We start from the raw sequence: 144179 nt of genomic DNA on the forward strand, positions 1-144179 counted from the left end.
GCCTAACTGACTTATTTGATTAATGTGATTTAGGTGACTTAATTAATCACTACATTAATTTTTCCATAAAAAAATTTCAAAAAAATTTCAAAAAATTCCTTTTTCCTTTTGTCAATTTTTGGGAATTTTTTTGCTGGCAATTGCCTATCCTAACATTTTTGAAAATTAAATATTTCCTCATTTAACCCCCAAATTGCCCATAAATGTAGAAAATTCATTTAAAAATTCTAAAAAAATCTTAAAAATTCTAAAAAATTCCCCTCACCTCCCTTGCTCATTTTCCATTTATTCAACCCTAAATAATCCCAACTTACCACAATAAATAAATAAATAAATAAATATAAAAAATAAACATAAAAATAAAAATAAAAATAAAAAACCCACAAAAAAGAAAAAAACCAAATTAACACATCTCCTAAGGTGTTGTTATTGTTTTTTCATCAGTGATCTTTACTTTTCCTTTACTGGATTCCCTTCTTTTGGTGGACTCTTCCGTGCGCATTCCTGCATTACATACACACCCCTTCCAGGTATTTATTTTATGTGTTTTATTTATTTTTATTTCCCCCTTGAATCACAAATTAATTGTTAACATGAACAGTTTAATTCACCCACAGTTTCCACGCGCATTCGCGCTAAACACACATTCTTTTTAATTAAAATAAACCCGCCGTTCACTTAGCACGCGCTACGTACGCTACAGAGGCACTTTAAATGTTAAATTAAATCAACCAGCCGTCACATGAGCACGCGCTGGCAAAAAAGCGCTTCACATCACTTTAATTTATAATCAATGAATTGCATTTAGAGACCCAGTCGGGAATCGAAGTCTGGGAATCGAATAACTGCACCGTTTTAACCTAATAATTGGTAAATAAATTTATAATAAGGAACCGCCATTTTCTTATTAAGGTTTATCACCTAATAAAAATTCACCCATTTTTAATAATTGATTAAAATCAACCCTTCATTAAAATAATTCCCCCCTCACTGCACTTACTTCCCCTTTTCAATGAACCGTTTCGTGGGATGGGTTTGCGCAGTCACTAAAGTTATTTTCCATGGTTCAGTCTTGGTTTATCACCGATGTCGTATTGATATGTGTCGGATTTGATCTTATTTTGGTTTCCTGTCTTAGTTACGGTTACGCGTACGGTATGCAGTTTTTTCTTTTATTGCCTGATACGGGGTTCAGGGTGTTTGTCTGATGCATCGCATGAAGCTTTCGGTCGCATTTGTCTCACGGTCATGTCAAATTTTTTCTAGGATATGGTTTGCTTGGGGTTAGTTGGTCGAGTCACGTTTTATTGGTAATTCTCTTATCCTTGGTTTTTGTCTGTTGCTTTGCAGGCATTCTCCTTGATTGTCTGTGTTTGTGGTGTGTGTGTAACCATCTGAATGGCGCCTTCTCATGCTCTTCCCCCTATCCAGTACGTCCCATTAGTTAGTAGGGATTACTCTTCCCTACTTACTTTTGAGCCCCTCGCGAAGGCAGGACTTGCTGCTTTTGTGGCCACTCCTTTTCCATTACTTCCAGAGGATCCGTCCTTATGTGATGAGTTCCTGGCCTCTTACAGCAAGAAGACAGGCGTAGTCCAAGGAATGTCTATGACATTGACATCTCGAGGCTTAGGGAAGGCTCTGTCTCTTCCCTCCAAAGGAGAACCTTTTGTGACCACTCGTCAGCTCTTCTCTAATGAAGAGATTCTCAAGCTGTTGCAGAAGCAGACAAGGGAAATCCTTGATGTTAAGAAGGTGATAAACTCTTCAGGAGTTTCTTTTTCTATGATCACTGATCCCGTATGGAAGACGATCTGTCAGTTCCTTCAGGACAGGTCCATGCCTGCCAAAACGCCATCCCACTATTTGTCCAAAGAGCTTTTCACAGCTTCCAGGATGGTGCTAAAAGGAGTTGCTATTGATTGGAGCACATACCTCCTTACTAAAATGGATCAGCATTTTGTTAAAGTCACCAGGGGTAATGTTACCAATGTTACCTATGGATCATATTTGTCTGCCTTCTTGGCCTATTTAGGTTTACAGAAGACTGTACCTCCACCTCCTCCATCAGATCCAGTACCTCCTCCTCCACCTTCAGAAGAGTCAGCACCCATTGACATTGAGGATGATGATTCTCCGCCTCCCCTGGTCATATAGCGCAAACGCTTGAAGAGGGTAGCGGATAAAGCCCCTGCTGTACTTCTCTCAGTGCCTATCCCTGCTACTTCTGGCAGTGAACTCATTGGGTATCTCACTTGTAATAACCTGTTCAGAGCACATCGAGAAGGATAATTGGAGATCTCAGTTCCTTCCCTGAACAGTCTCGTTTCAGGAGATGCCATTCCTTTCCTCTGCAAGGATATTCAAAGTTCCATTGAGTTGTCAGTGACAGCCTCTGTTCAACAGTTGTACGCATCTTTCTATGAGGAGCTCATGCAATCCAAAGACCAGTTGCATAAGGCAACATCTGAGTTAGCTTCTGCTAAGGATACCCTAGCAGATTTATTTAAGCAAATGGAACAGCAAACCCAACTGGTTGCCACTCAAAGCGATGAGATTTCTTCATTGAAGACCCAGTTATTCGAGGCTCAGTCACAGGTTACTAGCCTTTCAGAGGAGAAGGAGAGGATGTCCCGGGAAGCGACGGAATTCCACGCTATCTTAGATGACAAGCTGTTAGCTTTACAGATGGCTAATGACACAGTGGCCAACCAAGCCTCCCAAATCCAGCAGTTGCAAGATCAGCTGGCAAAGTCCCGCTCTGTTCCTCCAAGCCCTCCTGTTTCATTAATTCCTTCTCTTTCACAGCAGGACTTGGCTGCTCTTCAGAGATAGGCTACTTTGTGCCCTCTATTCCAAGATAAAGTGGAAAGATTGCAGTCCAGAATGGACTTGTTCTGGTCTACCTTTGAGCAGTTTCAGGACTATGTCTTACCAGACCATTCTTTCTTTGTCCACTACCACTTACAGAAGTTGGTTTTCTATATGAAGCTTTCCACGATGGATTTACATTTTCCAGAGGATGGCTGGAGTGGGGCTTGGTCTGCTGAGTTGTTGACAGAGGTAGTCAGAATGGTCTTTGAAGATTCTGTCACGCCAGATACCATGTTGATGTCATACATGTATCTCCGAGGAGATTTGTTAATTCCAGATGAGGTAGATATGGCATGGTATGTAGGGGATGTGGTCTTACAGGCTGTTTTATATGTCAATCATTTGGAGTTGCGCATAGCTGATATGTTCCAGAGTTATTCCTCCAAAGTAGCTAATTGTCAGGATAATTCGTGGCATCCCATGATTGATTCGGTGGTCCTCAATCAAAGACAAAACACAGCTCCTACCTTTGCCCAGAGTACTAACCAACTGAGGATGGATCTCTTAACCTATCTTTCCAAACATAATCCGTTTGATGCTACCTTCTTTGATGCCTATCATAGACGATCTCTCTTAGGACCTTCTGTTCCTACCCTCCTCTATTACCAACAATTGGCTCACCGCTATGATATATATTTTTCCCTTTGTCAATCTAATTCCACAATTATTTTACCACTTCTTTTCCAACCTTCAAATTTTCCTCAAATTCCTATTTTCACTTACTGTTCCTTTATTGAGGATAGGGTATTTTCCCCTTCTCCACCCTGTCCTTCACCCCTCATTAATGTACCCTCCACATTTCCTATTTATCAGTTAACACCTTTCCTTAGTGATTCCTTACAAATTTCTGCCACTCCTTCTTTAACCTTTTCTTCCTTTTATGATTTTTCCTATCCTTCCCTTCATCCACTTTCCCTTATTTCACTACCCTCTCCTAACACTTCCATATCTCAACCACCTCAGTTGGTTAGTGACTGTGACGGTTTTGATACTCAGATTTCCAGAAGAAGGGGATGGAGTTCGGATGATTGCCTTACAGGACCGTAGATTAATTGGCCAGTAATTCCAGGAGAATGGACAGCTTCTAGTCAAGCTTATCAAAACTATGTTCATTTTGCCCAACAATATTCACAGTCTGCAGATCCCTCAGTGAGATTAACTGCTCACTTTGCTTGGTACTTGGCATATATGCATAGGCACTCTCATACTGATTTAAAGCCTATTCCAAAGTTGTGCATGAATGTCAATGTTAGCATTGATTCCCAACAGCTGGAGATACTGTATTTTCATGCCCTCTGTTTGCCGAGCAGATACTTGGTCCTGTTGGAAAGGATGTGCTGCCTCCAATTTTTCCAAAATCCTCCTAAAAACTTTGTAGATGAATCCTTATCTATGGATCGATTCCGACAACATCAATCTTTTAAGAGGGATCATCTTCATTGATACCTTTCCAATGTATGCTGGAAGCTTTTAATGAACACCTCTCTTTTTGAAGAAGTCATTCAGATGGTTGTGTTGTGTATTAGTGTTTGTGTTGTGAGTTTATTTATGTCAAACGAACGTGGTAGTTTCCTATTGGATTTCGTGTACGAGCTATGTTTTGGAGATTTGTAGAGATGGGGTCGTGGTGGGAGAGTTGAAGCTGATGCTGAAGAAGAAGAAGCAAACTCTTATATCCTTTACAAATTTGTGGAGATTTTTAGTTTGATAAGAGGTGTTAATGTATAAAGAGTTTTCCTTTCTTTGTATTTTTCTATCAGAAACAGGTTATAAGTTGGGGTCGTGGTGGATGGATTCTTTGTGAAACGATATTGAAAATCAAAGTTGCACTTTTCAATGCCTTGTATTCCCTTTTTCCTGGGTCGCGAGGACGCTTCCTTATTAAGTGTGGGGATATGTTGAGTGTTGAAATGACTTGTTTTTTGGCTGATTTTTGTTGTTTTTGAGAGCTGAATGGTTGATTTTATGGGATGATTGGTTGATTTGGAAGTGGTTTGAGAGTGTTTTAGATGATATTGATTGTGTTTTAGAAGTTCATGATGTTTGTTGATGGTTCTGTGATGTTCTGATAGGTTCTGAATGGTTCTGTATACCTTCTGTTTTGTTCTGTTTTGGTCTGTTTTGTTCTGATTGTCTTCTGTAAGGAGGGATGGAGTATTGATTGATGAAGAATGAGAACTTGTGAAAGTTTATTGAATGGTTTGTGAGAGATTGGAATAGTTTGAGAGTGAGTTATGAAGTTTTGATAGTCTTCTATAACCTTCTGTAGGTCTTCTGTAGAGCTTCTGTCTCTGTTCTGTTCTGTTCTGTACTGTAGCTGTTCTGGTACTGTTCTGTAGACTGTTCTGTATACTTCTGTAAGTGTTCTGTGGAATGTATGTGTGACTTTGGGAAAGTTTTCTAGCCTTGGAAAGAGGTGAATACAAGTGTAAAAGAGCTGAAAGAAGTGGAAGAAGTAGCTGCTGAAGACTCAAGTGAAGACTAGAGTGAAGTGACAGTAGTGAGCTGTGAAGAGACACTGTAGTGGCTCTGGTGACCCTTCATATCAGACATACCTCTTGGGAGGGGTATCCACGACCTAAGAGTGATTATTGAGAGTAATTTTTGAGAGATTGTAGTGAGGATATGATGTATTATTGATGGAGTGTGAGAGAGAGAGTCAGAGATAGCCAAGTCTACTCAAATAGAGTGATTGTATATGAGAGATTGAGAGAGAGGACTATATGAAGATATTGAAGATGAATACTATGTGATGTATTTCCATTCAAAGATGGTGTATTCCTTTGCTTTCTTTGTTCCATTGATGGATTTTTTGAAGATATTGAAGAATATGGTTGATTCTATCAAAACCGTGGGAGATCTACATGATGTTGCATGAAGATTTGTTGTGCCTGGTGTTCTTTTCTTCATTGTGATAATATGAAACATGATAAACAAGCTTGTTGATGTTACAAGATAGATTTTCTTGCAAGAGAATTCCCTTTTCCTTGGTGTTCCTCTTGGGGCTACAGATCTAGAGCGTGGCAAAACCGGAAGCTATGGAGGATGAAATGAGAAGTGTGGACTCATGATGGAGAAGACAAAGACATTGCTTGTTACACAAGTGAATTAGGTTGCAAGATTGAGACTTGGACTCATAAACACAATCTTGTGTATGTGGACAATGACATTGATACTTCACTGAAAAGAAAAGAGTACTATCATTGCATTTAGAAAGGAAGCAAGTACAATGCTTTATAGGAAAGTAGGAAACTGCAGTAGGCACTATTGTGCATATGGGATAAGTTAGCCTGCATATCCTTGACCCTAAAGCTCCATACAAAGAGGCTGTTTAGTGAGTGTGATTACTGATTCTCAACAATAAAGTCAGTATCTATAATAGTTTCAAGCTCAAGGATTTCAGTCTCATTGTCTAGCAAAGGATGGTTTTCATAGATAGGGTGTACAGGTAATTGGTCTCTAAAGGGTCATAATAAACTGATATGGAAGGTGTTGTGGATTTTCCAATGTTGTGGTAGTTCTAATTTAAATGCATTGTCATTGTTTTTGTGAATGATCTTGAATGGTCCATAAAATCCAGGTGTTAATTTCACTACTGGATGTTTATCTACACTTTGTAATCTACGTTTTTCTATTCGTAACCAAACATAATCATCAACTTTAAAATTCATAGCCCGTCTTTTCTTATTTTCTTGTTTTGTGTATGATTGCTGGGCTTTGGCAATCATATCTTTAACTTCATAAAAAATAGTAGCATGCATGTTAGCAATATCATGAGCAGTTTGAATTTTGTTTGATAATGATGCAACATGTGTAGGCAATCTATATCCATAAATAACTTCAAATGGTGCTTTCTCTGTAGCTGTATGTGGTGTATTATTATATGCAAACTGAAGTAAATGTAGATGTGTATCCCATGTGTGTGGTTTAGAAATAGTGTAAGTACGAAAAAGATCTAAAATAGTACTGTTAGTAGCTTTTGTTTGACCGTTTGTTTCAGGTTGAAATGCACATGAAAAATCAATCTTTGTTCCTAAGTTAGCAAACAAAGTAATCCAAAAATTATTAAGAATCTAGAATCACAATCAGAAATAATAACTTTTGGTAAACCATGATTAGTGAAAACAGTTTTCAAAAACAATTGAGCAGCTTGAGATGCATTTAGAGTTTTCTTGCATGGAATAAAATATGCTTGTTTGCTAAACCTTCGACAACAGTCCTAATTATATCATGGTTAGCTTTAGCGTTAGGTAAACCAGTGATAAAATCCATTGAAATCTGTTCCCATGGTCGTGATGGAATAGATAATGGCATTAGTAAACCATATTGTTTACCATGGTATCTTTTAACTCATTGTGACAAACTAAACATTTAGATACAAAGTTCGATACATCAGTGTCCATATGTGGACAATAAAAATCTTCAGTCAATGTATGCAAAGTAGATATAATACCTGTATGACCTTGATATGGAGGACAATGAATTTCATTCAAAACAAATGATTGAAATGGAGCTATCACACATAATCTTTTTTCATAAAACATGAATCAATAGGAATCCAATTATTTGCAACTAATTTATTCCAATCATCTTGAAAACTAATATCCTGATGATAAGTATCTTTCATAGGGATAAGGGAATCAAATGATATCACAGAAATATTATGAATTGTTGGTCTTCTACTCAAAGCGTCAGCTATAACATTCTCTTTCCCTGGTTGATATTATTGAGGGCTGAAATGATGAACGGGTTGCCTCTTACCCATCCAACCTCCAATCCTCACTAAGAGAACTAAAGAGAGGCACCACCTAGCCAAAGGGAGAATGGGCTAGGACAACCCTTTTCTCAAAGAGAATCAAAAGAACTAAGACACAAATTTACAAGAGAGACTATATGTACTAGACACCCTATTAGAATATGAGAGAGAGAGATAAGAGGGGAGGGAGACAAGAGGAGAAGCGGTAAAGGAAGCTTTCCATTATGTATTTATGGAATGAGAAGATGAGAAGAGAGGGAGACAAGAGGAGAAGAGGTAGAGGAATCTTGCCATTATGCTACATAATAAAAGAACTTACTCATAGATTACCTCAAAGAGATGAGGGTATTCTAGAGTGCTCTCATGTGCTTGTCATTGTTCTCCCCCCTCTTCATTCTCCATGGGCTCTTTATATAGCTTCCATGAGGGATTAGATTAATCTAATCATCTTGATTAACATAATCCTAGATTATGTATGGCATCTTTGGAAATATGGAGAATAATAGATGGGACAAGTCTCCACCTTGGTCATCATGCAAGAAGCCAAGGGTGGTGGTAGACAAAATAGAGAAAGGGAGCTAGATTACAAGAGGTGGGTACCCAAAGCATATTATTATAATATATTTACAAGAAGGATAGAATGGAAAGTTGGTGTGGTGAAAGAGAGAAGCAAATTGCATATAGCCAGCAGTCTGCGCCTTCGTAACTTCAAATCCGTAAAGAATCTGAAAAAAGTTTCCTCTGCAACTTTGTAGACCAAGTCGAAACTGATCGGGCAATGCAAGAAAGTTTCTTGAATTTTTCTTTTTCTTGGGAGTTATTGAGATTATAAAAAGCGTCTTCTAAAATCTTCTTTGACTTTAGTCTCCCATATATATATAAATACATATAAGCATGTGACAGAAGGGGCCCATGCTTGTAAGCTTTTGTGTAAGATCCAAATGACACCATGATGTAGATATTGACTTGTGTGCTAGGGTGAGGTGTCCTCTAATGATGGTGATAGATTCCAAATCTTAGTGATGTAGGCGGAGCCCATGTGTAATTGGAGGCTAGTCCTTTGAAAAATCTATGCACTCACTCAACTCCTAGGTGTAATCCATTTCCATCTTCACTAAGATAACCATCCATTTTACCATTCACATTGACATGCCTCCTAAGAACTTGTTCCCCCCATTTGCTAGAGTTATCATAATCGAGAAGCAATGTAGCATACCTAGTGCTTAAAGAGTAAACCCAAAGTGATATGGTAAGCTCTTGATAGGGGTTTTGGCCAAATTTTGTGGTAGTAATTCGGGTTGTAAGAAACCCGGATCATTAGCCCTCCCCTTAGGCTAGAGGCATTCATGCCTCTAGCTTGCTAATGATGTTCCAATAGAGCAAGGAGGACTGCACCCCTCATTTGTGGCTCTTCATTGAATGACTGCTCCAAAGTGTTCATATTGCTTTGAAAATAAGGCTTCAGTCGCCGCTATCCATTTACCCTTGTCTTGTGAACCTTCCCATCCATGTCACTTAGCTTCTAGCTGCCATTTGGATATCTCCTTATGACCATGAATGGCCCTTCCCACTTGAACACAAGTTTAGCATCCTTTCTGTTATCAAAGCGGTTATCATAGCATAGCACAAGTGATCCTTCCCTTATGTGTTTGCTAGCCAGCTTCTTATTAAATGTCTTCCTCCTCTCTTTAGCCTGCATGGAATAGTGTTGGACTGCTCTTCTCTGTCTAACTCCAGCCTCTCTAGATCCAAGATTTCTTCCTCTAACTTCTTATCTTGATTCTTCTCTCGACTGGCTACTAAAACACGCAAACATGCCAGTTCCACTTCTATAGGAAGCAAATCTTCTTGGCCATAGACGAGGTGATATGGAGTATAGCCAAGTGAGGTTCTCAATGAAGTCCTGTAAGCCCAAAGAGCTGCACTCAATTTTTTATCCAGTTCTTGGGGTGCATGTGTACTTGCTTGGTAATTATCTTACAAATCAGCCCATTCACTTTTTCGACCAAACCATTACACTGTGGGTAGTAGGGAGTAGAATGCCTGTGCTTGATTTTTAGCCTTTCCATTAGCTCCCCTACTAGGTTTGCCCTAAAACCAGGAACCCGATCAGAGATAATTTCCAAAGGTGTGCCAAACCTGCAACAAATATTTTCAAACACAAAATTTTTCACTTCTTGGGCAGAGGCTTCAGCAACAAATATTTTCAAACACAAAACCTGTAGTTGAAACTTACCTTGAAACAAGGGAAGCTTTACTGCAATGATGCCCACCATTACCTCTTTCAAATTTTCAGTTGTGCTAGAGCATCTGCGTCGCCATTTGTGTATCTTGGCACAAAATAGATTTGGGCTTTCTATAGCTTTCTCATGAGAGTTTTAGCTTTCCTCATTTTCATTGCTAAGTTATCATTTTTACAAGCCCAGATTCCTTTCATTTGCTTAATAATTAGCATAGAATCCCCAAAAACATTAAGTCGAGTGACACCATGTGAAAGACACCACCTCAAACCTAAAAGTAAGGCTTGATATTCTGCCTCATTATTAGAATTGACAACCTCCAAGCTGATACCTTCTCCATAAATTTTATCACCTTCGGGACTGAACACCACTATTCCTGTTGCCGCTCTGTCTTTAATACGCTTGTAGGCCCCATCGAAGTAGAGGGCATGGGCATTCTCCGCCCGTGGCGGCTCGTCAAGAGGTGTCTTCTCTTTTACCTTTCCCTTCTCCTTTTCCTTCTTTTGATGGAATCTATGGGTCAACAAATCAGCTAGGCAAGCTCCAATAGAATCCTCCACCTTGAAGGTGTAGTGAAACTCTTGGAGTTGTATCATCCACTTAGCGATTCTGGCTAAAACATCCATGTGCTATAAGGCATAGGGAAAATGCTCTTCTGTCGTGATCACTGTGAATGGCCTAGGGAGAAGATAAGGACGAAACTTTCTTACAGCAAACATTAGAGACAAAACCATCACCTCGACCATCTTGTACCCTCGTTCTGATGCTGTCATTACTCTACTAGAAAAGTAAACCGGTCTCATTAGGCCAGTTTTAGCATCCTTTTGTATTAGTGTTGCCCCTAGAGCATCTTCCCCAAAACTCGCATCGACAAAAAACTCTTGATCCCAACAAGGCTGTAAAATTATAGGAAGGGTGCTAAGAGCCTTATTCACCTTGTGAAAGCACCTTTCACTTTCGTCACTCCACAGGAGCTCCTCAGAGTGGGTTAGCTATTGCAGTGGAAATATTAATTGGGAGAGGAGATGAATGAACCGCCCCATATACCGCACCTTCTAAATGGAAGAGGTTAGTTGCTTCACAGAAGATGGTGATGGCACCGCCAATAGGGCCTTAACTTTGTTTGGATCTACTTCAATGCCCCTCTCACTTACGACATGCCCTAACAAAGTTACACTACTTTCACCAATGCGAAACTTCTCATGGTTTAACTGCCCCCCATTTGTGTGAGGCAGTTGAAAGCTTCATCCACCTTCCCTAGATGTAGAGCCTTAGAACTATAAATACAAAAATCATCAATAAAGACCCTGATGGATTTTCCAAAATATGGTTGGAAGACATAATTCATGAATCGCTAAAAGGTAGCTGGGGCATTTGTTAATCCAAATGGCATTACTTTATAAGCAAAACAACCCCAAGGTGTAATGAACGTGGTCTTCTATTGATCCTCCTCAATCTGGAAATAACCTGAATACCCATCACAAACAGTGTATATCTCATGCCCGGCCACCTCATTGAGTATTTCATCCTGAAAGGGAAGAGGAAAGTGATCTCTCTTTGTTGCAGCATTTAGCGGCTTGTAGTCCACACAAATCCTCCATTTTCCGTTCTTCTTGGGTATCACCACCATAGGTAAAACCCACTTTGAGTCCCCTATTGGATAGATGAAGCTTGCCTTCAAAAGTCGTTGCACCTTAGTGAGTAGAGCATTTTGTTGAACTACTCCCAACCATCGTAGTTGCTGCACCACTGGCCTTGCTCCCTCTTTTAGATTAATGTGATGTTGTACTGCTGTCACACCTATGATGTGTTCATAATCAAAAATAAAAAGTGCAGAGTGTTTTATCACCACTTCCATGTAGGCTATCTTCTCCTCAACTGATAGATCCTTAGCCAACATTTTTTCTAACCCCTCCTTCTTGACCTTTGGAAGCTGTTGTGGAATTTCACTACTAGAAGGCTCTTTTAATGTAATCCCCATCACTTCTAGAGAGCTTTCTTCCTCCTCATTAGAAGATTCTCCCTCTGTCATAGATGACCAACCCTCGCTGGAACTCCATTCATCAGCGGTGGTCTCTAACACAAGATCCTCCTGTCGGCCCTCCTTCATGTTGTAGATAGTGCTCTTCCATTTTTTCTGCAGCCCCTTTTGTGGCCTTAGCTCTAACACTAAAATAGAAATGAGGCATAGACGTGCATGTTAGACGCGCAAAGTCGGGCGCGTCTATCAGAGCATCTATAAATGCATGTAAACGTACGTATAAATAGACACAAATTTTATGTCTATATATCCGCGCAAATAGACGCTAATATAGATGGCCAGCAGATGCACAATTATTTAACCACCTAAAATTAGCAATTCACATAATTGAAAAACCAAAGTTAATAATTATTTAACCACCTAAAATTGATTCTTGAGCATGCTCATGTACGCATGATAAAAACCATAGAATTAAGAATACACATTGAATCATTGAATTAAAAAAATAGAGTTAATAATTACTTTTTCATTGCTCTCTAATGAATGGCAGTTCCTCCAGTTGACAAGCCTGATATAAGTAATTATCAGCAAACGACAGAAACCTTACAATTAGTAGCAAGCATTGCAATATGTATCTCGTAATTTCTCTATGTACTTGAAGATGATAAAAGATACTTCCTTTTTGTTATGGAAAATTCAATGCTTGCTTTAAAATTGACTATTGATTCTTGAATATGCACGTGTGCGCATGATAAAAAACATAGAATTAGGAATACACATTGAATCAATAACAAAATTAAGTATGTTACAGTGAATGATCCATCTCATCTTCAATGAGATCAACCCTTGCTAAACTATCTACTTCTAGGTCTATGTTACCAAGAGCTAACGAAACAAATAAGTCTATCCCACTATCAGATGTGTTTCTATATTGCTCAATAACTTCATCAATATCATCGACAATCACATTATTGTCTTCTTCTGTGTTTCCTTGAACATCCTCGTGAGGTTCATCTTGTACTATATCACGCATATCATCCATTATGGTGTCATCATGTACATCATCATTAATTGTTGGATTGTCATTTGTTATCTCCATGTCGGTAATATTACCATATATTGGTTTTGAACGATTAGATATAGGGATGACATACCACGATCGGTTATTGTTTACCATTGGATGACACACAACCTGTATTTGAAAAACAAAAGCAAAAAACTTAAGTACTTATTATATTGTGTATATGTATCACATGTATACATATAAAAAATTTAGCCTTTGCATATATACCTGCTTGCATTGTTGAGGTAGTACTAATGTGTCATTATTGTTTTGGTGAAATTTTGTAGAGTCAACAATTACAAAACCACTTCTTTAAACAACTTCACATCCAGTACATATATAAAGAATCGTCTGAAGTCAAGCTTCAGAATATCTTGGATCAAGCCACAATAACCTTCCATGGTACCATTGGCAGCCTCGAAGTGAGCAAGGACACCACAATCTTGGGTATTTCTCTTTTCATCTATACATTGAGTTCGAAGATGTTTACCCTCACACCAAAGTGCATTGAATAATGTGCATTAGTAGTAAAAGATAAAATATCAAACATGTCAATTATTTATATAAAATAAAACTTATAGAAACAAATTAATTGATAGTATGTCTCACCTTCGATAAGCAACCTCGTGCGTATTCCCACTCTTCTTGAGATATATTAATTTCCTCCTCTTTTTCCATTCTCTCCATTTCCTCATGTAACCAATCTATATCAATATGACGTGGGAGCGCATTTAGATGATCTGGAAATGAGACATTACATCCATATCTCGTGTGAAATTCTTGTCTTTTGCTTTTTCTTCTTGCCCTTGCTTCATTATATAGTGTCACCCATTTGCTCATAACATCATTATTGAGCACACAAAAACTATTTAACTTACGAAGTTCTTCTTTTGTTAGCACTTTACTCATTCCTTTTCCTTGAGATACTATAGAGGTCATCCTCAAGTCTTCATCATCTTTCCATAGTCGTGGTTGAGAGGAATCCACTTCAGCAAGATATTCAGAGATATAAGCAAGGGATGATTGCACTAACCAACCCTCAGCCATGCTTCCCTCAGGCCGTGCTTTTTGCCTCACAAAATCATGAAGCGCTCAAGAAAAAACATCCACCTTACATGAACTGCCCCACAAAGTGCGATCTCATCAATCAAATATACGAGTAAATGTAATTGAGGTGTCAAAATGGATCAAGGAAAATTTTCCTCCACCAAACAAACCACCTCAACAGATAATACTCGAGAATCTTGCAATGTGTTTGGATCAATTTCCTTCGAGCTCACGTATCTGTTAAGATGTATTTGAGAATTGTTTATTTTTGTGTAGAAATTCAAAGATATATAATGAAAAAATACAATGTATACACACCTCACAAGCTCTTCCATCTTGTAAATGATATCACGTACATCTTTGGAGGCACAATGGGATATGCTAGTAGGAAGTACAAACTGAATGTAAACAATATTCATAGATCAAATGATTAGTTGAGGAAAAAGTCATCATACCCTAAAGTTTACACATAGTTACTCCACTAATTACTATATTCATGGTTAGAGATACCCTTACTTGAATCATTTTGTGCCAATCGTGGGACTTCAAACCAGATAGTTGCTCCACACCTCTTTTCTTTTTCTTTATGAAGGCTCCCTTGAGACATCTCATACATCTTGTGGTGGGTGTTCGAAAGCTATATATTTGTTCCTTCACTATTTTTTCCTCATTCTTTGACAACATCCAAGGTGCATGGGGTAGCTCAATCTTTCCTCTAGGTCCAATGCGTGGCCAGGCTTGTCTCATGTGACCAATGTTACGTAAATTCTTCCTTACATTAACTGAATCATGAGCCCCTATCAAGTGATCCCATAATGTAGATACAACATTTTTGAATATATACATGGGGTCCAACAGGTGATTGATCTTGAGTTCAGTCCAGTATGGAAGACGAAAGAATATAGAGAACCTAACAAACAAACAATATATTATGTAAACAATTCATCATGCTAAATACTTTAAAGTTAATCGAGAGAAATACACTTCTTACCGACTCATGCCATGTGGAGGGTGGCTGTCGGCATTAATCCATCTCTCCTTCCAATCTCGAATGGTTAGAGATTGTGGAGTCATTCCATTAGTAGGGATAACATATTTCGGATGGTCAATAGGAAGAAATCGATGATGATTGTCGTAGATAATCTTCTTTAAATGTGATGGCCTAGAGGAAACTAGAGAGGGACCGCAAATAGGACATGCATGATATCCTGACGTGGTTAAACCTGAAAAAACAAGTGAATTAATAAAATGCAATTGATTCAAGTCTTGAATTTCAAATATAGAGTTATATACATGTACCTGAACACTCTCCGTATCTGGAAAGTCGTGCATGGTCCATAAAAACATGGCCTTTAATGTGAAATCTCTAGAGGATGCAGATGCACTTGTATCTTGCACCTCAATACCTTCCCAACATTTCTAACTCTTCAATCAAAGGCTCTAAGTAAATGTCCATGTTTTTTACCTTGTGCTTTCCAAGAATCAGAAGGGACAACATCACATGTCCCTTTTTAATTGCCATGGATGGAGGAATATTATAGTTCACCAATACCACTAGCCATACACTGTATGATGTTCTTTTGATGCCAAATGGATTGATTCCATCCATACCTAAACCAAATCTCAAATTTCTTGGCTCTTCTTTGAAAACGGGCCATAAATTATCTATATGTTGCCATGCGGGTGTGTATGCAAGGATCCTCCATTTTACATCACTTGAATGATGACTAGCATGCCATGACATGAGCTTTCCAATAGACTTACACTTGAACATAAGTTTTATATGTGAAACAATCGAAAAATGTCGCAAAACCTTACGAGGCACATCTTGACTTCATCTCCACTTTGTATCTTGATTCGCCACAAACAGGACACTCTCGTGCAAACTCATGAATCCCACGAAATAAAACAAAATCATTGACACATGCATGGATCTTGACATAATCGAGACCTCCCAGAGATGTCAAGTAATGTTTTGCTTGCTCTCTCTTAGTTGGCGATTTGTTTCCTTTTGGAAGCATTTGTGATAATAACCTATATATATTTTTAAAAGTGAGTTAAAAAACCACCAACATATATTTATGTCTGATTTCAAAATAGAATTAACAATTAATATTATGATTCATATATAAGCCAAATTGAATTGATACCTACTTCAATAACGCATCCAAACTGACATTGCTCCATCCATAAATTGTTTGCAAGTTAAGTATCTCGAGGGATGCACGAAGAACAGAGTACGTACAACCTTCATACAACGGAGTAGATGATGCTACATATAGTGGATCATCTGGCTTCGTAGAGTGACCTTCTCCCTGAACCGGTTGCGAATATAGATGGTGTACCATGTTGTCCAAAATCTCATACTCTACAACTTAATGGGGCATTTCATGAGGGCTACTATCATGGTCGTTAGTCTCTACTCTTCTTGAAGACTCTGCATCCTCGTGTCGACATTTTGCAGCCTCTCAATGCCCAAGAGGGAGCATCTGAGGATGTGGCACCACATCCTGCTCAACCACAAAAGGAAGTTTCACGTACGTTGATATATAATTCCCGTAACATAGACATGCAATCTTAGTGGTAAAAAAAACTATGAATACATGTGTTTTTTCTCAGTCCCATACTCCATACAAGCTGAGGTGTGACATTGCAATTCAACGTGCTCGAAAAATATACCCTCGACAACGATCACACTTGCATTTAATTTTTCATCGTAGCCATGCATCTCGATTATGAAGTCGCAATGTTTCATCCTCACTTGAGGATGTGCTCATTGACTCACCAGCTTGCACCGCACTAGGTGATGACAACGTCGACATGATTAAACCTAATTCATGACAACATCAAAATATTTGTCATTCATATGTTTACATAATATCTTAATTTTAAATACACAAAAATCATCATAAATACATTAAAACTTATGATAAGAATTCACTATTAAAACTTATCTTAAAAACTAAAAATTATGATAAATCCCAAATGTGCATCTATATCCGCGTTTAACTACGTGTCTATATTCGCATCTATACTCGTGTCTATCTGAACAATAGACGCACATATACATGCGAAAATAGACGCACACGTCAAAATTCAAACCATACTTAAATCATTTCTTTTCAAACTGCACCTTTCCTTTTCTACATTTTTTGCGGTTTGAGGCTCGAGTTTAGCTAACATGTAGTCTCTTCATGCCTCACCTCCTCATGACTCACCTCTTCTTTCATTTCAAACACACAATAAGGAAAAAAGGAAAGCCAAGGAGAGGAAGAAAGAGAGAACAAGAAAGAGGAGAACAAGAAGAAGCAGCAAGCAAGCATCAAGAGAGGGTAACTTACCAAGGAGAGGAAGAAGGAGAAGGAGAAGCGCCACCACCGGCCACACCAAATACCCAAGGTGAGTCTCTCTCTCTCTCTCTCTCTCTCTCTCTCTCTCTCTCTCTCTCTCTCTCTCTCTTTGTTTCTCTCTTCCTCTCTCTGCTCGGTCTATGTATTTAGGATTTGTGATTCCATTATGTATTTTATTTTGTAAATCTTCAATGGCGGTCGTCGGCCGAAAATCAGCTGATTGAGCGCATCTAATAGCACGTCTATATCTCAGTGTAGACGCAGACATAGACGCGCTCGGTCGGCCGATTATACACGCGCTGCACAGAAGGTTGACCTGCAGTCTACACGCGATTATACACGTGCATTGACCTGGGATGCGCGTCTGAGAACGCATCTGTGCTGCATATTAGATACGTAGATAGACGCGCTGGACAGAAGGTTCACTCTGGAGCGCGTCTGAGGGCGCGTCTAACCTACAATGTAGACACGAGGATACACGCGCCAAGTCTCCCAGTTCTGATAGTAAACAATATATTTTTGCAATGATGAATGTGACCAATCCCATGTTTGTGTTTATCAGTTTTCTTGTTTAAGAGAAGCATTAGCACTTAAGTCTTATACTCAATGTCTAAAGAAGGCTCTTTGAAAATATAGGTAATATATGATTTTTTGTATGCAAATAAATTTGTCTTTTTCTTGTGTTTTTTTTACAGATGTCGTATCCTAGTTCATCTAGCAATGACCCAGATGTGGATCGTATGAATGATACATTGGCCTCCTTTGGCAGGGGGGTCAATGCATTTTTTGGAGGTTTTCCTAGTAGGGAAGACTTCATGGGAGAGATGACCAGCCACCTTGGCCACTCTCCCACAGGGGACGAGGTGTTAAGTGTCATGTCTGGGACGCCTTTGGCGTCTTTGCCTGGCACTACTTCCCAGACTCCACATGTAGGTCCTCCACATACAGGTACTCCATATGAAGATACTTCATATGCAGGTACTCCATTTGCAGGTACTCCACGTGCTCCATGTGCATCGGCTGAAGCATGTGCATCTGCAGAAGCTCATGCGTCCAGCGAGGCAGAGGGCAGTCGACAGAGAGGGAGGAGGGAGAGTCAAGGGGGAGGATGAGGCTTGTGTGGGGTTTGCCTAGGAGGTGGCAAGCGATCACCCTCACTAGTAGATCACGTAGAGGAGGTTGTACGCTAGTACTATAGAGTTACAGATGCTGGTGGCATCTTTCATGATGATGAGGGAAGGGATATAATGGCATACATGAGGAGCGTGGTGCATGCGACGTATAAATATTGTTTCATTGCCTTCAAAAATCAGAAAAGCGGCTTGTGGCAGGAGGTGTTGAGGGCAGTCCATAGGAGGTACCCAAATCCTGAGGGTCAGCGATTCTTGGATGATTGGGGACGTACAAAAGTGAGGGATATGCTTCACAACAAAAGTTCCCACCTCATGACACGGGCCAGAGACTCACTGCGGAGACTGGAGGATGGGCGTGGAGCCTATAGCCAACCACCTATGTGCCACCACATAGAGTGGAAGAAAGCCAAGAAGAAAGCAGCTGAGAAAGTGAAGAGTCGTCAGCACGCAGAGGCGCGATGGATCCAAATGGAAACAATGGGATCGTTGCATTACGGATCGGGTGGCAGAGAGTTGTGGGAGGCAGAGTTTGTAAGTATATTTTGATTTCTAGTTTTTTTAAATTTATATTTATTTCAATTCTTTATATATTTTAGTCTAATATATTGTGACGTCTAATTATTTGTATATCTCTAAATGTTTTGCATACTACCATCGTTGGTAGGACACCTACTCCTAGAGAGGTAGGTTACCATCGAGGCTATAACCGCGCAACGACATGGCTTCACTTTTATGAGGAGGGTCTTATCACTGAGGACCAATACAACCAGGCCATGAGGATTCGACAGCCAGAGGAGGTATGTTTTTCTTACTTTCCTATTAAAAGTATAACTAATTATAACTCTTTCTTCACCTTGATATGTAAGCAACCCTGATCTTTTGTGTGTGTAGGCGAACCCAGATGTGGAGCATAGCGAAGAGGAGGATAGCGGCGCTAGTAGCCATGGTGATACTAGCGAGGATGTTTCCTCTTCAGATTCATAGAGGAGCACCATACCTCCTCTTGAGGCCTTCTTTTCTTGTATATGTATGATATCTCTTTGAGCCTACTGCTTGCGGCCACACTTTAGGTCGCAAGCACTTAAACTTCCCTTGTAAATGCTTTTATATATAATGAATACATGGACTTTTATTTTCAATTCTCGTGCTCGTAAGATACATTGTATTTTTCCCAAATACACAATCTGATGTATGGGAGGGGGAAAAAAAAAACCAAAGAGCATGTGGTTGCAACCACATGCTCTCTGGTTTTTTTTTTCCAGTTCTGTTTTGTGCGTCTATCAGTGAGTCTAAATTGCAGATAATTCGCATTTATTTGCGCGTCTATAATACAGACTACACGCACTTCATAATTGAAATTAAAAAAATAAATTAAATATCTTTTTTTTAAAGGACATATTTTATTTTTCGTTTACGTCTATCAGTGCTTGTAAAAGTGCGTCTACCAACGTGTCTATATGCGAATGTATATATGCATCTATTGCACGTCTATTTGTGCGTGTAAATTTGTTGATACATGCGATTATAGACGCGCAATGGTAGACGCGCAAATAGACGGGCGGATAGACATGCCCGTAAGAATTTCTCTATATTCAGAAATCGCATCTAAATATGCATCTATGAGACCTTTTTGTTGTAGTTTAAAGCCCCTGTCTCCCAATCTTGTCTGGCTTTCATTCCCATTAGCCATGGTCACCCGAGAATGAGCGGATAGCCGTCCCCCTTCACTGGCATCACATACATGTCAAGCTCCAATTGCACTCCACACACCTTTACCTTGACTTTCTTTATAACTCCCAAACAATTTACTACTACATTGTTAGCCATTTTGGCCCCAAATTTAGTAGTTTCATTTACCTCTAATCCCAAACGATGCATCAACTTTTCCATCATGACACAAATCTCTGCACCTCCATCCACGTATGTCTTTGACACTCTCTGCCCATTGATTTTGGCTTCCACTAGAGGCACAATATCTTTCATCTTTCTAGCCTGGATTGCATTCACATGTCTATTCTTCATGGGTCTAATGCTTACCATCTTGGACCATTGTCGCCGCATTGTTGGAGATAGATGTAGTAATTGTGGCCATGAATTTTTTGGCCCTTGATCCCTCACATCAGCAAGCAAATCATAAGCTCTAGTACCTTTACCCAAGGAAAAATCATCTGGCTCAATGTGTCGGCGTAAGCGAACCCTCCTCTTTTTACTGTTGCGTGTCTTTGCAGCCATTGATGACTCTACCTCCTCTTCCATATTTTCAACCTCCTTTGGTGGTGTAGGCTCCATTCTCTCAATTCTACGGGATTTCTTCACCGGCATTGCTTCAACCTCTACTACTTTGGTATTCCCTTTGACATCACTCTTATCTAAACTAATTATCCTAACATCATGATTCTCTGGCAGTTGGACAGGCAAGGGCGGCACCTCTGCAAGTGGTCGAGGATGCTGGAGAACTTGAACTGGCGGTGGAGGCCCTAGATTTGGTGGAACAAACCTTTACCTAGGTGGTGTCACTTGTTGTCCCCTCCTTCTTGGTTGGAACCCATTTCCTAGAAAACGCCTAGGATGAGAGCAAAACTACATACCATGGCCAGTCTCCCCACAATTATAGCAAACATACTCTCTTTCTTGTCTCCTTGGACCTCGATTGCCTTCATTTATGAGGGGAGAGGGCCGTACTCCTTGCACCAAATTTAACGAAAGGCTTTCAAGTTGATTAGTAATGCATTGTAGGAGCTCTTGTTGTGGTATCTCTGGTTCAGGTGGGGCCTCTACTATTTCTCTAGGCCTTTACATGGTTGGTAAAAGCTGTATGGGGTCAACTCCCCCTTTCAACTAGGCTTGATACTTCAATTTTCTATCTTTCTCCCTCGCATAAGTGACTGATTCTTCATAGGATGTGGGAAACTTTCCTTTGACCTTCTCCCTCAGTAGAGGATGGAGTCCAGCTAGAAAACAATCTTTCTTAAGGCAATCAGGTACTCTTTCTCCCTCGGCTAAGAAGGCTGTCCATTTATCCCACAATTTTATAAACATGCCTTCATATGCTTGGTACTCCCCTAGTAAGGTCTGGCAAAGATCTAAGAGTTGTCTCCAAATATCTTCAGGTGGCTCTGTATCTTGGTACTTGTGTATGAATGCGGTCTTGAGATCCTCCCAATTACCCCTTGTAGCCTCTGAGAGAGCTTGATACCACACTCGAGCATCACCCTTTAGAACTAAAGGTAAGGCCCATACTTTGGTTGCTTCATCATCCCGACCTGTGACTAGGAAGGTCATTTCTAAGTCATCCAAAAAGTCCAGAGATTTCTCGCCTTTGTGCCCAAAAAAACTTGAAAAAGCCATGATAGGAAGATGTTGATCTAGCTCAATACAAAATAAAGATGAACATGTCGAGGCCCAAGTCATATCTTATTAAGCGTAGAATAAATGGATTTACAGATGCATTAATCTCAGTAAGATGACAAGGGCCCAATAATCCCCTTATAATATTTTGAAACCTGAGCTTTGTGCTAACGATTATATGCACGGTTTGTCTAGCAAGTGGACGGATAGGTCCATACAAATCCCTATGGTTTATGGGATACACTTAGAGTAGAATGAATATGTGTACATTAAAGGAAACGTTATAATCCAAAATAGGGAGTATTATGGGATCAGGGGACAACAAGATCTCTCTCAATCTCTCAGCTCCAAAATAGAAGATCAACCTTTGGTGAAAATGTATCTTTCTGCTAATGCACACATCCACCCAAATGTTTTGAGCCGATTGAAAGTTGTAGAAAGTAGAAGTAGTCATTTATGCATTAACTACAAATTTTCACTATAAAATTTCATGAAGCGTGTTGTTGAGGCTATGGCCTCTTAGATCCCACCATTCGAGAGATGCGAAGGATTTGCTCACTAGTGATTAGCGTAGCTTTTGTGTGACCATCAACAGCCTTGTAAAGTTCATAGGCTTCGATAGCTACCTTCTCAGTTACTTTGAGTCTTCTTGCTAGTAGTAATTGAAGCGCATCACCACATGTAGCCTCTCGCCAATATTGCACACCATTGATGTGTAACTCACCCTCCAAAAACTTGTTAATCCCCGAATTTGAAAGCGCCTTCACCACTTGAAGACGAAGCTCCTTAGGGAGTGTCTTTACACTAGACACCAAGCACTCAACACAATGCCTTGACCTAGAGACTTGATGAGAGCAATATTTCTCATGAAGCAAAGAAGGGTGTGTGTAATTAACTTGCTTTACCCGCATATGTGCCGTTTGTTGATAAATATTCTTTTTCTCTTGAGCTTATTTTGGAGACCATAGTGGTACTCTTGAGCCTTGAATAGGGTTTGATGAGGATTCCTCCTTAGTGATTCCTTGACAAACACTTGTTGAATAAGAGGACAACTCCTTAGATGTTTCTTTCTTCATAGAAGTTGTAGAGCGTAGCTTGAGAATTCCTCAGCGGGGACAGAAAAAATGAGGGTTGAAATGATGAATGGGTTGCCTCTTACCCATCTAACCTCCAATCCTCACTAAGAGAACTAAAAAGGGGCACCACCTAGCCAAAGGGAGGATGGGATAGGACATCCCTTTTCTCAAAGAGAATCAAAAGAACCAAGACACAAATTTACAAGAGAGACTATATGTACTAGACACCCTATTAGAATATGAGAGAGAGAGATGAGAGGGGAGGGAGACAAGAGGAGAAGAGGTAAAGGAAGCTTTCCATTATGTATTTATGGAATGAGAAGATGAGAAGAGAGGGAGACAAGAGGAGAAGAGGTAGAGGAAGCTTGCCATTATGCTACATAATAAAAGAACTTACTCATAGTTTACCTCAAAGAGATGAGGGTATTCTAGAGTGCTCTCATGTGCTTGTCATTGTCCTCCCCCCCTCTTCATTCTCCATGGGCTCTTTATATATCCTCCATGAGGGATTAGATTAAGCTAATCTTCTTGATTAACATAATCCTAGATGATGTATGGCATCCTTGAAAACATGGAGAATAATGGATGGGACAAGTCTCCACCTTGGTCATCATGCAAGGAGCCAAGGGTGGTGGTAGACAAAATAGAGAAAGGGAGCTAGATTACAAGAGGTGGGTGCCCAAAGCACATTATTATAATATATTTACAAGAAGGATATAATGGAAAGTTGGTGTGGTGAAAGAGAGAAGCAAATTGCATGTAGCCAGCAGTCTGCACCTTCGTAACTTCAAATCCGTGAAGAATCTGAAAAAAGTTTCTTATGTAACTTTGTAGGCCAGGTCGAAAACGATCGGGCAACGCGGGAATTTTCTTGAAATTTGCTTTTTCTTGGGAGTTATTGAGATGATAAAAAACAGCTTCCAAAAGCTACTTTGACTTTAGTTCCTCATATATATATAAATACATATAAGTATGTGACAGAAGGGGCCCATGCTTGTAAGCTTTTGTGTAAGATCCAAATGACACCATGATGTGGATGTTGACTTGTGTGCTAGGGTGAGGTGTCCTCTAATGATGGTGATAGATTCCAAATCTTAGTGATGCAGGCGGAGCCCATGTATAATTGGAGGCTAGTCCTTTGAAAAATCTATGCACTCACTCAACTCCTAGGTGTAATCCATTTCCATCTTCACTAAGATAACCATCCATTTTACCCTTCACATTGACATGCCTCCTAAGAACTTGTTTCCCCCATTTGCTAGAGTTATCATAATCGAGAAGCAATGTAGCATACCTAGTGCTTAAAGAGTAAACCCAAAGTGATATGGTAAGCTCTTGATAGGGGTTTTGGCCAAATTTTTTGGTAGTAATCCGGGTTGTAAAAAACCCGGATCATTGTATAAGAGGATGAAAACTTTGAATGAAAGCTGCCTATTTAATGTGTCGGTCAGATATTTGGGGTTAACTAAGGAGATGTCTAATGCTTTGTTGGTCAGTTTTGATCATAAATTCAGAATCCATTAAATAATGTTTCCATTGACGTAAGGCTTGTACTACAACTAGTAATTCTTTATCATATGTAGAATATTTAAGTTCATATGGTTTCAATTTACAGCTTGAATAGGCTATGGGATGATTATCTTGCATAAGGACTGCTCCTATTCCAGATCCACTAGCATCAGTAACTACTAAAAAGAATGGTCTATTGAAATTAGGTAATTGTGCTACATGAGCATGGGTTAATGCATGTTTCAATAAATCAAAGGATTTTTATTGATTGTCAGTCCAGTTATACACAATACCCTTCTTTAAAAGTTTAGTCAAAGGTAATGCAAGTAATGAAAAATTCCTTACAAACTTTCTGTAAAAATTAGCAAGACCTAGAAAAGAATGTAACTTGACATGCACATTTTTGGGTATGGGCCAATTTAAAATTGCTTCTATCTTTTTAGGGTCAACCTTAATACCTTTTGATGAAACAATATATCCTAGATATTCAATTTCTGTTTGAAAGAATTCACTCTTTTCTGGATTAGCATATAATTGATTGTCTTTTAACAACTTGAAAACTAAAGACAAATGTTTATAATACTCATACTCATTTTTACTGAATACCAATATATCATCAAAGAATACTATGACACAATGCTGATGTTTCAAAAATATGCGATTCATCATATGATTAAACGTGGCTGGTGCATTAGTTAGACCGAAAGGCATAACTAGAAATTCATAGTGTCCAAATTGTGTTCTAAATGCAGTTTTGAATATATCAGATTTATCCAATCTTACTTGTTGATAACCACATTTAAGATCTATCATACTGATATGGCAGATCCTTGTAGTTTATCTGTGAGATCATCTACCCTAGGAATTGGATATCTATTCTTAACAGTAATTTTATTTAGGGCATGATAATCAATGCACATACAATAAGTATTATTTTTCTTCTTCACTAATAAGACAGGTGCACCAAATGTAGAACTACTAGGTCGACAGTTAAGTAATTCTTCTATTTGATTTTGAATTTCTTTGTGTTCAATTTGGTTATATCTATATGGTGCTTTACATGGTGGTTGTGTTCCAAGAATTAAATCTATTTTGTGATCTTCAAGACGTGAAGGTGGTAGTCCAGGTGGTAAATCATCAGCAAAACAATCTTGAAATTGGGCAAGAAATTGTGTATGCTTAGGATGCATTTGTTTTTCTTTAGCTTGAAGTTCATTCACCTATATTAAATAAGATTTGCTACTTTTACGTAATGCACGTTTAGCTTGAGTATGAGTAAGCATTGAAATTTTATTAGAAGCATACATACCTTGCAATGTGATTTGTTTTCTTGGAAATAAATTTTAATTGAATGCATAGAATAATCTATGTCAGGATTATACTCATGAAACCAAGGCATTCCTAAGATAATGTCACTAGACTGCAAAGGTACAACTAGGAAATTTCTTCGTTCAATGTATTCACCAATTTTAATTTCTAAATTATGCACCTCTTGTGTTCCATTATATCTTGTGCTTAGGAATGCAGCTTTGATTCGATAATTTGTAGAAACAATTTGTAAATTCAATTCTTTGACTAACTTTGCAAAAATAAAATCATGTGTGCTACCATCATCATGTAAAATAATCTTTTCTTTACCATGCACAACACATTTCATTGTTAACAAAGAATGTGGAGTTGGCACACCTGGCAAAGTATCCGAAGTAGTACCAATGTCGTCATCATCTTCCGTAAAGTCAAGCATTTCCTCACGTTCTTCTTCTGATTGCTCCAAGATAATTGATATGGACAGGTGGCTTTTTGGATTGACAATTGGGCTGCATCATAATCAAATCCAACTTTTGCTCCATCATTGGTTCGGGTAAATCACCTTCAGCCCATAAGATCGTCTATGTTTTGTTCAGTGATCCTATAAAATCCAAAAGACCTCACACTCTTGAAACCTGATTAGTGGGATGAGCATAGCTCAAAGACGGGTATACAAGGCTTGTAAATTTTATTTGGCTTTTGTAGTCTTTGTCCTTTGCTTATACGGTATTGGTTGTCACAACCGTCGTCCAATAGAATAATGTTGCGTAAAAACTGCATATAATCTTCGTATGACCTGCGTATGACATTCTGTGTTTACTGAAATTGGTTGAGCAAGTTTGCAAGTGTGAAAAGAGTCTATTAGAGAGCAATAGACTAGTTCATAAGCTTCTGCGTGTGAACTGCCTTTATGGGAGTTGTTGAATAAGTCTTTTATGGGCCTCTGTGACTTAGGTGACTTGCAGGGATAAGGAGGCTTAGTGGACTTGGGGGACTTAAGAGCTTAAGGCTCTTATTGATCAAGCGTGGATTTTGTGGACTTCAGGACGTCCTCAACGGATTCGACGGGCGGTCAGTTCATACTGACGCTATCGACGAAAAAATCGTGGGGCTAAGCTTCTTGTTAAGCTTACTATTAAGCTTTTTAACCTTTGAGATAAAGCTTTTAAGCTTTTTTGGCTATGGAGCTTACTGTTTACAGACAACTTGAAGAAGGAGCTATCCACGTGGTCCTCTGCCTCCACAGGCTGGTCCTTCGCGATCAGAGAGTGTAGAAGGGGGTTCTTGACCGCCAGGAACACACTGGTATCGACTGTTCACGATGAAATTAATTGTAGAGCTCGATCGTTCCAGGAGCTCCACCTTCGCACAAGATGGTAAGCCATTGGAAGCTCTCAATCTTAGCTTCGCTCTGATACCATTGCTGGATAGATCGGATGCCGTAAGCGCGCGTAGGAAGCGTCAGAAGGTCCTCAAGAACAAAAGAACTCTACTTTTTGCACACAAATCAATGTAGAAAGCTTGCACGACATGAACAAGAGACCAATTGGATGCAATCTCTCCCCATGCCTTGTGAGCGCTCCACAAAGCATATATTTCATATATTATTCATCTTCAAGCTCAAATAATAGCCCAAATTACAAAATAGTACGCTTTAGCTTTTGAGTTTGCTTTTGTGCCAATAAAGAATTAAAGCTAATGGGCACCCAAAAAATCAGGCGTACCCAAATACAATGTCCAATACAAATATCTAAATCGTGTGCCTATGTGCATACAAAAATAATAAATAAATATCAAGCGCTTTGATAAATAAGCGCGACAAAATATAGGCGCTATGCCTAAAATACACGCCCATCAAAATATTGACGATAAATTGAATACATGCTATCTTCCAATGCTTTCCACTGCCACCTCTGCTTGCTCTACACATCAACTAAAGCATTCATAATTGTTAGAAAAATAATACAATTAAACCGATAAAAGTGAATACCTAGTAGTCTTCAGCTACATAAATAAATTGGTTAGAAATCAATCCTAACCTTAATTTATCATGAGTGCGCACTCTAAACTCATAAATGTTTATTAATTTAAATATGTATTTTGTGGAATCACCCACTATGGAATCACCCATATACACATAAAATTAACAAAACGCCCGAAAAGGATAGGCGTCTCCATCGACCTCTCGCACAAAGAATCCACTTTGTGTATGAGCCCCGGTAACAAAATCTTACGAAATCCACCGTGGCATGGAATCCACTGTGGATATGCCTCCTAGCATCACACATGCCTCATCTCCAACAAGAAAAACACTCTCTGACTTCATTTGTGCTTCTATCAGGCTCCATACTCACTAACTAAGAACTCTTTGCTATCATATTCAAACTCCTTCTCTTCTCTTGAGCTCTTGAAGCTTTATGGAAACCCTAGCTATGGCAAATTCAAGACAACAAGTATATTTTGGCTATTTCTTGAAGATTTGGGAGGGTTTTTGTGCTCCTTGGACTCAAGAAGTTGAAGACAAGCATCTGCATTCATGATTGAGTTGACATTGGAGCTGGTTCTCCTACAATGATTGAAATTTTTTACTCAAGCATGGATTTGTACTAATCCATTGGAGTGTTATTCATTAATATAAGCTGCAGACATATCTGGGCAAGCATTATGGGACCAAATTTTTGTTGAAGTTACCTATAGTACTCAATCTTGATCAGTTTAGGAATGGATTATGTGGAGGATTGATTGATTGAAGCCTATTCGATGCTCTTCATCAACACCATGAGTTATTCCTACTACTTAATGATTTTAATATCTTTTATTATTCCATTCTTGAGCTAATCCTATTGTTGGAAAAGGGAGATTAAGTGTAATCAATCATCGAGCTTGATATTAGAGCATATAGATCCTAACATAGGGCTGATTGTGATGGTTTCATATTTCTCAAGATTAGTGTTAAAATTGGTTGCAAGCATTGATTCATTGTCTACATTTTATACCTAACATGCAATTTGAGTTTTTGGTTGATCATCGATGCTACATGATTGAAAATATTAGTGAAAATGGTAAGTGGGATACATGTAATATAGTGAGTCACTACAAAAATGTAATGCCCTATTCTTAGTTCATTTCAATTCAATCAATTTCTATTTTCCACTTGCATTTCATTAAATGATTCAAAGAGTTTTTTAGTCAATGCATAATATCACTATTTTCTTAGCCAAGTAGCATGTACTTTGCATTGTTTATTCTCACAAGGAAAAAGTAGATGCTAGGCAATTCAAGAAGACAATAGGGAGATGACCCTCTCTTCCTGATTATGATCTTGAAGGGGTGCATCAACCACCTTGAGAAGGAACTTGGCACACCCCTCAAGTCTTGAAAACCCACACAGATTTCAAGTTTAGGTCTAGGTATATCATCTTTGGCATTGAATGACAGTGGTACGGTAGTAGCTCAGTCCATTCAGACATGGGAACAAATAGTGGATGAGGAATAGGATATTTCTTGCCCTCTTGATAACTACAGGTTCCTACAGGTCTTACATGTTTACACAATATGTACCCATTATTTTACAAGTCTACTTTGATCCCCATAAGTGCCCCATAACCCTTTTCAGGCCCCTTCAGGTGTTTATAGGGTTCCTTATATCCATGGAGTTCTTACAAGTCCAAATAGGGCATTTACAGGTAGTAGACAAAGTGTAAGAAACTTCAGTATAGCAGTAAAGATCTTATTGCAAATTGTTTTGTGTTGATCCATAATTTGAGTTTGATATTTCAATATGTAGAGGGGATATTCAACTCCATTTTGAATCAAAATCCCCATTAATCTGATATCAGAAGCTCAATATATTTTAATTTTACTAGAAACAGGTACATTGAGTCATTACTTGGACAACATAATACGGTAACATTTTTTTACATTATTTTACCTAGACCTTTATCCCAAGTTGAAACCTCTTTAAATCTTATATATCCTCACTCATAAGCTTTCTATTGAGCTATAGAACACTTGGATTGGAGCTTTACTTGGGGGGAAAAAAAGGATTTATTGGCATGCAGTTCAATATTATAGTACTCTTCTTTCAATGGCCAGGGAAAAAAAGAAGGATATTGTTTTTGAAGTAATGAATGATGATGTTAGAGATTTTCATGGTGATCAAAATCACACTAAAGAGGCTCAAAATCATGAGCAAGGGGATGAACATATTAGTATAGGAGTTACATACAACATGCATCAAAGGATTGAAGCTACTCATGAATCACATGCACTCAATGACTACATGTTATTATCCAAAGAGCTAGGCCCCATGAATGAAGGGATTTCTAACGATTTGAAGAAATTGAATGAATTTTTGACACAATTGAATGATAGGTTGATCCAACGAGTGGCACAACTGAATAAGGGGATTACTGTAAAGTAACAAATCTCTATATGAAGAGCTTATTTCAGCCATAAGAAACATGGATAACGGATCACAAAGAGAATCCCAACCTATTGGTAACTTTCATAAAGTCTCTCATGACTCCTATCCAGGCCATCCTAAAAAGGAAAGTACTTAGCTTGTTATGCCTACTTTTGAAAGAGGTGAATCATCAAAAGTGAAGGGCAACTTTTTTTCATCACAAGCTCATGGCAATTGTACTTCAAGACCTTAGTTTAGCAGCCTTAAAGATGATCATAGACATGTAGATGAACAAGATGACATTAGGATGATCATAGAGATGTATGCACACAATTGGTGGTGATGTTTCCTTAATAGTAGGGGAATTGTGCTCGTTATTGTAACCATGCCAAAACCGGACACAAGGCAAGGACCATGTTTCCTTAATAGTAGGGGAATTGTGCTTGTTATTGTAACCATGCCAAAACCGAACACAAGGCAAGGACAAGTTACATCTGTAACCTTCTGATGAGAATTCTCCTTATTATCTAGCATAGTATGTGTATTATCCTTCAATTAAGTTGTGGCTCTTGATATTGTCTCCTTTGTGGGAAAGCCGTGGCATAGTGAGGGAGTGTAGTTTATAAAATCGCTTGGGAGAGTATCGGCACTGTTTGTCTTTGTGTGAAAGGGCTCAGGGCAAATTGGAGTCTTTGTGTTTGGATTGATTTCTTGCAATTAAAAGTTGTAAAGTAACAAGGGAGGGATAGTCCAAGCCACACTGTCTATTGCTAACAATATAGAAGTTCATTTCATCTACAGGCATTGTCAATTAATCACACACACATTCTCTCTCTCAAAAAAGAATCTCTATCTAACAGTCCTAATAGCACTATGGTGGAAAGCATTCGACTCAAGTTTCACCAACACCCCATAAGAGAATAGGACTTATCAACAAGCAAATCGACAATCTGATCGATATGCATGTATCATGGGCTCAGCAACAAACAAATTGACAGTTCGATGGATAAGCACTCACCATTTCTATGTTGATGAGGACATTTAATCCCAAGGCAACATAGAACAATCGCAAGCATCCTTTTGAGATATCACGTGTCTAATTCACGGGCATTCTAGTGCTCAGCGTTCCCTGCGTATGTCTTTCTCCTTCCTACCTATCTCACTACTCTAAAATTGCTGCAGCTTCCCCCGCCCCCCCCAAAAAAAAAACCAAATAGAAGAGCATCAATGGCAGCAGCATTACTACTGCTTCTTCCCCTGGTGGTGAATATCCTACTCATCCATCATCAGGCTGCGCATGGAGGAGCTACTAATATATGCCCGCCATGTGGCAAGCTGGAGGTGCCATATCCACTCAGCACAGGGAGCTCCTGCGGGCACCCTCTATACCCTCTCACCTGCACCCCCCAGGCGTTGTTGCAGTTCAGGGGCCTGTCAGGTAGCTACCCGGTGCACAGCATCGATGCGTGCACACACACCATGGTCATTGGCACGGGGGAGTTCCTGGGCAGCTCCTGCATGACCAGAGAGAGCATCTCCTCCGGCAACTTTTCCCTGGACCCCTCTGGGCCCTTTTCCATTAGCCCCAACAACACAATCCTTTACTTCAACGCCTCCTCCTTCTGGCTGATCTCCTCCGTCTTGTCCTGCAAGGACAAGAGCCAGGCCTGTAGCCGGGTCCTCGCAGTCTTCCCCCAGAAGAGCTGCCGCAACCTCGTCTGCTGCTCCTTTCCCACGGCTGGTAATCCCAGGTACCGCTACTCGTTCCGTGTCACGATCAAGAACACCGGATATGCGAGCCTGGTGAATTGGGTCAGCGGCTCCCAGCCCAGCTCTTGGCACTTTGGCCTCCAGCTCCAGTGGGATAAGCCCCATGAGCCCCCCTGCTCTTCTGACACGCAGTGCGGTGCGAACTCCGCATGCCTGCCCTCCCCTGCCACCAACCTCACCAAGGTCTGTTTGTGCAACAAGAGCTACCTCTGGCAATCCAGCACAGGCACATGCCCCAAAGGTACTGTGTTTGTTTACTGTTTTGGTAATAATTTTGCACTGCTTGGTCTCATCTCATCTCATCTTATCTCATTATAACTATGCCACCAAATGACCCAAATATGCATTTCTTTGCATCTCCACAACTCTTTATTCTTTTTGCCCACCTTAACGCACGCCCACATCTCATTTCCAATTGACTTGACTGCATGTACGCCATCTTAAGCCCAACTTCACTCCACATACACTATCTTTACTTAGGTTTTGTGTGTCTACAGCTCCGTATTGTGTCAAGAAACACAACAGCATCAAGTGTCATAAGATCGAATATGCCATCGGTAACTCTAAATTTTATGTTGTCCTGCAAGCTACAAATTATCTATGTTTTATCTACCTCGACTTATTTTCTCACATGTTTCTCTTGCAGGACTTACTCTTGGGTTTATTGGACTTATAGTTTTCACCTCGTTAATCGTCATTGCATACATGAAGAGAAGGAGTGCACACATGGCCCATGCCAAGCTTGTGTTGGAGAGGTCTATGATTTTGGCTGCAAATAGTGGGGGAAAGTCTGCAAGGCTATTCAGTAATAGGGAAATGGAGCGAGCAACCAACAATTTTGCACAAGATCGAATCTTGGGATGTGGAGGATTTGGGGAAGTATACAAGGGAATCCTAGATGATGGTTCAATGGTGGCTATCAAATCAGCTAAGATAGGCAACATCAAAGGCATAGAGCAACTTCTCAATGAAGTTCGGATCCTCTCTCAAGTCAATCACAAAAATTTGGTGAGGCTATTAGGGTGTTGTGTTGATATGGAGCTACCTTTGATAGTCTATGAATATGTGCCCAATGGGAACTTGTATGACCACCTCCATGGCCTCAAAAAAGGTTTTCTTGATTGGAGAACTAGACTATTGATTGGACTTAAATCTGCAGAGGGGTTAGCTTACCTACACTCTGCAGCATATCCACCCATTTATCATAGAGATGTGAAGTCAAGCAATATCCTTTTGGATCTATCTATGAATGCAAGAGTTGCAGACTTTGGGCTCTCACGCACTGTCGAGCCCAACCTTACACACGTATCGACATGTGTCCAGGGCACAATGGGCTACCTAGACCCTGAATATTATAAGAACTATCAATTAACAGATAAGAGTGACGTGTATAGCTTTGGTGTGGTCCTATTGGAGCTTGTGACTTCTAAGAGGGCAATTGATTTTGCAAGGGACCCAGATGATTTGAGCTTGGTAGTTATGGTCCAATCCATGAAAGAGAAAATTTGCCTAGATAATATGCTCGATTTGGAGCTTGTGGATGGGGCTTCTACATATGCAATTGAGTCAATGAGGAATGTTATCAATTTGGCTCTTAATTGTTTACAAGAGAACAGGATTGATAGGCCATCCATGAAGGAAGTAGTTGAGAAGCTTCAAAGTATCATATCCACTATTGAAGTTGCAGATAGGAGCTTTGAGAGAGAGGCTTTGATACCAGTGGTTTGAAATACCATTACAATGAGGATAATTGAAAGTAGCTAATCTAATTATAGAGTGGACGTATGAAAGCAAACACATCATTCTTTGCTTTTTGTGTGGTTGACTTGGTGAAAGTCAAGCTAGGTCCAATATGCCAACTAATGTTGCTATGGTAAAATGATACTAGGTGGCCTGTGCCTAGATTCTCCCAATACATTGTGCCATTGTTCTTTTAGTGCTTCACACCAAGGTTTGAAGCACCAATATTAATAACAATTAGGAGACTTCTTGCTCTAGTCCAAATTTCATGTGTGGCAAGAAGGTTCATGGATAGTTGAGTCACAAAGAACCCAATCGTGTATGTATGTATGTATGTGTGTGAATTTATATGTACGTGTCCATTTGTCTAGTCTCATAAGCCAATCCTGTATGTATGTGTGTGTGTGAATTTATATGAACGTGTCCATTTGTCTTGTCTCATAAGCTCATCATTTTTCTCTCCCCTCTCTTTTTCTCTCTCCTCTCCTTTATTTTTTGTTCTTCTCTCTCTCTCTCTCTCTCTCTACACATATATATACACATAAACATAGTTTTTCCTTTTCTCCTTCGCTTAGTGTTTCTATGCTCTCTCTCTCTCTCTCTCTCTCTCTCTCTAGATATAAACACATATGTGCAATATATGCATGTATATATATAAATAAGTGTATATATGTATATGCATTTTTCATATGAATAATTCAATTTGTGTAATCTCGTAAGTGTGCAAGTCTTCTTCCTCTCTCTAGGCTCATTTTTTTCACCTTATATATGTGTATATTGTATATGCATGTGCATGTGTTTTCATTTATGTGGCCTCATAAGTGTGTGTGTCCTCTCTTCCTCTCATCTTCTTTATTTTTTTCCCAAGTTTTTCATCTTTCATCTTTTTTCACCTCATATGTGAACATGCTGTGTGTACATGTTGTGTATACGTATGTGTGTATTTGTGTATAATGGGTATATATGTATGTATGTACGCATGTTATATTTTATAAGTTTGTATCTATTTTTTCCCCTCTCTTTTATTTTCTCTCTTCTCTCTTTCATAGTTCTCTCTCTTTCTTAGCGATTTTTTCAAGCTGTCCCCCTCTCTTTGTATTTTTTTCTCTTGCTTGTATGTTTACGTGTGTGCATGTATGTGTGCATATGTGCATATATGAGTATATATTTGCACATATATGTGCATGTATATGTGTGTACATGTGCATATATATTGTGTACATGTGTGTTATTTAAAAGTATATGTGTAGGTGTGGGGTTTTTTAGAATATACACACATTGCATGCATGCATGCATATGTTCAACCATTAAAATATCACTTCATTAAGAAAATTTATCTATTTATATAGTGTATGTGCATTTGTGGGTGTTTTTAGAATATACACAATGCATGCACATGATAAACCATTAAAATATCGTTTCCTTGCATACATCTTCAATTAGAAAAGAAATTCATCTATCTAAGAGAGAGAGAGAGAGAGAGAGAGAGAGAGAGAGAGAGAGAGAGAGAGAGAGAGAGAGAGAAGCTTTTCAAAGGCTCACATTTACTCTTTTCATCATGATATATATCACTTTTCAAAAGTAAACCCATCTTTATTTATTTTGTATCCAACCCTCTCTCTCTCTCTCTCTCTCTAGTGTATGTGAAGAGAGAGAGAGAGAGAGCCATGTGACAACTTTTCAAAGATACATTTTTTCTTTTCATTATTAAATCACTCTTCAAAAAAACTGCTCTTTATTTCTTGAATACCAAACCTCTCATCCTTGTGCTACATAGGCTCGAGGTTTTCTCCTTGGTTTGGTAGTCACCCAAGTAAACTTTTAAATAATAAATAGTAAATATATCATAGACCTTGTAAATACATGTAACATATCATTGTTTGAATGCTATGTCCTTACAGTTATGTGCAACTTTCATTGATGAGGATGGTTACATATACTACATAGGGTAGAGGGTTCTCCACCTTGAACAATATCACACAGGTGTTACAGATTTGGAAAGACAAAAGGACTAATAGTAGCATGCGCATCTCAAGGAATTGAGTAACCAAAGTGATGACGTTGCAGTGCGTAACTTCCTAATAACTAGTGTACCACATGCTAAGAACCTATGTATTAAGTTATGGTTTATTTTCAAAAACTTATAGAGCCTTTTAAAGCTAAAAAGAAATTTCAACCTTTTTGTAGTCATGTGTCATATCAAGGCATCACATCATGCAAGAGTTATTACTTTTGCATGGGCTACTACTTTCCATGTGGAGACAAATATGTGCCTTCGAAATGTGCATACAATTCAGGGGCCATTGATTCAATACCTTTGCAGATATCTCCCCATGTATGATGTGAGATATCAATATGGGTTGCCCACAAGCAAATGAAAGGACCAATTAAAACTCTTTTTCTAAATGGCGGGAATAGCCCATTTATATAAGGCAAAGCCCACATTACACTAATTGGAATTCCACTCATTAACAAAGAAGAGCTACAATATACTATGGCAAGTGACCAATACTTGTGACTAGTGCAAATAAGCCTACCCACCACTTTAATGTCTAGAAGTTGTCTATTTCCTCGTGTGTAAAGAAAATGGGACAATATGGTCACTTGCTACACAAGTATGTGTGCCCACAAAATAGGCACCCATCGTGTGCCCATGGCAATGCGTAGGGTTGGCATTTCATTTTAGAGTACCAATGTTTGAGTATTGAGAATGGTGTGTCAAGGTTAACATGCCACATTGGAGTACTTATATTCGAGTGTCCATGGCAATATTCTAGGGTTGACATTGATGTACTATCACCATCTATTTCCCATTTTAATGCAAAGTATTTTGTGGAGACTAGTTATATTGACCACAACATATGTTGGAGGATAACTTCAATTGGAGCATTTCATTACAAAGATTGACACACCATATGATGGATGTAATTTAGTGAATATAATCAAGGCACATGTGGCAATACATGTAGTCACACTACCTTCGTTTTCCTAGGCTTTTAGGAAGTCTAATTCATCTTGAATGTGGTGCAAAATTCTAGACACGTCTTTGGATCACCCTTGCCATGTGAAAATCGTATCCTTGTATACTTGCTTTGTAGAATGGCCATTCTCTCATTTGGAATTAGCACTAACTAAATATCACATTCTTTATGTTGTTCTTTTATTGCTATGCTTTGGAATTTGGGAGGGCCATTGTTTGCATCTTTCTTTTCTAGTTATTTTCCCTAGATGTTTATATTCCCATAAGTATATCGTTTTAGACAATGTCAATTAAAGGAGGGAAATAGTGATAATATGAGCTTCAATTTAGAGAAAGAGTAGTAATCACTAGACATTCTCATGGCCAGCAATGTGACTTGTCATTATCACATAGACCAAAACTTGATAATTGTAAGGGAAAGTAGGTTGGAAAAAGTAGATGGATAGACTTGTAAAGGATGTATGGATAGACTTGATGGTTGTAAGGACAATGCCTAAGGAAAACAAGGCATTGGTTATTAAGCTAGAATTAACCCTTGCATGGATAGTAGTATAAGAACCACAAATTCACTGAAGAAAATATAAATGTCCAACTAGTTGATTTGAACATAAGTAACTTGAGATGATGACATGCATGCTAGCTTAATGAAGGGACTAAGTTTGGAAAGTTGTTAACATTGAGTCATCACACACTAAGGAGGAATCTAGGAAATTATAATTGGTTTTTTTAATGCTTATGTAAAAGTATAATTGGAGCTATACATTTTCAAAAATGCATTCTCTATTCTAAGACTACATGAGAGGATATTTACAAAAATCAATTCCATGTGAGATAAAGTAAACTCATCTTTTGTTGAAACTTTCTAAAGTAGAAATTACATTGTCTTCTTGAAATCTTGTGGTAGAAGTTGGGTATGATCTTTAGATCCCATCTTCAATTGCAAGTTTAACAAATGTATAGTCAAAAGAGGGACCTAACCTTTGCTATCATTGCCCCCAAATAACCTTATGTCACCTCAATGCACTATAAATATTGGATCCATTTATATTTATAGAGATTTAGAGGGAATGACTAGCTCTATAGACTAGTAAACACTAGTACTCCACTTTGCTTGTTCACATCAAACCCCATAGTTGTTGCTTTGAGCTACAAATGGACCTCTTGAAGTGAGAGTGAGATAGAGATCCATCTTGTTCAAATAAAATACAATGGTGTGAATGAATGAACAGACTTAGCCCTAACAAACCAAGGTTGACTATTTTGGTGGAGTATAAGAAAATGGAGTAGGTAAACCTTCAAACATTGATCTCCTAGTGGTGATTCTCCTAAGATAACAACATCTATAATAAGAGAGCTTTGATTTGATCATATGGCCCAAGTCAACCATTGAAAAATACAAGAACTCAGAAAAGTAAACTGGGATTATTGTGGAAGGAAATATAGTTGACTATGGTATTGCATGCCCTAAGGAGGGTTCAATCCAATTTAAGGCTCAATAGTCAACTCCTAGTGTGTAGTTCCTAATATAAATTTCATAATCTAGATTTGAAGTGAACTTGTGGGACTACATTTTGTGTTTGAAATCAAAGTGAGAGCCTAAAGATGTGTGCACAAGACGGAAAGAGAGCTCAAGTACAAGAAGAAGATCTTGCTTAGTAAGTTGCTCTCAACTACAACTAGTACTCTCTACACTTAAGAGTGGCCTACAAGCTTAGAGTCCTAAGAGGAACAACAAGAAAAAGGAAAAATCAGGGTAAGAAAATATATCCTATCACGCCAACTAGTGCACAAATCGGATGTTGGTTGCATATGTAGTGAGCATCGGAAGTTCCCCAAGAACAAAGAACTCTACTTAAGCTCAAAAAGCAAGAAAGAAGATTTGCACGACATGAGGCAAAAAGACAAATTGGGTACAATCCCTGCCCTATGCCTTATGTGAGCATTTCACAAGGCATGTATTTATACATTTATTCATCTCAAAGCTAAAAAATAGCCCAATTTTACAATAAGCATGCTTTAGCTTTTGTGTTTGCTTTTATCCAAATAAAGAATAAAGCAGTTGGGTGGGCCAAAAGTTGAGTTGTGCCCAAATACAATGTCCAATAATGAAATATCTAAACCGTGCGCCCATGTGCATACAAAATAATAAATATTTATCAAGTGCTTCAATAAATAAGCATGCCTAAATAAATATTAGCACCATGCCTTTAATGATAAGATGTGTACCGATCAAAAATGATAATTTCTTTAAGATAATTTGAATACACGTTATCGCCTAGTGCTTCCCAATGCCACCGCTCTTGCTCTACACATCAACTGAAGCATTCACAATTATTAGAAAATAATAAAATTAAACCAACAAAAGTGAATACCTAGCAGTTTTCAACTACAAAATAAATAATTAGGTTAGAACTCTGTCCTAACCTTAATTTAATACGAGTGCACTCTAAACTCATAAACGTCCATTAATTAAAATATGTATTTTGTAGAATCACCCACATGCACATTATATTAACATGACACCACAAAAGGACAGGCATCCCCGTTAACTTCTCCCACAAAGAATCCACCTTGTGTACGAGCCCCGGCAAATAAATATAGTTTTATGGAATCCACCGCAAAACCTCACGGAATCCATTGTGGAATAGAAACTCACCGTGGTCTCACTGAATCCACCATGGAATATGCAACTCATGGCATCATACCCATGGGGTGGGATAGTAATTGTCCTCCATTGGTATTAGCTCAATGTGGAGCAAGAAATGAGGGATAAGTACTTAGGTCACAGGCATGCATCCATTGGGCCTCTTCAACAGGATATTTTTTAAACTTAATCAAATATCTAGAGTATCGCCAGTTCTAGTGGTCATAAATCTAGTGTCTAGAATAATTTCAGGCTCAATGATTTCAGTTTCTTCTTCTAACAAAGAAGGGTTTTCATAGACAAGGTGAACAGGTAATTGGCCTCTAAAAGGTCGTAACAAACTGATATGAAAAGTATTGTGGATTTTCAAGTGTTGGGGTAGTTCTAATTTATTGTCATTGATTTTGTGAATGATCTTGAAAGGTCCATAAAATCTAGGGGCTAACTTAACAATAGGGTATTTCTCAACACTTTGTATTCTTATCTTTTCAATGCGTAACCAAACATAATCATAAATTTTGAAACTCATAACTTTTCTTTCTTGTTAGCTTGTTTTGTGTATGATTACTAGGCTTTCGCAATCATGTCTTTAACTTCAGCAAAAATAGTATCATGCATATTGGCAATATCATCAGTGGCTTTAACTTTGTTTGACAATGATGTAACATGTGTAGGCAATCTATGTCCATAAATGATTTAAAAATGTGCTTTTTGTGTAGTTATATGTGGTGTATTATTGTATGAAAACTGAAGTAAATACAAGTGTGTATCCCATGTTTGTGGTTTTGAAATTGTGTATGCATGCAAAAGATCTAAAATTATACTGTTAGTAGCTTTTGTTTGCCCATTTGTTTTAGGATAAAATGCAGATGAGAAATCAATCTTTGTACCTAGATTAGCAAATAATGTAGTCCAAAAATTATTTCAAAATCTATAATCATGATCATAAATAATAACTATTGGCAAACCATGGTTAGTGAAAACAGTCTTCAAAAACAATTGTGCAACTTGAGATGCAGTTAATGTTTTCTTACATGGAATGAAATATGCTTGTTTGCTAAATTGATCTACAATAGTCCAAATCATATCATGATTAGCTTGGGTGTTAGGCAAACTAGTAATAAAATCCATTGAAATATGTTCCCATGGTCGTTCACAGATTGGTAAAGGCATTAATAAACCATATTGCTTACCATGGTGTCATTTAACTCTTTGACAAATTAAACACTCAGATACAAAGTTAGAAAAATCAAATTCCATCTATGGCCAATAAAAATCTTCAACCAATGTACGTAAAGTATAAATAATACCTCTATGGCCTTGATATGAGGGAAATGAATTTTGTGCAACATAAATGATCTAAATGAAACAGTTACACACAATCTTTTCTCATAAAATATAAACCCATCGGAATAAGACAATGAATCTATTGGAATCTAGTTATTTGCAATTAATTTATTTCAATCAACTTGAAAACTGGGGTCTTGGTCATAGATATCTTTCATAGGGATAAGGGAATCAAAAGACATAAAAGAGATATTATGGATACTTGGTCTTCTACTTAAGGCATCGACAACAACATTCTCTTTTCCAAGTGGATATTGGATAAGTGGATGAAAGCTTTGAATGAAAGTAGCCATTTAATATGATGATCAGAGATTTGTGGCCGACTAAGCAGATGCTTGATACTTTTTTTGTCAGTTTTGATCATGAATTCAAATCCCATTAAATAGTATTTCCATTTATGTAAAGTTTGTACTATAGCTAGCAATTCCTTATCATAGGTAGAATACTTGAGTTCAGATGGTTTAAGTTTGCAGCTAGAGTAGGCTATGGGATGGGAATCTCGCATAAGGGTAACTCCTATTCTAGATCCACTAGCATCAGTGACTACTAGGAAGAATGGTCTATTAAAGGCAGGTAATTGGAATACAGGGGCATGTGTTAAGGCATGTTTCAATCATTCAAAAGACTTTTGAAGATTATCAGACCAATGATACACAATACCTTTCTTTAATAAATTTTTCAAAGGTAATGCAAGCAATGAAAAATTTCTCACAAATTTTTTCTAAAAGCTAGCAAGATCTAAGAAAGGATGTAATTCATGCACATTTTTAGGTATCAGCCAATTCAAAATTGCTTCTATATTTTTAGGATCAACTTTAATACCATCAAAAGAAACAATATGTCTTAAGTATTCAATTTGGGTTTGGAAAAAAACACTCTTTTTAAGATTAACATATAATTGATTCTCTTTCAATAATTTGAAAGCCAAAGATAAATGTTCATCAAAAACAATAATTACACAATGCTGATGCTTTAAAAATATGCGATTCATCATACAACTAAATGTGGTTGGTGCATTAGTTAAACCAAAAGGCATAACAAGAAATTCATAACGAGAAAATTGAGTTCTAAATGGTGTTTTGAGAATATCAGGTGTATCCAATCGTACTTGATGATATCTAGATTTAAGATCTATCTTGCTAAATGTTGTGGCCCCTTGTAGTTTATCCATGAGGTCATCTACCCTAAGAATCGGATATCTTTTCTTAATAGTGATTTTGTTTAGGGCATGATAATAAATGCACATTCTATAAGTATTTTTTTCTTTTTAACTAATAGGATAGGTGTACCAAAAGGAGAACTATTGGGCCTAATGAGTCCTTAGGTTAGCAATACTTCAACTTGGGTTTGAATTTCTTTTTGTTCAATTTAATTATGTCTATAAGGTGCTTTACATGGTGGTTGTGATCCAAAAATTAAGATTATTTTATGATCTTCAAGACGTGTAGGTGGTAAGCCAAGTGATAAGTCAGCAGCAAAACAATCTTTAAATTGTGAAAGAAATTGTGTGTGCCTAGGATGCATCTGATTTTCCTTAGCTTCAATTTCATTCACCCATATTAAGTATGATTTGCTACCTTTTCTTAATGTACATTTAGCCTGTGTGTGACTAAACAATGGAAAATTATCTAAAGTGTGTGTACCATGTAATGTGATTTGAATGAGTATAATAATCTATATCGGGATTATATTTATGACACCAAGGCATTCCTAAAATAATGTCACTAGATCACAAAGACACAACTAATAAATTTCTGCTCTCAACATAATCATCAATTTTAATTTCGCAGTCATGAACTTATTGTGTACCATTGTATCTAGTACCTAAGAATACAGCCTTAATGCGATAATGAGTTGAAATAGTATGTAAATTCAATTCTTTGACCAATTTTGCAAAAATAAAATCATATGTGCTCCCATCATCATGTAAAACAATATTTTCTTTACCATGCACAAGACATTTCATTGTTAATAATGAATGAGGATTTGGCATACTTGGTAAAGTATCTGAAGTAGTACCGATATCGTCATCGTCTTCCGTGAAATTTGGCATTTCTTCATGGTCTTCATCCTGAGTCGCTCCCAAGTAGTTGATGTGAAGAGTTGGCTTCTTGGATTGACAATTTACCGCTAGATGTCCAGGTTAGTGGCACTTATAGCAGACTATGGGTTTGGCTTTGGAAACATTATTGGTAATGGCTGGGAGTTTAGGTATGTTGGGATTTGCCTGGAAAGATAGCTTAGGATTTGGATTTGTGTTTGATGTGGTAAAGCAAGGGGTTGTATCCAAGATTTACGAAAAGAAGATGGAACAAAGAGATTTTGATTGAATCTTCAAAAGTTAGAATTGAATTGCTTTGATTGAAGTTACCATTAGTTGGAAATTATTGTGGTCACTTCTCTCATCCACGAATTTTGTCTTCAGCATCATGGGCCAAAGATATCACATCCTTGAGAGTCGTTGGCTTAAACATGTTCACCTATGCATAGAAGTGACCAAGCAAACCATATATAAACTTGAACTTGTGGATTGCCTCAGGTACATCTTCAAGCATTCAAGTTGCAATGAGGCATTCCAAAAACGCTCAGTGTATTGTGAAATAGGCTCATGATCTCTTTGTTGCAGAAGATCCCACTATTTGATTGCTTTTTCATGGAATTGAGGTGGAAGAAAATTCTGTAAAATTTTATTTTGAAAAGCATCCCAAGTAGTAGGACAATCAATACTTTTGCGGACAACAGTCCACCATAATGATGCTTTGTCCACTAAATGGTTAGTGACACACTTGAGTTTGTCTTTTTCGGTATACTGCTCTTCATGGAAATAATCATCAAACTGACTGATAAAAGCGAGAACAATATTTCCATCATGTAGCCCATTAAAAGTACAGAATTTAAAATTTCTTTTACTTGGCTTCTTTCCTGATAGATTGTGCTTCAAGTGTCGCATCGATCATATGTTGTATAACATCTTCGGGTTGCGGTCCATCTTGTTCGCGAGTAGGTCATTGAAGAGTAGACAGTTGAGCTTGCAAAGTTTGATGTGCTCTTCGTTTCTCTTGAAGCTGCATTATAATTAGGTCCACTTTTTGCTCCATCGTGGGTTATGGTAAATCACCTTTGGCCATAAAATCTTCCATATTTTGATTGGACATCTTGCAAAATTTCAAACAACCTCAGACACTCGAAATCTTATTAGCATGATGAGCACAGCTCAAGATTGGGTTTACAAGGCATTCTTTTTTTTAAATATATGCCTTTTTTGCAATCTTTCTTCTTTTTATGGGTTCAAAAATTGATGAAGGTCTTCTTTCAAGCAGAAAATAGGCTATGTATGTCAATTTGCTTGCTGGAAACTGTCTTTGTCAAAGTGCAGGTACAAATAGGGGCTTGCTAGAGTTGTAAAATCTATTCAAGGTTGATTCAATGTGAACAACCACTATGGAAAAGATTGAGAATTGAGTTTTGAGTCTTCGTAAGACTTAAAGGCTTTAAGCTTTAAATTTAAAAGCTTAAATCAATCGTTTTTCTAATCACCAAGACGTCAAGACACTGTCATTTGAATTGGTGCCGTCGAGGACATGCTGACGCCTCAATTGTTGAAATTTGAGGCTTAAGCTTTATTATAATGATTATTAAGCTTTTAACTCCAAGCTTAATCTTCTATGTTCTCTATTATCCAAAGCGACTTACAAAGGATCTTTAGAGATGGTCCTCTGCTTCCTAGGAGAGGTCCTTCACGATCTGATAGCACAGTAAGGGGTTCTTCACTGCCACGAACACGCTGGTATTGACGGTTCATCACGACTATAGATCCCGTTCGTTCCAAGAGCTTTTCCTTCGCACGAGATGGTAAGCAATTGGAAGCCCTTGATCTCAATCTCTTTGTGATACCACTGGTGCACAAATCGGATGCTAGACGCGTACGTAGCGAGTGTCGGAAGGTCCCCAAGAACAAAGAACTCTACTTAAGCTTAAAAAGCAAGAAAGAAGATTTGCACGACATGGGCAAAAAGGAAAATTGGGTACAATCTCCCGCCATGCCTTATGTGAGCCCTTCACAAGGCATGTATTTATAAGTTTATTCATCTCAATGCTGAAAATAAGCCCAATTTTACAATAAGTATTCTTTAACTTTTGTGTTTGCTTTTGTCCAAATAAATAATAAAGCACTTCGATGGCCCAAAAGTCGGGCTGTGCCCAAATACAATGTCCAATAATGAATGATTTAAACCTTGAGCCCATGGACATACAAAATAATAAATATTTATCAAGCGCTTCAATAAATAAGCCCGCCTAAATAAATATTAGCGCCACACCTTTATCGATAAGACCTGCATCCATCAAATATGATAATTTTTCTAGATAATCTGAATACACGCTATCGCTCAATGCTTCCGAATGCCACCGTCACCTACTCTACACATCAACTGAAGCATTCACAATTGTTAGAAAACAATAAAATTAAACTAAAAAAAGTGAATACCTATCAGTCTTCAAATATAAAAAAATAAATAGGTTGAAACTCTATCCTAACCTTAATTTAATACGAGTACACTCTAAACTCATAAACGTCCATTAATTTAAATATGTATTTCGCAGAATTACCCGCCATGGAATCACCCATGTGCACATTAAATTAATATGATGCCCGAAAAGGACATGTGTCCTCGTCAACTTCTCGCACAAGGAATCAACCTTGTGTATGAGCTCCGGCAAATAAATATAGTTTTACGGAATCCACTGCAAAACCTCACGGAATCCACCGTGGAATAAAAACTCACGGAATCCACCATGGAATATGCCTCTTGGCATCACCAACAAGCATGTTCTTCATACTTTAATCAACCATAAGAAGAAAAAGAAGACCAAGAACAACCAAACTTCATGCAACATCATACAGTGAATCTTCCACAAATTTATCACAACAAATCTTTACATATTCTTCATAGAAACCATCAAAAAATTAAAATAACACAAAAGAACGATCAACTTTGAATGGAATTCATCACATAGTATTCATATTTCATCATCTTCATAGTGTTTATAGTCTTTCTCTCAATCTCTCTTGTAGTCTCACTCATATTTACATTGTTTTTCATTAAAAATTAGATATCTCTCATACACTAACCCTCCCACATATTCTTTCTCTTAATATTACATGATAATAACAAATAATAAAACTCAATAATCCTTTCTTGGTCATGGATACCCCTCCCAAGATGTATGCTTGACATGAAACGTCACCAGAGACACTACAATGACCTTTGAGAGCTTATTATTGCCATTGTCACTTCAATCTTTACTTCAATTCTTCAATAGCTACTTCTGCTTCTTTAAGCTTCAAATATCTTTCATTCATCTCTTTCCAAGTTGGTAAAACATTCCCAGGCTAAAAATCCATCCAACTGAACACTCATAGAAGCATACAAAACAAAATAGAAGATTTACAAAAGCTCTATAGAGCACTTCATAGAAGGTCAACAAAAGACATAAAAAACCATATAGCTCAAACCGAAATCATTTCAAACCATTAGAAACCATCCAATACACTCTTGAATCATTCCTCAAACCATTCATTAATAGTCATAGCATCTCAAATAGAAAGAAAACAGACCAAAACAAAAGTAAAACAGACCTATCAGAACCAAACAAATCCGAACAATAAACCACAAAATTGAACAAAAACCACCCAAAAATTCAACAAAACTAGCTAAAAATATAATCATTTTAGCACTCAACATATCCCCACCTCATCCCCACACTTAATTAGGGAGCGTTCTTGCAACCTTGGAAAAAGAGAATAAATTCTCTAAAATAACCATCTTCAATCACCAACTCTAGCTCGAACAAATCCACCAACCAAACATATCTTCTATAGATAAACTTGGATCTAAAACTTTATGAAAGAAAAATCATAGCCCCACGATGAACCATTTCAATAATAATGAAACCAATATACTCAAACTATTAAAGGATATAAGAGTTTTCTCTCCATCTCAGCACATATTATTCGAAAAGATCTTTAAGTTCAACCACCATCCACCTTTAATCATCTTTAGCTTCAACTTTATCTCCACATGACAAGGATAAAACACACACACACCTCACATAAACATAACATAACATAGAAATCATATATACACTACAATGATGTAATCTGAATGGCACATGCTCCCAAAAAATGGAGAGTAAAAGGAAGGATATTGTTTTATTAAAAAGGAAAATACAATAAAAAACCTACTCCATTTCTATGCAAGATGAAGATATTTCTTCTTAAACTTTAGGCTAAGCTTAAGACGATCCAAGGATTTGCTCTCATCTACAAAGTATATAGGAACAATTTGGAGAAACTATAGACAACACGTCCTTTTCAACAAGATAATGAATCTAGTAGGAAAATCCTATGCAAAGTAGTACAACACATCCATTTGAGCCATTGTTACATCCTCATTAGTATTAATCTACAAATTTGGGATTGTCTTTTGAGTATTCAGATTGGATTGTTGATGTATGAAGGAAAGATAGTAACAAAAATGAGTTCCAAGGCGTACATAGGTATCTTGAGACTGAGCATGCACTCAAGAAAATCTCAACTACAAGTTTGAACATGTTGAAGAACTCTCCCAATACCCAAGAATGAGAGGCCAATTCGTCATGTCAAAGAATCATGTAACACCCAAAGTAATTGTGCCTCATAAGAAATTAGCTCATCCACAAATCTATCAAACATAGATTTCAACAAGTTTGCAAACCACAAATTTTACCACCCATCTTTTAGAGGTTCTATATCCACATTACTTAGGCAAATGTATAAGGCCAAGTGCTATTGATCAAACTTAATTAAAAAAGAAGGCGGAGGTGATACTAATTTAGCATAGTGAACGAAATCTTCTTGGACATAGTCCATGCAGTGCTTAAGGTTGTCAACCTTAGTAGAAAAACCATCACATAACTTAGCCTTTTGCTATAACTAGTCAAGCTCCTCTTTAGAAGACATCACAAAAGATACCATAGGAGTTGTAGGAGGAATAGAAAGGGTAGCTAATTTATTGTGGAGTTTTCCAATAAGCTTCTTCTACAACTCTACAGTTTCCTGAAAGTGTTGTAACTGACCCCCACATGTACCAAGCTTACTAGCTAATGCTGACATCTCATCAAGAGCATAATTATTCTCCTTAGTGATTGACATATTCTCCTCCTCTAAAAGAGTGATCTTGGTTTCCAGCTCTTTAATGGTGGCTTACGTGATGAATCCATCAAAGTTGTAGATATAGTTATCTATTTATGGATGTCATTGAAAGTAGCTTTCTCAAAGGCTAGATCCTCCAACGCCTTGCTAAGCTGGCTGGTTAGGGAGTCCACCTTGTCTTGTTGAAGATAGGTGTAAATACCTGTATATATGGACTGAAGATAGGAAGTGATTGAGGTTTCCAGAGTAGACTAGACACTAGAAATCAACTATGAAAGCATGAGCCCAGATAACATTGTTTGTAAGGAAGAAGAGATTTGTGAATCTAAGTGTCCTTCCCTTTGGGATGAAAATAGATTTGTATAGGAAAGGAATGAGTGAAGAGAGTCACTAGAAACATTAGGTGCAAATTCCTGTACAGGAGGATTTGGAATAGTAGGGGAACTGGAAGGACCCTTTGCGCATAAACATTTTTTTCGAGGGAACCTACTAGAAGGCACATCTTCAAAATCAGAGTTTGGTTGCATTGAGGAGGAGAGGAAACATGAGGTGGAGGTTGCCTTGAAAAAGGAGTAGGATTAGGTAGTGGCACTCCACTTAAAGGAGCTGCAAGAGTAATAACCTTCTAGAGAAAAGCTACATACAACACATTGCTAAGTTGACCTTTCCTAACATGCTGGAAGTGACGGTCCATTTTAGCCAAAATAAATGTTTCCTGATTGAACTTGACACCTTCAAGTATCTTGATAGATGAAGTGAATAATTCTTTAGTGATGGGACCTCAAATGGGTCAGCACTGGCTATGGCACTAGCCGGACCTCATGCTCATAACAGACAACCACACCCTCACGGCCTCGCGGGCCAGGAGCGTCTATCTGTTGCTCAAGGACAAACTGTTCTAAAGCCTAATCTATGTGTTTATAGTTTTGTAGTTTTGTAGTCCAACATTTCCCTTTCTATAAAATCCACAGAGGGAGAACCCATACACATTGGCAATAAATGCCATGATAATCACATACATGGGAGGCAACCTCCCGGTGGAAACCACCGTGGCCCCACTGCAGCTCTCCTACATCGTAGGGATTAGCCCCTTGATGCGCTGCTCAATATCTAGAACAAACGAACAAACTCCACTCTTTCATTTCGAAAGTAGTCCAGGAGATACCATGTTTCCTTACCAAATAATCCCCCAAGAAACGAACGTCTATCCTACGGCTTAGGATGCCTTTCCACACTTAAGCGTGGGTCATTGTCATTGAAAACAAGTGCTATGCATCCATGTTTTTTGTTCCGATACCATGGTTTACATGCACATGCAAAGTGGATGATTCTAAAGTGCTCAAATATCATTTTCAATCAAACACGTGTTATGCACAACCAAGCTTTTCAATGCATTTACTAACCTGTTGTGGCGATGTAAGGATAGCACCGAGATAACACTTGTGCTACTATCCTCTTAATTAAAATACCATGAACTCTATGTCATGACATGCATTGGAAAATTAGCAACAATCGGCACACAAATCACACCATTCAAACATCCCAACCCCCTATGTTTAGGTATTGCTTTCGTTGCATAGGCGTAGAGGTTCATTTTGTCATGTTTTGATGTATAAAAAGCGATAAATCACAAACTTTGACAAAGAGATAGGGAAAACTGAGGCTAAACCTCATGCTTTGCCATTATCATACATCCACAAACAATCATTATATTTTTCCTTATTTTTCCAAGACGTATTTTCATTTTTCTCCTTATTTTTCCCATTTTCTTGATTTATTTGGCAATAAAATATGCTATTTTCTGATTTTTCGTATTCCAATCACTTCAACATACTAGCATTTAATTTATCTTCCATTTTCCCCCCATGGGAACACTTATCACCCACCCGAAACGGAAAAACTACCATTTTACCACTTAAAAACCGCATTTCGGGTTTACGGGAATTAAATAGAGCATGTAAATCATTGCAAAATCAATATTTTTTGATGAACAACAATTACTCATGATGCAACTAGCACACAAACAAATTTTCATCCAATAAGAACATAATTATCATCATAAACTATAAAAAATCCTTCATTTTTTCTTCATAAAAATTGTCATACCGTGTTTTTACGTAACCCGAGATACCTTGAATGACCGCATAACTAGCTGACCGAGCCTCCATTGCTCTCAATCCAATGCTATACATCAATCTTCAGCATCTCCATCAATCTCCACCACCATTTCCTTCATTCTCCCTCTCGGATTCCTCCTTCAAGATGGTACACATGAATAACCCATAGAGAAGAGAGAGGAGGAGAGAGAAAGACTAGATTCTGATCTCTTCATCCAGACAGCTATATCTCGTGCGAAGACTGGCAATACGATCAGCCAAGAGGGAGAAGTTGAGGCTCAATGTATGTCAGATAGGTTGCTCACAGCCTCCAATCATGTGGGGGGGGGGGAGATGGCGCATTTTTCAGCGCCTGCATCTTGCCATCTTCATCACGTTTTTTCCATGCCTTGTTGCATAAAATTTGGGGGGGGGGGGTTTTAAAGTCCCAAAGGGCACCCCCCCTTTGGTCCAAGTTTTGGTCCACCTTTTCAAATCTTGGCCAATTTTTTGCCTCTTCCTCATCCGAGCTCCGTTTCAGCCTCTGAAAAATCCTGCGCATCCGTCTTGTCATCCTGCACTGACTGACAACTCTTGGCATTCCACAGGAAAATCGAAAAAATTATCAAAAATCCACAAGTGTTGCTCGAGTTCCTTTTAAAAGCTGTCTTTCACTTGGTGCCTAAAGTTATCCTAGCTGCAACTGCCACCTTCGATGTTAAATATTTTCCCCCTAAACTCCAAAATTTTTGGTAAATTTTAGGCACATCCCAGGCTCAAAACTCCGCTCTCATTTAGATATGCACTTTGCTTACTTCTGTAAGAACTGACAGAACTTCTTCCATACAAGACAAGAGATATGGGCCACTAATATCCCTGAGTTGTTAATAAATTTGTTAAGTACCGAGGGGATTGAAGTCTCCTTTTGTAAAAGGGAAAGAATTTCCTTTGCTATTATTAGTAATGAAATAGAAATGGGTAAGAACAATGCCTCGGTGATATTAGCTAAAGATAGGCAGAATTTACGGCCATACATCAAGCCAAAATATGTCTTGTAAGATGCTAGGAAGGAATAGCAAAGTTTCGCATCCACAGGAAGCTTAAGGGCAACAAATTGACGAAGGCCAACCCAACAAATACAATTAGCTTCAAAATGGAGGGAGTACTCATGCACCAGTAGTGGGACATGTTGAACCACTATTGGTGGAGTGGAGGGACATGCCATTTCGACTATATGGGATAACATCCACATACACAAAAGAACTAAGAAAAAGAGGGAGTTCCTACAAAAGCCACATGGTCCACCATTAAGACAAATATCAGGAAGAAAACTAGAAGATAGACATGACTAGACTAGACTTCCCCAAGCAAACCACATCCTATGCAAAAACTTCAACATGACCTATGCACATGTGCAATCGAAAGCTTCATGATATGCAAACATGCATGCACTTTGAAATCCCATAGTCAAGTACTCAAACCAAACATAATCTTAATCGTATTGTATCCTTGACATTGAATAGACCAAAGAGATCAAAATAGACTCACAATAAAACCATTGACTGCCAAACAGAGTAAACAAAGATAAGACCAATGTTTGACTGACAACATTTCATATCCCTATATGCTTTTCATCAACCTATGGTGTGATGATGTGAATGAGTGAAAAATACACAAATTTCTTTTATCAAATGTTATGAGTAATAATTCGTTTTTAAATGTTTCTTTAATGCATTATGAGTTATATTGCGTAACCAAAAACCCATGTAGATTGGACTTGCTTGTTGACCATGGCTATCTACAAATGCATTTTATTTTTACAATTTACATGATGTTTGGTGCAAAGCACATACATATGATAGTGAGGGTTCATTTTTCATTATAATTTAATGTGTATGTAGCATGTATACATGTGCACTGTGAAGAGGGGTTAATTTTTAATTTATAAAATTATTTGGTTGATTGTGCCATGTACTCATGTAACTACAAGGTTTCTTTTTACAAATTAATAGTCAAGTTGGTTTTAATTTAAAAATTTACAAAGTACATTCTATTAGTTTTGTGGGTGCAATGGTCAGATTAATTTTATTTACAATTTATTGTGTTTTATGGTGCATATGAAGGAGATAAAATAAATGGAACTTGATGATGTCTGGACACCTGGAGAGCAAGGTCTCTTGACACTGTGGCCAGGAGCATAGATCCCATGTCCAAAAATCCACAACAATAGAAAATCCATGAACAAGAAGATAGCATGTCAACTAGTAGAGATTCGGTCTCCTAAACATTAAAAAAACAACTAACACCAATGCCAGAAAGAACGAAAGGATAGGGGAATATATGGATGTTTGGGTTTGTTTGTTTGTTTTTATCTATTTGTTTGACTGTGACTTTGAGGATTTTTTTCATTAGGAAAAAAATGAACTCACAAATGGGCCTTTTAGCCCCCCCTCTCTCCTCCTTAAAACAAGAAAAAGAGGAGAGAATAATAGTAAAATAATCCTCCTCTCTCTCCACTTTTTCAATCTCGTTTTGCCTTTTTATATTATCTACAAAGATATACTCAAATTCCTTCTCTCTTCTCATTGAAGAAGTCTTTTTCAACCAAATTTTATATTAAAAAAGGAGTTAGTTAAGGGAGTGTGGTGCTTCATTTTCAATGCAAAATGATTAGTAGATACGAGGTAATTGATTTTTTAATCGAGAACAAGGAAAATGAAATTTTGGAAGTTCCTTTTACGATATTTTGGGGATTTTTTATATCCTAGATTTTGGTCAAAAAACAAACCAATTGGTCAAATTTCATGTTTTTTGGAGATGTTTTTGGAGGCAAAATAGAAATATCTAAAATACGAAAAGTCTTGGACATCCCTATCCTCTGAGCTATTTCCCCCCATATATATACTCTCTCATGGCTCTATTGTGGCCTCTTCTCTGTGTTTATGCAACCTTCATTAATAGAGTGAATTACTTATACCCTCCTTTCCCTTGGCACCTTTGTGTGCCTCTCTAGGCATCTCCACTCTACCTCTTGTGATAACCAAGTAGGCTCCTTGTTTTTATTAATAGTAAAATGAATACACGAAAGAAGGAGCTGCATATGGAGGTAGAGATTGAATATGCCCCATTATTCAAAAGAACCCAGCGTACCAGTGTCAACCCTCAGGTTTTGCAGAGTTACAAGCAAATGGGATTGAAACATGTGGATTTGTGGGTTGATGGGGGAATCTACCCAATTGACCCCTTAAACAATAGACCTCCAACTTTCTCAGGAATCACAAATTTGCTGAAGTATGTGTGTGAGGGTGAAAATCGGTTACTTGGTTATATTAGGCGGCTCAACGATCAGACATTCAAAGTATTTACAACTTGCCAGGAAACCATAAAAAATTGCCATGATGTGATCACTACACATCAACTTCATATACAACAGCTCATAGGATAAGTGGTACAATTGAATGACACTGTAATTCAACAAAACAATCAAATTATTTCAATGCAAGACACTATCCATGACATTGGTATCTCATATGAGGAGACAAAGGCACAATTGGAAGACTTGAGAAAGATCAACAATAAGCTAACACAGGAGCGCAAATGAAAGAAGAAGCCAATCAATGAGTTAATTGTGAATAGTGGCCAGTGGAAGCGACATATCAAAGCATGTAAGGTAGCTCAAAAAGAGAACCTAGGTGAGGGTGAGGTTGGATCGTGTATTAGTAGATTGTTGAAGGAAAGTACACTGGAAAACACTTTGAGCAATCTAAGTTTAAGGCTGTGAAGAAAAAGGTGATTGAGTGCACATTAAAAGATATGTCAAATGAATTCTCAGCTGTGGATGCACAATCTATTTGTAAGAGGGCCGGCATTAGCACAACAACTTACTCAAAGATATTCAAAGGTGTGAAGGTTGGGTTTGGTCGTGTGGTGAAGAGAAATAGAATTGTGTCTCTTCCTCAACCTTCAAAGTTAATAGAGGCCCGACGGCAACTTAATACAAAGGTTTTGGAGTTGATAGGAAATCCCATGCATGTTCAATGTGTGGAAACACTAAAGGTTGGGAACAAAAATGCATATGAGGTGAAGTTCACTAAACTCAATAATTATTATTTAGATTTTAACAAGGTGCAGTGAGAAATGGTAATGTACTACAATATGTCTATTGAGGAATGTAATGGTAAATTGCAGTTTGTTATAAAATTAGATGAAAGTGAGGTCGTCAAAGGAGTAAAGCTTGAAAGAGTTAGTGTAACTCTGATGAATAGAGCTTTATAATTCAACAAGAACAACCCAGGGAACTTTAATGTTCAATCTGAGCGCCATGTGTGGTGGCTCACTGAATTTGAAGTTCCTAAGGAAACATTTGAGGTGTTGCAGCTATTCTTGATGCACACAAGCATTCCAAGCATAATCGATCATTAGGAACATGGCGAGATGCTCTCAGTTGAAGGGTATCGTCAATACTTCAACTGAGAGCATTCCAAGCATCATCGATCATTAGGAACATGGCGAGATGCTCTCAGTTGAATGTCATCTTGTAGGAGACTTGAAAACTTTAAAATGCATGTGTGGAATCTCCAATGGTGCAAATACAAAGAATCCATGCCTATATAGCTTGACAGAGAGGGTGGAAGGAAAGAACGGAAAGAAGAATTGGCAAAAGGTGACAAGTGCTGCACCGACGTACAATAGAGAAGATCCTACTTGGAAGCCCATCTTCAACATTCCCTTGGATCGTATTCACATTTGTTCATTGCATGCTTTTGTCAGAATCATGGAGAAACTTGTATATGAATAAATTTGCTTTGCTTATAGGATTCAACAGAAAAAGAAGCCATTGCAACGTGTAGGAATGTTGAGCGAGTGCTATCAGAAATTGGGCTACACAAGCATCAAGTGACGATTGAAAAACATGAGAAGAGATCACGAAAATCTGGTAACTTGCCAAAAAAGCCTTGCTTTGGAGGATCAAAGGCTAGGAAGTTTCTCTCAGTACCCATCAATGAGGAAGGGAATGTCATGGTTCGTAGGCCGCAGGACTACGATAGGTGGAAAAAGTTAGATTTTGCAGTTCCTGATCAAAGTAATGGAGGAAACACAAGATTGGCCAAAGCTAAGGTTTGGATAATTCTTAACAAATTGGCTCCCTTACTTCGTGTTTAACAATGAAGATAAGCAAGAATTTATCAATGTTGTGCATAGCTTCTATGAAAATATGGTGGAAGCATGGGGCAAAAGCTCTATCACACATTACATGGTGTGTACTAAGTTCATATTTTAAAATTGTATGAATTGCTTAAATTATTGAGCATAGTTTTACTCATGTGTGATATGTGTCTTTGTAGCATATCCTTAAGGCACATGGGCCATACTTTGCAGAAAAGGGAGGCATTGGAATTTGGTCCACACAAGGGATGGAAAATTCACATTGGATAGCACGTGGTGCATACCAAAGAAAAACTGATCATGGTGGAGGGGTGAATGGTAGCAATCCAACGATCCAATTGCTATCTTGGTGGTATAGAATTATAGTAGTAGATGAAGCTAAACTCTCGCAAAAGAGAGAAAATGAAAGTACTGGCTGCAGACATGATGGAATCATGTCATGTCACTAAAAGAGTGCGTTATAAAGCCTCAAGTGCCAAAGAAAACCATGCCAAGTGGCTAGAAACAAGGCTTTGACAAGGTAGTAAATGGATTCGAGAGCTAAGATAGTAAGATGAACAATGTGAGTCAGTGTGAATGCAATTCATAGTTTAAGAGAGAAAGAGAGAGTGTGCATCTATGTGAATGAGTCTCACAGTTTAGGGTTATATAAAAGAGGGTTTCACTTTCTATCTTATTCATTGAGTTCTCACATCTCTTGTGTAGGAAAGATAGCTAGGTCTAAGGCAATTGCAAATAAGCTTCCACTTAGAGCCCCATATCGTGTTCAACCCCTTGGAGCATCTACTGGCTTAGATGCACCCCCTTCTCAACCTAGTCCACCTTCCTCAAGTTGCCCTCACAAGAAACATAAGTGGAAGCCAGGTATAGTGGCTTTGAGAGAAATTAGAAGGTATCAACGCTCTTTTGATCTCATCATTCCGAAGGCGAACTTTTGGAGACTTGTTTGCGAGATTGTGCAAGAACTCTACTGCACAGAAAGCAAAAGGTGGTTTTTGGTACAAGGTCAAGATAGACTTGATCGCTTCACAAAAGAATGTCTTCATTCTCTACAATGTGCTGCAAAGGCCTTTTTTAGTTGACTTGATGACTGATGCTCAATGTTGTGCAATACATGCAAAGCGCATCATTGTAACTCCCAAGGACTTCCAACTTGTAAGAAATATTCAAGTAGTGAAGGATGCATTCGTTCCAATGGAATGAACACAGTTGGCAATGTTATCTTTCTTGGCATAGTGTTATCCTCGTGCATTGGACATATGACTATGTCCCAATGAAAAACTATTATATGCACCCTTAAAATATGAATTAAATTTTTACACTTGTCCTTCGCTCTCAACTTTGACTATGCATCTTTACTGTATTTTCAATTCTCACTTACAGTTTTTGTTAGCACTGTCAATTTCAATAGGAATAACATGCAAAAATTTGCCATTTCTTGTTGTAGACTTTACTCCTAATACCTCTATATAGTTTATGTGGTGCAAAGTTTTTAAGGGCACTAGTAGTCACGATGTTGATTTCTCAATTATCAATCCACCCATAATTTTGGTGTGGGATAATTTTTAAAATACTAAACTGTATCGGAATGCTAGGAAACTTCACATGCGCCAGACTTTGGACCTGGGTCCGCAGGCACTTAAAAAAAAAAAAAGGGCTCTTGGCCACCCAACGAGTGCATGTGTGAAGTTTCATCGCATTCCGATACAAGGTTATTGATTTACAATCACACGATGGACAGTGCGTATGAAGCTCCATTAACCCAGTTTTGGGATTTAAATGGGTTAAAAGTTCATTCTTCTTCTCATTTTCACATCTTGATTTCTTTGCTTCCTCCATTTTCACATCCCCAACCTCTATCTCTTCTCCGTCTTGCCCTCCTTGCATGGCACGGACCAAGCAAGCATGTCATCGCTTTGGCTCTGGGAAGACATCACGCAAAGATCCACCACCTAGAGCACAAGCTGGAGCCTCCTCAAGTGCAGTAACATGTGCTCCTCGTAGAGCACAAGGACCACCACAAAAGAAGAGGAGATGGAAACCGGGCACTGTCGCTCTTCAAGAGATAAGGAGAATCCAACGCGGATACAAGCTTCTTATCCCAAAAAGTTCTTTTCATAAAGTTGTTCGAGAATTCATGCAAGACTTGGAGCTGAAAGGGATGGGAAGATTTTGGGCACGAGTGTGGGATGGCCCACTAGCAGGAAGGTGGATTGCTGCAATCGGCCCTACAAACCGCTGCAGAGGAGTTTCTCATCGACTTGTTCGATCATACACAACTTGCAGCCATCCATGCAAAGCATATTACAATCACAGAAAAAGATATAAACTTTATCATTCTGCTTTGACACGTCAAAAGGACCGTGCCATAGTTTACTCGATTAATGATACAAGGTTTGTAATGGGTGTTACAGCGGCATAACATCTTGCCAAAAAAAATTTGTACTCTGCCACATTTGAATATTTATTTATATATACATAATATCTCGTGCGATGTGTACTGAATTCAAATAATTGATGAGTAAAGTTATTTTGTTTTGTTTCTTGAAACGCATGACTCTTAATTTTTGTTTAACGTATGAACGCATCAAAAGTAGTAATACGTATGGATATAAGTTATGTTATTGCTTATGCACAATCGCAAGTACAGTACTACAAGTTGAATTATGTTAATATATACGGATGTGTCATTCACGTATCACACATTATCATCACACTTACACAATCGCAAGTGCAGTACTACGCATTGAATTATATTAACGTATGCAAATGCATCATTCACGTACCACACATTATCGTCACACTTATACGAACCACACATTTATTTAATAAATATTTTTTTGTAGGGACAAAGTAAAGTATCTTATATTCATCAAGGAAAATACATGTGATGGTTGTTAGTGGTGGTAGATACAAAAAGTCGATAGCCAATAAGAACTCTCAATTGTTCCTTGTCTTTTTCTTTGGTGGAATAAAACAATAACAACAGTAAGAAACGACATCAAAACCTATTGAAAAAATAGCAAACAAGAGAAAATGCAAAGAGAGATGGACACCTGTGTTTTGCCCAAAATCTGGAGCTGCGTGGAGAAGAGAGTGTAGAGGTAAGCAGAACGCTCAAAACCCTAATTACTTTCAGCAAGGAGCTTCAATGGAGACAAAAATTCACGAATATAGAGAAGAGAGGAAAAGTGGTATGTTGCTCAACTTTGGGTCAAACTGATTTCATGAGAGGGAGAAAAATCGAAATTGAAAATTCTTCAAAAAAAGGGGGAAAATACGAGGTGAGAGAAACTCAAATTTTGTGTACTATTCATTCTCCCTTTTTTTAATCCCCCCACTAGCCCCTTTTTTAATAGAAAACCCAAGATTTGGAGAGAGAAGATTCACCCTCCATGGATGTCAACATCTAGCCTTCCTTTTGGACAATCCAAAAGGTCCACATCTTAAACTATATTATTTTTAAGGGCCCATTTGTGAGTTCATTTTTTTCCTAATGTCATTTTTTTTTAATTTTACTTATTTTAAATTAAAAATAAGTGTATAGTTTAGAGTGACCAAACAAGGAAAAAAACATTTAGAATTTATAAAGATTTTTTAAAATATTAGAAAATTTTAAGAAATTTTTGATATTTTTCTTGAAAATTTCAAGATTTTCCATGAAATTATCAAAAAAATTTGTTAATTTTTTCAAGTTGTTTCTATTTGTAGGTGAAATTTTAGTTTGGATTTATGGACTCAAAATATCTAGTAATTCTTTGATTTTTTTGTTATTTTTGAGTTTTTTAAATTTATTTAAAATTTTTATCGGTTTTTATTGTTTTTTTTGTGTAGTTTATTATTTTAACATTTTAATTATTTTTAGGTATTTTAATGAAGAAATATGCAAAAAAAGGTGAGTACTGGTTGTGTTGCATGTGAATTAGTAGGCTGCATGGCACGGTCAGGACCCCATGTGCATCCTCTCATGTTAACGGGAGCTGAATCAATACACACACAAACCACAAATAATCCTGTGCGAATAACAACTACGAAGGCAGGGTTGGAAACATACAAGTTGCTAGGTGTGAATAGTAGCCAACAAGGGAAAAGAGGTGTGGGGTCAGGTGTGGTTACTTCATCTGCGTGTGAATGGAGATGTGCAAGGGTGAACGGTGTTAGATATGATCAATGCCCCACCCTCATTAGGTGCTACCAATGATCCATGGTGCTCAAAGTTGTAAGGCCCCCATTACGAGGAGAAGCCAAATGTGAGCCCGGACATTGGTTGAGTCCTGACTTGTATATTAGATGAGGTCTATGTGACCGGATGGCAAAAAGGTGACCATTGTGGGTGTAATCTTTGGGTTAGACAGAGTGGTTAAGCTGGTAGCAACTCGAGGCACATTGCATCGAGTTGCGGGGTAAGGGATATTCCCTGGGCGACTAGTGGAGGCTTATATGGTAGGTCGGACATTAGGGAGGAGGAGAAGGAGGGTGTGTTGGAGGCGTGGGGTAGTAGGTGTGATGACGTGGGAGAGGTGGCGTAGGTAGTGGGTGTGATCACAAGCGCTGCAATGGGGGAGAAGGAAGGAGGATGGAGGGAGAGAGAAATGGAAGGAAGCATAGAGAGAAAGAGGGGGATGAGAGATAAGAAGAAGAAAGAAAGAAGAAAGAAGAAGAGAGAGAGGGGAGGGAGAGGATACGAATGGTTGGGGAGGGTGGTTTTTTCTTTTTATATAATAATTTTAAAGAAAGGAAACCCCCCCGCCCCCAATCCTCCACATGAGCACACGGCAGGGTAAAAATTTTTGCGTTGCCACAAGAGACAGAAGTGGGAGGAGCATGGGCGGCTCGTGTCCCAACAATGCATGTCTTGAGGCAAAATTTGAGCATTTGCACGGACACATAGGAACAATGGGACAAAAAATTCATGAAAAAATTAATTCAAAAAGATTCGGTCATTGGATGTTACGTGGTAAAAATGAAAAGTGGGTAGGATGATGGAGGAAACAAGATGGAAAACACGATCAATTCGAGGAAACAAGATGGAAAACACGATCAATTCGTTTGGTGTTAAAAATAGGCATTCATATGAAAAAAATATTCAAAATACATCTAAAAACATGATAAAAATTTAATAACAGAAAATCCATTGGGCAAAACAAAGTGCAACAAAAAGAAAAAATGTATGATGGGACAAGACACATAGGGCTATAAATCAAAATGCAATTCTGATGACAAATGGGAGTGCTCACATGGAAAAATATGGTAAAAATACCAATGAAAAACACACGAAAACATGCAAAAATTAATAACAGCCAATCCGTGTGTTGGATTAACATGTGATAAAAGGGAAAAATGTATGAGGGAAGGGGATGAGTGGGGCTATGAGGTCAAAAGGCAGGTCCAACACGAAAAAGGCACCTTCGTATGAAAACACATTTGAGGTACGTAAAATCTTTCAAAAACTAATAGCTTATGAATCATCACTCGAAATAGAGGATGCTAAAAGGAAAAATGTTTGGTTCAACGGGACAAATAGGGTGTAAGGTCAAATTTCAAGTTTGGTGAACATAAGGTGTGTTCACATAGAGATATGCCCACAGAGCGTAAAAGTGTTCAAATATTAATAATGAATGAACCATCAGTCAAAACAGGGATTATAAAATGAAAAAATGTCCAATTTGAAGGGACAAATAAGATTATGACATTAAAGTGCATTTTTGGTGAAGCAAGGATGTGGTCACTCGAAAAGACAAGAAAAAGAGGGAAATGGCCACATTGGGAAGGAAAGACCTCGGGTATGGGGTGGAATAGGACAAGTGGGTGGGGAAGGAACTTGAACAAGATATAGAAGAGACATTGCATCAATGAATGATCAAATAGTGGCTTTTTCATGAGTGTATATAGAAGAGATGCACATGGATGCATACTTAAGACCTTTCAAACTATATTTGTTAATTTGTAAGGGGCTAACTATTAACACATATGAAACCCTTGCATCTCCACACTTAAGACATAATAGACACATATATACACAATAGGTAAGGTTAGAAACACTTGGCCCATTCAATAGATGGTTGAGGTGGATAGTGGTGGACGCATGAGGTATTGAAGTCAATTGCAAGAGGTACTCGAGCTTGTCACCACACACTTTGATCATGGCAAGGACCATGCAGCAAGACCCAAGCAATAATATTGTCAATGACATACACCAATTTCGAGGACAAAGAATACAACACTTAGCTCAATAGTCACTCATGTGAGAATGAGAGATTAGACACTTGCCCTATTGCTTACATCAATCAAAGAAGAATTGAAGGAAACCCATATCTTATACTCAATTAAGAAATTGACAAATTGAGGGGCTCAAAGGGAGGATAGTAGCATGCATAATTGATAGTGCATCAATGTGTTCTAATCCATATGGTGCATACGTGCAAGTAAGAAGGCTAGGAAGCCTTGTAGTGCAATGCATAGAATAGAGTGATGTATCTTGTCGTGGTAACAAAGGTCCATCCCATGCATGTAGAGAGAAATGGGAGTGTACCTGATTGCCAGATTTCATACCGTCCCTATATCTTCAACTTATATTCAATGAAGGAAGATTGGTCATGCTTTGCTCCCCATCTGTCACACACTCTATTGATAGATACATGAGGACAAACCCATTGATGTAATCCTTACTACCACTTGTGCAAAGGTTTGTATGCCTGATACACAATTGATGGTACAGTCTTGCATCCCACCCTATGTCAACATTTAGTGCAAGAAGGAAGGCCAAGGAGCCTTATAGTACCATGCATAGGAATAGGTTGTGATTTATGCATTGAGAGACTCAACCTGTAAGTGCAACACTCAATTCACACATCTCACCTCTCATTTGAATTGAAGGGAACAAGACCGATCAGTCATCCCACCCTCTATCACGCACTGTGTTGATGAATACAGAGGGCAACCCATACTCACATCCCCATTCCATTAGGATGAAAACTCACATCACTCAAGGGGTTGTCAATAATGATTGTCTTCAAGTATTGATGATGTCGACTAGCATTTGTTGATAAAAAGGCATACCTAGGGAGGTAGCCAACAAATCAAGAACTTGGAGTAGATGTGGAAGACTTCATCTACTATAGGAGTCAGATGCTCTATAGAAGTACATGGCATAGCACACTAAGGGAGGAAGATTTGGAATTGAATCTTGAAAATTTCAAGTGATGAATTAACTAGTCTAGACTGTGGGGTGTCTCCACCTTTTCCACAGCCAGCTTCCCACCCAAGGGCATTTGCCACCATTTCTTGGAGCGAGGGTTGTTATGATAGGGAATTCCTTTCTTTTCTCCCATAACACTTTATTAGTTTTTTTCTTCTTTTTTTCCTACTTTCAAGGGTGTTTTCACATTTTATCAAAGTGTAGATCAGTGTGGTAGGGACCAAATTCATTTTCTCCCATAATCCTTTAAGAAAAAAAACAAGAATCCTAGTGCTCAAAACCAACCTTGCCACATGTGTTGGAGTCAAAGGAAAGGAAATAGAACAAGGGAAAGAGCTAAAATAGAAGTTACAATAGAAACCATTCACTTCCTCAATAGAATCCACAGGAGGATGACTATCAAAAGTAGCATGAGAAGCATTAAAGCGCAATGCCGAAGGGGGAAAGGGATTGGCTATAATTTTCAAGATCCCCATGGAGAGTAATACTTCTTTAGGAAATAGCCATTGATCAGGAAGGGATCATTAGAGGCATCGACAGAGCTTGGATTTGAATAGAGCCATTAGGGTTGACTGCAAGTACCTTGTAAGAGTCCATCCAATGATATTGAAGCTTTCTAGGAAACTTGCCAAAGCGTGAATCATAGGTAAGGACAAGATCAACTTCTTTGAATTCTTTCTGTTTGATGAAGTTATCATGATAGACTTTGGGTTGCTAGGCCTGTGTGGCTTCCATGCACTATAAGGCCACTTTGTGAGTCTCATCCAAACATTCTAAGTGTAGGAGATAGCACAATAGGGACTTTGCATCTCCCAACTACTCTTTAATGGCCACTCACAGCGAATATAGTTCTAGTTTAATTGAAAAGATGGATTTTGTACCATATACAAACTGGAAAGGTGTCTGTCTTGTTGAGGTCTTATGGGAGGTTTTGTATGCCTAGAGGGATTTTGTAAGTTGATCATGCAAATCATGACAATGTGTGGCAATTGTCTTTGTTAGGATCAAACAAAGGATGAGATCAATGACTTCAACTTGATTGTTGGCTCTGGGGTAGTAGGATGTGGATTTATGATGGTGGATCTTGTAGATCTCTGTTATCTTTTCCATGATATTCTTTAGAGAGTGAGTGCCTCTGTCACCACTGACAAGCTCTAAGGTACTACCAAAGTGGATGATAATATTTTCATATAGGAATTAGGCCATGTTATTACCATCAATTGCATTTGAGAGCTTTGGCTTCATGACACTTTGTCACATAATCTATATAGATCATAATGTATTTATTATTCTTCCTTTTGGTTGGAGGATCAATGAGGTCCACAAAATCAATGCTCTAATTCTCAAATAGATTTAAGGGAAGAATCGGCTGCAGTGGCATGGCACTATATTTTATGGGCTTTTCCATCCATTGATAGGCATCATAACGCTTATAGTAACTATAGGCATCTTTGTGGAGGGTTGGCCACTAGTACACTGCGAATAGATCTTTCTTGGCCATCGCTTCTCTTGCGAAGTGTTGGACCATATGGCTCATTATGGCATGCTTTTAGCATGATCTTGATCTCATCTCCTGCAACACATCTCAATAGCACTTTATCTTTGCCTCACTTGTATATATAGTGCGCCACCTATAGCAAAATATAGGGGTTCATTCCAACATAAGATTCTTCTTCTCTCTACCAGAGATATCACGGAGATACTATTGTGTGGTAGAGGTTGGAAATGTCTACATACCATGGAGTCATAGTCTCTACTAGAAATAAAGCTACATCAGGAAATTCGGGATCATCTTGCTTCTCTTTTGGAGTTTGAGGGATTCATGATAGATGATTTAGCTAGGACATGGGAATGACCAAGTTTAATTACCACTTCCAAATCAAACTCATAGAACAGAATAAGCCATCTCATCATTTTGCCTTTAATATCTATCTTATTCATTAGGAAGGACACAACTTCATGATGTACATAAAACTTGCAACATATCGACAGAAAGTAATGCCAAAACTTCTCTAAGGCTAACACCATTGCAAGGCACTCTAACTCAGTCATAGTATAGTTCTTCTCTCTATCAATGACTTTTTTTGCCTGCATAATGAATTGGTTGGTCTAGCTTTGAGAAGCCTTTCTAGAAAAGGACTGCATTAAAGCCTTCTATAGATGCATAGGTGTGCACATGAAACTCCTTTGTCCAATTAGAAGGTTGTAGGATGAGTACTTCAATCAAGCATTGCTTTAGAGAGTGTTGAAGGCTTCTTCACAATCATCTATTCATATGAACTTTACATAGTTCCTTGGGAGATTATGCAAGGGGGTTGCCTTTGTTGCAAATTATGCGATGAATGTCCTATAGTAGCCCACATACCCACAAAATCCTCTCAACTGTTTTAGGTTCGTTGGTGCAACTAGGGCCGTAAACTTCTTAATCTTGGCAGAGTCTGTCGCTATTCCTTGTGCAGAGACAATATAGCCCAAAAGAACTCCCAAGGAGACTCCAAAGATACATTTTTCAAGGTTGAGGAAGATCCCATACTCTTGATATCGATCAAAAAATTGCTCTAGGTGTCCCCAATTCTTATAGAGTGGATTGAAGACATAGAGATCATCTAAATATACCTCAATGAAATCATAAGGTGATTTTCAAATGTGGCCATCATGACTCACTAAAAGGTAACAAGGGTGTTACAAAGCCCAAATGGCATCACCTTGTAGGCATAGGTACCCCATTCTATTGTGAAAGTTGCCTTAGACTAGTCTTCTTTTGCAATTTGCACTTGATTGTATCCACTAAAACCATCTAGCAAGGAATAGAGTTCTTGACATGCCACTGTGTCTACTAGTTGATTGGTGAAGGGGATAGGGAAATGATCTTTCTTTGTTTTGAAATTCATATTTTGTAAGTCCACATAGATCCGCAACTTTCCATTCTTCTTAGGCACGACCATAATGGGAAAAAACCATTCACTATTGGCCATTGGATAGATGAAAACAACTTCTAGCAGCTGCAACAACTCTGCTTTCACAAGAGTAGAGTAATTTGGATTCATGTGTCTCTGTTGTTGCCATACTAGCTTGGTATCAAGATTTAGGTCAATGTGATGTTGACACACTATGGGATCAATACCTTTTAAGTCTTTATAAGACCAAGAAAAAACATCTAGTTCTTCTTCAATAGGTTATGAAGGGTCAATAGTTCCTTTGTTGGAAGCACAGTGCCCACTTTGAGATGTCTTTTCCTGCCATCTGCATCAATAAAAATCAACTTCTTTTCACCTTTCACTTCGCTAATGAAGGTCCTGCGGATTGCTTCTAGATACAAATCAAACTCCTTCAAAGGGAGTGGTGTCCTTGATTGATTCTCCACTAAAACCAACTTCGACCTAGTGGGGACTCGTCTCGCTCCTTGTAGTACTGAAATGGTATCAAGGATGTTTGGATTTTGTTTGAGAGTTAACTACTTCTTAACTTGAGAACTCATCTTTTGAGAATGTATCTAGGAATGTCACATAATAGGGAACATCTAGATTCTATTTGAGATGCAGGAGTAGGGCTTGTTGACAAGGTGCATCAACATCATCCTCTCTCGAAGAAAGTTAGTTTAGGGAGATAAGAGCTATTACTAAAGGAATGCTTATTTTTCTTAATTCACTTATTATAAATCTTTTTCATATGATGAAGTCCATTTACTAGTCTGAAGGGTATCATAGTCATTCTATCCGATCTTTAGCTTCTGTGGCCTTTAGGACTTCATCGTCATTTGTATCCTCTTTCAGTTGGATAGATTCTTCCACGTCACTTTCATAATTTGCATCTTCACTTTTACCATTGTTCTCTTTAGACTCTATCTTTGCCTTTGTAGAGGCTATGTAAGAGAAGAAGGGGGTCTTTGTTTCTGTTTTTGCTTTTGTCTTTGGCTTTCCTATGGCCATATAGTAGGGAGAGCAGTACATCCATGCTTCTATCTCATTGTCAAAGGTAGCTTCAGAAGTCATTCCTCATTTTGATAGGAGGTATTCACCCATCAATAGTGACTTTTCATCTTTCCAAAGTTGACCTTTAGTGCCCATTGTTAGGGACTGTGCTTCAGGCTTCTTTGGGAAAATTTGCTTGATGGCATCTTCTTCTACCAATGTTCCATCTACAAAACCTCATTAGAAGGGTCAGAGGAAATCTCTATGGTGGTGGATCCATGTCTTTTTTGAGTACCATACAATTTCAACACTACTTTATTTGGTCCCCTGTGAAGGGTTAGGGTTCCTTTGAACCAATCACTTATTGCTCTTACTTGAGATAGCCATGGTCTTCCAAGTAACATAGGGTAAGATGTTCCATAATAGTTTGGCTTGACCACCAAGTATAGCATCCAGTAATCTCTGCTAGTGATTATGGACTTGATGTAAGGAAGAATTCCTAAGGGCTTGATTTGTAACATGTCCACTTGTATTTTCAGGACACGTCTTAGCAGTCCATCGGAAAGGATGTCTAGAAAGCTCCATCTAGGACTCCCATGGAATGTTACGAGGTTTGCGATCTAGAGCTTTCCGTGTCTGCCACGTAGCGGAAGTATTCTGGCCATTCCCACTTAGGATCGACCTGAATTAGGGTTTTTCTTATTTGTCATTCCCACTTAGGATCTCGACCTGAAATGAGAGGGATGCAAAGCTCAACCTCTCTGCCATAAGGCATAGTCCCATTCCATTCCCCTAAAATAGTGTAAATCGGGTTCAATCATAACTCTAGGTCAACGCTTTTGTTGTTCTGTTCTTTGACGATCTCCTTGCTATCCATCGTGATTTGAGAAAAGTTCCTGGCCAACCGGGACCACCCATCGGTAGGACGGACCTATGGCCCATCCTCCGCACTTTCCTCAGGTTGTTTTAGTTATTTTATTACCTAACACATTAGTTGGACATGTAACAACCAGCTTCTTTAATTAACCTGTTAGGCACTCGTTCCTTCACGTAATCTTATCATTTGACATAGAAAAACAATATTAGACAAGTTCCTTATTAATTGGTTATCATATTTGTTTTTCAAATATAAAAAAATTCCAACCCGTAGGCTTATCTACAATCTGCCCGAAGGCTATCCAGCAATCCACAGGGATCACTAATCCAAGTTCTCGCCCGTAGACTAGTATGCGGGCCTTGAGATCCAATCCTGAGTCACGTTATCATTTTTTGCAAGGCCCGGAAGGCAAGGGATTTACAGCCAGAGCCCCCCTGGCACCCAAGCATCCTCCTACTCCAAGTAGCGCTCAACAGAGAGACCTCTCGCAAGGGGTTTGGTCCACTTTCCCAGCGCAGTCAACAACCCCCTTGGTTAGGGTCAGGCAGGCAGTCAGGGGTAACTCAAGCTGTCTCTCCCTTCAGGCCTTCAACCTGAAGTATAGATATCCATTTATATCTTAATTCATTGATCAAACAAAGCCAAACAGTGCTCTAAAATCTATAACAAGCACAAACATATCCATTGGTCGTTTTTGTTGGCAAAATACTAAGGAATGAATCCTTCCTTTCGAATGCATCTAGCACTCGATCCGGGATGACTTGCAACTTGGCAAGATCCCCTATATCCTGGGTTAGGGCGTACTCTATTAATCGGACTTGGTCAAACCTTAAGTTCATTGGTTATTTCAGTTTATCAGCTGGTTATTAGCTTCCAATCAATCTTATTTACTCAAGAAAGATACTAAATTGGAATGATTATTCATCCTCTTACAAGATAACTTGCGTAAGGACTTGCCATCCTCGTTGCGAGAATTTGGCCATTCCCTTGTGGTCGAATCACAAGATCATATGACTCCACACTTGTTGCACAAGTGTCGTATTGAATGGAGTCACAAAACAATCTGTTCCTGATTACATTAGGCTAATGTCGTTAGACCTAGGGTTTCCAAGTTCCATCTTGTAAGATTCTTAGGGACAAACCCTAGCTCACTTTACGATTACATTTCACTGTCCCTACATTCAGTGAATATGGGAAAGTATTTAAGGTATAGGCATTTCTTGGAATTTTACTCATTCCAAACGAGTACTCCGCGGTTTAGGTGTTTTAGATTTATGCCAATTTGTTTAACTCTAGAAGATAATTTTTAGATCATTTCCACATGACTCGTTGTCTATGCGTAAATTGATTTTTCAACCCTAACTTATCGATTTGAGGTCAGGCATAGATTAGGTTAAATTCCAACTAATCTTCCTATAATTTTGCGAACAAAAATTCATGCTAAACAAGCAACCTTTTATTTGATAATTTAGGCAATTGACAAACGATATTTTTCTAGAGTCATGCATCGTAAGAATCATTTCATGCTTTGCACTTTCCATGATGATTCATTGCGAAGAGGATATGGGTTAATAGTGCGATATGCAGTTTATACATCTAGGCTTTAACGAAGTATACTATTTTAATGGACATTAATCTAATTTTTAATTCATTTCAATGCATAAAGTTATTTGCTAGAAATGCATTTATGCTTCCTTTATTTTGCATGTTTTATTGAAAGTATTAATGACTAAGTTCCTTTGTCGTGAGCATTTAGGACAAAAAATATATCCTATTTCTAACAATTAACCTTGCATGATTGAATTATAACAATATCAAATAAAAATTAGGAACGAAAACCTAGGCTTGGGGTGACATGTCCACGTGGATGCTGGGAAATGACCCTCCCGCGCGGCTGCGCCTTGGACTTTCTTAGGAGGCATCGCAATTGTAGTCTTTCCATCGTGGAAGCAGCTCTACAATTCCTTTTGAAATTCCAACACGGCTCCCTTTTTGAAATAACTTGCACCATCCGTAAAAAGCAGTTTAAGGAGGCGTCCTCCTTGAAGTAGGGAATTCGGAAGGGGGTGCTTCAAAATCTATTGTGAATAAGACCCATTAAAGCCATGGGAGGGGCTTAATGGCCTTGTAATGACTCGCACAAACGAGGAATGAAAAGGTGTGGAATCCCTTATGAGGGTTTTTGAGTGGGAAAGGGAGGTGTTAAAAGACCCTCAACACTCTCTTCTCTTTTACGATTGGGGAAAAATAACAAAGCTCCAAGGGTATTTTGCATGGGGTTTCAAGAGCACAAAGGAAGGGCTTAAGGGGGTTTTTACGATAGGGGGGTTTAAAAATGGCACAAGGGAAGGGGCTAAAAGAAAATTTTAAAACATTGGGGGGGGGGGGGGGGGGGAGAGGTAATAAACCCAAAGGAAAGGGGGCTTAAGAGCCACTTAGAAGCTTTAGAGCTTCTGCAGACACGTGGGCCCCCTAGGGGGTATATAGCCGTTGGGCGGCGACGATGGTAAATGAAGGCAGCTCCTCCGTGGGCACCGACGACATGGCAAGCAACCATTAGCGCAGAGCAACAGCCTCCTTGGCTTCTCGCTTCCCCAAGCCTCTCTCTCTCACCCACTGCTCAGAGTGGCGGCAGCACTCCCTTCGTCCTCTTCCAAGGGGCAGCAGCCCAGGGTTTAAATAGGGGAGGGGAGGGGGATCCTCCCTCTCCTAACGTGTTGACAGCATGGCCATATCACACCTGCGAGCTCCACCGAGGAGCTTCTGCATCCTTTCTATTCCCCTCCCCTTCTAGTAGGACAGTCGGTTGGGGAGGGGAATAAGAAAAATAAATTGCATTATCCTTAGGAAATTATAAAAAATGCTATATCTTTATCCTCATTACTTAAAAGGGGGTTCATGCGATTTGCAGTGTTTGGTATATTACATTCTCTCCCCCTTAGAGGAATCGAGATGTCCTCATCTCGAGATAATTTGGAGATATAGATGGTTGAGAGTGCCTTCATCTACCCAAGTGGCATCCTCATCGGGATAATCTTTCCACTAGACGAGGCATTCTCTCAAGGTTCTGGATCTTAATTGTCTTTCCCTAACCTCTAAGATCCTGTCAAGCCTTAGTTCAAGGACTCCTTAACTAGGCATTACAACTTTTTGGTCATCATGTACATGGTTAGGATTAGGTACATACTTCTTCAATAGGTTGATATGGAATACATTGTGAACCTTTAGGTTCTCAGGGAGTTGCAATCTATAAGCATTAGGTCCTAGGCATTTGAGGATCTTGTATGGTCCACAATACCTTGGACTTTAGCTTCTTGCAATCTTATAAGGATAGGGAACTCTTCTTAGGGCATATGAGAATGAAGACCATGTCTCCTTCTTCAAAGATTCTATCTTGACGCTTCAAATCTGCGTATGCCTTCTGTCTATCCTTGGCATCTTGGATGTCCTGTCTTATTGACTTTACTTGGTCATCCATCTCTTCCAACATCTACCTTGAAGCTTCAACCCTTAAGGTTGAATATGAGAAGTTTAGGATACTTCGACAGTCATGACCATACAATGCTTGCAAAGGGGTCATCTGAATGCTTTGTCGGTAAGAAGCATTGTAGGAAAATTCAACCAAAGGCAAGTATTGAGTCCACCTCTTCGGCTCCCAACAACAGTATGCCCTAAGCATATCCTCAATGACTTGATTTACTCGATCAGTTTGGCCATCCGTTTGGGGATGGTAAGCAGTGCTAAAGTAGAGTTCTGTTGGAGTTTCCATTTCTTGTCTCTCTCTTTTCTTGCTCTTGCTCTCCTGCCATAGCTCGCGTGCAAGCTTCAATCCTTCTCACCTTTCATCGTCCCAATAGCTTCAAAGATAGCTCTCCAGAAGTGTGATGTGAAGAGAGAATCACGATCACTAATGATTCTTCCGGGTAACCCATGTAGCTTGAATATCTCCTTGATAAATAACCTTGCAATTTCTGAGGCTTTATAGTTTGTCTTTACTGGAATAAGGTGTGCAACCTTAGTAAGCATGTCAACCACAACCATGATGGAGTTGTATCCTCCTTGAACTTGGGGTAGGCCTACAATAAAATCCATACTGATGAAATTCCATTTCATTTGGGGAATATCAAGCGGTTGCAGCTTCCATGGCATCTTGACATGTTCGGCTTTGATACGTTGATAAGACAAACATTTGGTGACATATTTGAGAATGTCACCTTTGAGCCTTTCCCAATGGTAGCTCTTCCTAACTGCGTTAAGAGTCTTGGCATAGCCAGGATGTCTTGTGAAAGGGGAATCATGAGCTTCCCACAAAATCTTTTGCTTAAGTGACTGGCTTGCTGGTATACATAGCCTTGTTCTATAGTAGACAAGTCCACTATTGATAGAAAATTCATGACACTTAGCGTACAACTTTTGATTCTGATCCTTGATAGAGATCTCCCTTAGCATTGTTTGGTAGGCCGGATCATGGCCTGCATCCTCTCTAGCTAGCTCAAGTATAGGGTTGTTTGGCATAGATACTTTTGTAGCTAGAGATCTGGCTGTTGATGGATTCTGCAAGATAAGAGAATTAAGGAATGCCTTGCAACTAAGTGCATCGGCAACTACATTCTCTTTTCCTAGTCGATACTTGATTTCAAAGTCATACTCCTACAACACTTCAATCCACCGACGTTGCCTCATGTTGAGCTCATTCTCGATAAAGATCCATTTGAGACTCTTATGGTCAGTTACTAGAGTAAACTTGTTGCCCAACAGGTAGTGTCCCGAAAGCTTTAGACAATGGATGATAGCTAGCAATTCCAGATCATGCGTAGCATAATTATTTTCTTGACTCTTCAATTTCCTTGAAGAGTATGCTACTGGATGACCTTTATGCATGAGCACACATCCCAAGGCATGTGTAAGGACTTGCCATCCTCGTTGCGAGAATTTGGCCATTCCCTTGCGATCCAATCACAAGATCATATGACTCCACACTTGTTGCACAAGTGTCGTATTGAATGGATTCACAAAACAATCTGTTCGTGATTACATTATGCTAACGTCGTTAGACCTAGGGTTTCCAAGTTCCATCTTGCAAGATTCTTAGGGACAAACCCTAGCTCACTTTATGATTACATTTCACTGTCCCTACATTCAGTGAATGTGGGCAAGTATTTAAGGTATATGCATTTCTTGTAATTTTACTCATTCCAAACGAGTACTCCGCGGTTTAGGTGTTTTAGATTTATGCCAATTTGTTTAACTCTAGAAGATAATTTCCACATGACTCGTTGTCTATGCGTAAATTGATTTTTCAACCCTAACTTATCGATTTGAGGTCAGGCATAGATTAGGTTAGATTCCAACTAATCTTCCTATAACTTTGAGAACAAAAATTCATGCTAAACAAGCAACCTTTTACTTGATAATTTATGCAATTGACAAACGATATTTTCCTAGAGTCATGCATCATAAGAATCATTTCATGCTTTGCACTTTCCATGATGATTCATTGCGAAGAGGATATGGGTTAATAGTGCAATATGCAGTTTATACATCTAGGCTTAAATGAAGTATACTATTTTAATGGACATTAATCAAATTTTTAATTCATTTTAATGCATAAAGTTATTTGCTAGAAATGCATTTATGCTTCCTTTATTTTGCATGTTTTATTGAAAGTATTAATGACTAAGTTCCTTTGTCGTGAACATTAAGGACAAAAAAAATATCATATTTCTAACAATTAACCTTGCATGATTGAATTATAACAATATCAAATAAAAATTAGGAAGGAAAACCTAATCTTGGGGTGAGATGTCCACGCGGATGCTGGGAGATGACCCTCCCGCAGTTGCGCCTTGGACTTTCTTACGAGGCATCGCAATTGTAGTCTTTCCATCGTCGAAGCAGCTCTACAATTCCTTTTGAAATTCCACCGTGGCTCGCTTTTTGCAATAACTTGCACCATCCATCGAAAGCAGTTTAAGGAGGCGTCCTCCTTGAAGTAGGGAATTCGGAAGGGGGTGCTTCAAAATCTATTGTGGATAAGACCGATTAAAGCCATGGGAGGGGCTTAATGGCCTTGTAATGACTCGCACAAACGAGGAATGAAAAGGTGTGGAATCCCTTACAAGGGTTTTTGAGTGGGAAAGGGAGGTGTTAAAAGACCCTCAACACTCTCTTCTCTTTTACGAGTGGGGAAAAAGAACAAAGCTCCAAGGGTATTTTGCATGGGGTTTCAAGAGCACAAAGGAAGGGCTTAAGGGGGTTTTTACGATAGGGGGGTTTCAAAATGGCACAAGGGAAGGGGCTAAAATAAATTTTTAAAACATGGGGGGGAGGGGGGGGGGGAAGGTAATAAACCCAAAGGAAAGGGGGCTTAAGAGCCACTTAGAAGCTTTAGAGCTTCTGTAGACACGTGGGAAGGGGTGTATATAGCCGTTGGAGGGCGACGACGGTGAATGAAGGCGGCTCCTCCCTTGGCACCAGGGACGTGGCAAGAAACCATTAGCGCAGAGCAGCAGCCTCCTTGGCTTCTTGCTTCCCCAAGCCTCTCTCTCTCACCCACTGCTCAGAGTAGCGGCCCAGCACTCCCTTCGTCCTCTTCCAAGGGGCAGCAGCCCAGGGTTTAAATAGGGGAGGGGAGGGGGATCCTCCCTCTCCTAATGTGTCGATAGCATGGCCATATCACACCTGCGAGCTCCACCGAGGAGCTTCTGCATCCTTTCTATTCCCCTCCCCTTCCAGCAGGACAGTCGGTTGGGGAGGGGAATAAGAAAAAAAATTGCATTATCCTTCGAAAATTACAAAAAATGCTATATCTTTATCCCTATTACTTAAAAGGGGGTTCATGCGATTTGCAGTGTTTGGTATATTACATTCTCTCCCCCTTAGAGGAATCGAGATGTCCTCATCTCGAGATAAAATAGGGATATAGATGGTTGAGAGTGCCTTCATCTACCCAAGTGGCATCCTCGTCGGGATAATCTTTCCACTGGACGAGGCATTCTCTCAAGGTTCTGGATCTTAATTGTCTTTCCCTAATGTCTAAGATCCTATCAGGCCTTAGTTCAAGGACTCCTTGACTAGGCATTACAACTTGTTGGTCATCAAGTACATGGTTAGGATTAGGTACATACTTTTTCAATAGGTTGATATGGAATACATTGTGAACCTTTAGGTTCTCAGGGAGTTGCAATCTATAAGCATTAGATCCTAGGCATTTGAGAATCTTGTACGGTCCACACTACCTTGGACTTTAGCTTCTTGCAATCTCCTAAGGATAGGTAACTCTTCTTAGGGCGTACGCGAATGAAGACCATATCTCCTTCTTCGAAAATTCTATCTTGACGCTTCAAATCTATGTATGCCTTCTGTCTATCCTTGGCAGCTTGGATGTCCTGTCTTATTGACCTTACTTGGTCATCCATCTCTTCCAACATCTGCCTTGAAGCTTCAACCCTTAAGGTTGGATCTGAGAAGTTTAGGGGACTTCGACAGTCATGACCATACATTGCTTGGACAGGGGTCATCTGAATGCTTTGTTGGTAAGAAGCATTGTAGGAAAATTCAACCAAAGGCAAGTATTGAGTCCACCTCTTCGGCTCCCGACAGCAGTATGCCCTAAGCATATCATCGATGACTTGATTTACTCGCTCAGTTTGGCTATCCGTTTGGGGATGATAAGCAGTGCTAAAGCAGAACTGAGTCCCAATAGCTTCAAAGATAGCTCTCCAGAAGTGTGATATGAAGAGAGAATCACGATCACTAATGATTCTTCTGGGTAACCCATGTAGCTTGAATATCTCTTTGATAAACAACCTTGCAATGTCTGAGGCTTTATAGTTTGTCTTTACTGGAATAAGGTGTGCAACCTTAGTAAGCATGTCAACCACAACCATGATGGAGTTGTATCCTCCCTGAACTTGGGGTAGGCCTACAATAAAATCCATACTGATGAATTCCCATTTCATTTGGGGAATGTCAAGCGGTTGCAGCTTCCATGGCATCTTGACATATTCGGCTTTGATACGTTGACAAGACAAACATTTAGTGACATATTTGAGAACGTCACCTTTGAGCCTTTCCCAATGGTAGCTCTTCCTAACTGGGTTGAGAGTCTTGGCATAGCCAGGATGTCCTGCGAAAGGGGAATCATGAGCTTCCCACAAAAACTTCTGCTTAAGTGACTGGCTTGCTGGTATACATAGCCTTGTTCTTTAGTAGACAAGTCCACTATTGATAGAAAATTCATGATACTTAGCCTACAACTTTTGATTCTGATCCTTGATAGAGATCTCCCTTAGCATTGTTTAGTAGGCATTATGGCTTGCATCCTCTCTAGCTAGCTCAAGTATAGGGTTGTTTGGCATAGATACTTTTGTAGCTAGAGATCTGGCTGTTGATGGATTTTGCAAGATAAGAGAATTAAGGAATGCCTTGCGACTAAGTGCATCGGCAACTACATTCTCTCTTCCTAGTCAGTACTTGATTTCAAAGTCATACTCCTGCAACACTTCAATCCACCGATGTTGTCTCATGTTGAGCTCATTCTCGATAAAGATCCATTTGAGACTCTTATGGTCAGTTACTAGAGTAAACTTGTTTTCCAACAGGTAGTGTCTCCAAAGCTTTAGAGCATGGATGACAGCTAGCAATTCCAGATCATGCGTAGCTTAATTCTTTTCATGACTCTTCAATCTCCTTGAAGAGTATGCTATTGGATGACCTTCATGCATGAGCACACATCCCAAGGCAAGTGTGCTAGCATCAATTACTACCTTGAATTCCTTATTGAGGTCGGGAAGTTTTAGGATAGGTGCTTTTACCAAACTTTGCTTCAATCTGTCAAAGCTATTTTGTTCGGGAGTTGACCATGCAATGGAAGTTTGCTTCTTCAATAAGTCAGTCAGGGGTGCTGCAATCAAAGCATAGTTTTTGATGAAGACCCTATACCATCTTGTCAATCCTAGAAAGTTGTGTATTTCTTTGACAGATGTTGGTATTGGCCATTCAAGCACATCTCTAACCTTGCCTAGGTCCACTGAGATTCCTTCCGCTGATACAATGAACCCAAATATTCAATCTAACGTTTGAAGAATGCACACTTCTTCATCTTAGCATACAGCTTATGTGACCTCATTGTCTCAAGGACAATCCGAAGTTGGGGTGCATGATATTCTTCATGTTTAGAATAGACTAAAGTGTCGTCGAAGAAGACAAGCATGAAATCATCAAGATATGGCCTAAAGATATCTTGCATTAACCTGTTGAAGGTGGCAGGTGCATTCGTAAGTCCAAATGACATAACTAGAAACTCAAAGTGCCCATAACTTGTATTGAAGGCAGTCTTGGGGATATCTTCTTCCTTGATCCTTATCTGATAGTAACCTGACCTGAGATCAATCTTGAAGAAGATCTTTGCACCCTAAAGACGATCAAGAAGCTTATCTATTCTAGGGATAGGGTACTTGTTCTTGATCATTGATTGATTCAATCCTCGGTAATCAATACATAGTCGAAGTGTCCCATCTTTCTTTTTCTGGAATAGTACTGGAGCTCCCCATGGTGAACTGCTAGGCGGGATGTAGCCCTGATCTACTAGTTGTTTGAGTTGTTTCTTCAGCTCAATTGCTTCTGGTATGGACATTCTATAAGCTCTCTTTGCGATTGGCGTAGCTCGTGGTACTAACTTAATCTCATGATCCACTTCTCTTTGAGGCGGGAGTTCTGTCAACTCTTTAGGGAATACGTCCGCATATTCCTTTAGCCAAGAAGGTCCTTCATTAGACTCTTGCTTCTAATCTAACTTGTTGAGTTTGATCAAGTAGACAGGTAATCCTTTTTTGAATCCTTTTATGATTCGAGATACTTTGGCCAATTGGATTCTTGGCACTCCAGCCTCACCTTGGGTTGTGTCTAATTCCCTTTCAGAGTCTCGAAAGGAAACTTGACCCTTTCCACAATGAATGTGGGCGTCATTAGGCTTAAGCCAATCCATTACGAGTAGTCACTCATGGATACCTAAATTCATGACTTTGAATTTGACTGAAGCCTTCTTTCCTCCTAGAAAGAATTCCACCTTAGCAGTTTTCCTGGTACAAGTAACCTCACAACCATTTGCCAATTCCACAAGCAAGGTAGGTGCTTCTACTGTGGCTATTCCTAATCTTTTTGCACATGTTGGTAAGATAAAGGAATGTGTACTGCCACAATCAATCAAGGTCTTGAAACGTTTACCTTGATAGTACGATGGTGTCTGAATCACCGAGAACTGGCAATTTGGCCCTTTCTTGTGTAGAGCGGCATGGACTGTTGCCCTTTCAAACTCTGCTTCGATGGTTGGATCTTCCTCTTCTTCTTCTTCACACATTTGCCTATCAGCAACGCACATAGTTCTTCCTCTGGCTTGGGTAGCGGCTCCTTGACCATGGCCCATTCCTTGAAAGGCACTTGGCGATGTCCTCCACCAAGCTTGGGACATTGCCTCTTGAAGTGACTGGGTTCGTTGCACTGGAAACAACGGAGGTTTCGGCCATTGCTTTGAGTAGGAACAAAGTTGTTGACATTATTAGCCCTTTCTTTCTTTCGTTGTCCCTGATTATGACCTTGAACTCTCTTTATCTGAGGTCTGAATTCTCCTCTGTTCGGGTCATTATAAAACCAAGCTTTGTTACCCCTTGGTCTAGACTGCACCTCCTGAATTATAGGTGCCGCTTGAATGAGTGTGTCCTTAAGATCTGATGGATGCATAGATTTGAGACGGGTATTTACTGGTTGATTTAAACCCGTACAAAATTTGGATACCTGCTGTGTCATGTCCATCTATGGCGCATACTTTAAAAGTGAGACGAATTTAGAGTAGTATGCATCAAGAGTGAGCTCCATTTGTTTTAGCTCATAGAACTCATTCTTTTTCTGCGTGTGATATGCAGGTGGCAAGTATCTTCCCTGCACGGCTTTCTTCAGCTTTCCCAGGTAACTGATCCCTCCGCGATCCCTTGATCCCTGCACCATTGCTTCCACCAAAGCTTGGCTTCGCCGGTGAGCTTTAGCTTGGCAAGCATAGCCTGATTGGCGAGTGCAGTATCGGCTGCTTTGAAGTAATCCTCCATGGATTCAATCCAAATTTCAGTATCGGCTTGGACGGACCTACCTCTCCCGTCAAACTTGGGCGGCTTAATCTGTTTGAGAAGAAACTTCTTCTCTTGGATTACAGCAGTTCTTGATGTAGGAGGCGAATTGGCAACCTGTACCTGGGGTTGTGCCTGGATAAAGGTTTCTTAACGTCATTATATGATAAATGTTTATTGATTTATATTACATCTTCAATTCCACTATCACCCAGGCAATCTAACCACTTAACTTTTTATCAATTCTAATGCACAATCAGACATTGATAAAAATAAGTCTTATTTGTATTTATATGGTCATAGCCCTTTCGGAATACAACATTTCTTGCGATGATAAGCCAACTGTTACATTTAGTTTGGGGATAAAAACATTGTATTACATTTATCTACAGGAACTGTATAATAGTATGGTTTCGGGTCATGGATCTTCAAGAATCAATAAGTCATTGGAAGTTCAGGATATCCTTTCCGTTGGAATCCATTCTTCTCATGGTGGCCCAACACTTTAATCCTGTCGTGGGGATTACACGGGTTACTTCCTCATATACATATGAGTTCATCTCAACCCTCTGACCTCGAATATGTAAAGTTGAGTTTACGTGAACTTCCACAAAAATGAACAGCTTCATGACTTTCAGGTCTTCCAACCACTTGATCCTCTTTAGGTGGGTAGCTATATAGTAGATTCCTGAAGCACCCATCCATCTTTGTTCCATGTACAAAGGTGATGGATTGTATATTTGCTCCAAGATGTTTATCATCTCAACCCTTTGTCGATAATGCGGAGAATGCATTGCAGTCATAAACATGATTCGAAATACTAAGAACTTGTTCCACACTTCGTAATTCTGCAAGATAGCATTGGAAGTAAGAAAATGTTTGGAATAGCAATATTTGCTTTACTTCAACTTATTAAGATTTCATAAAAACAATTCTGTTGTTGGTCGGCTCTGATACCAACTATAACTTGTCCACTTGTATTTTCAAGACACGTCTTAGCAGTCCAGCGGAAAGGATGCCTAGAAAGCTCTGCCCGACACTCCCATGAAATGTTATGAGGTTTGCGATCTAGGGCTTTCCGCATCTGTCACATAGCGAAAGTATTCCGATCGTTCCCACTTAGGATCGACCTGAATTAGGGTTTTCCTTATTGGTCATTTCCTAATAGCAACTAGCATCGGACCCAAGCGAACTACTTTACGCAGAAGCGCCAGGTCCGAAGTGGATTCACGCTGCACTTGGTTCAAGGAGAATGAGAAATGAGAGGGATGCAAAGCTCAACCTCTCTGCCATAAGGCATAGTCCCATTCCGTTCCCCTAAAACAGCGTAAATCGGGTTCAATCATAACTCTAGGTCAACGCTTTTGTTGTTCATGTTCTTTGATGATCTCCCTGTTGTCCATCGTGATTTGAGAAAAAGTTCCCGGCCAACCGGGACCACCCATCTGTAGGACAGACCTATGTCCCATCCTCCGTACTTTCCTCGGGTTGTTTTAGTTATTTTATTACCTAACACATTAGTTGGACATGTAACAACCAGCTTCTTTAATTAACCCGTTAGGCACTCGTTCCTTCACGTAATCTTATCACTTAACATAGAAAAACCATAGCATACAAGTTTCTTATTAATAGATTATCATTTTTTTAAAATACAAAAAAAGGCTAGCCCGTAGGCTTATCTACAATCCGCCCGAAGGCTATCTAGCAATCCACAGGGATCACTAATCCAAGTTTCCACCTGTGGACTAGTATGCGGGCCTTGAGATCCAATCTTGAGTCACGTTAGCCTCTTGTGCAGGGCCCGAAAGGCGATGGATTTACGACCAGAGCCCCCTGGCACTCAAGCGTCCTCCTGCTCCAAGTAGCGCTCAACAGAGAGACCTCTTGCGGGGGGTTCGGTCCACTTTCCCGACATGGTCAACAGCCCCCTTGGTTAAAGTCAGGCAGGTAGTTGGGGGTAATTGAAGCTGCCTCTCCCTTCAGGCCTTCAACCTGAAGTATAGATATCCATTTATCTCTTAATTCATTGATCAAACAAAGCCAAATAGTGCTCTAAAATCTGTAACAAGCACAAACATATCTATTGGTTGTTTTTATTGGCAAACTGCTAAGGAATGAATCCTTCCTTTCGAATACATCCAGCACTCGATCTGGGATGACTTGCAACTTGGCAAGATCCCCTATATCCTGGGTTAGGGGTACCCTATTAAACAATCATGACCATACAATGCCTGGAAAGGGGTCATTTGAATGCTCTACTGGTAAGAAGCATTGTAGGCAAATTCAACTAATGGCAAGTATTGAATCCAGCTCTTCGGCTCTCGACAACAGTATGACCTAAGCATATCCTCAATGATTTGATTTACTCGCTCTGTTTGTCCATCCGTTTGGGGATGGTAGGCGGTGCTAAAACAGAGTTGAGTTCCAATAGCTTCAAAGATAGCTCTCCAGAAGTGTGATGTGAAGAGAGAATCTCGATCACTAATGATTCTTTTAGGTAAGCCATGTAGCTTGAATATCTCCTTGATAAACAATCTTGCAATGTCGGAGGCTTTATAGTTTGTCTTTACTGGAATCAGGTGTGCAACCTTGGTAAGCGTGTCAACCACAACCATAATGGAATTGTATCCTCCTTGGACTTGGGGTAAGCCCACAACAAAATCCATACTGATGAATTCCCATTTCATTTGGGGAATGTCAAGCGGTTGCAGTTTCCCTGGCATCATGACATGTTCGGCCTTGATACGTTGGCAAGACAAACATTCAGTGACATACTTGAGAATGTCACCTTTGAGCCTCTCCCAATGGTAGCTCTTCCTAACTGCATTAAGAGTTTTTGCATAGCCAGGATGTCCTGCGAAAGGGGAATCATGAGCTTCCCATAATATCTTCTGGTTAAGTGACTAGGTTGTTGGTATACAAAGCCTTGTTTTGTAGTAGACAAGTCCATTATCAATGGAAAATTCCTGATACTTAGCTTGTAACTTCAGATTCTCCTCCTTGGTAGATATTTCTTTTATCATTGTTTGGTAGGCCAAATCATGGCATGCTTCCTCTCTAGCTAGTTCCAGTATAGGGTTGCTTGGCATAGATACCTTTGTAGCCAGAGATCTGGCCATTGATGGATTCTGCAAGATTAGGGAATTTAGGAATGCCTTGCGACTGAGTGCATCGGCAACTACATTCTCTTTCCCTGGTCGGTACTTGATTTCAAAATCATACTCCTCCAATATTTCAATCCACCGACGTTGCCTCATGTTGAGCTCGTTATGGGTAAAAATCCATTTGAGACTCTTATGATCGGTTACTAGAGTAAACTTGTTACCCAATAGGTAGTATCTCCAAAGCTTTAGAGCATGGATGACAGCTAATAATTCCAGATCATGCGTGGCATAATTCTTTTCATGACTCTTCAATTTCCTTGAAGAGTATGCTACTGGATGACCTTCTTGCATAAGTACACACCCCAAGGCAAGAATGCTGGCATCAGTTACTACCTCGAACTCCTTATTGAGGTCAGGAAGTTTTAGAATAGGTGCTGATATCAAACTTTGCTTCAATTTGTCGAAGCTATTTTGTTCGGGAGTTGACCATGTAATAGATGTCTGCTTCTTTAGTAAGTCTGTAAGAGGTGCTGCAATCAAAGCATAGTTTTTGATAAAGACCCTATACCATCCTATCAAGCCAAGAAAGCTACGTATTTCCTTGACGGATACTGGTATTGGCTGTTCAAGCACATCCTTGACTTTGGCTGGGTCTACTGATATTCCCTCTGATGATACTATGAATCCCAAATATTCAATCTGACGCTTGAAGAATGCACACTTCTTCATTTTTGCATACAGCTTATGAGACCTCATTGTCTCAAGGACAATCCGTAGTTGAGGTTCATGATCTTCTTCCTGTTTAGAATAGACTAAAGTGTCATCAAAGAAGACAAGTACAAAATCATCAAGATATGGTCTAAAAATATCCTGCATTAATCTATTGAAGGTGGCAGGTGCATTTGTAAGCCCGAATGACATAACCAAGAACTCAAAGTGCCCATATCTTGTATTGAAGGCCGTTTTTGGAATATCTTCTTCCTTAATCCTTATTTGATAGTAACCTGACCTGAGATCAATCTTGGAGAAAATCTTTGCACCTTGAAGGCGATCAAGAAGCTCATCTATTCTAGGAATAGGATACTTGTTCTTGACTGTTGATTGATTCAACCCACGGTAATCAATACATAGTCGAAGTGTCCCATCTTTCTTTTTCTGGAATAGTACTGGAGCTCCCCATGGTGAGTTGCTAGGCCAGATGTAACCCTGATCTAACAGTTGCTTGAGTTGTTCCTTCAACTCAATAGCTTCCGGTATGGACATTCTATAAGGTCTCTTTGCAATTGGCGCAGCTCCAAGCACTAGCCTAATTTCATGATCAACTTCTCTTGGAGGTGGAAGTTCAATCAATTCCTTAGGGAATACGTTAGCGTATTCCTTTAGCCAAGAAGGTCCTTCATGAGACTCTTGCTTTTGATCTAACTTGTTGAGTTTGATCAAGTAAACGGGTAATCCTTTTCTGACTCCTTTTATGATCCGCGATACTTTGGCTAATTGGATTCTTGGCACTCCTGCCTCACCTTGAGTTGTGACAACCTCCTTTTCAGAGTTTCGAAAGGAAACTTGACCCTTTCCACAGTGGATGTGGGCGTCATTAGGCTTAAGCCAATCCATCCCAAGTAGACACTCATGGATACCTAAATTCATGACTCTGAATTTGACTGAGGTTTTCTTTCCTCCCAGAAAGAATTCTTCCTTAGCAGTTTGCCTGGTACAAGTTACCTCACGACCTTTTGCCAATTCCACAAGCAGGGTAGGTGCTTCTACTATGGCTATTCCTAATCTTTTTGCACATGCTGGTGAGATAAAGGAATGTGTACTGCCACAATCATTCAAGGTTTTGAAACCTCTACCTTGATAGTCCGACGGTGTTTGAATCACCGAGAACTGGCGATTCGGCCCCTTCTTGTGTAAAGCGGCATGGACTATTGCTCTTTCGAATTCTGCTTCCATAGTCGGATCTTCCTCTTCTTCTACTTCGCATCTTTGCCTATTGGTAATGCAGGCAGTTCTTCCTCTTCCACGGGTGGTGGCTCCTTGACCGCGGCCTGCACCTTGGAAAGGTGTTTGACGATGTCCCTCGCTGAGCTTGGGACATTGCCTTTTGAAGTGACCAAGTTTGTTGCAGTGGAAACATCAGAGGTTTCGGCCATTACTTTGAGTAGGAACAAAGTTGTTGACGTTATTTGTCCTTGCTTTCTTCCTTTGTCCCTGATTGTGACCTTGAACTCTCTTCACTTGGGGTCTGAATGCTCCTCTATTCGAGTCGCTATAGGACCAAGTTTTGTTACCCCTTGGTCTAGCTTGCACTTCTTGAATTATGGGTGCCGCTCGAATGAGTGCATCCTGAAGATCTGACGGACGCATAGATTCGAGATGGGTATTTACGGGTGGATTTAAGCCCGCGTAAAATTTGGACACCTGCTGCGTCATGTCCATCTGTGGCGTATACTTTAAGAGTGAGACAAATTTAGAGTAGTATGTGTCAAGGGTGAGTCCTAGCTGTTTTAGCTCGTAGAACTCATTCATTTTCTGTGTATGATATGCAGGTGGCAAATATCTCCCCTGCACGGCTTTCTTTAACTTCTCCCAGGTAACGGACCCCTCTAAAGTCCCTTGATCCCTGCACCATTGTTTCCACCATAGTCTAGCTTCGCTGGTGAGTTTTAACTTGGCGAGCATGGCCTGATTGGTAGGTGCAGTACCAGTTGCTTCAAAGTAGTCCTCCATAGATTCAATCCAAATTTCAGCATCAGACTGGACGAATCTACCTCTCCCGTCAAACTCGGGTGGCTTTATCTACTTGAGGAGGAACTTCTTCTCCTGGATCACTGCAGTACTTGATGTAGGGGGCGAATTTGGAACCTATACCTGGGGTTGTGCCTGGATAAAAGTTTTCTTAACGTTATTATATGATAATTGACGTTAGCTTATCTTTAGTTCAGCTATCTCGTAAATCATGAAGCTACTTAACTTTTTTAACAACTCTGATGCACAGCCGAATATTGATAAAAGAAATCCTTATTTATATTTACATGGGCGTAGCCTTATACAACGTCTTGTGTGTTGATAATCCAATCATTACATTTAGTTTGGGGAGAACAACATTGTATTGCATTTGTCTACAGGAACTATGTAATAGTAGGGTTTTGGGTCATGGATCTTTAGGAATCAATAATTCATTGGAAGTTCGGGATACCCTTTTCGTTGGAATCCATTTTTCTCATGGCGGCCCAACACTTTAATCCTGTCGGCTGGGATTACACGGGTTACTTCCTCATATACATATGAGTTCATTTCAATCCTTCGACCTTGAATATGTAAAGTCGAATTTACGTGAGCTTCCACAAAAATGAACAGCTTCACGACTTTCAAGTCTTCCAACCACTTGATCCTCTTTAGGTTGGTCTGTAGATAAGCGAACTGTGGGCAGCTATGTAATAGATTCCTGAAGACCCTATCCATCTTCGTTCTATGTATAAAGGTGATGGATTATAAATCTTCTCTAGGATGTTCATCATCCCAATTCTTTGTCTATAATGCGGAGAATGCATTGCAGTCATAAACATGACCCGGAACACCAAAAACTTGTTCCACGCTTCATAGTTCTGCAAGACAATATTGAAGATGAGATAATGTTTAGACAGCAACAATTTCTTTACTTCATTTTATTGAGATCTCATAAAAATAATTCCGTTGTTGGTCGGCTCTGATACCAACTGTAATGTATCCCCTAGTATCATCCGGGACACGTCTTAGCAGTCCATCGGAAAGGATGTCTAGAAAGCTCCACCCGACACTCCCATGGAATGTTACGCGTTTTGCGATCTAGTTCTTCCTGCGTCTGCCACGTAGCGGAAGTATCCTAGCCGTTCCCACTTAGGATCAACCGGAATTAGGGTTTTCCTAATGAGTCACTAGCTAACAACAACTAGCGTCAGACACGAGCGAACTACTTTACGGAGAAACGCCAAGTCCGAAGCGGATTCATGCTGCACTTGGTTCAAGGAGAATGGGAAATGAGAGGGATGCAAAGCTCAACCTCTCTGCCATAAGGCATAGCCCCATTCCGTTCCCCTAAAACAGCGTAAATCGAGTAAGACGTAATTCTAGGTCATCGTTCTCGTTATTCTTTTTGAGGATGATGATCATTCCGCCGTTCCTCGAGATTTTTGAGAAAAGTTCCCGGCTAACCGGGACCACCCAACCGTAGGATGGACCCATGGCCCATCCTCTGCACTTTCCTCGGTTTGTTTTAGTTATGCAATTATCTAACACATTAATTTGACATATAACAATCAGCTTCTTTAATTAATCTTGTTTAAGCACTGGTTCCTTCACGTAATCTTATCACGTGACATATAAAAACAATATCAAGCAAGTTCTTTTAACATCTCATCGTTTTATTTTTGAATTACAAGAAGTTCCGTCCGTAGGCTTGTCCATAATCTGCCCGGAGGCTAACAAGTAATCTCCAGGGATCACTATTCCAAGCTTCCGCCCGTCAACTAGTATGCGAGCCTCGAGATCCAATCTCGAGTCGCGTTAGCCTCTTGTGCAGGACCCGGAAGGCGAGGGATTTACGGCCAGCGCCCCCCCTAGCACCCAAGCGTCCTCCTGCTCCAAGTAGAACTCAACAGAGAGACCTCTCACGGCGGGTTTGGTCCATGTTCCCAGCGCGGTCAAACAACCCCCTTGGTTAGGGTCAGGCAGGCAGTCGGGGGTAACTGAAGCTACCTCTTCCTTCAGGCTTTTAACTTGAAGTATAGGTACTTATTTAATTTGTAATTCATAAATCAAACAGAGCCCTAAAATCTCTAGCAAGCACAAACATTTCCATTAACCAACCCAGTTGTATGGCAAACTGCTAAAGAAGTGTTCTTTCCTTTTTGAGTGTATCAACAGTCATTCTTAAGATGTCTTGTAACTTGGCAAGATCCCTTATATTCGGATGTAGGGTATACCCAGCTTGGTTAACCCTAAGGTACCTTAGATATGCTAGTTTCTATTTTACAACTTTCCTTATTTAGAAGGATATCCAAAAATTACGTCTTTTTGCAAGATAAATTGCGTAAGGATCTGCCGTCCTTGAAGAGGGTTTTTCCCTTTTCTCTTTGTGAATTGATCACAAAATGATTTCATACATGTTGCGCAAGTCCGGCGATGGGATAATCTGTCTAGATTCCTTAAGCTGACGTATGTCAGGCCTAGGGTTTCTTCATTTAGGAACCATAGGGACGAACCCTAATTTCTTATCTTTATGAATTTATTGTCCTTGCGATAAGGTGAGTAGTCCAGTGTTTAGGGTATGAATGTTTCTATGTTTAGATTGGTCCGGTTATCTTTTGGAAAGATTGGTTTGGTTAGCTTTTGGAATGTAATCTTACTCGTCTTGTCACGGTTTTACTATCTTTGTGACAATTAACTTTCCCAATCAATACAGTTTAATTTGGCATATAGCATAATGCCATGATGATACAAAGAGTGACGATACTCCTTCGGACAAAGCCCTAGCTGAGAAATTGGTGAATACACACTTTATTAGTTCCAAGTCCTCAATTTGCAGGGGAAAAGTGTTAATAGAGTGTCATCCAGCAATTCCCCATTACATTTTCTTTCCAAATGAGTTCGTATATCTAATTTTTATACTTATTAATTTCTAGCATTTAACTTCCGTTTTCTTTAAAGATGAACTCATGCCAAATACAACAGTTGCCTTGCTAAGATGTGCAACTAGCAAAGATAACTCTCTAGTAATTTGAGCATCGAAAGAAACCTTTCATGAACTTAGCCACTTTGCCATGATTCGTTGCGAAAGGAATAAGACTAATTGTGCAAGATATAATTTCTTCATTTTAGGACTATATTACTATAGTAAATGGATAGTTTTGCCTATTATTTTATAATGCTTGATGCAATTTGAAGAAAGCTAATTTGTATACATTGTCATTCATAAGCTAACTCCTTCGTTAAAAATAACTTGAACAAATATATCTATTTTCTTAACAATTTCTTTTTGCATGATTGACTAAAAACCCGAATTAACATCAAGAAGAAAACCTGGCTTTGAGGTGAGATATCCACATGGATACCGGGAGATGACCCTCCCGCGGCTACGCCTTGGACTTTCTTAGGAGGCATCGCAATTATAGTCCGTTGAACGTGGAAGCAGCTTTACACTTCTTTCGGAAAACACTTAGCACTCTCTTCCCTTTTTCAAGTGGGGGAAGAAGAACAAAACTTCAAGGTATTTTGTGAGTTTGAAGGAAAGGCTAAGGACAAATTCTCTTGGGAAAAAGGGCCTTACAGAATTCTAAGGGAGGAACTCCAAGGGGGGGGAAAGTAGCCTTAAAGGTTATTGGAAAAGGGGGCCTAACGAGGCCTTAGGAGAAGATATAAGGGGGTAGTTCGAGGGTTATAATGAGCAAGGGCCCTAAGGGGAAATAAAGACTGGGAAGATAAGACCTTTAAGGTCAAAAACCCTTTTATGGGGGAAAATCTCCAATCCAACACGGAGGGGGGGAAAAATAAGACCTTTTAAGGTCTGAGTTGTTTTGGGGGGAAAAGGGGATTTAAAACCATGGGAAGGGGCTAAGGGGATTTTTAAAACAGGGGGGAAAAAGGGGGAAAAAGGCAAGGGAAAGGCTTTGTTTCCAGGGGATAAGAACTTAGGGGGGAAAGGGGGTTTTATAAAGCCCTAAGGGGGAAACTCTAGGGGGGAAAAAGAGACCCTAAGGGAGCCCTTAGGGAGGAATTTAAAGGGGGAAAAAGGTATCCTTAAAGGCTATAGGTAAGAGGCCTAAGGGCCCTTAGGGGAAAATTTGGAGAGAGGGGGTAGTCCCAAATGCCACACGAAGGGGGGCTTAGGAAGCCACCCTTGGAAGTTTCCAAGGGCTTCCTAGAAGGCACGTGGGGGGGGAAAGTAAAGGACGAATCGGTTGTCGGGCCAGCTTGGCGTCTCCTTAGTCAGGGAGCGAATGACGAGGCTGAAGATGGCGGCGACTTTCCTGGCCCCACAGCAGCCGCCAGGAAATTGGCGTCTCCTCCCTCCACTCTTGGTGGACGACGTGGCCTTACGCCGTGCTTGCTCTCTTTCTCGATCTTCCCGGCAACCAACAGAGCTCGTCCCCTTCTCGCGACTCCTGGTTTCAACAGAACGAAGGTTGCCATCTCTCTCTCTTTCTCCCTAATCCTTCCCTTCCTCCCACAGGATTTATATAGGAGGGGGAGAGGTACCTCCCCTCCCCCTACGCGGCTCTGCATGGTCTTATCCCCTCTACGCCCCCCAGCAAGGATGCTTAGTCATCCTTGCTATTCCCCTCCCCTCCAGCACGACAGTCGCTGGAGGGAGAAAAGGGGAAAATAATTTTAAAAAATTCCCTTAATCTAAAGGTTATCCTTTTGGCTTTCTAGGAGGAAGTTCCCACGTAAATTCTTTTAACTCGTTTATGCAAGCGGAGATCAAGATACGTAGTATGTAATTCGAAAATCACACCATCGGCGTATTTTTGGATGTTGGAATTCCCTTGCATGACTATCACGTGGGTTCAGAAATATTCTCATAATGGAAATATTACAATGCTCCATGCTACAGTTAGGCTTCTAATTACCTTATTCAAAAAGTGAGTGCTATGGTCCGATACTACTTCCTTTGGGGGACCAAAATGGCAGATGATCTGCTCAAGTAGGAAACTAGTAGTCTCTTTTGCATTGTTCTCCCTCGTCACCCATGCTTTTGACCACTTTGTAAAGTAATCAGTTGCTACTATAATGTATCTTTTCTGAGTAGTAGACGACGGGGTAATAGGTCCCACAAAATTGATGCCCCGCTTCTTAAAAGGAAGGATAGCCATAATAGGCGTAAGTGGACGCTTTCAATTCTCTGGACTATCATGTCTTTGACATGTATTAGATCTCTTAACATAGTCAAATTCATCCTACAAGATGGACAACCACCAATAACTAGCTCGTAAAATCTTCTGTGCCGTCAACCGCCCAACAAAGTGCCCTCCACAAGCGGAGTCATGGCACTCTTCCAAAATAAAGGGAACCTCGTCAAGCATCACACATCAGCGATAGATATCATCAACACCTTGCCAATTTAATGTCCCTAAGATCAAGGAAAATTTCAATTCTTGTTGTTTGATCTTCCTCTTCTTGGGTTTTGATAGAGTAGCTCCAGTCTCTCCTGTAGAAAGTGCATTATAGCAGCATACCAGGAGGGAATAGACATCGTAAAAATCTTTAAAAATGTTTCCATGTCACTTCCTTCAGCCACGACCTCTTTTGGCTCTTCGAAATCCACAAGACACTCGACAATGCCTTGAAGCTTCGACTGCTTGCTCTTAATCTCGTAATCAAACTCCTGCAAAGTGATTAACCACTCTACTAAACAATCAAATGGCTGTAACTTATTCAACAACAAGTGAAGCCCTTCCACCTTTGTATAAAAAATCACCCTCTCATAAAGAATGTAGTGCCTGAACTTCTTGGTCACAAATACCATCGCAAGGCACAACTTCTCCATATAGGGGTCATTAATTCTTTATGTGTCCAACTTTTGGCTAGCAAAAGCTATCGAATTGGTACCACTTTTCCTCCCAAATTTGGGCAAAACAGTAGCTGATACTATACATAGTTTCTACTGAAAATATATAAAACATTTCACCCCTTTTTGGTGCTTTTAAAACAGATGCTTTGGCAAGCTCCTGCTTTAGATCGTCAAAAGATACTTTGCAAGTATCACTCCATGAAAACTGACAATTAAAGGACAATAGGTTCGTCAGTAGCAACGTTCTTTCTGCCAAGGCATTGATAAACCTCCGATAATACCCTACCGATGACAGAAAGCTATGCACTTCCTTTGGAGTATGCGGTGGACTCATGGCAACTATGACCTTGATCTTTTCAGGATTAGTCACGCAATCCCTATGGAACTGACCACATGGCCTAACAAGAGCCCATAAGAAACTCCAAAGACACACTTCCGTGGGTTGAGAGCTATGCTAAATTGTCTGCAATGCTCAAAACACTTCTGTAAGATAAATAATTGTCTATCCCTTACGATGGTTGCCCCCAGATCATTAGTGAATACTTTTAATTCCTCAGGAAAAATACCATCAAAGGTTTTGTCGGATGTTCTCTGCCACAAACCTAGTGCATTACATAATCCAAATGCCATCACATGGTATGCAAAGGTATCGAAGACAATAATAAATGTTGTTTTTAGCTTGTCTTACTCAACAATTGCCATTCGGTTATACCCTGCAAAGTAGTCTATAAATAAATAGACTTCCCTACCTGCTAGTTGATCCAAAATTTGGTCAATAAATAGCAACGGGTAGTAATCTTTAACCATTTTCTTATTCAACTCTCTAAAATCTACACAACGCCGGATCTGATTGTTCTTCTTCTTCTTGATCACAATTGGTGAGCACCATTCAGTATGTTGAATAGGGAAGATCAAACCCACTTCCGCAACTTCTGTAGCTCCTTGAACAACCCATCCCTTAATTCAAAAGGCATACGCCTTACTTTCTGACATACAAGGCAGGTGCCTTCCTTTACAGGAATAGTATACACAGCTAGACTGGGAGGAATACCTCTAAGTTTGTCATAGCTCCAAGAAAAGATGTCGCGAAACTCTTCGATTACGAATACATAGTCCTCTCTCTCTTCTGAATTGAGCATGGAACCCAATTTGATGGGTCGCGTATTATTAGGCGTACCAAGGTCTAGCTCAATAACATCCGCCTCTCTTATTCGATCATGAGGCTCTATCGGCTCATTCAAGGTTATGTGATAAATATCTTATGTAGTGGACCCTTCCTTAGATCCATCGCTTGATGACATCTCATATTAGATGGATCATCTATTGTTTCTAGTTTAGTGGAGGATAAAGAAGCTCTCTTACTCTAAGGAGACTCAGGGTAAGCATCCACTATTACACAATGGACACCTCGACCTAGAATCACTTGACCAGCGGGTATATTGACTTGACAACCTGTTCGTAAAATCCAAGGCCTTCCTAGCAGAACTCGATATCTAGGATGTCCTACAAACCTTATCACCCTAAAGTCCAGATAGCATTCCATGCTTGCAACAATAACATGGACTTTAGTGATGCAACCTTCCAGTTGTCTTAAACTATCATCCGCCATCTAAAGAAGTGTGGAGCCTTTTTTTTGAATTTTGAGACCTAGCTGCTCCATCAAGTTTGAACTTATGATATTGATAGAGGATCCTGTGTCCACGATAGCGTGCTCCACTAATATTTCATCCACATACGTTGGAACCCTAGGGCAATGATTTTCAGCATGATTGAACCAATCTTCGCCCACTCTAGCTATGCCCAAAGGTTCTACTATATACCCGATACGTAGGATTTTCTTGAATTCCTCACGTACTCCTAGAGAAAGTTTAATCAATTGCAGTAGATTCACATCTGGTTTGACTTCACAAGGAGAACTTGCTAGGGAAAAGTCATGGTAGTTAGCCAAAGTTCTCTTCTCACGCCAAACCATTCTTTTCTTTGATCATTGGACTATCGGCTTTAGTGCCTCTTTTTGTACTTTTGTCTTCTTTCTTGGCACCTCTCTATCCTTTTGGGGATCTAGTTTACCGTCAATAGGCCTTAGAGGTCCACCTTCCATATCCAGATTCAGCACTTGCTTTTCCCTAGCATCCTGCTTAGGATTTTCCTCGACAAGTTTTATAGTTCCTTTGTCACCCTCTTTAATCTTTTGCCCTCTTGTTATAGCTTGTAGATTAGGAGTTTCAGCATCATTGACATGTACAGCCTCAATAAGGCTTACTCCACTACCATTAGGCAAGTCCTCTACAATAGTCTTTCCTCGTTGCAATATTTGTCTTGGTCCCTCATCTTGCTAGAGATTATTCCCTTGTGCGCAATGATTGACTGGACCAGGTTGTTTACTTCCTTGTTGGAGAGAATTGATCTTACTCCAACATGTAGTAGCTAAGTGGCCAGACTTTTCACAAATACCACATTTGATATTCGGGAAATTCCTAGGGAAATGTTGGCCACCACACCACTAACAAATGAATCTTGAGGGGCCACCCTCTTCAAGGCATCGACTCCCTATCAAATTCTCTTGCTTCTTAAGAAAATTGACATCCACAGCTATTTTCCGATATTGTTCAGAAATCATATCCGTATAGTTTCATCATGTCCTTAACTTCACCAAGGACATTAGAGGCACTCAACTCGTAACCGCGATCGTCCGTTTGTCGTCCCATGGGCCTAACCACTTGATTAGGTATTGGCAGCTAACCTACTAGGACCACATTAGGATTCATTGTTTGACCCCCACTATTTAGTGAGGCCGCCTGACTAGCCATAGGCATATTCATGCTAGGAGGAGCTAGTAACATAGGTAAATTTGGCATGATTCCTCCTCTCCCATTCGCGTTTGACATGGGATCCCCTTGACTCCCATTGTTCAAGACCAAGTTATTACCATTGTTCAAGACTCCCATTGTTCAAGACCAAGTTATTACCATTCCAATTTATGCTTACTGCATAAGCCACTTGCAAGCACGACTCTACTCCTTCTGCTAGGGTAATGTCAATGTTGGCCAAAGAAACACTACTCAGCTGCACTTGGATATTAAAATCCAATCCATGTAGGAAATATTGTAAGTGGGTAGCCACTGGAATGGGATGTAAGTATTTAGTTTACGAAGAACTTGCTTTAATTTCTTAGCATAGGCCTCGACATTCTCATTTGGCTCTTGGCGTGTTACATTCAAGACACACAACCAATATTGTCCACCCTTCTCAGGGGGCAAACTCTTTACGGAAAGCCATAAAGAATTGGGCACTGCTAGTTATGATTTCGGCTTCAAGACCGTGATACCACACTGCCACTCTTCCTTTTAACGTCATGTTGAAGAACATCATTATGTGTCCTTCATCTTGGATTCGATAATTGAACATGACTGTTTGAAACAACTTAATGTGGAGTTCTCCATCTTCTTCTGCTAACCCATGGAAAATGGGCAACGATGCTCCTAATGCCGGCAAATCTGGTGTCGCTATTGGAATTGAACTTATCCTCACTTATCCTTGTTGTGGGATGATTAATTGGAAGTAGGGAAGTACTAGGACTTCCACTTGCACTCGAAGAGCTACTTGTAATACTCAAGCTACTAGAACCAGTGACTCTTTTGTGCAACGGGCTGCTCCTTTGAGGAAATAATGACTTACGATCTCCAATTGCCGTCTAACCCTCGCAGCACGTTTCACTTTTTTTATTTTGGCTTGACGGTCCTTGTGAGAGAACATAAACCGACTATTTGGTCCCTAGAAACCCTAGATTCGAGAACCACCACTTGTTGGTGGCTCACGGCACATGCACCATTAATGGGACCTAAAATGGGCCAGTAGTGGCTAAGGCACTAGCTGGGCCTCATGCCCTCAACAGAAAACCCCAACTCAGAGCCTCGCGGGCCAGGAGAGTCTATCCGGGGGGGATACACTATCCTAAACACTAATCACTTTGCGTTTATAGTCTGTAGTCCAACAAATGTTCCCTATCCCCCGTCTCCTCAAAGGGAGATTATACATATAATGGAAATAAATGCCACATATCATAGACACAAGGGCACCCCACCGGTTGATTGTCGTGGCCCTACTGCAACTCTCCTGCATCTTGGGGATCGGCCCCTCGATGCACTGTTTCCACACATAGACACATTCGAAACAAACTCCCCTCTTAGTGCCAATATATTTAGCATTCCAGGAATGCACTTATCCTCACTTATCCATCCCCTTTAACCCACTGTTTAGATCTATAGTCAGGTTGCTCACTCTTTCTACATGGGTCAAATCTTAAAGAAACCAAGTGCTATGCATTCAGGAGCTTATAAAATTGATACCATTTAAGGATGCTTGATGAAAATGTGTATATGATTAAGTACTTAAACAATTGAAAAAACAGCCTCGTGCATTGTGCAAATCCATTATTTTCATGTTTCCATACACTAACCCGTAATTGATGTAGTGAGAGAAAACACCGAGCCTTACACTCGTGCTATACTTCCATTTATTTAACTTAATGTCATCCTATATGAATAATGCAAAAAATACATCAGATTTTATAACATCTTTTAGTGCTCAAATTCCCCTCTCTCCCTACCGTTTAGAGTTTTGCTTGCGGTGATATGTAAAAGGGTAATTTCATGTGTATTTCGCACAAAATAAGCAGTAAATACTCACAAAAACATATAAATGGAGATAACCTAATGGAAACCCTTATGCTTTATCCTCATTATACACTCACAGACACATCCATAATTCTCCTTGTCCATTTCCTATTTTTTTCCCTTTTAAAGAGCATTTTCTCTATTTTTTCTTATTTTTTCCTATTTATTATCAATAAAAATGGAAGAAAATTAGCATTATTTCAGAGCTAAAATTCTTGAGTCCATAAATAGTAACCATGTAGATTTTATTGGTGTTTTTTAAAATGATTTTTTTATTTTAAGCCCAAAAATCCCAATTTTACTCTAAAAACCCTGGGGGGGTCACTCATGAATATATGTATATATAACGTGAGTTCAAAATAAGGGGTTTTTAAAATACCATTTTTATACATTTTTTACATACAAAAGGGTGTCATATAAAGGGGTTACTTACAGATTGAATAGAAAAGGGTTGTATATTATTCAATAAAAATTCATAGATTAGGATATTTATAAATAGGTCATGAACGCACGTTATATAGAGAATATATATATAGTGAGTCCCCCGAGTAAAAACCATGATTTTCGGGTTTTTTCCATTTATTTTTCACACTTTAAGTGTATATTTTTTTATTTTTTATTATGAAAGGTTAAAACCAATAGAAAACAACATGTCCCTTAATTTTCAGTCCATATGAATATTGCTAACCTTATCAAATGTGAAAAAAGAGCCATTTCCTTTGTAAAAATGTAATTACCATGTATCTTTTATTATTTCGGGTTTTGAAACTTGTTGCGGGTCTGCAAATCAGGGCCCATTTGATGCTTAGCCCACCTCCACACTGCAATCTTCAGCCCACCTTCAATTGGGAAGCAATTTGGTACCATGCGAGATGAGCATTCATCAACCAGGCTTCATTCTTCCTCACACGCAGGACTTGCCCCTTGCAGGAGAAAGAGGGAGGAGAGAGAAATACTAAAATATGATCTCCACAACCGGGCAGCCATTCGAGGAGCGGATTGGAGCGATGGAGGGCGAAGATCAAGAGTAGAATAGGCTCAAGATCAGTTGGGGGGGGGGGGGGGGTTGCTCTCAACCCCCATATCTCATCTCTTCCCCAAAAATGATGGCGCCTTCTTCCCTGCTTCACACCGAAAACCCCCCTCCCCCTCCCTCAAAATTCGTTTTTTTGATTGGGTCCCCTTTAGGGAGCCCCCAAAGGTCATGCCTTTTGGCATCCTTTAAGTCCATTTACACTTCCTTTGGACTTTGGCCTCCCGAGCACTCCCTCTTCTGCATCCGGTCTCCAAACTACGATCCAAAATTTTTTGGGTATTCTTCTTGAAGTCTCCCACTGCTGGGCATCTCCCAAGGTCTCATCTGACATGCCAAATAATTATAAAAATTCATCAACTGTCGTCAAGTGGGTCTTTTAAGCCATTTTCGGGCATTGCCGCTTAAAATCATACTGATTGCTACCGCTACCTTCGACAAAGTTTATTTTTCCCTTGAAATTCAGAATTTTTGGCTATTTTTAAGCACTTCTCGGCATAAAAAATCATCTGCCACTTGGGGCTAACCAATGAGGGTCCAATGATCATATGTGAGGATGTTGTTGTCACCTCCCTTGTCGATTAATGTATCAAAGGTATGTGCCTTTTTGGATATGTAATATTATGCGTAAGTAGGCTCGTGCTACTATTTCTTCATCCTCATCCTTCATTTTTGTGATTGTTGCCACTCTAACGTTCATGGGTTGTGTTATTATTGGAGACTTGTGTAGTGGGTGTGATGAAGGGTAGTACTTCTTGATGCAATTGGCATTAAAAATGCATATATCCTCTCCTTCTAGGGTTTCAAGCTCCACATTGCCTATTCTACAAATATTGCAGACTTTGAAAGGTCCCAATCCCCTAAGCTTCATATTTTATTTGTGACCCTTTACAGAGTACAACAACACTAAGTCTCATCGTTCAAATTCACATTGTTTGACATGCTAGTCAAACCAACTCTTTCATCGTACTTTCTCACAGATTAGGAAATGGATTGCAATGAGTCAGGTTTCAGATATGTATTCTAGTTTGATTAATTAATTTGTCCATGATTTCTTGCCATCCCACCTCTCTTGGATCGTTATGCTCAAGATTGGAATGAAAAACTCTACTAGTAGGATTTCTTTTGTTCCATAGGTCAGCTTGAATGGTGTCTGTCCTGTGGTCATTTTATAGGCTATCCTTGTAAGACCATAATGTTGCCATTAGCTTATTGTCCCAATCACTATAGGAGGTAGAGGCCACCTTGGTTGGGACAGTCACTCGGATTTTATATTTGGCTTTAGCTTTGACTGTTGGCTTGTGGGTAATATGGTGAAGATTTTTGATAGATTATCAAGAATGTGGATATAACAAGTGAGCAATTACTTCATTGATGTAGTGATGCCTTGATCATTGACTAATTCTATGGGACATCCAAACTATGAAATGACTTGCTCCCAAAGAAATTTGGTAGTGGTCCTAGCATCATTCTTTTGCATTGCTCAAGCTTCAACACACTTGGTGAGATAGTCTATGGCTATGATTATATACCTTGCTTGTGAGTATTGTGCTACAAGGCTGATTGGACTGATGAAATCAATCCCCCATTTTTCAAATGGTTGGCATGATATTATTGGGCTCAATTCCATCTTATCCTTACGAATAGGAAACTTGGTTTGTTGGCACTCATTACAATGCTTCACAAACTTGGCTACATTGCAAAATAATTTAGCCCACCAAAATTGAGACTGGATCACCTTACGTGTTGTAGTGTCCCCATTGAAATGTCCTTAAGCAATTCCACCATGAGCTTTTATAAGGACATCATGGATCTCATGCTCACATACACATCTTCTCAATAGTCCATCATGTCCTAAATTGATAGAGTTGATTAGTAATCAATTGATAGGGTTGAATCCTTAGAATGAAACATTTTAGCCTAGCCTTCTCAATTGGACGTTCTAGCAGTCCATGTTCTAGGATATGGACTATGTCATCTGTCCAATAAGGTGTAGGATCTACTCTAAACAAATCTCTTTCGCTAGATGTTTGTAGGGTAGGTCATCTACAATGCCTTATCCAATCTCTTCTCTTGTGGTTATGTGAGACATATGGTCTACCATGTAATGTTATTTTCCCTTGCATATACTACCACAGAGAAGTCAAATTCTAATACCAGAAGTAACCATCAAGCAATGCATCCTATTGCATATGGTTTGTTCACAAGATAAAGCAATGTTGCTTGATGATCAACAAAGAAGATAAAGGTTGTAGCTAGAAGATAATGTCAACTTTTTTAAACAGCAAACACCATAGCTAGCTCTTCCCTTTCTGTTGTGGAATAGTTCATTTTCATGTTGGTGAGTTGTTCGCTTACAAAGCTCACTAGGTAATCCAAGCTATGCTCTCCAATTTGCCACAAAACTGCTCTCATAGCAAAATTCGATGCATCAATGTGCACATAGAAGGTAATGGACCAATCAAGAGCTCGTAGAATAGGTGCAGTTGTCAAAATATTTTTCAACTCTTTGTAAGTGCATTGGTACTCCTCACTCCACTCAAATAGTGGTTTTGCAATGGATGCATAATTCAACACAAACGGTTGATAGTACCCCACATGTATGAGGAAGCATTGAACTCCCTTGTAGTTGATTAGTAGTGGTAAATTGACAATCACTCTAGCATTGAAAAAGTTGGTAGCAATGCCATTTTTTAAGATCATGTGCCCTAGGATACATCCATGCTTTACCTAGAACTAGCATTTTAAGGGATTCAAAGAGAGACGATATTGCCTACATTATTCAAAGACTATGTGGAGTTTGATTAGGTGCTCTTCTCAACTCGAATGAACACATATATCATCAACAAATACTTCCAGCCACTTTCTAAGAACATCCTTGAAAATAGCACACGTGAGACACTAAAAGGTAGCAACTACATTAGTCAACCCAAATGGTATGACTATGTAGGCAAACACACCCTGTTTTATTGCAAATGCCATTTTGTGTTTGTCGTTTGGATGCACTTGCACTTGGTTATAGCCAGAGAAGCCATCCAAGAAACTATAGGCTTCCTTCCTTGCCACTCTCTCAAGCATGTGCTTGGTGTATGGTAATGGATAATCATCTCTCTTTGTTGATATGTTGACCTTCTTGTAATTCACACACACTCAAATCTTCCCATTCTTCTTTAGGACAATTACTATGGGTAGTACCTAGTCCGTGTACTCAATCTCGTAAATAAATCCTGCATTCAACATCTTGTCTATTTCCTCCTTCACAATAGGAGCATGCTTTGGATTCATTGCATATGGTCTTTGTTTGACTGGTGTTGCATTGGGGATCATAGGAATGTTGTGAGTCACAATACTCAGGTTGATTCCTTTCAATTTTTCTAAGGACTAGGCAAATACACCTACATACTCTTGTAAGAGGTTAATGAGATTGGTCTCCTCTTGCCTAGTTAAGTCATCGATTATGTACATGGGTTGAGGCTTGCCCCTTCCCTTTCCAAGTTTACTTCTTTAACTTTGGAAAGTCCTTTAATGGGTTCACTAACCCATCTACTTGTTTGTCTCCTACTAACACCACTATACAGTCACCCTTCTTGTATTTAGTGAAGTACTTGGGAAAGTCATGTAGGTTCTTTTGTTGTTCAGCTTCTTTTGAGGACTTGGACTATTCCCTTCTCTCCTCTTTGAGCCTCTTGCATCTTAGATGGATCAAGAGGTCCCCTTTGGTGCATTTGGTCCTAGGTGGTCATGGGATTTCTCGATCACTTTGAGAATTGACTTTTGACTCAGAGTTAAAATCAAAGCCTTCATTGGAAAAATGGGTTTTCCCCCTGATGGTTGTATCTCTAAGACTGATCCTACTCTAAGAAATGGTGTAGCACCTAATCATACTAATGTAGCTTGCCCATAGTCCACTGTGTTTAGGTGCTCTAACCAAGAATGATCATAATTGAACTTGTCCCTCTATATTATATTCTATGGTTTTAGCTTCTTCCTCACTTTTCTCACTATTGAAACAACATTATTCATATTCATCATCCGAATCCTCATACTCAAATTGTTTATCGTTCCCATGGTTCCTATTCGTAAGACTTTTCTCATCTGCAATGAGAGTCTAGTTGTGCAACAAATTTAGGTCATATACCTTAGTCCATTGTTGCCACTTTGGATTCTCCATGAGATCTTTAAGAGTTTTAAAGGTTGCATTTGGGTTGCTAGCTAGCTCTCTTGTCATGTATTCAAGAATTCCATGGAGTTTAAATTTATTAATTGGTACATGGTAGGTGATAGGTATTGATCGGCTGATGGAACTCTTGGACATCATGTTGAGAGGTACTCATGATGTGGCATCATTCCTGGATAGCTCAGAAGCTATAACTCTATAAGGTTTGCTAGCTGCTTCAATAGCTTCTTGATAGTCATTCTCATCTTTTGAGAATGGCAAGTCAATTGTTGCCAATACATGCATCCAATCATGCTCATCCTTAGGGCAATGAATATACATAGTTAAGGGTCCATGTTCATGCTTTCCTTGTGAGTCATCCTTTAGCATTGCAGAGATAGCATCAACTGGTGAGGTTTTCCAAGTATCCATCTGTACTCAAATAGCTTTTGTTCTATTGCTAAAGAATATCAGACCATTACCCTAATCCTCTATCACTCAAGCATTTCTCATTCATGGCCTGCCTAATAGAATATTGTAGTCTATCCCTTCATATAAATGAAGTTAAGCAATAATTAGACTCATGCTATCTTTAACGGCCAATATTTTAGCACTCTAAATGGCATGAGGCTAATTTTATTTGCTAGTGTAACATTAAACCATGCAATTTCCACTGGTGGGTTTCCCCAAGCTTATAGAACTACATGGCTAAGCACACTACCTCTTACTACTATATACACAATTCCTTTTTGTGTGGCATCACCTAATGCAACAATAGGTAAGACTACATGCATTTGCATGCCCTCCCAAAAGGCATTCACTTGTAGGGATTTAGATCATGGATTCAAGGTTAAGCTTGGTACATATGTCTCTACATCATGGTCTGGCAAGTCAATCACTCTGTGTCCATCGGGTCTTTCTACCCCCACTACTTCAATATTTTCCATAGCATGGGGTTTTGCCTAAGCAATTCTCCTGAGGGCAAGGTTGTAGGAGTTGATACGAGTGTCATGAGTAGATTGCCAAACTTTTCCTTTTCCTCTAACTCAAGGCTTTTTTGCCAATGCCGTTGGGTAGATTGTTTATTTGTGGCACTTGGGTTTTTCTTATGTGGCACCACATGGGGTATTGATCTACCTCTTAATCTTAGATGTGTAGGGGAGATTGGTGGACTCACACTAGAGAACTCATTAATCTCATCCTCCATGATAGGCTTTGCATCTTGTAGGTGTGCTTGAGCTTCTCTCACCCACACTTTGACCTTCTCCACAACTTCCAATTGGTGTTTCGAGTCAGAGTATTCTACAAACTTCCCTTTTTCACAATCTTAGGAGTAAATTTTTTTCTTTCACATCTATAACCTATTTTCCTTTGGTTTGTGTAGTGGCACTATCGGTTTTAAGTGTTATCTTGGCATCCACTCTCCTCCCAACTCTTCTTCCCCCCCTTAGATGTTGCATCTAAGTTGCTAGGTCTAGGTAATGAGATATCAGCCTACTGTGTTTGATATTGGGTCATGACATTGAGTGGAATTGGTGTGGCTTTATCATCAAGCGTTTTGACACTAAATAGTCCAAGTGGCACTAATGGCACAATTGCCGTACTAGTGAAGGGTTTCTATCTAGGGGTCAATCAACATACAAATGCATAACTCCACACTTTAGACATCTCAACTTAGCCTTATCCATGTTTTCTTGCTCCTTTTTAGGGAAACAAGATTAAATGTATTGCCTGAGATGTCCACCACAAGTCCAACATTCTAGTGGTTCTTGGTTCAGGCCCCCTCCTAGATCTCTACCTCTCTTCCCCTATCTAAAGCCATAACCAACACCAAGTCAAACATCCATCAATATAGGATTACCCTCCTTTTCACATGATACATGAGGATTCAAATATGTTTTGTTCTCCAGTGGCTCCTCTACAAAGTGTATCAGAGCATGTCTTGGTGGATGGGTCACTATGGGTCCAAGTGGCCTTGGGAATCCCATGAGAATGATGTCCATTCTAAGGGGATTTGGCTTCAAGACATTGGGCATTGGTAGAGATAATGAGTTCCCTTCCAAATTTGGGCTATCTGTTCCCTGGATAGTGGGATTGAGTATAGGGCTATGAGTATATGGGAGCCTTCTTGGCAATTGGTAGTGAAATACATCATATCCAAACCTACCTCACTTAGCACAAGACCGTGATTTAGGGTTGGGGCATTCAGCTGGAAGATGATAATTACCACAATGCACGCAATATACATGGTGTTGCACTCGCCTTCTTAGCATCTCTTGTAGCTTGGCCAACTCTAACCTCAGGTTAGCTATTTCCTAGTTTGGGTCCATATCTTTTTCCTTATCCTATGTGCCATGGCTTGATCACTCACTAAGAGTTATGGTTCTCTCAATCTTTCTCAAAAAGTGGTGTTCTCTTGTGGTGTAGCTCTTGAGCTTCTCTCCCTTGGAAAGTCATCTAGTGTATTGCCTCTTCAAAGACCTTGGCTAACACGTCCCTTTGTAGGTCTAAATTACGGCTAATGCCTTATAGAGTTCTTCATTTTGGATTCCATTAATAAACATGATGGAGAGTGCTCTTTCATTGGGTTACTCTATCGTTGGAATCCTCTTGTAGAGACTTCTCATGTGTGAGTGACATTCTTGAATTTCCTCCTTATCTTTTTGGCTATCATTCAAATTATGGCTAACACCTTATAAAGTTCTTCATCATGGATTCCATTAATAAACATGATGGAGACTACTCTTTCATTGGGTCACTCTATCGTTCGAATCATCTTGTAGAGACTTCTCATGTGTGAGTGACATTTTCTTGAATTTCCTCCCTATCTTTTTGGCTGACATTCATCAACCAAACAACGAGTTTATCTGAGTAACTTGCTTCAAAAAATCTTTTGATGAAAAGATCCTTTAGGTTATTGAAGTCATTGTATTTATTGTTATTCTAAGCTAGTAAATCAAGTTTATCCCTTGTCTCCTAAGCAAAGTCCAAAAGCTTAAGCATGTTGAGCAGGATCCATGAGTGTGTTTGCCTCACACACGTGCTCAAACTGCTCAATAAAGCTATAAGGATCATCATCTATCTGATACTTCTCAAGTTTCTTTGTACCCACTTTTCACCTATAGTTATCTTGGTCTTGCTTCTAGCGTTTGGGGTGATCCCTAGTCCAACTAGTAACAACGAAGTTGATAGGGATTCTCCACTTTGCTATGCTTGGTAGTATTATCCAACAATCACTTTGTGAGAAGCTCACTCAACATAAGATCAGCCTCTAATTCTCTCTTCGTATCCCCATTTCCTCTAGCTTTGTTTTTGCATGTGACAGCTAGGACTCATTGGACCTTGTCAAGCTCTATTTCTTGGCATAGTTTCTAAGCATGTTTCTTCTAATTGTAGCTGGCCAAGCATTGCAATGCAACTCTTTTTAGCTAATTCTTTGTCTCTCTCATTAATCCAATTATTGAACTTCATCCAATTGATTGAGAGATTAAAGAACTATAGAATTTCCATCAAATTTCAATCCATCATTGTTTAAATCAGCCCATTCATGGAATGCATTGTTTACTTGATTCATATTTGATTCAATTAGTGAGTTAGAAGCTCTTGCTTGAAGTTTTAGCATAGCATCCAATTGAATTGATTAATAAGATTACTTACTCTAATCCATTGATTTTCTTATGATTTTTCATTCTTGGCAAAATATATCATAATCATTTGTAAAAGGGTAAGTCAGCAATGAGTCATTGCATGGCAAGACCCTCTCCCTATTCATTTTTCCGAATTTCAATCCACTTGCATTTCATGAAAAGAGCTGAATAAAATTTTTAGTAATGTATATTATGCTCATTGATTAAAAAAGCATATTATTGCTATGTTGATATTCCCACTAAGGAAAAAGGTCGATGTTGGAGGCGATAATGGGACAATAGAGAGATGACCCTCCCCTTCTATTAAAGATCCCAAAGGGTTCAACAAATCGATCCGGAGGGAACTTTGCCCACCTCTCGGTGATTCAGTGCCCATATAAGAAGCATGTGTCCTACCATTTTATCCCTAACATAGGCACTACAAGTGGATATTTGAAGATTGAAACACTCTCAAATACTCAAGTACCTTGAAGATCAAAATAGGGTGAAATAAGGATTTTACAAGACAATACATGGTATATATAGGTTATTACAGGTACCATCTTCATCATTGAAGTATAGGTGCAAGTACTATAGGTTAACCATAGGACCTATCCAGCTCCTCATAGGATTTGGTAGCCATTAGGCACTACCATTTTACTCTCACAAGTGAAAACATGCTACTTATAGGTTAAAACAGGGTGCATGCCTAGATAAATTAGCCTCAGAGATTGAATTGTAGAATTTTCTATCCTAAACTTGTTATGATGTGTTATATGTCATCTTGAATAGGGCATCATTGGCTCTATTTTGAATCAAAAAGTTTAGGAATGAGAGTCTCCTATCTCAAGTTATAACCAATTTTTTTATAGGGAGTACTACAAAATTGCATTGCTATGGCCGGTCATAAGGGAAGTGCTTTATATACAAGGAGAATATAGTGCACTTAATAATACTATGTGTGAATATGAGAATAGATATGCTCAGAGGCATATCAAGCTATTATTTAGAGTTGAAAAAATGGTATTGTCTACCAATCAAATGAAGCCTTCCATCGAGAAGTTGGTGGATTCAACTATCCAAAAAAAGGCTTAAATTGACAAATTAGTAGAATCTTATGCTCAAATAATGGCTCAATTCTCTCAATGTATGCACATGCAAATGGGAACCAAGGAAGCTAAGGAGAAGCTTATTCAAACAGTGATCCCTAAGTTCCACTTTAGACACCTAACCAAATGGCCAAGGTCATGGAATCATTGGACGAAAGAGCATTCCCAATAGTCAATATGAAGTATGTGAGACTTCTCAAAGGCATGATGACTATTTGGGTAGTATGAATGGTGCTAATTCCCAAGCTTATAGATTGAATCCCCGACCCCCTAGAGGTCCCCTACCATTGAGAAAGTTTCACACTAGTTCTCATCCACCTATTCGAAAAGTACCATCTTATTCTGGAGGTTCAATGCCTACTAACCATGAGCACTCTATTTTGGGATTGCAATCCTTTTGCTTGCCCTATCTATAATCATGTGAAATTTCATTTCCTCTACACAAACACAGAGTGATTTTCACATGTTTTATGAAAGCAGAGATTGTTCTACCAAAGCTCTAAGACTTTCTTCACAAAAATTACAGGTATATTGTTCTCTTCCATGGATGTTCTATGGCAAAGTTTTATCTCGTTTCGACAAATATTGTGCAAGTTGTGTGCATTCTTTGACATGTAATTTCTTTTGTTTTGGTACTCTAGGAGTCTCTTACAATCAAGAAAAATGATCTTTTTAACACTCAACTTCTTCTTCAACATCTTACCGTTTTTTTGCTTCTCTATGGTTAAATTTTATCTCGTTTGGACAAAATGTATGCAAGCTATATGCATATTGAGCTTTCCTTTGTTTTTTTACTCTAAGAGTCTCTGAGGGTGGAGAACAATGTTTTTTTTAAAACTCAACTTCTTCAACATCTTTGGACTTCTTTGCAAAGAGAGCCACATGTATATTGTAACTTTTTTCTGTTGCTCCATGGTTAAGTTTCAACTCATTTGGAAAAAGCCTATGTATGTTATATGTATGCTTTGACCTGAGATTTCTTTTGTTTTTTTACTCTAGGAATTTTTCAGTGAAGGAATAATGGTATCATTATAAGTTAACATCTTGTGCAACATCTTTGGGCTTCTTTGTGAAAAGAATTACAGGTACAACATTTTTTTAAAATTTCTCCATTTAAATTTCATTTCATTTGGAGAGAAAATTTGCAAATTATACACATGCTGATATGGAACTTTTCTATTTGGTTATTATAGATGTCTTCACAGAGAAAAAACATCAGTAACATACTTGTAGTGGAGGTCTTCAATACGAAATATAGTGGTGGTAATTGGATTTGTGATAAGTACCATAAGTTGGATTGGATTTTGATGCAACCAAGTACTCGAGGGAGTTTCAAGGTTAGGCGTAAGGATGTTGCAAACCCTAGCAAACATTGAAAAGGTAGAATTTTAGAGTTCAGAAAAGTGTTTAATTGAACAAGTACAATAACAAAAATGTTGATACAACATGTTTATACGCACAAACAAATCTCTATACATGAAAATAATAACATTGCAAATTCTAAACAAAATTGTAAGTTTTTAATTTTACCATTGTTTATTCTTTTACATTAGAGTTGTTTTTAAAAATCTTTGCAGTGTTCCAATTCACTCTTGTTTTGTTGACAGCTCTATATCCATCAACTTTGCATGAATGACAAAATGTGGAATGTTTGAGCAGTAAGATACATGTTTGGCATGAAGACATAGGTTCTTTGATCTATGATAATAACTCTGTAAGTCAACTTGCAACTCAAAATATCTTTTTTTATAATTCATTGTATGTAGTAGAAAGCTAGAGATTGCAGCATGTCCCGTTGCTACCACTATCTAGTGGTGGTGAATGGTTGATTGGTAACTTGGAGTTGTTAGGAGCATGTAAGTCTAAGATAAAATTTGACATCAATAGTACTATGAAACCCACTACAGGCTCCAAAGATGTGCATCTTAGTTGGTTTATTCCATTCTCATTGTTTGGACATTTGTTTGGTTCATGTGATGTTTTGAAGAAAATAATGATTATCAATGCAAGTGTGTATCCAAAGAATGGATGAGTCAGCTATTGGGTGAGTCTTGACAAGCCAAAACAACACATTTTGATGAGATGATTCAGTGCAGGGTCAACCAATCTGATCTCACATTCAAGTAAATCTTTTTAACTACTTTGAATGCCTTGATTTAATTGACATATGTCTTGCTTAGATGAATTGTTATGTTTGTTACATTTACTTATCATTACTTTTGTTTTTATTATAGGTATTATATCGCTAGACAAACTTTATGCATTTCCTTTTGATATAGAAGATGGCGACTTTTGTGAGGGGAATGGATTAGCCTGGATCAAGATACCCAAGATGAGAGGCACACAGCTCTCATAGATGTGGTTATCTTGTGGAATGGTCATAATCCTTTTGTGGTCAATATTGTAGAGAGCCATTGGCCCATTTCTTTTCTGAGACAAGAAATCTAATTAATGTCCAATGAGCCCCTCTGCAACTTCTATTTCAAGTTAGATAATAGAAAAGTCAGGATTCATATAGTGAGCAATCCATGGCATGTAAATAATGTGCCTCTCCACATATCCTTGAGATAGTGGAATCCTTGTAATTTCTTTAAATAAAAAATAAATAAATATTTTTTAAAACTTTTGAGTACTTTTAATTTAGATAATCTTAGTTTATTGTGATCCAAGCGTGTGATAATATATACTGTAATTAGTCAATCATACTGGTTAAAATCATACTTAAATTGCAAGTTGGAGTTCTATAATCTATGCAATATTGTCTTTGCATAATGATATATTGTAGCTCATATCTTTTACTCATTTCTTAAATTTAAATATTAAATTATATCAAAGGTATTTTGAAGGTCTTTTAGATGTTTTTTCTTTAAAAAATTTCTATATTTTCTCTACTTGGACTTGAAAATACTCAGCAATCCTAGTATATTCGAGGATATAATAATGTAGAATGAAGTGTTTGTCTGTATGAGTACTTTTAATGGTGACTTTAAAGTATTGAAATAAAGAAACTAAGGTAAGAGTTTTAATTTGAAACTTTAGGGTTAAAAAATAACATTTATTTAAAACCCTAGATACATAAAAGCTATAACTCCAAACTCATTTTCACTTTCATTCTCTACTTGTGCTCTCCTTTCTTCTCTCTTTGTGTGCCATGGCTACCACTCTCGCCTTTGCCGCATGGATTACCTCTACATGCTATGCACACATAGGAGACCAGATATACCCTAGGTTTTGCATGACCTTCAGTCTAGAGAGCTTGCTTTCTGTCGTAGACCCGGGCTCTAGAATAGTGGCATCATTTTGTGATGCGGCAAACCCTCTCACCTACTCTATTCTAGACTCTGCTCTCAGATGGGTCCCCATAGATTTCTTATATAGTTTATGTGTTGGATCGAGCCATACAAAGGTGATTAATCGATCCCTCATGCATGTGGGGCAGCATCTCTGCGCAAGAGTAGTGCCCACCTCATCCCACGACCATGCCACAATGGATCTCATGGAGCACGATGCAGCATTTGCTATATATGTTTTATGCATGAGGTGTAAAAGGACAATGAGACGAAGAGATCGATGCACCCTCGTGGCCATAGCTAGATTATTTCAAGAGGGATCCCGAAGAGATCGCACTTGATTCGAGCATAGAGGTAGCACAAAGCTTAGCCATTGTGTAGCCACCTCCTTGCCCTGATGAGATGCCGATAAAAAATGAGCCACCCCTCGCTTCTCTCCATTATATCATCATCGAGGGGGTGGAATATCTACTCGTGAAGGATATACTAGAAATTTTGGAGCTAAGAGAAGAAGAACTATATTGCATCATGGTGTGTGATACACCTAATGATTTTATAGATTTTGATATACAAGATGCCCCAGCACATGTTGATGAGGTGGCTTGCTATGTGTAATATTTCTGCTGAAAAATATTACATGCACGCATGAGTCTCATGCAATGACAATGCCATCATTGAAAATAGGAACGGTGCGATTATACACGATGTATCATGATTAGCATAAACGAGACCAAAGTAAAAGAAATCGTATATGCTCATATGAACCTCCTCTTGGGGGGAGGAGGTCAAGAGGAAATTGATTAATTTATGGAAAAAAAATTAACCCTTCTTTCCCCCGGCTGAAGGCTATAGTGGAAGAGAGGGAGTAGGCAGGGATGACTCAGCTCTCTTGCTAGAGGTCGCGGAAGGGAGAAGAGCCATGCAACTAGCAGTGTAGGGAGAGAGGTCTCCTCTCCCTACCCTATAAATACCCCCTCTAAGGGGTGAAGGGAGGGGAGTCATAACGCTGCAGGCCGAGAGAGAGAGAAAGGGCTTGAAAACAAAAGGAAGGAGGGAAGCTGAGGATATTGAGTGTGAGGAGGGAATTGAGAAGTAATAATGCACCAACTGCCATCCTGAGGCTGAAGGAGATCGTGAGGAGGAGAGGAAACTGCCAAAGCCACCGCCTGGGCTTGAGAAGCTGGCGCTTGAAGTTGGACGCCGCCAGTTGAAAAAAAACTACTGCCTTCCTCTTCATCCACGTGGATACTCCCTGCCCCAGAAGCTTCTTGGGAAGCTTCTAAGGGCCCATTAGGAAGCCCCCCTTCTTGTGGGCTTTCATAAGGGCCCTTCTAAAGTGGTTTTTATAAAACCCCCCCCCCCCCAAGATTTAAGCACCCCTTCCCGTGGGGTTCCACCCAAGTCCCCTTTCTCCTTGCAATTTCCACCCAAGTCCCTTAAAATTCACATTACTCCGAGAATTAAACCCTTTTCCCCACTTGGTTTCCTCAAGAGACACCATAGTCAGGTTTTTCAAAGCCCTCCCCTTAGCATTTCCACAAAGCCATTCTCGTGAATTTTCCCCACACTAGTTCTTTTAAAGCCCTTCTTGGGGACTTTTAAAGGGGTCTTTATAACCCCCGGAATTTAAGCAACCTTTCCCCCTTGCATACTACAAAGCTATTTTTCTTCTTTCCGTGGATTCCCACACTAGACGATTAAGCCCCTTTTCGTGAAGATCAATTGTATTTCCGGAACTTCTACGAAAAGAAGGTTGAATTCACGATGGCTCCTAAAAAGGCACAAGGTGCAACCGCAGGAGGATCGTCTCCTAACATTCATGTGGACATTTCACCATATCCACAAGTTGAGGTTTTCTTCCTAATTTTGATTTACATTGTAATATTACAATTGTGCATGGATCATTTATGGAATTAGGATGCACTTTTTTGATTGAAATACTTTGGCTAATAGCTCATGATTGAAGAATTTGGTCATTGATATTTTTCAATGAAACGAAAAAAAAAAGAGAGCATAAGATCTCTATGCATTCTTAGCAAGTGGTTTTTATGCATTGCAAAGTAACGAATTTGGATAAACTAATGACCATCTTTACAAGTCGAAATTATGGTAGTACACTTTGATTATGCATGGAAAGAATAAATCACATGTCGCATTATTAAACATCTTTTCTTCGAAATGATTCTTTAAAGAATGTTGCTAATAACCATAGGAATTTGCAAGGCATGGAAATGATTCTAGGGCTGCATGAAGTAGATTAATCTCTAGGAAATTGGCATAAATCTCAGTCAATTACGTAAGTAGTTACGAAAGGATGTGTAAATTCAGCATACGAATAATTAATTCAAAAATGAAATTAGGAAAAGGCTGCATGGTTCATTTTAAACATAAAACCATGTTAGATATGATCAATGCTCCACCCTCATTAGGTGCTACCAATGATCCATGGTGCTCAAAGTTGTAAGGCCCCCATTATGAGGAGAAGCCAAGTGTGAGCCCAGACATTGGTGGAGTCCTGACTTGTATATCAAATGAGGTCTATGTGACCGGATGGCAAAAAGGTGACCATTGTGGATCTAATCTTTGGGCTAGACGGAGTGATTAAGATGGTAGCAACTCGAGGCGCATTGCATCGAGTTGCGGTGTAAGGGAGTTAAAAGGGGCCCCTATTGTGGGGTCTGGGGTAAAGGGAATATTCCCTGGCCGACTAGTGGAGGCTCATATGGTAGGTCAGTCAGCAGGCCGACCTAACGACCTTCGCGGGCTATAAAAGCTAAACCCCTTTGCAGCCATCACTTACTCATCTTTCACCCAGTCAGAGTTGTTGTTCCAGCTAGCCTTAAGCTCTTCACCTATCTTCTGTCTAGATCGCCATCCAAGCTTCACACAGTGGAAGCGCACGGGTGGACATAGCCATCTTTGTATCAATTGTTTGGAGTTAAAGAATTTACTGATTCTCCTCTTATCTGTTGTGTACTCTCTATCTCTTTCTCAGATTCTGTTCGTTGCGCTGTGTAATATTTTACATGGTATCAGAGCCCAGGGGGCTCTAGAGATCGGAGAGCGTGCAAGAGGCAAAGGCTTCAACAGCAAAGAGAAACTATGTCGACTCCGGGAAGTGGTTTTGGCGCATCAGGAAGCGGTGCAGGAGGTGGTGTTGCTGTACCGGCTATTCAAACACTAAGGATTCGTCCACCAACCTTCAGCGAAGGCAAGTTAGATGGTACAAACTATACCTTGTGGAAGTTCAAAATTTCAACTATCCTTGATTCTTATGAGCTTCTGGAGACTGTGCTAGGGACTGACGCAGAACCACAGCCTACCCCTGACCCATCAAATCCTAGTGTGATGATTCCTCCGAATGCAAATCTTCTACGAGCTTGGAAACGAAGGAATGCAGATGCATTGTGTGCCTTAGTTACAAGCTGTTCTGACAGTGTTTTGACTTTGATTCAGCATACAATCAAAGCATCAGAGGCTTGGAATGTACTAAGGAGTCAGTATGAAACACGAAACCAAACAAGGATTCAAAACTTGGAGAATCAACTAGCAGCGGAGAAGTTTGCTGAAGGAGAGACGGTTGAAGCATTCATCACTCGGATTGAGAATTTGCGCAACCAGATGGTTGGTGCTGGGATACAAAAGACTAGCGAAGAGCTAGCTCGGAGGTGTCTTCAGATTTGTCCGCAAAAGTTTGATGGACTAGTAACTACCCTTAATACTCAGGTGAGACCTCAAGCTTTGACTTTTGAGGAGTTTTGTGCATTATTAATGGAGGAGGAGTTGAGCCTGAAAGCCCGAGAAGGAAGTAACAATGGAGATGCTGCATTCTCTGCCAATGCAAAAGGCAAAGGTGTTTCCTCCACCAAAAATGATGGTGACAAAAAGAAGAAGCGCGGCAAGAAGAAGTTTCAAGGAGAGTGCTTCTACTGTAAGAAGAAAGGACATGCAATTACAGATTGTCATGTCAAGAAGGCAGATGAAAAGAATGGTACCCTTAAAAGTAAAGGGAAAGAGACAGGCAATACGGCTGAAGTAGAGTTGGAATTATTCATGGCGACCATTGAGGAAGTGTGCTCCTCGGTGCAAGAAGAATCTACCACTGACTCTTGGGTGTTGGATAGTGGGGCCTCCCGTCACATGACCAACAAGAAAGGTCTATATAGTTCTATGCAGCCTCTACAAGAATCCATCACTGTGACGGTTGGAAATGATGCTAAATGCCCTGCTGCGGGCACAGGTACTATTTCTTTTGTTGCTACAAATGGTGAAGTCAAAAAGCTTTCAAATGTGTTGTATGTTTCTGAAATCAGGAGAAATCTCTTATCAGTTGACTGCCATAACTGATCTTGGTCATGAAGTGAGGTTCAAGAGGACAAGTGCAGAAATTATTGATAGTGCTGGCACAATTGTTGGCAAACGAGAAAGAAGGAACAACCTGTATGAGCTAAGTGCTCTTATAGCCACCGCTGGAGTGGGCACAAGTAATCTTTTGCATGAAAGGTTTGGACACATCGGATTTGCAGTATTGAAGGAGATGCAAAAGCAAGGTATGGTTGTTCACCTACCTACAATAACTGAATTGAAGGAACCATGTGAAGCTTGTATGATGGGCAAGCAATAGAGAAAGTCATTTCCACAAGAAAGCAAGAATAGAGCACAGGCTCCTCTAGAGTTGGTGCATGCTGACTTGTGTGGTAAGATGCCTACACAGGCCTTGGGGGGATCTTCTTATTTTATGTTGATTGTCGACGACTACAGTAGGAAGATGTGGGTGTACTTCCTTCATGATAAGGCTCAAGCTTTTGGTAAGTTTAAAGAATGGCTAATACTTGTTGAGAAAGAAACAGGGAAAAGTGTGAAGAAATTTAGAACAGATGGTGGTGGTGAGTTCAACTCAAAGGAGTTTGAAGGCTTTTGCAAGAGCAAAGGGATCAAGCGTCAATTGACGACGCCTCACACACCTCAGCAGAACGGTATTGTGGAATGCAGGAATTGCACCATTGTGGAGATGGCAAGATGCATGCTAAAGGGCAAGGGATTGCCTAACCATTTTTGGGTTGAAGCTGTTAATACTGCAGTCTACATTCTAAATCGGAGCTATACAAAGGCTCTCAAGGGAAAAACACCTCATGAGGCTTACACTGGTAAGAAACCATCTATCTCACATTTCAGAATTTTTGGATGTGAATGTTATGCACATGTTCCAGATGAGAAGAGAAACAAGTTACAACCAAAAAGCAGAAAATGTATCTTCTTGGGTTATAGTGATGAGCAGAAGGCTTACAAATTATATGACCAAGAGGCAAGGAAGATCATCGCTAGCCGTGATGTGGTGTTCAAGGAGGAGTCGCATACAGTGGAGGAGGAGAAGGCAAGTTCTTCCACTTTATCATCAAGCGAAGAAGTAGTCCACTATGAATCTGTCCTAAGAGCTATCCCTATCCTTAAGGAGGAGGAAGCATGATCTTCAGATGATGAGGAAAAAGTTCACCAACCTGACATCACCCCACCAGAAAAGCCATTGCCACGCTGGGTGAAGCAGCTTTATGAACACAATAATCCTATGCCTGCATCTGTTGAGGAGAAGGCAGACGGACCAAGGAGGTCTCAGAGAATAGAGGAGCAAAGGAGGGCTTCTGCCCACATAGTCAATATGGCCTTGATGGTTGAGATTATGAGAGAAGTAAAGGAGCCAACTGACTTAGAAGAAGCACTTGCAGATCCATCATGGAAGGCTGCTATGCAGGCGGAGTATGACAGCATAATGAAGAATGACACTTGGGAGCTAGTGGATCGACCAGCAAAGCGGAAGGTTATTGGCACCAAGTGGATCTGGAAGGTAAAGTACAAGGCTGATGGTACCTTAGAAAAGTATAAAGTTAGACTGGTTGCCCAAGGATTTTCACAAGTTGAAGGGTTTGATTTTCAAGAGTCATTTGCCCCAACTGCCAGAATGACCACTATTCGCACGGTACTTGCAGTGGCTGCCCATGAGAAGTGGCCAGTGTACCAAATGGATGTTAAGTCAGCGTTCTTAAATGGTGACCTCAAGGAGGAGGTGTACGTGGCTCAGACACCAGGGTTGGAGGCCCCCCATTCTAAGAACAAAGTGTGTAAACTGAAGAAGGCATTGTATGGGCTGAAAGAAGCCCCCAAAGCATGGTACCAGCAGATAGATAGGTTCTTTTTATACCTAAACTTCAAAAGATGTGCCTCAAATGCTAACTTGTATGTTTACAGGGATGGTAAAAAGTCTGTAGTGATTGTCCTATATGTGGATGACCTTCTTATTACAGGTGACTATGAAGATATGATCAACCAAACTCGAAAGGCTTTGAGTTCTGAGTTTGAAATGACAGACTTGGGCTTGATGCACTATTGTTTGGGGATTGAAGTCTGGCAAGAGCCAGGAAAGATCTTCATATCTCAGAAGAAGTATGCATGGGAGATCTTGAAGGCATTTGGCATGACCGAGTGCAAGGAGATAGCTACACCTATGAAAGTGAATGCAAAGTTATCCGTCAAGGATACATCAGCAGTAGTAGCAGACATTGGGAGGTATAGGAGGTTCGTCGGTAGTCTGATCTACTTGTGTAACACCAGACCGGATATCAGTTTTGCTGTTGGTGTTTTGAGCAGGTTCTCAAACAAACCTCATGAGAGTCATTGGAAGGCTGGGATGCGGGTGGTCAGATACTTGAAGAAAACTCTTGACTATGGTATCACATACAGTTTCGGAACTTCTCTTGTGGGGAACTGTGACTCAGATTGGGCAAGAGACATTGATTCCAGGAAGTCAGTTTCTAGTTATTGTTTCTCTTTGGGTTCCGGAATTTTCTCTTGGATTAGTAAGAAGCAACCAACAGTGGCATTGTCTTCTACCGAAGCAGAGTACAAGGCAGCTTGTTTTGCTACATGTGAGGCCGTATGGTTGAGAAGGATTCTATGGCATATGGGAGTGCAGGATGAAGAACCAACTGTGCTGAGATGTGACAATCAGAGTTGCATCGCCATTGCCAAAAATCCAGTGTTTCATGCACACACCAATCATATAGAGATCCAGTATCACTATGTGCATGATTTGATGGAGGATGGGATAGTGGAATTGGTCTACTGTCCAACAGAGGAGAATGGAGCAGATATCTTCACCAAAGCACTTACGAAGGATCTGCTTCAAGTTCATCTTCAGAGACTCGGAATTGGGCCGAGGAGATAGTTCACCTATGGATGGACATTGAGGGGGGGTGTTAGATATGATCAATGCCCCACCCTCATTAGGTGCTACCAATGATCCATGGTGCTCAAAGTTGTAAGGCCCCCATTATGAGGAGAAGCCAAGTAAGAGCCCGGACATTGGTGGAGTCTTGACTTGTATATCAGATGAGGTCTATGTGACTGGATGGCAAAAATGTGACCATTGTGGGTCTAATCTTTGGGTTAGACAGAGTGGTTTAAGCTGGTAGCAACTCGAGGCGCATTGCATCGAGTTGCGGTGTAAGGGAGTTAAAAGGGGCCCCTATTGTGGGGTCCGGGGGCAACCCCCCAGCCCGATAGTAAAGGGAATATTTCCTGGAATATTCCCTGGCCGACTAGTGGAGGCTCATATGGTAGGTCGACCTAACGACCTTCGCGGGCTATAAAAGCTAAACCCCTTCGCAGCCATCACTTACTCATCTTTCACCCAGTCAGAGTTGTTGTTCCAGCTAGCCTTAAGCTCTTCACCTATCTTCTGTCTAGATTGCCATCTAAGCTTCACACAGTGGAAGTGCACCGATGGACAGAGCCATCTTTGTATCAGTTGTTTGGAGTTAAAGTATTTACTGATTCTCCTCTTATCTGTTGTGTACTCTCTATCTCTTTCTCAGATTCTGTTCGCTGCGCCGTGTAATATTTTACAAACCCTAAATCTTAGTAGCATGAATCTTGATTGCATGTTATATAAGGATCAATAGGAATTATGCCATAACTTAACATACGCTTTGATCTTAACCAAAAAAGTTAGGGATTGTAAATCTAATCATACGTAGGCGATAAATTGTGTGCTTATGAGAATGGTATCGTAATGCAACTAGTTTTTCCCCTATTTGATCAAGACAATATCTTCATGAATAGACAAGTAAATTGGTTTACCCTAAACACCTAAAACCGCAAAGGAATCGCTTAGGAAGGGTTAAATCGATGCAACATATCCCAAAGTGCTAACTAGGGTTTAGCATGTTGAGGACGTGACCTAGTTGCACTTATTGCCAAGTTGAAACTCTCATACCTTAAAGAGTTGCCCACATTCACGGAATCCAGGGACAATAGGAAATACTTGCGAGAAATGATCTAGGGTTTCTACCCTAAGGATCGCTCGCTAAAAAGATGAAACTCGGTTTGAATTTGGAACCCTAAGACCGACAATGTCAGCCTAGTGCAATTAGGAACGGATTGTTATGAAGACACCCTAACCTTGTTTCCTATCTAATCATGATTTCGTGATTAGAAGACGTCGTTCGATGGTTAAAATAGTCCCATGGATTAGATGTGACACTTGTGCAACAAGTTGCAAAGTCACATGATCTTGTGATTTGATCACAAGGGAATGGCCAAATTCCTCAGAATGAGATTGGCAGATTCTTGCACAAGTTTATCTTGAAAGAGAATGAGTAGTCATCCTGATATAGCACCTTTCTTGGAAAAAGTGACCAAGATAAGGGAATTAGATATTTGCTTGGAAGTAGAGGACCAATCAATAATTTGGAGCAACATATTCACTGTTAATAGAACTTAAGGTATTGGTTAAGTTGGGTTAATAGGGTATGGTCCTAACCCAAGGACATACGGGTTAACAAACAAAACCTTGGGGATCTTGCCAAGTCACAATTGATCCCGGATCGAATGCTGGATGCATTCGGAGAAAAGGATTCATTCCTTAGTAGTTGGTAAAAAATAACGACCACTGGAAATGATTGTGCTTATAAATCAGTTTAGAGAGCACTGTTTGCTTTGTTTGCTCAATGAACTAAAAGATGAAAATATATCTAATGCTTTAGGTTGAAGGCCTGAAGGGAGAGGCAGCGTGAGTTACCCTCGACTGTCTGCCTGACCCTAACCAAGGAGGGGGTTATTAACCATACCGGGAAGGTGGACCAAACTCACCGTGAGAGGTCTCTTTGTTGAGTGCTACTTGAAGCAGGAGGATGCTTGGGTGCCAGGAGCTCTGGCCGTAAATCCCTCACCTTCCAGGCCCTGCACAAGAGGCGAATGTGACTCGGGATTGGATCTCGAGGCCCGCATACTAGTCTACGTGCGAATCTTGGATTAGTAATCCCTGTGGATTGCTGGATAGCCTTCGGGCGAATTATGGATAGCCTTCGGGCGGATTATGGATAAGCCTATGGGCTGGACTTTATAAATGTATTTCAAAGATAAATATGATAACCTATTGAAAAGGAACTTGTTTGATACTGCTTTTCTATGTAAAATGCTATGATTACGTGAAGGAACCAGTGCCTAACGGACTAACTAAGGAAGCTGCTTGATACATGTCCAACTAAATGTGGTAGGTAATTAGACAACTAAAACAATTGAGGAAAGTGTGGTGGATGTGGCCATGGGTCCGTCCTACGGATGGGTGGTCCCGGTTGGTCAGGAAATTTTCTCAATCATGATGGACAGGAAGAAGATCGTCTCAAAGAAAATAAATAGTAAGAGCGTAGACCTAGAGTCTAGGTTATAATAATCCTAGTTTATGCTGTTTTAGGGGAACAGAATGGGGCTATGCCTTATGACAGAGTGGTTGAGCCTTGCATCCCTCTCGTTTCCCATTCTCCTTGAACCAAGTGCAGCATGAATCTGCTTCAGCCCTGTCATTTCTGCGTAAAGTAGTTCTCTTGGGGTTCGACGCTAGTTGTCGTTTAGGAAATGACCATTAGGGGAAACCCTGATTCAGGTCGGTCCTAAGTGGGAATGGCTAGAATACTTCTGCTACGTGGCAGCCGCGGGAAGTCCTAGATCGCAAACCCCGTAACATTCCATGGGAGTGCCAGGTGGAGCTTTCTAGATCTTCTTTTTGATGGACTGCTAAGACATGTCCTGAAGGGAACAAGTGGACACGTTACACTATGATGGCATGAGTGTCAATGACATATCTGCCATTGTGAGCACCCAAGAGAGCAGATTGACGATGCGGTGCCATAGTATGATATCTCACATAAGGAGTTTGAGTAGTTGCAACGAGATTGACCCAATACCTTCCCAAGGCCGAGGAGATTAGACATAAAAATATATATGTATCATGTGAGTTCAACATAAGGGATTTTTAAAATACCATTTTTACACATTTTTTACATACAGAAGGGTCCCATATAAAGGGGTTACTTATAGATTGAATAGAAAAGGGTTATGTTTTATTAAGAAAAAAATCACATATAAGGATATTTATAAATAGGCCTTGAATGTACGTGATATAGAGGGTATACATATAGTGAACTACCTAGGTTCCCATGAGAGAGACGAGGGTGGCCCAGTTGCAAGAGCAAACTTGGATGCTCCATTATAGTAGCATATAGATGATGTAGAAAAGGTAATGTTATCGGATTAATGTTATCGGGAGCATGGAGATAAAATTTTACTGGGATGGTCTCCAAAAGAGCAGCCCTATGGCTGGAGGCTCACGTTTGGGGGCCTGAATCTACATGGAGATAAAATTTTACCAAGATCGGGCCCCCAAAGCAGCCCTGGGTATAGACTGGCTGGAGAATCGAGGCTTGGGGCTTGAATCTACAGATTTAGGTCTCCCAGACGCGAGCCTCCAGCTAGGGCTACTTTGGGAGCAAAATTTTATCTCGATGCTCCAAATGCCCTAGAGACCCTATTAGTAAAATTTCACATGAATTTGATGTATATATCTTTAGCACACTCCATGCATAGTGAGTCTAACACAGTGAGTATGACACTGAACTCATGTGATGTAGGGCATTGTCTATATAGATGAATTTTCATCTAGACAAGGTTTTCAATCTGGTAGCCAAGGAAGGATGCAGGACATGGCATATTGAAGGAGTATATCGGCCAGCTTGTGAGCGACATTATTGTATTTCATAAGACATGCTCTCCGGCTTTTGCTAAGAACTTCTTGAAGTTGAGGGCACTAACAAATCCCATGCCCTTCAAGGCCATCCCAACGAACTCTAGCTTGGAGAAAGTAGTGTTTCTTTGACGTTCGAAGCTCCTCTACTTATTCTCTAGTACTAGGTCTAGGCCACTTTTTTCCATGGTGGCCCGTGGCATCATTGCTGGTGTTCAAGACCCCAATGTCATTAGGCAAGAACTACTAGGGCAAAATAAGTTGCTGCCTATGATCAAGAATAGCTCTAACCATGGGGAGTGTAGCTCGAAGAAGCCTAGGAGAGAGTAGATATACTTATTGCCCAATGATATCTCATGAACAATGTATTGCACTTTGCAATCTTCTCTTGAAGTAATGAAAACTGACATTTGTCATACATTGGATTTGCATGCAATGTGGTTTGTCATACATGTTATTTATTATTGTTTTTTACTTGAATGTTACGTTTATTTATCGGCGGATTTATACGCAACACGATTAGTACCCTAAATTTAATATGTAGTGCTTTATCGAGTTTGTGCAAAACATGTATTCGTTCGAATGCATGTAACGATAACTCAAAGACATAAATAAAACAAATAACAAGTGAAAAAAAAAAGATGCACCAAAAAAATTGTATTCATATTCATAACATTTTACATGGGATCCATTATAACTAGGGTTTTACAAAATCTCTTTGGAAGCTATATTTTGTATATGTGATGGAACCTCAAACGGGCCAGCACTAGCTCGTGCACTAGTCGGACCTCTATCTCACGCGCTCAACAACCCCACGGCCTCACGGCTAGGAGCGCTAATGACACATACATTGCCTTCCTAGACATCTTGCGTTTGTATTACGTTGTTTGTAGTCCACTCTTCTCTCATCCACTACTCCTCAGAGGGACTCCCTTACACATTGCCTAACGGCACGAAGCACAGACATAGGGGGTCCTCCAACGGTGGCTAAATGCCGCCACCCCTCTGCGACTAGCCTATGGCTTAGGGTGTCCTGTCTCTCACTCAACGTGGGTCAAGGTCCTAATGAAAGCAATTGCTGTGCATCCAAGATTTCTGATACCTTTAAATATTTCCATGATTTATGCATATTATGGATGCTAAGTGCTCAAACAATTTTAAAATCAATCTTGTGCACATGTGGAAAACATCTTTTCAATGATTTTCAACTACCGTTCTTATGCGGCGTTGCACAAACCTAGCACCGAGGAAACCCTCGTGCTGCTAGGCTCTCATTTTATAATTATTCACCGACCTATATGGCATGCAAACAAAAAAATAGCATTCTTTTCATCATTTTACTCCACATTCAGACACATTTTAACCACTCTACCCTCCCCTCGATCAAATGTTGCATTGTGGTATAGATTTATAGGGCATTTTGCCATCATTTTATGTGTAAAGAGCGGAAAAAGACACACTAGAACAAGAAGGTGGGTTTGAACTGAGGTAAATCCTCATGCTTCAGTCCCCACAAACATTGTTCTTAATTTTAATTAATTTTCCGCACCCAAAATATATTTTTTCCCTATTTTTTATGGTTTTTGTCTATTTTCCTTGTATTTTCCCTTTTTTTTGCATTACTTAATTACTGAAAATTCAAAATAGGTTATGGCCTGTGGCCCTTAGTTCCTTCTTGCAGCAAAAATGAAAATTTAGTTGGTGCTCCTATTCATTTCCCAGTAAAGACAAACTATAAAGCCTCAGACATTGCAAGGTTGTTTATCAAGGAGATATTCAAGCTACATGGGTTACCCAGAAGAATCATTAGTAATCATGATTCTCTCTTCACATCACACTTCTGGAGAGCTATCTTTGAAGCTATTGGGACTCAACTTTGTTTTACACTACAACAGAAATGAGGCACAGACACGCATGTTAGACGCGCAAAGTCGGGCGCGTCTATCATTGCATCTATAAGTGCATGTAAACATGCGTGTAAATAGACGTGAATTTTACATCCATATATCCCCGCAAATAGGTGCCAATATAGATGCGCCAGCAGAAGCACAATTATTTAACCACCTAAAATTGCAATTCACATAATTAAAAAACCAAAGTTAATAATTATTTAACCTCCTGAAATTGATTCTTGAGCATGCACGTGTGTGCATGATAAAAACCATAGAATTAAGAATACACATTGAATCATTGAATTAAAAAAATAGAGTTAATAATTACTTTTTCATTGCTCTCTAATGAATGGCAGTTCCTCCAGTTGACAAGCCTGATATAAGTAATTAGCAGCAAGCGACAGAAACCTTACAATTAGTAGCAAGCATTGCAATATGTATCTCGTAATTTCTCTACTTGAAGATGATAAAAAATACTTCCTTTTTATTATGGAAAATTCAATTTATTAGCTTTAAACTTTACTATTGATTCTTGAGTATGCACGTGTGCGCATGATAAAAACCATAGAATTAGGAATATACATTGAATCATTAAGCAAATTGAGTATGTTACAGTGAATGATCCATCTCATCTTCAATGAGATCAGCCCTTGCTAAACTATCTACTTCTAGGTCTATGTTACCAAGAGGTAACGAAACAAATAAGTCTATCCCACTATCAGATGTGTTGCTATATTGCTCAATAACTTCATCAATATCATCGACAATCACATTTTTGTCTTCTTCTGCATTTCCTTGAACATCCTCGCGAGGTTCATCTTGTACTATATCACGCATATCATCCATTATGGTGTCATCATGCACATCATCATTAATTGTTGGATTGTCATCTGCTATCTTCATGTCGGTAATATTACCATATATTGGTTTTGAGCGATTAGATATAGGGATGACATACCACCATCGGTTATTGTTTACCATTGGATGATACACAACCTGTATTTGAAAAACAAAAGCAAGAAACTTAAGTACTTATTATATTGTGTATATGTATCACATGTATACATATAAAAAATTAGCCTTTACATATATACCTGCTCGCATTGTTGAGGTAGTACTAATGTGTCATTCTTGTTTTGGTGAAATTTTGTAGAGTCAATGATTACAAAACCACTTAGATGACGTCTGATTGTACAATGCTCACCATTTGTTACCACTTCACATCCAGTACATATATAAAGAATCGTCTGAAGTCAAGCTTCAGAATATCTTGGATCAAGCCATAATAACCTTTCTATTTAACTTATGAAGTTCTTCTTTTGTTAGCACTTTACTCATTCTTTTTCCTTGAGATACTATAGAGATCATCCTCAAGTCTTCATAATCTTTCCATAGTCGTGGTTTAGAGGGATCCACTTCAGCAAGATATTCAGAGATATAAACACAGGATGATTGCACTAACCAACCCTTAGCCATGCTTCCCTCAGGCCATGCTTTTTGCCTCACCAAATCTTTCAAGGTTTTCATGAAGCGCTCAAGAAAAAACATCCACCTTACATGAACTGTCCCACAAAGTGCGATCTCATCAATCAAATGTACGAGTAAATGTAATTGAGTAGTCAAAATGGATCGAGGAAAAATTTTCTCCACAAAAAAAACCACCTCAACAGATAATACTCAAGCATCTTACAATGTGTTTGGATCAATTTCCTTTGAGCTCACGTATCTGTCAAGATGTATTTGAGAATTGTTTATTTTTGTGTAGAAATTCACAGATATATAATGAAAAAATACAATGTATAAACACCTCACAAGCTCTCCCATCTTATAAATGATATCACGTACATCTTTGGATACACAATGGGATATGCTAGTAGGAAGTACGAACTGAATGTAAACAATATTCATAGATCAAATGATTAGTTGAGGAAAAAGTCATCATACCCCAAAGTTTACACATAGTTACTCCACTAATTACTATATTCATGGTTAGAGATACCCTTATTTGAATCATTTTGTGCCAATCGTGGGACTTCAAACCAGATAGTTGCTCCACACCTCTTTTCTTTTTCTTTATGAAGGCTCCCTTGAGACATCTCATACATCCTGTGGGTGTTCGAAAGCTATATATTTGTTTCTTCACTATTTTTTCCTCATTCTTTGACAACATCCAAGGTGCATGGGGTAGCTCAATCTTTCCTCTAGGTCCAATGCATGGCCAGGCTCGTCTCATGCGACAAATGTTACGTAAATCCTCCCTTACATTAACTGAATCACGAGCCCCTATCAAGTGATCCCATAATGTAGATACAACATTTTTGAATATGTGCATGGGGTCCAAAAGGTGATTGTTCTTGAGTTCAGTCCAGTACGGAATACGAAAAAATATAGACAAACAAACAATATATTATGTAAACAATTCACCATGCTAAATACTTTAAAGTCAATTGAGAGAAATGCACTTCTTATCGACTCATGCCGAGTGGAGGGTGGCTGTTGGCATTAATCCATCTCTCCTTCCAATCTCGAATGGTTAGAGATTGTGAAGTCATTCCATTAGTAGGGGGAACATATTTGGGATGGTCAATAGGAAGAAATCGATGATGATTGTCGTAGATAACCTTCTTTAAACATGCCGACCTAGAGGAAACTAGAGAGGGGCCGCAAATAGGACATGCATGATATCTTGACGTGGTTAAACCTAAAAAAACAAGTGAATTAATAAAATGCAATTGATTCAAGTCTTGAATTTCAAATATAGAGTTATATACATGTACCTGAACACTCTCCGTATCCTGGAAAGTCATGCATGCTCCACAACAACATGGCCTTCAATGTAAAATCTCTAGAGGATGCAGATGCACTTGTATCTTGCACCTCAATACCTTCCCAAAACATTTCTAGGGACGCACAAAGAACGGAGTACGTACAACCTTCATACAATGGAGTAGATGATGCTACATATAGTGGATCATCTAGCTTCGTAGAGTGACCTTCTCCCTGAACTGATTGCGAAAATAGATGGTGTACCATGTTGTCCAAAATCTCATCCTTTACGACTTGCTGGGGCATTTCATGAGGGCTACTATCATGGTCATCAGCCTCTACGCTTCTTGAAGACTCTGCCTCCTCGTGTCGACATTTTTCAGCCTCTCGACCGGGAGGGAGCATCTGAGGATGTGGCACCGCATCCTGCTCAACCACAAAAGGAAGTTTCATGTACGTTGATATATAATTCCCGTAACATAGACTAGCAATCTTAGTGGTAAAAAAAAACAATGAATACCAGTGATTTTTCTCGGTCCCATTCTCCATACAAGCTAAGGTGTGACATTGCAATTAGACGTGCTCGAAAAATACACCCTCCACAATGATCACACATGCATTTAATTTTTTGTCGTAGCCATGTATCTCGATTATGAAGACGCAATGTTTCATCCTCACTTGAGGATGTGCTCATTGACTCATCAGCATGCACCACACTAGGTGATGACGACGACATGATTAAACCTAATTCATAACAACATCAAATTAAAATATTTGTCATTCATATGTTTACATAAGATCTCAATTTTATATATACAAAAATCATCATAAATACATTAAAACTTATGATAACAATTCACTATTAAAACTTATCTTAAAAACAAAAAATTATGATAAAGCCTAAATGTGCGTCTATATCCGCATTTACATACGCGTCTATATTAGCATCTATTTCTACGTCTATGTTCACGTCTATACTCGCGTCTATCTAAACAATAGACGCGCATATACACGCAAGCACACGTCAAAATTCAAACCATACTTAAGTCATTTATTTTCAAACTACGCCTTTTCTTTCCTGCGTTTTTTATGGTTCTGAAGCTTGAGTTTAGCCTACATGCAGTCTCTTCATGCCTCACCTCCTCATGACTCACCTCTTCTTTCATTTCAAACACACAAGAAGGGAAAAAGGAAAGCCAAGGAGAGGAAGAAAGAGAGAACAAGAGAGAGGAGAACAAGAAGAAGCAGCAAGCAAGCAAGCAAGCATCAAGGGAGGGTAACTTATCAAGGAGAGGAAGAAGGAGAAGGAAGAAGTGCCACCACCCGCCATACCAAATACCCAAGGTGAGTCTCTCTTGCTCTCTCTCTCTCTCTGTTTCTCTCTTTCTCTCTCTGCTTTGTCTATGTATTTAGGATTTCTGATTCCATTATGTATTGCATTTTGTAAATCATCAATGGCGGTCGTCGGGCTAAAATCAGCCGATCGAGCGTGTCTGATAGCATGTCTACATTTCAGTGTAGACGCAGATATAGACGCAAAAAATGTTTTCTCTCATAGCATTTGAGGGCGCGTCTTAGAGTGCGTGTGCTAGCGCGTGTGTAGGTCAATCTACACGCGAGGATACACACGCGCACAGATTAACCTGGAATTTGCGTCTGACAACGCGTCTGTGCTGCATCTTAGATGCAAATATAGACGCGCTGGACAGAAGGTTGACTTTGGGAGCGCAAAAGGACGCGTCTAACCTGCAATTTAGATGCAGGGATACACGTGCCAGCTCTCCTAGCTTTGATAGTAAACAATATATATTTTTGCAATGATGAATGTGACCAATCCCATGTTTGTGTTTATCAATTTTCTTGTTTACGAGAAGCATTAGCACTTAAGTTTTATGCTCAACGTCTAAAGAAAACTCTTTGAAAATGTAGGTAATATATGATTTTTTGTATGCAAATAAAATTTTCTTTTTCGTGTGTGATTTTTGTAGATGTTGTATCCTGGTTCATCTAGCAATGACCTAGATTTGGATCACATGAATGATACATTGGCCTCGTTTGGCAGGGGGTCAATGCATTTTTTGGAGGTTTTTCTAGTTGGGAAAACTTCATGGGAGAGATGATCAGACACCTTGGCAGCTCTCCCATAGCGGACGAGGTGCTCAGTGTCATGTCTGGAACACCTCTGACATCTTTGCCTGGCACTACTTCCCAAACTCCACATGCAGGTACTCCACATGCAGGTACTCCACGTGCAACACCTGTACGTGCATCGGCTGAAGCACAAGCATCTGCAGAAGCACGTGCGTCCAGCAAGGCAGAGGGTAGTAGACAGAGAGGGAGGAGGGAGAGTGGAGGGGGAGGACGAGGCTTGTGTGGGGGTTGCCTAGGAGGTGGCAAGCCATCACCTTCACCAGTAGATCACGTAGAGGAGGTTGTATGCCAGTACTATAGAGTTACAGATGCTGGTGGCATCTTTCATGATGATGAAGGAAGGGATGTAATGGCATACATGAGGAGCGTCATGCATGCGACATATAAAGATTGTTTCATTGCCTTGAAACATCAGAAAAGCGGCTTGTGGCAGGAGGTGTTGAGGGCAGTCCATAGGAGGTACCCAAATCCTGAGGGTCAGCGATTCTCAAATGATTGGGGACGCAGAAAAGTGAGGGATATGCTTCACAACAAAAGATCCCACCTCATGACATGGGCTAGGGACTCACTGCAGAGGCAGGAGGAGGGGCGTGGAGCCTATAGCCAACCACCTATGTGCCACCACATAGAGTGGAAGAAAGCCAAGAAGAAAGCAGCAGAGACAATGAAGAGTCGCCAGCACGCAGAGGCGCGACGGATCCAAATGGAAACCATGGGATCGTCGCATTACGGATTGGGCGGCAGAGAGTCGTGGGAGGCAGAGTTTGTAAGTATATTTTGATTTTTAGTTTTTTAAAATTTATATTTCTTTCAATTCTTTATATAATTTATTCTAATATATTGTGACTCATAATTGTTTGTATATATCATAATTGCTTTGCAGACTACTATCATTGGTAGGATACCTACTCTTAGAGAGGTAGGTTACCATCGAGGCCATAATCGCGAAACCACATGGCTTCACTTCTATGAGGAGGGTCTCATCACTGAGGACCAATACAACTGGGCCATGAGGATTCAACAGCCAGAGGAGGTATGTTTTTCTTACTTTCCTATTAAAAGTATAGCTAATTATAACTTTTTCTCCACCATGTCTATGTAAGCAACCTTGATCTTTTGTGTGTGTAGGAGAACCCGGATGTGGAGCATAGCGAGGAGGGGGACAGTGACGCTAGTAGCCATGGTGGAACTAGCGAAGATGTTTCTTCTTCAGATTCATAGAGGAGCACCATACCTCCTCATGAGGCCTTATTTTCTTTTATATGTATGATCCATCTTTGAGCCTACTGCTTGCGGCCACGCTTTAGGTCGCAAGCACTTAAACTTCCCATGTAAATGCTTTTGATCTATAACGAATACATGGACTTTTATTTTCAATTCTTGTGCCCGTAAGATATATTGTCTTTTTCCCAAATGCATAATCTGATGTATGGGAGGGGGAAAAAAAAAACCAGAGAGCATCACATGCTCTCTGGTTTTTTTTTTCCAGTTCTGTTTTGCGCGTCTATCCGTGTGTCTAAATTGCAGAAAATCCACGTTTATACGTGCGTCTATAGTGCAGATTACACATGCTTATACACGCGCTTCATAATTCAAATTTAAAAAAGAAATTAAATATCATTTTTAAAAAAATGAGATTTTTTATTTTCCGTTTGCGTCTACTAGTGCTTGTAAAAGCGCGTCTACCAGCGTGTCTATATGCGCGTGTATATGTGTGTCTATTACGCGTCTATTTTTGCGTGTAAATTCGTTGATACATGCGATTATAGACGCGAAATGGTAGACGTGAAAATAGACAGGCAGATAGATGCGCCTGTAAGATTTTCTCTATATTCAAAAATTGCGTCTAAAAGTGCGTCTATGAGGCCTTTTTGTTGTAGTGTTAGCACAACTTACCATCCCCAAACTGATGGTCAAACGGAGCGAGTCAATCAAGTCATCGAGGATATGCTTAGGGCATATTGTTGTTGTGAACTAAAAAGGTTGATTCAATATTTGCCTTTGGTTGAATTTGCCTGCAATGCTTCTTACCCAAAAAGCATTCAGATGACCCCTTTTCAAGCATTATATGGTCATGACTATTGAAGTCCCCTAAACTTCTTAGATCCAACCTTGAGGGTTGAAGCTTCAAGGCAGATGTTGGAAGAGATGGATGACCAAATAATGTCAATAAGACAAGACATCCAAGCCGCCAAGGATAGACAGAAGGCATACGCAGATTTGAAGCATCAAGATAGAATCTTTGAGGAAGGAGACATGGTCTTCATTCACGTACATCCAAAGAAGAGTTCTCTATCCTTAGGGAATTGCAAAAAGCTAAGTCCAAGGTATTGTGGACCATACAAGATCCTTAAGTGCCTAGGACCTAATGCTTATAGACTGCAACTCCCTGAGAACCTAAAGGTTCAAAATGTATTCCATATCAGCCTATTGAAGAAGTATGTACCTAATCCTAACTATGTACTTGATGACCAACAAGCTGTAATGCCTAGTCAAGGAGTCCTTGAACTACGGCTTGATAGGATCTTAGATGTTAGGGAGAGAAAACTGAGATCCAGAACCTTGAGAGAATGCCTCGTCCAGTGGAAAGATTATCCTGAGGAGGATGCCATTTGGGTAGATGAAAGCACTCTGAACCACCAATATCCCTAGTTTATCTCGAGATGAGGAAATCTTGATTCCTCCAAGGGAGAAAGAATGTAACATTCCCGATTTCTAAACATGCGTTCTTCACATGAACCTCCTCTTAATAGGAGGTCATGAGAATAATAATTTGAAAATTATGGCAAATTTTTTTTAAAAAAATGATCCTCTCCTTCCCCCCAGCCGACTGTCGTGCTGGAGGAGAGGGAGGGAAGGCGTTATGACCTAGAATCCTTGTTGGATGCCATGGAGTGCGTAAAGGCCATGCGAAAGGCCGCGTGGGGGAGGGAGGATCCCCTCCCCTGACCTATATAAGCCTGTGCCATGGGAGTAAGAAGGAGGTACGATGAATCACTGCCGTAGAGAAAGGAGAGAGAGGCTGATGTCATTGCATGCAACGTCGTGAAAGAGGAGGAGAGCGTAACGCCGCGCCGCTCTGCTGGTCAAGAGGGAGGAGGGATTGGCTGAAGATCCGCTACTGCATTCTGCCTCCTGGTCGCCATCGATTACCTTAAGGTCATCTCTTCTTTCCCCCCCACATGGCTCCTGAGAGCACAGAAGCTTCCAAGAAGCTTCTTGGAATCTTCTAAGGGGAGGAGCTAAGCCCCCCCTTCCTATGGCTTCATTAAGCCTTCCTCTTGAAGGTTTTTTTTTACCCTTTTTCCACTCCTCGGGATTTAACCCCTCACTAGCAAGTTATACATCCCCCTTCTTCACTTTTCCGATCAACTAAAACCATTTAAAATCCCCCCTTGTTCCGTGGGGTCCCATCCAAGCTTTTAAAAGCCCATTAAGCCCTTTTCCCCCCCCTTGTGTTCTTACACAAAGGTTCATTTTAACCTCGGGGTACCTTAGAACCCCCTTTCTATTGGCCTTCAAAAAACACCCTCTTTCCCCCCTTTTCCCTTTCACCCAAGGCCCTTTAAAAGCTCATTTAACTCAGGAGTTAAGGCCTTCTTCCCCCCTTTGGGTTCCCCACAAGCTTCCACTAGCCCGAGTTCTAAAACCCTTCTGGTGGGCCTTTGTTATTGCCCTCTCTAGTGGGTTTAAAAGCCTATTTACTCCAAGAAATAACCCCTTTTCCCCCTTAGGTTCCCCACAAGTTCCCATTAGCCGAGTTTAAGGAGGAAACCTATAAAGCCTTCTAAAGCTGACTCCGAAAGACGGTCAAGTGGTCATAAAGGGAGTTTCGCGTTCGAAGAAGATCGACCAATATCATAAATCTGCGTCCAAGACGAAAAGACCGAATTCGCGATGGCTCCTAAGAAAGCACAAGGCAGAAATGCAGGAGGATTGTCTCCTAGCATCCATGTGGACATTTCACCACAAGTCCACGTTTTTCTTCCTAAATTTGATTAAACATCGTAATATTTCGATTGTGCATGGATCATTTATGAAATTAGGATGCACTTTTTCAATTGAAATACTTTGGATAAATTAAAAGGAAATAGCTTACGCTCAAGGAATTGGTCATTTGTATTTTTCCAATGGAACGAATGAAAGGATATGAGACGTCTATGCATTCTTAGAGATTTGTTATATGCATTACAAGTAACGAATTTAGATCAATTAAATATCATCTTTATAAAGTCGAAATTATTATTGTGCACTTCGATTAGGCATGGGAGTATAAATCGCATGTCACATTATTAGACATCTCTTCTTCGCAATGATTCGTTATAGAAAGCTGCTAATAATCTGTAGAAATTTGCAAGGCATTAAATGGTTCTTGAGATGCATAACTCCAGTCAATTGGTATAAATATCATTTCAACTGCGTGATTGTTAGAAAAGGCTGCATGGTTCAAACATAAAACCCTAAAGCTTAATAGCATGAAACTTGATTGCATGTTATAGAAGAATCACTAGGAATTATGCCATAACTTAACTTATGCTTTGATCTTAGTCCGAAAAGTTAGGGAATGTAAAACTACTCATACATAGGCAATACATCATGTGGTTATGAAAAATGGTATCGTAAATATCTTCAAGAATAGACAAGTAAATTGGTTTAAACCTAAACACCTAAAACCGCGAGGTACTCATTTAGGAAGGGTTGATTCAATGCAACATATCCCAAAGAGCTAACTAGGATTTAACCGTGACCTAGTCGCTCTTATTACCAAAGTTGAAACTCCTATACCCTAAAGACTTGCCCACATTCACGGAATGTAGGGATAATAGGACATACTTGCGAGAAATGATCTAGGGTTTTTACCCCAAGGATCTGTCGCTAAAAAGATGAAACTTGGTTTGAACTTGGAACCCTAGGACCGACAATGTCGGCCTAATGCAATCAGGAACGGATTGTTATATCTAATCATGATTTCTTGATTATAAGACTCCATTCGATGGGTAAATAGTCCCATAGTTTTGATGCGACACTTGTGCAACAAGTTGCAGAGTCACATAATATTGTGATTTGATCACAAGGGAATGGCCAATACCTCGGAATGAGATTGGCAGATTCTTACGCAAGTTATCTTGCAAGAGGATGAATAATCGTCCTGATATAGTACCTTTCTTGGGTAAAGTGACCAAGATACGGCAATTAGATAAATTTCTTAGAAGCAAAGAACCAATCAGTAAATTGGAATAACATATTTATTGCTAATTAATCTTAAGGTATTAATTAAGTCAGATTATTAGGGTACGGCCCTAACCCAAGGATAAAAGGGTTAACAAACAAACCCTTGGGGATCTTGCCAAGTCGCAATTGATCCGCAATTGAATGCTGAATGCATTCGAAAAGAAGGAGTCACTCCTTAGCAGTTGGCAAGAAATAATGACCATTGGAAATGATTGTGCTTGTAATAATTGTATAGAGCATTGTTTGCTTTGTTTGCTCAAGGAACTAAAGGATGAAAAGATATCTAGTGCTTTAGGTTGAAGGCCTGAAGGGAGAGATAGCTTGAGTTACCCTCGACTTCCTGCCTGACCCTAGCAGAGGGGTTGTTAACCGTGCCAAGAAGGTGGACCGAACCCTCGCGAGAGGTCTCTCCGTTGAGCGCTACTTGGAGTAGGAGGACGCTTGGGTGCCAGAGGGGGCTCTGGCCGTAAATCCCTCACCTTTCGAGCCCTGCACAAGAGGCCAACATGACTCGGGATTAGATCTCAAGGCCCGCATACTAGACTACGGGCGAAATCTTGGATTAGTAATCCCTGTGGATTGTTGGATAGCCTTTAGGTATATTATGGATAAGCCTATGGGCTGAACTTTATGTATTTCAAATATAAATATGATAACATGTTGAAAAGAAACTTTTTTCACATTGCTTTTCTATATCAAGTGCTATGATTACGTGAAGGAACCGGTGCCTAACGGACTAATTAACGAAGCTGTTTGATGCTTGTCCAACTAAATGTGGTAGGTAATTAGACAACTAAAACAACCTGAGGAAAGTGTGCTGGATGTGGCCATGGGTCCATCCTATGGATGGGTGGTCCTGGTTGACCGGGAACTTTTCTCAATCATGATGGATAGCAAGAAGATCGTTTCAAAGGGACACGAACAGCAAGGGCGCTGACCTAGAGTCTAAGTTATAATAATCCCGATTTACGCTATTTTAGGGGAACGGAATGGGACTATGCCTTATGGCAGAGAGGTTGGGCTTTGCATCCCTCTCGTTTCCCATTCTCCTTGAACCAAGTACAGCATAAATCCACTTCAGACCTGGCATTTTTGCATGAAGTAGTTCACTCGGGTTCGACGCTAGTTGCCATTTAGGAAATGACCATTAGGGAAAACCCTGATTCAGGTCGTCCTAAGTGGGAATGGCCAGAATACTTCCGCTACGTGGCAGATGCAGAAAGTCCTAGATCTCAAACCCCGTAACATTCCATGGGAGTGCCGGGCGGAGATTTTTAGACATCCTTTCCAATGGACTACTAAGACATGTCCTGAAGATAATAGGTGGACACGTTACATAAATCCTGAGGGGGGGGTAAAGACCACTTGTGTAGGATCCAATGGGAAGGGGGCTTAGGGAAGCCCCCTTAGAAGCTTCTAAGAAGCTTCAAGGACAGCACGTGGCGGTGTGGCAACTTGGAGGCTTGCTAGCGGCGGCCAAACAAGCACAGGCAGCGGCATTCTGGACTAGTGGTAGCTGGCACAGCGCAGCTCTCTCCTCCTTCCTCCATACGGTGTAGCATGGCGCACCACATCACTCTCTTCCTGCCTCCACACAATGGTCTTCCATAGTCTATCAGCCTTTCCCTTCTCTCACACCCCCTTACTCCCCCCCAAAGGGGGGTTTTTATAGGATAAGGGGGGAGAGGGCTCCCTCCCCCACATGGCCCTTGCATGCTATCCTCCCCTCCACCACTCAGTTTCCCATTATAGCCCATCCCCTTCCCTCAGCCATGCTTCAGTTGGGGGAAGGTAATTTTTTAAAAAAAATTGCAATAAACCTATTATTATCCTCTTGACCTCCTCCCAAGAGGATGTTCACCTGCAGTTATGCGAGTTTTTAAACCTCGGTCCCGTTTTGCCCGTGGAGAGTCATTATACCTCGCGTACAGCTTTAAAGATTGCACCGTTGATCTTCCCATGAATGTTACCCTTCATAGAAAGTGTATTAGGGCTCTTAGAACCTGTCCAAGCATACATGGAAATGGAATAACTAGTGGCAGCAAGTGGCTCATCATAAATCCCTCCAGGGTCAAAAGGAACACTCCCACCTGGATCAAAAGGAAAAGAGTTGGTCGAATCATAAAAATATTCTTCCCCAACTTCTTTCTCAAGATTATCATTTTTACTAGTAGGTACAATTGCATTGGCCTTATCAATGTCATCTTCAGAATTCTCAAAGACTAACATACTATGAACCTTGGCTTTTGCATTTTTATATACACACTTTGTGGCATGATTAGCTGTATACTTTTCCCCACATTTGAAGCATAAGCCTTTTTCCTTTCTTTCTTTATAGAGGTCCATAGGAATAGACTTTGGATTCATATTGTGTCGGGACCAAAAATGGGCCCGACACTAGCTCTCTAGTACTAGCCAAGACCTTTCATACTCTAAGACAACCCCCGCACACAGCCTCGTGGCCAGGAGCATCTAATGCACACTCTACTCTAGCTGCTAATATGGATATTGCATTTGTAGTGGAAGTTAGTTCAACGATTACCCTTTTCTTCTCCTCAGAGGGAGATCCCACACATTTTGGTATACTATACCACGTAGCACAAACATAGGGAGGCAACCTCTCAACAGAATCAACATGACTCCACTACATCTCTCCTACACCCCACGAATTGGACCTAGGATGCGCTGCCTCAACATAAAGAACATACAAACATACTCCACTCTTTGATTTTGAACGATCCAAGAGACTTCAATTTTTCCTCACCAAGCACTTTTCCCAATAAATGATCGTCTATTCTATAGTAAGGGTATCCTCACACACTCCATGTTGGTCATTTATTAGGCAATCAAGTGCTATGTATCTAGGTTTTATACCATGTGGTATGCAAAATGCAGAAGTATATGATCATTTTGTGAAAGCATTTTATGACTAGAAATCGGCCACGTGGTATGCAAAGATAATTCTTTAATAATTTTCAGGCTACATATTATTGCGGCGTTACTAGAGCCTAGCACCGAGTTTCCTCGTGCTACTAGTCTCCTTAAACTTAAATTATTAATAGCCTATATGCTATACATAAACCAAATTAATCAGAAAATTTTGAAGTATTTTTAGGGATTCCTCAGTTTTACAATCCCTCTTCTCCCTAATCGTTTAGGTTTTGCAACGTTGCATAGGTGTAGGGTTCATTTTTATGTCGTTTTTCATATAGAAAGCAATAAAAACATACTCTAACAAAAAAAAAGGCTGAATTGAGGCTTAATCCACATGCCTCAGTCTTGTTACACATTCACAAACATAAATCATATTTTTTCTTAATTATTGAGTGAAAAAACCTATTTTATCTCCCATTTTCTCTATTTTTTCTTATTTATTTGCCCAAAAATTATGATATTTCAAAGTTATTTGTTTTTTTAATGAAGTATGCTCAGCATTATTTTCCTATAAATTTTTATCTCATATGACCCCAAAAAACCCAACAAAACCCCTAATTTTCATCATTTTCCTAAAAATTGCAACTTGCAAGTTTTATGTATTTTGTAGGAAATCATTATATCATTAAATTTCCTTGTTTTCTTATATATTTCAGAAAGAAGCCAACATAATAAATCAAGAACAATTATTATCAAACACTTTCTTCAACCATTTTTCATAAAACAAAAAGAAGGATGGCTTACGTATAAGAACCATCATCATTTAATCCTAATTCGTCATCACATCCTACCGCCTTCTCTCTTGAATTGATCCATATGAATGGGCAGTATGAGGAGAGAGGAGAGAGGAGAGAGGAGAGAGGAGAGAGAAAGAACAAAAATTAGAATTTTATTTCCTTTATCATATTACATATGGTTACCATCAAAATCTTGGCCTCTTTGCATAGATCAGGGATCTCCCTCTCTCTCTCTACATGATTGAGCATCCACGAGGCACATAAATCCCCAAAAAGTGGGGCGCCATTAAAAAATGCCCCCTCCCTGTATCTCGACACATTTTTTGCATGTTTTCTTCATTTAGAGTTTCATTTCACTTCATTTATTAAATGTCCACTTCAAAAAACCACTTTCACATTGTCGCAAAAGGATTTTCGGCTTGTTTGGAGGTGCAAACAGGCCAAAAATCCTTCACATTGTCGTAGAAGGATTTTCGGCCTGTTTGGGGGTGCAAATGGACTCTGATTCGCTTCGTGATGTCAAAATCTATAAACTTGGGCCGGGTTCCTCACTTTAGGGCTCCTAAATCCAATAGCTGCTTTGGAACACTAAAACCTATAGGGATTAAATGGGGGATCAAACGACCTTCGATCGACGAGCCGAGACTTGTTTGGATTCTTGATGTCTGTCAGAGAGAGAACTAGGGAGAGAGAAAGAGGAGAGAAAATACTGTAGAGGAGAGAGAGAAGACTGCAGGAAGAGGGAGAAATAGAGTGACGAGGAGAGAGAAAGACTAGAATTGGAGAGAGAAAGACAGGAAAGATGAAGAAGCCATGGAAGCTTGGAGCAAGAAGGGAGAGAAAGTTTGTAAATGTATTGATATGTCCAAAAGATGTGAAAATTTACAACTTCTCTCCTTATATACCAGTGTCTATGTGACATGGCATATTATTAACATTCTAACTATTCCCAGCTTCTTACAATCCATCCCTTCCCAAAAGTTTTTGTCCTCAAAAACAAACCTAGAAAGAACTAAACGAGAGATGGATAGAACAGAGTACTACTCTATTTTACAGCTTACAAATGGGAGATGAGTGAAGAATTATCATTACAAGGGCTGAATTTGAAGAACGGAAGGAGGACCCCGCTATATACATGATTTGAAGAACTTTAGAAGCCATTGGAGCCATAGAATCTTCAACAAATAATTTTAGAAGAAAGTAGACAGCTTGCTGAAATAACAGTCCCTGTTGAACCAAATCTGCCATAACTTTTGATAGAAGTGTCCAAATGAGACGTACCACATATCAAAACGAAGCTCTTGAAGAGTACTTTAAGCTCATGTAGATAGCTCAATTCTGAAAATGAGGTACGACAAAAACTGTTCTAAAACAGCGTGCTGTCCTGAACCAGTCTGCACGAATACTAGCTCCATAAGCAATAGGCTTTAGCCACCAATGTATCCTTCAAGTATGGATACTCATCCAATATTGAATCAGGTCTCCAAGAAGCCTCTTCAGAGGGTAAACCTCTCCATTTAATCAAATATTCCACAATAGAACGTGATGGAAGCTTCTTTTCACGCTGACCTATAACAACCTCTGGGATGTACTGAACAATACCATCTTCATCAATAGGTGGCAGCTCATCAACTAAATCCACTGGATCACCATAATAGGGCTTGAGCTGACTAACATGGAAGACGTTATGAATCTTTGTAGAAGAGGGAAGCTCTAGTCTGTATGCCAAATCTCCAATCCGCTTAAGGATCCTGTAAGGGCCATAGAATCTGTGGGCAAGCTTATTATTGGATCCATCTTTCAATGTAGCGTACTTGGATTTGGGCACCTTCAACAAAACCAGCTCTCCTTCCTGGAACTCTAAAAGGCCTCCTCTTCTCATCAGCATACATCTTCATCTGATCTTGAGCCTTCCTTAGATTCACCTTGCATTACTGAAGAAGGGTCTGCATTCTTTCCAACTCTTCCTTCCCATGAGGGTTGATCTTTTTGTTAAAAATGATTGTGGGTAGGGGCACCTTGTAACCATACAAAGCCTGAAAGGGTGAAACTCCTATGCTCGCATGAGTGGAATTATTATAAGCAAACTCAGCCAGGTGTAACCAAGAATCCCATGAGGTTTGGACATCATAGCAAAAATGGCGAAGATAAGTCTCCAACCATTTATTAACTCTCTCTGTCTGTCCATCAGTTTGGGGATGATAAGACGTAGATGGAGCCAACTTAGTACCCATAGATGTAAATACCGCTTGCCAAAAATTACTCATAAACTTTGAGTCCCTATCATGGACAATCACCTGCGGTAATCCATGTAATCTGAAAATATGCTCCATAAACTGGTTGGCCACCTGAGAAGCAGTAAACTGAATTTTTGTTGGGATAAAGTGAGGTGCTTTGGTGAGTCTGTCAACCACCACATAAATACTATTCCACCCCTTCTTGGTAGTAGGTAAGCCAGTGATAAAGTCCATAGTAATATGAGTCCATTTACCCGTAGGAATAGGCAATGGCTACAATAAACCTGCTGGCTTATGGGTGCTATCCTTATTTTGCTGACAAGGCATACACTTCATAACGAAGTCCTTGACATCTTTCCACAGTCCTTTCCAATAAAAGCTCTTGCTGATCCTGTCATAAGTCTTGAAAACTCCCAAGTGTCCAGCTAAAGATGAAGAATGCAACTCCTCCATAATTTTTCGCTTGAAAGAAGAAGTAGAGGGAATAACAATCTTGCCCTTCCACCAAATAAGACCATTTTTAAGCTGGTAATGTGAGTTTTCTTCCATAAGACCTTGCTGTAATTTCTGAAAGATTTGGCTGAATTCCTCATCTAAGAGATATGCCTCTTGTAGCTCTTCAATCCAATCACTATGTAATTCTGTCATGACTGATACTTTGCAGGCCCACATACGAGAGAGAGAATCAGCCACTATGTTATCTTTGCCCCTTGTATGAGTGATATCAAAGTCATAATTTTGTAATGTTGCTACCCATCGTCGTTGCTTTGGAGTTAGATTTGACTGAGTAAGGAAATATTTGAGTACGCGATGATCACTATGTACTCTGAATCGGCTGCCATATAAGTACTGGTGCCATTTCTTGATTGCATGCAGAATAGCCAACATTTCCTGATCATAAACATTCATGGCCATCTCCTTATCAGTAAGCTTACGGCTTTCAAATGCAATTGCTCCATGCTCCTGAAGCAAAACAGCCCAATGCCACGGCCACTAGCATCACACTATATAGTAAACTCTTTAGGGAAATCCGGGCATACAAGAATAGGAGCAGAGGTAAGTAATTCCTTTAACTGGTTGAAGCTGCTATCTGCAAGAGCATCCCAAAAGAAAGCCTCTTTCTTCAACCTGTCAGTTAAAGGGGCTGCAATTGCCACATAATGCTTTATAAATCTGCGATAGAATGAAGATAGACCAAGAAATCCTCTAAGAGAGGTAGTAGTAGTAGGCGTTGGCCAATCTTTTATGCATTGCACCTTCTTGGGATCAGCCTGTATTCCTTTTTCACTGACTATATGTCCCAAGTATTCCACTTCAGTCTGCATGAAAGAACACTTCTTCTCCTTAGCAAAAAGCCTATGATGTCTCAACACATCAAAAACCTTCCTCATATGCGACAAATGATCCTGAAAAGTCTTGCTGTAGATCAAAATGTCGTCGAAGAACACCAAGACAAACTGAAAGAGGAAAGGTTGTAGAATCTTATTCATCAGGCTTTGAAAGGTAGCTGGAGTGTTTGTAAGGCCGAATGGCATCACCAAGAAATGGTAGAGCCCACGATCAGTCCTAAAAGTAGTCTTGACCTCATCACCCTCTCTTATGCGAATTTGATGATACCCTGATCTCAAATCAATCTTCGTGAAGAATCAAGCCCCCTTAAGCTCATCAAGCAAATCATCTATCCTGGGTATAGGATACCTATTTTTCACTGTTATCTTATTGAGATCCCTGTAGTCAATGCACATTCTGAAAGATCCATCTTTCTTTTTGACTAACAGGACTGGGGATGCATACGGTGAAGAATTGAGTTCAATAAATCCCATTTCAAGAAGCTCTTTGATTTGCTTAGCTACTTCCTCTCGTTCACATTTTGATAGTCTGTAAGGTGGCTTATTGATTGTCTTTGAGTTGGGTTCCAAATCAATGGGGTGATCCACCGCTCTCTTAGGAGGCAATGAAGTAGGTACTTCAAATAAATCTCTATACTCCTCAAGCAGACCTGTCAAGGCTGGATGGTTTGCTGAATTATTGGGCTGATCCTGTGTTTCTTTGTTCAAATGCAATACAAATATCTGTGAGCACTTTTTGTACTCTTTCTTTAGTTGTTGAATGGTGATAAGCTGGAAATCAGATCTACTAGGGATCCCCTGTAAACGGATGAGCTGTCCACTGGAGAAAAACTCCATACATAACTGTGAGAAATCCATAGTAATCCTGCCTAAGGTCATCAACCAATCACAAACAAGTACAATATCTATGGGCCCCATTTCCAAAGTGATCAGGTTTACTTTGACTTCAAAATTTTCAGCCATCTGCAAAGAAACCTGTGGGCAAATCTGCGTACTGGTTTCCTCTTCACCATTAGCCGCTTGTACTCGAATAGGCTGCTGTAAGTCGGTGGGAACACTATTCAACTTGTACATAATAGATTTATTTACAAAACTGTGAGTACTACCACTATCTATCAAGATGAACACTGGCTTTCCACATATGCTTCCCTTCATACGAAGTGTATTGGGGCTCTTAGATCCCATCCAAGCATCCATAGAGATAGAACAATTAGTGGCAGCAAGCAACTCATTACAAAATCCACCAGGATCAAATGGGATATCACCGCCTGGATCAAGAGGAAAAGAGTCAGATGGATCATAGAAGTACTCCTGTCCACCATCATCCTCGAAATCTTCATTTTCAGCATTGATTGTGACTGCATTAACTTCATCTATGTCATTTTCAAAGTCCTCAAGAACTAGCATACTCTGAATTTTTGGCTTGGCATTTTTGTATACACACTTTGAAGCATGGTGAGGAGTATACTTTTCTCCACACTTGAAGCATAAGACTTTGTCCTTTCTTTCCTTGTAAAGATCCATGGGAATATTTCTAGAATTTGTATTGGCTGAAGTAGACTTAGGCTTATTGTCACCTTGCTTAAATTCAACCTTTGGACTCTTTGCTGTCCTGAAATTGCTTTGAAGCCTAGAAGCATTAAATGGAGGATAAGTTGGTATCCGTAAGCTCCCACTAGGCATATGATTGCTACCATAATTGTTACCAACTTGCCCTTGCTTTAAAACGGTCCTTGGCTGTCCATAACTTGGCTGAAATGAAGACTCTTTCTTATACTTCCTTCCATAGCGCTCTGCAAGCTCAATAGCCTTGAAAAGTGAAGTAGGATTCTGCACCATAACATCAGCTGACAAGGATGGTTCTAAACCATACATGAACTTGTGTAACTTGGCCTCATCACTGATGTTTTCCACATACATGGTCAATTTAAGGAATTGGTTTGTATATTCTCTTACACTTAGGCCCCTTTGTTCCAAACCATACCATCTTCGTTCTAACTTCTCTTTTTTAAGAGGTGAAACAAAGACTTCAGTCATAAGTGCCTTGAAAGCTTCCCAATTCTCAATAAGTACATTCTCTTTCTTGATATACCTCCACCAAGTGTGGGCAAATCCTTCTAAGTGCAAGGAGGCAAAGTGTATCTTCATAACATCAGTTTTAGGAAATATGTCAAAATAAGACTCCATCTTAGAGGTCCATTCCTCTAATTCTGATGGTGAATATGACTGGCCATTGAATTTGGATAAAACAATTTTGTCCTTGAATTCTCTATCATGGAAGGGTTGTTGTCCCAAAACTGGCTGATTAGAATTTCCAAGTACAGAACCTCCAAATTGAGACTGATATCTTCCAACAGGTGGCTGAGAATTACCATGTAATCTTCCTGTTGGTAAAGCACCCCTAGAATGCTGAGTATGCAATCCAAAAGCTTGAGTATTGGCTCCGTTCAAGCTTCCCAAATAGTCATCATGACTTTGTGAAGCTTCTCCCACTTCATACTGACGATTTGGAATACCTCTTCTTCCAATGATTCCATCTCCATGACCATTTTGGTTGGATGGCTGTAGTGAGACTGAAGGGTCAGTATTTGAACAGGCCTTCTCATTAGCTTCTTTTGATGCCACTTGTAATTGTAAAATTTTAGAGATTTGTGCCATGAGTAGGTCGTTGGACATTACCAATCTATCAATAGAAGCTTTGGTCTGATCAGTAGATTGAACCATCTGATCCATTCTTAATAGCATGGCCTCATGTCGCTCTCTATGCCTTAGTTCATGGGCACACAAAGTATCATTGAGTATACTAATTTCTCCTTGTTGAGGCTCTTCAGGGTTCTCTTGAAGTGTGCTTTCCATCATGGAATCCCTAATTTGTTGTGCATAATCCTCCTGGACCTTATTTTTGCCTTTATGTCTTGCCATACTAGTGCAGTCTTGCAGTACCCCCTGTCAGTAAAACGGCTATAACTTTGGCTAGAAAACTTCGATTGCAAAACTTTTTTGTGTGAATCGAAGCTAACAATTCCCTCTTCGAGATGAGCTATAGCACGCTATAACAGGTTTAGGACAGAAAATTCTGTAACTGAATTTCAGAGCCTGAACTGTCCAGTCCTGCACCTTGTTTAGACCTGTAAGTGCCCTGTTTTGACCCTGTAATGCAAGAAAGTAACCTCAAATGGCTACCAAACCCTGCAAAGGGGTATATAGGACCTGTAGGTACCCTGTAGTACCTGCACCTGTGCTTCAGTATCAAAGGGTGTACCTGTATCCACCTGTAAATACCTTGTGGGTAACCTGAAAATGCCCTGTTTTACCCTGTTTTAATCCAGTAGGTACTTGAGTCGTTGGAAAGTCTTCAATCTTCAATTCTCCACTCGTTGTACCTGTGTGAGGGATAAAATGGCAGGACGGGCTCCCTACACGGGCTCCGAATCACCGGGAGGTGGGCAAAGTCCCCCCCGGATCGGTTGGTTGCACCCCTTCCGGATCTTCGATAGTGAGGGAGGGTCACCTCTCTTTTGTCCCACTATCTCCCCCGACATCCACCTTTTTCCTCGGTGGGAATATCAACATGGCAGAGGTTAGTGTGCTAAGCAATCAGCATGATATGCAATTGAAAAATATCCATTCAGCCTTTCATGAGATGCAATTGATTGATAGGAAAACTTGAGATGGGAGAAGGGTTTTACCTATGCAATTCAGTGACTCACTGATTGCTAGTACTTACCCTTTTACAATATTTCAGCTTGGGTGAGAAAAATTTCAACAAAACAGACCAAGGTTATGCATCAAGCTGATCAAATGTTACCTAAGATGAGTAATGGTTTTGAATAAAAAAGAATTCAATGAAATAGGCTGAGATTGAAGAAAATTAATACTATTCTCTGATCTATTGATCAATCCAGTGAATTAATTGATCAATAACCTCTCATCAACAAGTGGAAAAGCCTTTAGCAATAGGATTATTGAGAGATTTCAAAGATTAGCAAAAGAAAATACCTCCATTAAGCTTAAAAATGATGATGGATATAAGCTTTAACCCGGTTGATGCAAGAGTTCTTCATAATCCACCATAAATCCAACATAAAGCTTGAAATCTCCATGAAATCAGTCCATACATGCTTCAATATGATGAAATCCTTGAAAGATCAATACTCCAGTCTTGCTTGAACACTTCAACTTCAAAGATTTAATCTCCCTGATGAAAAGCCCCAAAATAATCCTTCCATTTGAGCTTCACTAACATGCACGGGCTGAAATCTCTTCAATGTCTTCAATCTTGAAGTCTATCCAGCTTGTATTCAGCTTTAGAGAAGCCTTGAAGGTCGGGGAAGTCCAAAATTTTGAGAAATTTGAGCTTCCATGTCTGTGGCTATGGCTGCCCTGCTGTGTATTAGGGCTTGAACAGAGGAATGGCTGATCAGAATGCTTCAGAGGCTGAAGATTGTTGCCAATCAGTGCTTGATGAAGCCTTCAAGAGCTGTGGTCAATGGCTGAGGTTGTGGAGCAAGCTGAGCAGGGAGAAGGAGCAGGAAAATCAGCACATTTTTCGGCGCAAATTTCGGGCAGTTTCTTGGCTGAAATTCAGCAACAAGCATCAAGTATGGTGCTCCTCCTGTAGCTTAGGCAACAAAGAACCTTTGCCCCATGGTTTGGCAGTGAGATGTTCAGCACAGAGAGAGATATTTGTGAAGATTCTTGACATCCACCATGAAAGCTTCAGCCAAAAGCTTGAAGGAGAGAGAAGAGAAGTTCTCTTTTGAAAAGTAACTGTAGTTTAGTCTCTAACTAAGCCCGGTTAACCATTCTTTACCCTAGTTACCTCCATTCTTGCATGAAATTTGATGACGTCCAGCCATTTAAGCCTTTACCCGCCATATCTGACCTTGGATATCTCCAGATGTAGTCATTTGCTAACTGTAGTTGTCTTGCAGCACTCCATTAGTCACTGTCTTGTACCATTTTTGTTTGAAATTGGTTTTGAAATAGGAAAATGAGAGTGAAAATGGAAGAAAATAATGGATCAAAGACTGAAGCTCTGATACCACTTGTTAGAGAGAGAACTAGGGAGAGAGAAAGAGGAGAGAGAATACTATAGAGGAGAGAGAGAAGACTGCAGGAAGAGGGAGAAATAGAGTGACGAGGAGAGAGAAAGACTAGAATTGGAGAGAGAAAGACAGGAAAGATGAAGAAGCCATGGAAGCTTGGAGCAAGAAGGGAGAGAAAGTTTGTAAATGTATTGATATGTCCAAAAGATGTGAAAAATAACAACTTCTCTCCTTATATACCAGTGTCTATGTGACATGGCATATTATTAACATTCTAACTATTCCCAGCTTCTTACAATGTCAAAATGCATTGAGAGCTAGGTTTAGGACTTGATTTGGACGCGTTCTTAAAGCGATGGAGCTCGTTTTTTGAGCCGAAAAGTGTCTGAGAGGTGGTCAAGAGTCAATTTACATGAAAAATAGAATGGTGGTGGATTGCCAAGCTAGAGTTTTCCTAGATGCATTTCGACATCAGGAATCCAACGCAAGTCTCAGTTTGTCGATCGGAGGTCATTTGACCGCCCATTTAATCCCCGCAAGGGTTGGCATTGTAAAGCAACTACTGGATTTAGGAGCCAAGAAGTGTGTGATAGGGCCCAAATTTATAGATTTTGACGTCACGAAGCGAGCCATCCAGTCGGATCGCAAATCGAAGTCCGTTTGCACCCCCAAATAGGCTGAAAATCCTTACATAGTAGTGTGAAAGTGGTTTTTTTAAAAGTGGAAATTTAATCAATGAAATGAAATGAAACTCTAAATGAAAAAGACATGCAAAAACATATCGTGATGCAGGGAGGGCATTTTTTGATTGACGCCCCATTTTTTGGGGATGTATGTGCCTCTTGGATGCTCAATCATGTAGAGAGAGAAGGGGAGATCCCTGATCTATGCAGACATGCCAAGATTTTGATGGTAACCACATGCAATATGATGAAGGGAATGAAATTCTGATTTTTAGTCTTTCTCTCTCATCCCTCTCTCTCTCCTGCATAGAGGCACTTCATGTGGCAATAATCGAGAAGAGAATCGGGAGATGGATGCTTGTTCGGGAGGCACCGGATTGTTCCAAGAGGCTGAGGAGGT

At 39.7% G+C, this 144179-nt stretch overlaps 1 protein-coding gene across 2 annotated transcripts; it reads left to right on the plus strand.

Annotated features, from left to right (window-relative positions):
- The first annotated feature begins 31310 nt into the window (after positions 1-31310).
- On the plus strand, positions 31311-33798 carry LOC148021778 (wall-associated receptor kinase-like 20). 2 transcript variants are annotated; one of them, XM_087696657.1, is made up of 3 exons: positions 31311-32101; positions 32358-32417; positions 32507-33798. In XM_087696657.1, the coding sequence occupies exons 1-3, from the start codon at positions 31318-31320 to the stop codon at positions 33586-33588; spliced, it is 1926 nt and encodes a 641-aa protein (XP_087552783.1). In that variant the 5' UTR covers positions 31311-31317; the 3' UTR covers positions 33589-33798. The 2 variants fall into 2 exon arrangements, with proteins under 2 accessions (XP_087552783.1, XP_087552784.1); XM_087696658.1 differs by lacking the exon at positions 32358-32417.
- The last annotated feature ends 110381 nt before the right edge of the window (positions 33799-144179 follow it).

Source organism: Lygodium microphyllum, chromosome 17 (genome assembly GCF_053477565.2).
Source record: "Lygodium microphyllum isolate KBCC chromosome 17, Lygodium_microphyllum_v1.1.10, whole genome shotgun sequence".
Taxonomy (NCBI): domain Eukaryota; kingdom Viridiplantae; phylum Streptophyta; class Polypodiopsida; order Schizaeales; family Lygodiaceae; genus Lygodium; species Lygodium microphyllum.

Bases quoted from the DNA above. Each gene is read 5' to 3' on its own strand.
- LOC148021778 (XM_087696657.1), top strand. From the start codon at position 31,318: ATGGCAGCAGCATTACTACTGCTTCTTCCCCTGGTGGTGAATATCCTA. The intron at 32,102-32,357 runs GTACTGTGTTTG...GTGTGTCTACAG, and splicing joins CACAGGCACATGCCCCAAAG to CTCCGTATTGTGTCAAGAAA. The intron at 32,418-32,506 runs GTAACTCTAAAT...TTTCTCTTGCAG, and splicing joins TAAGATCGAATATGCCATCG to GACTTACTCTTGGGTTTATT.